Source organism: Colius striatus, chromosome 1, assembly GCF_028858725.1.
Source record: "Colius striatus isolate bColStr4 chromosome 1, bColStr4.1.hap1, whole genome shotgun sequence".
In the NCBI taxonomy this organism is placed as follows: Eukaryota; Metazoa; Chordata; class Aves; order Coliiformes; family Coliidae; genus Colius; species Colius striatus.
The window spans coordinates 90,334,031-90,478,209 of NC_084759.1; the positions used below are offsets into that span (position 1 = coordinate 90,334,031).

Consider the following 144,179-nt stretch of genomic DNA (forward strand, 5'->3'; position numbering starts at 1 on the left):
CTACCTTCTTCCTAATATACTGAAAGGTCCCACAAAGGCAAGTACTCCTAGCAATCTTTATGCTTACCTAGAGGAACATCTGAAGTCTTCTTTTATACTCTAAGCTGTAAAAATTGAGGTCTTTTTTTCATGGATTAAGGAGTAGAACCTGCATACACAACCAAAAGTAAACAAGGGAGTAGCTCAACTGTATCAAGCCCCAACATTTTTCAAAGTATAGGGGAACCTATATGTCTACACACTAAGAAAGTTGCTACAAGCAAAACAAAGACCAGAAAACAGTTCTCCTTCCTTTGCAGAGGCAGCTCATCTAAACATGAGCACTCAGTTTCTAAGCTGTATTTTTTTTTTTTTACAGACTTTGCCCTATTTATTCTTTTAAGAGGCCAGGCCTCTTCCTCATACAAAAGAGTATGTATCTCAGAAAAAAGTGAAGCTAGACTTCCAACTCCATAGTCATCACACATTCAGCAATGCTATCGTTCCCATGCATATTCTGTTGGGAAAATAGCTTCCAGGTACTCCTCCAAACCTGGGGATCACTGGGACTATTCAAAGAGCAAATAACTATCCAGTGTGTGATGAAGGGCTTCACTGTGAAAAAAGAAAAGGGTTAGATCATATGTAGGCAACAGCGAAGCTGTCCTAGGTTTCCTTTTACAGCTGCTGCAGCTATTATAGGTGTTGCTATAGTACTGCTGGGATGATACCTTCTCAAGCCTTTGTCCCTCTCACTGGATGGTGTAGGGAGTTTTATGGTTTATTTTTAAGGTAACTTGACCTCTCAAACCAGTTCTCCTTGGTCAGAGCAGAATGTTTTCTGGAAATCATGAATTTTGAGGAGAAGAGTATAATAATTTGATCAAGAGAATAGTCAGAAAGACCACAGTATATCAACAACTGGCAATGTTTCTTCCACAGATGCTCATTGTTCCTCTAATGCTCTCTCCTTCTACAACTCTCCAAAATCCTTCTCACATCTCCTCCAGATGTCTGCTCAGCCTGTCAGTCCACCAGAAAAGCAACACACTCCCTGGTAGATCTGAGGCAATAATACACGTGACAGTTGTCCAGCCACCAATTCAGTAAGACAGATATCTTTACCTACCACCTTTGCTCCTGGGCAGGCAAGACAAACATCTTTATGGCTCATTTGTGCACAGACTGCAGCCTTCCTAGGTCTGTGTCATTACCCTTTGGAAATCCAGCTCAGTCTGCATGAAGAAATTGTGAGATTACACTGAATAACAAGCTCAGTGTATGTCAACAGTGTCACAATATTGTAATAAAGGTAATCGCCTTTTTGACTGTGTAAACAATATAGTTTGCAAGACACAGGACGCAATCCTTGCAGAATATTCAGCACTGGTGGGGTCTCTGGTGCAGCCCCACCAAGTTTTTGGAACGACATTTTGTGAAAGAGCAATGCAAGAAGCCATAGGAAGGAACTAAGGCTCAAGACACACAACCTAGGAGGAAATGTTTTTTTGCTTAATGAAAGCTCAACTGTAGTAACAGCTGCCAAATACATATAACACAGAACTATGAAGGAGCAGAAGGGAACAAACTGATGTCCACAATGGAGAGCTTACCTCTGGTGCACAAAGGATTATGAAAAGCACAGTAAGAGATTTCTTTGGAAGATTGCTGAGCTTTTCTCCTCAGTTTCTTTGTTTTTCCATAACTAATGGAAGAGATAATTTGATAAATATTGATAGCTAAATTTAAGATTGTCATGGAATGCAGGGACAGACTGCATTAACTACCCAGGTCTCTTGAAGCCCAGATTTTCTACATAAGCACAAAAGAAAAGGTATGGGGCTGCCAAGAATACGACACAGTTATCTTGACAAAAGATGGATAGAGAAAAGATCATCAGTCATATTTTGTAAATTGGATTCTATAAATCATCATAGGCATTGACAGAAAAATAAAAGGTCAGAGTTATGCAAGTCATATCAAAAGCCTTTCCTTTTCTCAATGCAGAGTTGTAACAGCACAAAGTAATGATTGTGCACTCCCCAATCAGAAGACCATCTGTATTTAAGATACTGATTTTTTTTCCTGGTCAGATAAGACAGATTGTAAAGTACCAATTTATGATTGTAATAGTAATAATAAAGTATTAGCAGCATTTGATGTAGGAGGAGGATGTTATTCTTGTTTCAGACCAAATTTTTACCTGGCCTGTATTAAAATGATTAACTTTGTCAGAAATTGTCAATAATGGCAGAGAAGGAGCCATTTTCTCGGCAAAATAAGCAGATTATTGAAAACTGATCTTGCCATCAAAGCTGTTCTGCATGGGAGAATTAGAAAGGCTATTCTAAACCCTTTGACAGGCAGGTGGAGCTGCTGCCTCTAGTACAAGAAGAGCATTTGTCAGTGCTGTTTTTCCAAAACCTCATTTGAAATAGAACTGCAAACTAGCAAGGCTGACATGCTCTCAGCCTTGGTTAAAAAACAACCTGCAAAAAAAAATTGTTGGACTTAAATCTATACTAACTCTACTAGTGCTTATCATGCAGAGAATGATACTCATAGACACCCTGATTTCTTTAAATGAAATTGAGAGAAACAGGCCTCATAACAAGACGTAAAAAATAAAAGTGGTACTCTGGATGCAGCCATGCAAACTGCTGGGTGCTGCCCTATCTTATGGGTCTTTGAAACTTGCAGAACAGGGATCTATACAATCTGTCCTACACCCAAGGGTATCCTGGTATGGTAGCCATTGAGAAAAATACCCACAAGAGAGACATTTTATATATTAAGAGATTGCGTGATCAGAGGAATAACACTGGGCTCTGCATTCTCCTACACCTCAGACTCAAACCTATTCTCTATGATTGACTTGCCAAAGCCCCATGTGTTCTGAGCATTTTTGCAAAATAGGGCCTCAGGGAGGAGATCATGCGACATATCAGCCTCCAAATGTCAGGCACAGTCTTGTAATCCTCATGGCAATTGGTTTGTTGAAGTAAATGCAATAGCTCCCGTGAAAAGTACACAAAGGGATGGGTGACAAGCTGGGAGACAGGCCAGTGGCAACAAAGTTCTGTTTAAAATGCTGTATCACTGTCACAAACTGTCACAGTTGAACAGCACCGTATAGCATGGCATTCTTGGTCCTCATCTCCTCCAGAAATCTAAAAATATTCCTTTTTTAAAAAACAATGCAAGACTCCTTATGCTGTGGAATTCTATTGGTACAATTTTCAATAAGTGTTCACAACGACTTCCATTGGTGCTGTTATCTGCACACTTTGGTTACAGTGTCTACTTTAGCAGTGGTTGAAGTTAATGAAAAGAAAGCAGAAGGTCTCCTTTGGTTGGCTAAGGGAGCTACAGTGCCCAGGATCAGCTTGAAGTTTTGTCCTCTGCTGTCAGGATCCAGTCCTATTGCACTTAGTATCTACCACCTCCTGTTGAAGAAAAATAACTCATTACTAGCAGGAGCTTAAATCCCTTTTTGCCCTTCAATAACCATTCACCAACTTCAAAGATGTAGCAGAGTAAGCACACATGCCTCTTTATAAAGCATTGTATTTTTAGCAGCAGACCGAAACCCTGCTCTGGCAAGCAAAGAGCTAGGAGATGCAAGCGGCTACGGTGCAATACAGTAGTACAACCTGGCACATGGTCATGATAACAGCTTTAGAGAAATGCATACAATAGTTTTCATTTTGCTTTTGCCTCATTTTTAAGGCACTTCACAGAATCACAGAAGCACAGAATGGGATTTGGACCTCCACCCAGTCCAACCCCCTACTAAAGAAGGTTCCCCTTGATCAGGTCACACAGGAACACATTCAGGAGGGTTTTGAAAACCTCCAGAGAAGGAGACTCCACACCCTCCCTGGGCAGCCTATGCCAAGGCTCCCTCACCCTCACAGCAAGGAACTTTCTCCTCACGTTCAAGTGAAACTTACTGTGTTCCAGCTTGTGCCCATTACCCCTTGTCCTGTAGAGGGCACTGCAGAGAAAAGACTCGCCCCATCCTCTAGACATCTGCCCTTTAGCTATTTGTAAGTATTGACAAGATATTTCCTCAGTCTCCTCCAGGCTAAACAGCCCCAGATCCCACAGCCTTTTCTTGTAAGAAACATGCTCCAGTTCCCCAGTCATCTTGGTGGCTCTGCACTGGACTCTCTCCAGAAGTTATTTGTTTCTCTTGAGCTGGAGAGCCCAGAACTGGACACAGGCCTCCAGATGAGGCCTCACCAGGGCAAAGCCAAGGGGGAGGAGAACCTCCCTTGACCTGCTAACCAGAGGGAAGAAGTTGGTGTTATTTCATTGCTTTTAATATTTTTATTTCACAGATACTTCTGGTTTTGTTTTTTTAATATTTAACCTTGAAAATTGTTTGATACAGATTTGAGATCAGAAAGATACCACACCACATATATTTCTTTTACAGGACATAGTAACCACTGGAAAAGAACAAGGCCTTTCCTGGCAGTGGGAATAAACCTCTCAGTCATGAACTGCATGTCTCAGCAGTTTGTTCTACTCACGTCTTGCATCACATGTTGTCGTCTTGCAGTCATGAGTCACTTGCTTCAGCTCCCACTGCTCGGGGATATCGGCTTGGCAAAGCTGCATCACTGCACGCCTCATTCCCTGGGGAACTGTGCACACAAAGCAGTGGGAAGTCAGGCCACTGCTGTGCTTGAAACAGAACAGATTTGCATTTGCGTTCAAGCTGCAGGGAGCACACTAAGTTGACTAATACTGTATCTATTTCTAGTCCCGTTACCTGGGTAATGCTAATTTCCTTTTGTTCTTTTCCTTCAGTGGTTACAAAAAGGTTTTCTTCTTTAAATTAACCTTTTAAAATCCAAACAAAATCGACTAAGTTCACAAACCAGCTATGCAATTTTTCCAGTTAGTGCCATTTCACTAATTACCAAAACAGTAGTATCAAGAAGGCAGCTTTCAGGAGTCTGAGAGATGTTAGTTCTGTTCCGGGCTGGAAATCCCTTTCTAATTTGGTCTTGCTTTTGCCTGTGCTATTAGGGAACAATTCTCCTCACCTTCGTAGCTTTGACCATTGTAAATAGCAACAGCTAACCTATGTAGTTCTGAAGGTCTCCAGCTTTTCCTTCTCAGTACAAAAATATTATGGTAGGATGAAATTAGCAGACATTAGTCAGACCAAACTTTCATCAGGAGGTTCGGAATGATCCTAGTTTTGCTAGATTTAGCATTTACTAGTACATTCCTGGTTTAGCACACATAGGTATCTAAAAAACCAAAAAAAACCAGAGAAGCCTAAGCTCCACATACAGTAGTCCAGCACTGCAGTTCACACAAATAGTCAAAGTTACATCACTAGCTTCCATTATTGGAACGTGAGTAATGAACAATTCTTTTCTGTAACAAAAGATATGCCCATCTTAAGATCCTCTCAGCAAACAGTAATTCCAAGACAGCCCCCTCAAACTCTAGCAAAAGTAAAATTAACAAAATGAGATCCTAAGCCTACAAACCTTTAGCATAACATGAACAGTTCAATGCTGGATTCAGGCTCTTGGAAAACAGGATGTTGCTTTAGACTCACTTCAATCTCAAGATGCTTCGTATGGGATTATTTCTTATGAGGACCTCTCATCTTCCCTACCTTCCTGGTATCTAGGGATTGAAAGAGAGAAACTTTTGACATAAAAATTACCAACACCACATAGTGAAAAACATCCAGCAATATACCAGTAGGTTTGATAGAAAAGGTTTTTCTCCAGGACAACTAATGACCTTTGTAATTAAATAAGCTAAAATGATACAGAAAAGATACAAAGATTGCATGAGATAAATGCACAAAGATTAAAAGTTGCCATCTGGTCCTGGCAGATCCCCGAGCTGCCTTTCACTATGAACAGCATTGGCAGGCTCCTTGGCAAATTAGCATCATTAACCGTGGCTGCTTAGAAATAATCAGCAGAAACACCTGCATCATATGCGAGCCCTGAACATGCCAATGGTCAACTGCAAATGCCCGTGCCTGGCATTACAATGCAATCCAATACTTCCTACTCCAGGCATAAAACCTTGTTGGAGTTCAGGCCCTCAATTGCCAGTTTTGTAGCTTGCGAACATCAAACAACAGTTTCTTCCCCTCTGCTGTAAAGGGCTCCTGAGTGGGTTTCTAGGGAAGGAACAGGGGGCACTCTCTCCTCTCTGTCAGTCTGTTTGAAGGCAGTGCAGACCTCATGAATGATTCCCATTCTTCCTTTCAAAGGGGCTAATGACAAGAAAAGACCTGGGGGTTTTCTTTTTGAAATCAAAATTACTCCATGGCAATACTTTGTAGAGACAAATAGACATTAGTGGATTATGTGTTTAGGGTTTCAGCCTTCATTTTATAGGATATGCCTCCCAGATATTTAGCATAGTGGCAAAGCCTATAAAAATGTGGGTCAGGACTAGAATGAGCTCTGCTCCCTAAACTGAGTGTGGAATTGACTTCCCTGGAGAACCTAACTCTTGGCACTTCCACATATCTGTCTGAAAGATGTATAATTTAACCAAGGATTCTCTCCATATCCTCACAACTTTATATAAAGAGCAAAATTTTCTCGCAGAGAGCTATTTCAGTATTGTATCCTACTCAGAACAAGATCACAAAGAGGGGTGCAGGCTGGAGCCTGACCAAGCCTTCACTGAACTACAGCTTTCAACAGCAGAAAGAAATCATGCACCCAGAAATATTACTGGACTCTAGAGAGAAGTATGTCTTTTTTTATTACTAAGAAGATCTTGAACTCCAGTTTCAGTCTTTGTCCCTCTGGTTTTCTTTGCCTTTCTGACCTTGGATGCATATTTTTGTGCTGAGTATTACACTCACCATCATGTTAGCCCTGTTAGTCTTCAGGGAAGGTGGACCCTAGAAACAGCAACAGCAGGTTTTAAGCAACAAACATTGCAGGAATGCAAGCACAAGACAGTTTCCAGGACTGCAGAGCTTGTACCCATGGTCAAAACCACACAGTGAGTGGAATTCAAACCTCCAGACCTTTACTTTGATTATGCAAGACAAACATCTGAAAGAGAAATGCAAATAAGGAACAGTTTAGCTTAGGAACTGTGTAGTTGTACCAGGTTACGTGTTCTGTGTGGAGAATGCTTGTAACATGCTTGTGCTAAAGTCATTGCAGATTTTATTGTTTTATTTAAAAAAAAACAAAACCAAACCTCTGAAATTGGCCAGTATCTGCTGGTGTTGGATCCAAAACATTGTCATGCTTCAGAACGCCATGCAGATCGTAAAAGAATGATGTTACTAATAAATGCTCTTCTCTGTTTAACTCCCCAAGAGGAGTTAACACACAACTGATTGTAGGAAGGATTTAAAACCTATGCCTTAAAGCTCTTCTCCAAGAAGAAACATTCAAAAGACTTCCTACATACTAAAGAATCTCACCAGTGCCTCCTTCAACATTTCTGTTTTGTTTTTTTTTCTATTGTAGGGCCAATAAAAGAAACAATACAGAAGTGCCAAAACTGTTGGTGGATCCGCAATCATGAAAAACTAATCTACACAGAAATACAGATAAGCACGAACTTTGCAGCTGGGAAAACACGGGGGATAGCTCCTCCATACGTGCTTCGTTGTTAGTTACCATTTTCAGGGCTTTTATACACTTATCAGTCTCTTTGTTTTAGTAACAGCTAAGGTAACAGCCAAGGTAACCTAACAAATACATATACCAGGGTCTTCTGGTTAAGGTAACAGCTAAGGTAACCTAACAAATACATTCACCAGGGTCTGGTAGCTAAGGTAACAGGTCCCTATCAGGTGTGGTATGTAACTCTTGCAGTTTGATCCTTATGTGATTCAAATGAATGCTTACTTAATCAATAGGTGTTTGAGTTATTTGCAAGTGCTTAGCTAATTGATTGAACTATTACTAGGTGATTAACCAGTGCTTAACAAGTGCTTGACTACTTATTGTGATGATAAGTTGTTAACTAAAATCATTGTGTATCTGCAACAAAACCAGAAGCCTACTTCTCAGAAATCAGGAGCACAAGCAGCTCTACAGAACATAGGCAGCCCTATCATTTTTGAAAGTAAATTTCTGTGAAATAATTTGGCTTCCAAGATCAAAATAATGTAAACTGTGTTCTAGAAACTGGATCTGGAGGTTTCTTAACATCTCTTTAAAAAGGCTTCCCAAAGAACTGAATATTTTTCCTCTTCTGTAACTAATAATCTGCCAAAAAGTGACTATATTAAGGAAAATACTACACAAAATGGTATTTAAAGTACTTTGACTGCCTCTTGGATTTCATTTATAGCAATTAACTGTACTATTTACAACACGTTGCAAGTTTTTGCAGATTACTTCCCCTCTCCCCTCCCCAACTGGTCTGTGCTTTTACACATAAAAAATGCTTACATTAGTATGCATACAACAGAGAATACACACTCATTGCAGGTTCTGGGATAAGGGGAACAAATAAAAGTTATTTCAACTTCTCTCACCTGAGTCAGAGTTTATACAATCTGGGATGCTGGCACTACAGATGCTTGACTACAGCAGACTGGTCAATTATGCTGCATTTCAGACATCACAGAATAATCATATTAGTATCTGTCCAAAATATAAGGACAACTGTTGCAGTGTTATGTTGATGTCACAAAACCAATATACCTGTTATTTTAAAAAAACTAGTGAGTTTTGGTTTGTTTTTATTTCCCCAGAAGGGGTTGTTTCTATTGGTTCAACTTTTAGTACTACAATAGATGTTACTAATCTTGAAAGAGGCACTTGTTTCTCCTTGATTTGTGTGATGGGAATAAAATGTAAAATATGCTTGTGTCACCTTGCAGACTGTTGGGCAGACAGACATTTTCTGGCTTCTTGGAAATGCTGGCCAGTAGGGATCACTGAATGCCAATCCAGGTCCAACCTGCTCACATGGAACCCATGAAGAAGCACGACAGGCACTAAATCTTACGACGACCTGCGTTTAGCGCAGGCATTGAGAGTTTCACCGTACAACCCTCCACCATAGTTACCAAGATCCTATAAGGCATGAAGGTGGCATAAGATGCAGCAGCAAGTCAGTCATACCTAGGCTCCACAGTTAACCTACAAATGAGGATTTCCACTTGACAACATGTATCATAAAAGTACATGCAGCATTAATCAATGCTTGTATGCTGTCACTGTGGCCTTCAATGCTGTCAAATGTGCTACCATTTGGAAGCTTAGAAGTGTGGATTTTCTTAAATGTGTAACAAGAATGTCACTTTTACAGGACTTGGTTCTGAAGGAAATCTCATTTCATTTTACCTGAGAATGTCCATTTAATGTCAGTGGTGCCAATGCTGTGCATAGGTCACTTTCCATTGTCTGAATACAGCATTTTGTGTTTCTGAAAAATACTGTGCCTGTCAAGAAAATAAGATTCATTTGTTTTTATCGATCCAATGCAGTTGCTGGGCCTGTCAGTAGGTGAGGTGGAGGTGCAGCACTCCATGCACAGGAGTCCTCTGCCTATGTGACTCCATATGGCGTGCTGCTGCTGCTAATGAACGTGTAGATACCTTTCAAGGTGCCCATCTCCTACCTACTTTGGCACCTGAACATTTATACTTTTCAAGTACACCTCTTATCACTTCAATTAGCAATTTTAATGGTCAAGAAATGACTTGTGTGTGATCTGCTTTGTATCTCCTGAGCAATCTTTCAGCTGCTAGTATTTACTCAATGGCCCAACTAGAAAGGTCAGAAGATTGAGGTGTATGAACAGGTGTATCCTGTGGCAACCCCACTCACTTCTGACATGCGTCTGAGTCTTCATCAGCTTTGCTTATTTTTAGAGTAAGAATAAACCAACTTCCTCTTTACTTTCAATTGGCCCCTCCCATCTCTCATCCTCAAATTTACGAAAAATACAATGTCCACAAAAACTGATGGTTTATTGGACTAGAATAAGTGATGTGATGCTTTAGACACTGGATCTATATTCACAATGCTGTTGCAGAAGTACATAAAATGACACATGCTGTGGTTTTTTTTCCTGTCTATAAGTTGAAGCACAGGATATAAAAATGACAAAAGGCCATTTGATGCTTTCCAAGATGCACAGCTTTGATAGATTATAAAAGATCTGACATACCCAATAACTTCAATATTTCAACTTTTTGCCTTGCTGAATGAATTTTGTGCTTTTGAGTTCTCTTGAAGCTATAAAGAATTATGACATATTAAAGATGGAGAAGGACAAAGCTGATCAGATTTTTAACACAAACGTGGAGACAACCATTGCAAGATACTGTACTTTAAAAGGTGTGCCACATTAACTTAGTTTGACTCAAAGACATGATTGGCAGCTGCAGAGATGGAATGACACTACAGAAAAACTTATGAAGCGACATCAAACAGGTCACATTAATTTTTCTTTTCTCTTTTCCTCTAGATGCATCTCTCCTTGTCTCTGTGCAGCAGATACCCCAGATCTTACATTTATTTTTCCCCTTTTAGGTTTTTTTTTTTTGCTTCAATGTTTATCAGAACTTTCACTACCCAAATATTTTGGGCAGTATATTTGATTTAACCCTGCAATGTCAATTAAACTGTATTGACAATGCTTGGTATTTGTTAAATATCCTGAATGAAACTCCAGATGCCACTGAAGACAATACACACCACAAACATCTACTTATAAAACATTTCATTACTTTCATGGCATGGATGGATTATGCATGAATCCCAACAGTCAATCGTATCATTAAAATTCTAGATAAAAACCTAACTGCCGTTTCTGCCCTCTCCATTTAGCACTGTGGGCAATGAAATATTTGGACAAGGAACAGGTCCAATTGATACAAAACCAATATAAAAAGATCCAGACAACCATTTAAATACATTTCCATAGGGATTTTTAAACCAAACATTAAAAACAAACCAAACCCCACTGTGTCCCGATCCAGGATTTTTCTGTGCACACCAGATCCACCTACTGATTGTTTGCAGTTATATCCTCAGAGGAATACAGCATCTTTAACCTAATGCCTTAACAACCATGCACATACAAATGCTTTTATGCATATTCCACAAAAGACTTCTCAACCACAGTACAAGACAAACAATACAACATATCAACAGTCTTTGTTAAATCCTACTTACCATCTTCTGGTCAAGAAAACGCATGATGCTAATATACAACGAGATAATTTCTTTTAAAAACAAACAAATAACAATTGCTCAAACAGCAAATGTTATGGGCTTTAACAGATGTATTCTCCAGATTTCCTTACTGATCAGCCAAATCAATATCAAATTAAATCAGAAAAGACAAGAGCAAAATGACTTCCTGGCAGTACCACAAACCTTGGATGGTCACAAACTCAGTGCAAGAAGTGGCATGGAGTAGAACTGAGCAACTGAGACCAACCAGCAATCTGCAAGCACACAAGTGTATCAAAGAACTTCTAGATGAGCTATGAAAGGCAGTCCCAATCCAGATGACAGTGAGTGACCTGGCAGAGGACAGTTGGCATCAAAAAACGGTAAAAAGTACAACTGAAGTATGCAATTATTTAACAAAACTTAACTTTGCTGGCTGAAGTAGCCAAATGTTTACAAGGCAAGGTAAGGAAGCAGTCCTATCTCTCTCCCTTACAGGATCACAGAATCACTAGTAGGAAGCTTCATGAACAGCTTTGCTTTGGTACCGGGTTGTGCTTTGAAGCTGAGCTCTGAGATCTGCTGCAAAGCCCTTGCCACATTCACATAAGCAAAACTTCTGAAGACAGATTTCAAATCTTCCAGCCATATACAAAAAAAGTTTTTATTTTTGTTTGCTCCCCCCTTCCTCATAGTTCCCCCCTCAGAATACATTAATGGTCTCTTGCAGAAGTACACCTCGTTCTTTACCAAACAAGCAAACCAAAAAGAAAACATGCAGAGTAGTAATAAAATACCCCAAACAAACCATAACACAAGGAAATGCTGCAGAAAGAGTTCTTGTGGTTCTACATCAAAAGCAAAACCAAGATGTCTGGGTTGTAAAGTTTTATGCTGTCTTGAGAGGCACCAAAGGTTTTATGGAGAGATGTGTGTCCTAACATGTGTTAAACCAATCTAGCTCACTTTAGGACAATCAGAGATTCATTCACTAAATGAGATCCAAGTTCTGGTAAAATGTGGTGACATCAACTGCTAAAGAAGATAACTAGGAGTCTTGACAGACCTTGAGGAAGGACAGCAGTGGGGGTGAGGGAAAGACCTGGAAATATCCATGATTTCTCCCACATGAGAGCATTACTTCAGTTACAGTAAAGAGAAGAAACCAGTTTACGATATGATGAGCGTAAACTGGCTTTGGCACTTGTGTTACTGAAAATAATGTGGTGACTGTTCCTAACTCTGCAGGGCACCAGCTGTGACCAGGTTTATTTGCAACAGTGACCAGCTGAGCAGCTAGACATTCCTTATCCCAGGGAAACCTTGCTTACTATCTGTCTGTGAAGCTACCCAAGTCCAGCTGTTATTAAACAGATAATGTGAGGTAATCATTACTTCCAGAAGTGGTATTAATAGAATGCCAAGGGTGACACGGGGACAAGGATGGTGTGAAAATTTAAAATACATGAGCAACTAGTAGGTTTAAAATCCACATCATCTGCATTTTAAGCCTTGTCCAGTGAAAGACAGATTAACAGCATGAAGTGCAAGTTTTCTTAAATTGGCTCCAAAAAAAAAAAATCACCAGAACAATCAAACCCTGAACATTCTTTAACTAAATGAACAAGTCTCTTGGGAATGACATGGGCAAAGACTTTATGTTTTGCAGACCAAACCTGAGCAGAGACTGGATTTTGTTTCTTTTCTGTAAATAGATAAAACAAGTATTTCAAGATACAGCTGAAGTGGTGTCAAAACAGCCATGTCCCAGGTCACAATCCAAATTTTGTATTTACAATTCATATTAACTTAAAAAAATAAGGAAGTTCAAAATACCTCCAGAGAAACATTCTAAGTTAGCAAAATGTCCTGTACAAAAGTAGGTCACATCTGTTCGTTTAAAACAAGTTCGTAGCTGTTGGTTTCTTCTTAGCTGATATAGTAAATGGTTTCTTCATTTGGACCTCTCCTGATGGGGTACCTGCGGGTGATTTCAGCACCCCATGACGGGGTTTCTGTTCAGGATTGAAAGCCACACGGGATGGTCCTTCTGGGCTGACTAATATACTTTTGTCGGTCTTTTTAAATTCTGTTGAAAAAACATGGAAACAAGTTAAAAGAAATACCACCTCAAGGACATGTCGACCAATTGTGGAATTGTCCAAACCTGGAAGTCTGTCTTAGATCCCTAAGTTAATGACTAGAGTTCAGAATCTAAGACTTGGGAAAAAACCAAATGGAGAGATGGTGGTGAAGCACATCTCTTAGCAGGGACTCTTTGAGAACAGGGTCTGTTGCAATCCACAGAGAAGCTGTGAATCATTTCCCACGGTTTCACAGGCCACCAGAGACTCTCAGAAACAACTGTGCTTTCTAGCTGTCCTCAAGACCATCACACTTCTGTTTAAAAGCTGGTGATGAGTAAGAAGTGGCTCTATTCTGGCTGTTAAACAGCACTGTTCTAGAGACTCCCTTCTGCTGGCGGGTAAGCGTTTTTTGTTCTCTCTGTGCGGCTGTGTTACATTAACACATACATCAAAACCCACTATTCTCTGTTTGAATGTAGCCTATAGCACATCTCAGAGAGTCAAAGAAAAAAAAAGATAAACGAATACATGGAATAAATTTTTATGCTATATAGTAAGACATTTATTTAACAGGGAAAACACTGTCTGCTTATACATGGGATCCAGAAAGGATTTGACATTTATCTGCTCATTACCAGTAACAAATCAGAGTCAGCCAAGAAAACAAACAAAACTTTGATACTATACAGCCTGAGCTCATCAACATATCAATACCTTCTTCCTGGGAAATTGTAGTGAGCAATGAACACTGTGAAGTGCACGTTTCCCTAAGAGGTACCCTGCAAAAGTGCCATCTCAGGAAGTGGAATCTTGCTCTCCTGCACTGCATTTTCTCTCTGTGATGCTCAGTCTGCAAGTCAGGGATGCAGCACCCTGGGATAGCCCAAGTCTAGCTGTTGGGCCAAATGTCCTAAACTAACATCTCTTCTGGACCGTAACTTTTAAGATGGTTTATAAACTATATACAAATATTGAGACAAAAATGGATTGGAATCATCCTGTTCTAGAGGGGTGAAGACTATAGGTGTGTATGAGTGCATACACCTTCCCTCTTCCTTGGATGCAAGACAGAGTGTGGAGACACACAGATGTATTAGACTCACCGGCAGTCATGTTTTTATTCAAGCCAAATGTGACTTTTTTGGAGCTGGACGACTGCAGCTTGTTCATCTAGAAAGCAAAATAAAGACATGAAATAAAGTAAGATTTTTGAGGCAATACTATGAATTCTTTTACGTGCATCCCATCCAAACTGATGCAAAGCAGCTTACTCATCTGATTTGGAACTCCTCTAGCGCTGGTCCCTGCTGACACATCACTGTATTTCTAGCCAAAAGCAAACACTCAATTTGTAGAGAAGTCCCACACTCTCCTTAACATGACTATGTAACTCAACAACAAAGATATTTCTCTATTAAATACACTGGCCTCACTGCATTCAGGCCTTAGAAGTGCAAAGAGATCTTGAAAAGATATTATATGTTAAAAAAGTTTAGAAAAGAAGGCAGTCTTTTGAAACTCTGTACTGTAGCCAGCCTCCACAAATAGGAAGAAATGGGAGGCTCAAAGTACCTTCTGATTTTGAAAGCTAGCTTTTGATTTTGCTTTCTTGTGATATAGAATCACAGAATGTTCAGGGTTGGAAAGGACCTCCAGAGATCACCCAGTGCAACTCCCCTGCTCAAGCAGGTTCACCTCCATCAGGTCACATAGGAAAGTGTCCAGATGGGTTTTGAAAACGTCCAGGGAAGGAGACTTCACACCCTCCCTGGGCAGCCTGTGCCAGGGCTCCCTCACCCTCACAGCAAAGATTTTCCCTAATTTTAAGCAGAACTTTTTGCGTTCCAGCTTTTGTTGATTACCCCTAGTCCTACCACTGGACACTACAGAAAAAAGTGTTGGCCTATCCTCAAACGAGTAGGTTCATAACGGTGTTCTTTCAAAAAGAAGGTAAAAGCAGAGGGGAAGGAAGAAGACATTTTGAAGATGCCTACAACTCTGGAGCTACATGTGACTCTAGTCTACAAGGAAATGCAACAGCATTTCCAGTTCTATTGGCCTGTGTTAGGAAACTAACGTAGAGTGGAAGAGACAGCTTGAGGGAGGTCATGTCCTTTGCTGAGGCAGAGAGCTTGGGAAGAAACCCATGCCCAGCCTGAGCTGCCATGTGTGAGATCACATTACCTGCATGGATGCCCCGGTGGAAGAGATGGTGCTTCTGGCTTTCCTGAAGAATACTGGCTTTGGCAAAGTTGATTTTTCAAATTTTACAAAATCATTTCCTGGTTTTGCTTTCTTTTTCTTCAATGGTGACAGAGCAGTGCTGCTTTCCTATAAAGGAAAAGAAGGAATAAACACTCTCAATATAAAAGTCCTGTAGTTAACTATATCTAGTATAGGTGTATACTCTATATAGGTATATCCATACTTAGAGCTTACCACATGTGGCTTCTGTAAATATTGCCACAGCTAAGAGACATTTGGTTGGTACTCACATAAGCTCATCATCATGGCCAACTCTCAGGAGTTAATTTTGCAGTTATCATGAGTGAACACAGAAGTTTAGGCCAAGCTCTGCACAGAAATAGGAAGGTTATTGCCAAGCAAAGAAGGAAGAACTAGTGATACATTTGCTTGGGCCATCAAATTGTAAACAAACGTGTTTCTTCATGTGTGTGAGGCTGCCTTCCAATCCACCCAGCTCTCCTCTACAAAAGTGCTGAATATTTTTTCTTGACCTTAAGCAAAATCTCTTCTATGATACCTCTGCATGGATAAGATACACAAGTAGCCAACAAACCCAGACTAAGATGGAGACTTTGGAGATTAAAAACTCTGAAATGCAGCTATTGCGTATTGCTACTAGTTTGCCGCCTCAAATTCATCCTGAGGACTGCCATTCAAAGCAATCCTCTCCAGCACAAGGCAATTCTTAGGACCTGTACTGTCAGTGCCACTAATGAAGTGCCTCTAGAACTTTCCAACCTGTTGTTTTTGTGCCCCAGATATCTGTGCAGGGGAAAAGTTCTGCTATGCCTCACGCATCAACCCACAGATGTTAAAGTCTGAAAGCAGTCCACAGCTGTTCTGTGGAAAATGTCCTGGGAATATGGCCTCTTTCAATTTCAAAATCACTTCTTCACTTAAAGTGAAAAAGTGTAAGTCTTTTAGCTTTCTGAGTTCTGGAGACAACTGTGAAATAATGCTGAACTTATCTGTTTTTTTCCCTTCTCCCCCTCCTCTGTCATGATATTTAAAGCTAATTTTTTGGAGATGTGTGTTGTCTTTGAAATCAAGGATCAAAATGTGCATGATTTCTGTGCATAAACCCAGTATTAGATAACATTGGTTTATTTCCTATGTTTGGTTATTTCTCAAGCAATGAAAACAAAATTAGCAAAGCCTAGTTTGCTCCACATTTGTGCATTTTACCTTTAACCCACGCTCTTCTTTCTTATACCAATACTCTCATTCTCCTCCTGACCCAGTTCCCAAATTTCTTATCCTTGTCTCCGTCCCCCAACTCCCACTCAACACACACGTTAACACGCAGCTACCTGGACTGGGCAAGAAAACAGCAAATGCTGTAGTTTCTTTGGAATTACACATGGAAGAAGGGCCTGCTAGCCCATACATTGACTGGCCAGCCAGCCAACAGACCATTCTGGGGTCATGCTGCTGCCTTTCCCTCAGTGGCTACACTGGTTTGTGTTAACTACTAATTTCCATGAAGCTTGCAGGAACTTCATTTTGATTCTCTTACAGATCTTTGAACCTGTTGGTCAGCTGCAGCGAAGCTTTACAAATGGAGATGGAGTGGCAAAATTGTATTTTCTTAGAAACTATGCTTTCATAGAGAAAGAAGGAGGAATGGAATATTTAGACAACAGGAGACAAAGCTGGTGATTCCTACTTTGGAAGCCCCGCAGTGAGAAAAACACAGTTTGCATGCTCGGGAGAGAGAAATGTTTTGGTTCTTCCCTCTCAGTACCTTGTCATCAAAAAATATAAAGTATCAAAGCTATTTTGATGCTCTTTAAGCAATGTTTCAAAATGCATTTTTTCCCCTTGAAGGACTGAGTGGTTATGTCAAGTTCATACATGAGGCTGTACTGCTTAACTAATCATATATTTTTAACCTTCAGTCAAACAGAGGTCAGCTGATTGGCTACTAACACGCATTTTTTAGTCAGAAGATGGGAGCTGTTTTGTATTCCAACTCTCATTTATGCTTTATGAACTTTCTTTTTACTTCCAAGAATATAATTGAACCCATATATGTGTCAGGGTGAATACGCACACAGGAAATGAGCAGTTAGAAGAATTTCAGTGGCACGACAGGAAAGAACCCTTGCACTCTCTCTATTAGTCACACTGCCAAAAATACACATTGCAAAATGCTTCTTGACTCTCAAATTGCTGAGCAAAATCAACCCTATTGTACTTATTGACATGAAGAAAATGGGAGTGGGAGGGACAGAGGAAAAAAACATGGATTGTTCCCAAACTGCAAGATAAATTTTTGAAGAAGTCTATAATCAGACCTTTGTAGCAAAAAAACCCACAGTATTGTCTTTGTAAGAAACTGGACCATTAATAAACATGATCATATAGCCATTGATGACATTGAAGGTCACAGTGCTGTATTCTGGAAAGGTTCCTATGAAACCTTATCTAGGTGACCCTGCTTCTGCAGGAGGGTTGGACTAGATGATCTCTAACGGTCCCTTCCAACCCCTACCATTCTATGATTCTCTGTTCACTCTTTTCCCAAATACTTTCCCCATACAGTACTAATTGTTTAAGATGGATAAGTGAGCTAGCAGAAGGAGGCACTATTGGAATTGCTGTGGGTAATTTCACAAGGAGCTTACACTGATCTAAGTGTGTGGTGCTGGTGCTGAAAAAGAGATTTTCTATCTTCCCGTTCTTTTCCTTTTGCAAAAATACGTCCTTTGTGAACATGCTGTAAGCTCAATCAGACACCGAATACAAAGGAATTATTAACCCACAGATCAAAAAAAAGAAGAAAAAAAATAAAAAGAAGAAAAGAGAGATCACCTATTTCAGCTGAGTAGCCGGCACAGGCTTCAGTGTCATTGCACAGGAGGGCATAAGACTGTGGCGGGTGTGGATTTCTGGGGAACCGAGATCTTTCTGGTGACCATGTATGATGACATCAGCATGCAACCTGCCCATGAAGCCCCACACTCAGAAAGCTAAAGCCAAATTTGGAAATGAGTCAGGCAGGTCATGAATAAGGCAGAGAAAAGAATGAAATATACATACCCCTTTCTTGCTTTTCTTGCATGCAGTCTCTGGAACCCCATTGGCTTCAATAGAGTTTAGCATCTCTTTTACTTTCCTCTTCTTTTTCAAGGTTGTTGTTTTCTGGCTCGAGACTTTCATTCCTTCCAAACCAAGTGGCTTTGTCTTTGTCTTCAATCTGACCTTTCTGGAGGATGTAGATGCAGAGTCTGCATCTCCTGACAGACTCCCCAACAATCCTTCCTTGCTGGATTTCACGTCGGTTTGCTGCAAAAAGGGATCCCCATTCACCAAGACAGCCCCTGCTTTCTGTTTCTTTTTCACAGTCTTTGGAGTTAACGGTGTCACAGATGGGTGGACATCCTCTGCTTCACTGGCATTAGCTGGTCCATTCTGACACTCTGGTTTTGTGGGAATATTTTGCAATTTTGGATTAATTTTCTTCAACTGACTCTTTTTACTCTGTTCTGCATCAGTTGGACTCTTCTGCACTGAGATACTGTGATTTTCTCTGGTGGTAGTTGCTACGCTTGTGGTCTCATTTGTCTCATTTACTAACAATTTATTTTTCTTCCTTTCTGTGTTATTTTCTGGCACCTTTCCTTGGCTTAAAACATTAGCTCCAGATGTTTCAGCTATTCCCTCCTCACAATTTCCATCAGCTGTTCCAGAATCCGCGCTTGGGCTGTCCCTCTTCCTCCTTTTTTTCCTTTTCTTCTGGGAAACTGATGTCTCCTTCAGATTTGACATCTCTTGTTCACCCTCTAAATCTGTCCCAAAAAGAATGCCATATAACACAGATGTGAAACACAAAAGCACTTACAACAACTAAATTCTAGCCTACCTTTCTTTCCCCCCCTCTTTTTTCCTTTTTCTTTCTTTTAACATAGGTGTACTATTTTCCTGCTATCATCCTGCACAAGTTTTACCGTTGCAGTCCTCTGATGCCTGGCCTAATTAATATTTTGCTGATCTTGCCTGGTCATAGCTAACATCTTAACCATTCCCTGTGGTAACTATTTTGTATGGTACTTTTGCTAGAAAAAGTTATTATTTCCCAACCGTTAAGCCCATCAGAAGGCAACTCAGGGGTTTAGTAGTTTGGGGTACGATCAAGCTTCTGCCATGTCAATATAAACCATGATGCTAAAGACACTTGCACCTGGTTCTCAGTAACTCTGTTCACCTTTCCAGAAACACAGCCAAATTCCTATATTCTAAGAGCCATCCTATTTTAAGATGACACGTTTCTGTTTTCCTACAGTAAATGAAACTGATCAATGGAACAATGAAAATAATTGCTTCCAGTTCTGATTTTGATTTACAATTTTTAAGGTGGTGCTTGCCTCAAAATTGGTAATAAAATTCCCCTTGCTTTCAAAGAGACCTTAATTTCACATTTAACCTTCATCGCCACACGAACATCTCAACATCCTGAACTATCTGTTTGCCTGCTTTGGAAAAGCTTCTCTCTGAAACATTGCCACATTACACAAGTGACTGCAGACCGTTTTTCTTCCTAAAGTTGATCTTGTCTTACCTTTTACTTTTTCTAACTCGTTTTTCTCCCAAGGCTTGATAGCTTTTTTCTTTCGCCGCCTTCTGCTGAATTCATCGTCATCTTCATCTGTAGAAACATCTTCAGGAATATCTTGGGGGAAGATTCCTGTTGAGGAGGAAGGATAAGGTATCTGAATACTAGTAGTTCTATTTCTATGAACAGTTAATACTGTTCATATACAGCATAACTCCTGCAGAAGGAAAATCAACTCCTTGTTCCCTACTCACCCCGAAAGAAAACCACAGGAGTGATTCCTGTTTAAGTACAAATAATCACCTTTCATTTAAGGACAAAGTACAGGGTTACTCAAATTGTGAAGGGGATTTGGCCATCTCATAGTGTAGTGTGTTGTCATTAGATTTAAAAGAACTCCACAAAAACCTCCAAACAATATTTCTGAGATACACATTTTTTAAAAAGGAAAAAAACCCTCCATGTCTGCAATACGCATTGTACAGAAACACTGCTCTATCCTTTAATGGAAAGAAGCTGCTGTCTCTGTATGTTGCTCAGTCCTTACCTTGTTCTAAGTCCTCAAACCTGAAGAGGAAGGGAGAAAAGGAGAAACAAAACATTACTACTGGTTTAGTCCCGTCAAAAACAGTAGCAGCACAGTGTCATTGTACTTACTATGGTTATGTCAAAATAGGAACAACGGATTTTGCCCAGAAAGTTACAAAGAGCTCAATCTAGAATTGATCTGTCTTGAAAATCCAATCAATGAAAATATCAAGAAAACCGCAATTTAACACTTCTCCCATAACTGCAACTTGCATCACACACAATCAAATGTCACATCCTGCAGTACAAATCCACCCAGCATGGATAGAACTCAGCTAGCTGCAATTGTCGAGTACCAATGAGGAATAGTAGCACAGGCCTCACACACCTTATGCACGTTACCTAGGGCTGTGAGACAAGACTGCTCTCATGACATTGTCACCAGGACAAGTGAGGGTGTAGAGTCTAGCACAAGGTAGCACATGCAAGGTGTATTTCCACAGAACTCACTTTTTGATCAGCCTGTACAGACGTTTTCTGTTAAGGGAAGGTGTATTTTTCTTGCTCGCTAGTTCGAAGAGTGTCTCAGCAACAGCCTTATAATCAAACTGTTGGAAGAAAATATGGCACAGCTTTTCTTAGCTTATCCATGCAAGATAACCCAATGCAGCTCATGTTATTTTCACTTCAAGCAGCATACACACCCTTTAAACAGCCACTTCCTTTAAACCTAAAACTTGAGATATTTTTCCTCTTTACACCTCCTTCACACATGCATACTAACTTTTACAGATGGTTAACAGAACAACTGAACTCAGCAGTGTCACTTTCTCAAGCATTCTTAGTCTTAATTCTTACTCCACAGAGAAGAGCAAACCAACTTCAAAACTGCAAATATTTAGCTAAATATCAGACTCAAAGTGCGTCATGTCTTAATTCTTGCTTAAAAGACAATGATGCATGTATCTACCTGCATGTGTGTTTGATGGGTGGATCTGTAAAATACATTACACTGCACTGGAAAAGGGTCTAAAACCCCTCAAACCACAACATGTTATCCTCTCTCTTACATATCACATCATCCATTACTTCTGCTCTTATCGTCAACAAAACTTATGCTGACTGCATCACCACTTGCAGTGACATTTTTGAACTCTTGGAATGGGAAGGGAGGAGCAGAAAAAAGAAGGCATGGGAGAGAGGAAAGAAGAATTAAGAATTTAGATATGGACTTATTTTCTTATAAACTACTCACATAGTACAGATTACTTAAGTTTTATCACCTTAAAGCAGGAGATTAAAACTTTTTAACCTGATTATCTGATTAACACCTTTTACTTCTGTACCTTTTGAAAGGGATGAATAAAAAGAAAACAGAGGAGCAGAATCAAAAACAGAGGAAGTAAGCCACAAACCTGAAGAACAGTCCCGATACCTTCATCGTCATCATTTTCAGAAACATCCTCTGTTTTTTCAGAGCTCTGTGCTGATTTTCTTGACAAACATCTGTCTGCTATTACAAGAAAAAAATAATATATGAAAAAATATGAATATTAATCCTTACATTTGTAAATAATGAGACAGCATACACCACTGACAGAAGGAAGACTGGGTGCGTTTTTCACCATGCAATCTTGTGAACACTGATTGATTTAACTACTTTATGCCACTATACGCAATTCACAACTGTAGCATTATCTGAGCACCTTTTGAAAAATTGCCTCTGTACTAGAGTGCATCCAGATGGAAAACTTTCTTATTGAACTCCCAGAGAATGCCAGAACCTCATCTTCTTAGAAATGTTACGGACATCCAAGAGCCAAAAGCCAGACTGGGTTACCATCTATTACAGAGACCACTGATTTTTGTGCTACCTTCTTTTAGAACATAGAACTACTTCATTTTAAGCATATCTGAAAGGAAGAAAGTAAAACACAAATATCATTACACCACCTTAAACTTGTTTGACCGATTCAGGGCAGAAATGTATTTTTAAGGATCAGATTTTTGAACCCTAGCAAGTGTTACCAAGGCCGTTTAGAACTTCCTCCTCACCTTTGGTGTTAAGCACTCCTTCATTTTCCTGTTTATCCTCTTCAGACACATCCTCCTCATCACTGTTGCTACCCAGTTCTTTCATGAGGTCCTCAATGGCGTAGGGAGACTGATCCACAATCATCTCAAAGATACCAGTGACTATGGCATGCAGCACACATCGACTGCATTACAAGAAAGCAAGGATGAGAGTGGAAAGGTAGAAGTCTACACATCTTCCCTCTCACATTAAATAAAATGGAAATTTGAGGGATGCTGGGAAAATGAGTAAGACTGAAGAAAGTGGAAGAGCATCCAGCTCTCCAGATGAGGAAAGTGAACTTGCTTTAATCCAGATAGTGTCCTGTCAACATTCTCCTTCTCAATTTCACTGTTTATATTACACTGCAATAACAAAGAACTGAACCAGCTCAGCTACTCTATGCACGTTTAAAAAAATAACCAAACGTTTTTAAAAAAATAAATAACCAAACAGAACCAACAGAGGCTGATACAGTTCTTATAAATCCATAATTAGCTACAGCTTTGATAAACACAAGTTATCCTCCAACCACTGGGCACATTGTTAGTACAATATCTCTCTTTCCCTACATTCTGAAGCTATACTATCAGTCGCCTTCAATCCATTTATTACCACGTGGAGTGATGTATGCAGAAATTCTTAATTCCTAAAACCATATTTATATATTTAAACTTACTCCTTTGATTTGGCAGCAATTTTGCAGAAAGGTTCAATGAACTTGAGATTTTGGTCGGCTGTGAGCTGCATGATTACAAAGAAAAAAAATAATTAGTAAATATTTTATGTGTAAACTCAAAATCCCTGGACATTTGGTGTCGGGTGATCTTCTTTAAGAAGTCAGTCTTTAAACATAGTGTCTAATTCCATCTGGCAGGAGTATCCAGGGACTTTTTGTTACCACTGCTACCATTAACTTTCAGATATTCCCTGAAATCATTATAAAAAGGCCAACTGCTTTGCAGACTTTTAAGTTACCGAGTACAGAAATGTAACTAAGTTTCTTATTTTAGATACGGAAACATAAGGCAGAGAAAAAAATGTTGCTGTGCTCCTTCACAAAGCAGGTCTGTAGCAGACACAAGTAAGATCTGGGTTTCTCTTAACTGAACTGCTTGGACCAAAGCACTGTCAGTAGTACTAAAGATCAAAATCTCCTTAAATGCAATTTATGAGCATCATCTGTAAATTCAAACAGTCTAGGGGACTAATTCCTCAGGCTTCCTGTGAGTGGCTTAGCCATGAGATGAGGTTTTGTGACTGTGGAGCTGCAGAAATTATTTGGACTCCAAGTGCAGACACTTCTCTTGTGCAGACATCTTCTCTCTTGGAATCCAGAATCACAAAAGCTGCAGGCAGGATTGCTTTCAACACTGATTGCAAAAATACAAATGGAAAATTGCTAACAGTTCCATCCTTTGCAGGGAGATGTATCAGATGCCAGAAACAAGAGGAGGTCAATGGGCAGAAGCCTGGAAAGAGGTGCTGAACAGCAGGCAGCTCGCCTCAGTGGAGTAACCCGAGACAGAAGTTCAGCAGAGACAGCTGCAGTAACAGGCTTTCAGTTGCTGCAAAGCTCTGCATCACTGTAACATCCAAGAAAATCAAGGGCAACTGAAACAGCAGTATAGAGCAGAGAAAGGCAGACGTCACCAGCAAGGTGAACAACTGGATGTAGAGGGTAAATTGCTCAATGCACAGGCAGCAATATTTGATGCTAGCAACAAGCAAATATTAGACAACGTTGAAAAGCTCACTTTCTTCCTCTATTTAGGTGTTACACAATCAGCCAAGGGCAGGTGTTGTGTCAGTTTGTCATAAAGGAAAAACTGGCAAGCATGTTCACACAAGGGAAAAGATATTAAATCCTTTGTATTGAAATCAACAAAGGAGAATGGTAGAATTTTTCTATCTCTATTGCCAACCTCAATTTGAAGAGGCATAACGGTACCCAGGAACTTGAAATTGTTATATTCTTACTGTCTACATTAAGACATAAAAGTAAATGCATAAATTGTAGTAGTTTTCTTCACGCTTATCAAAGTTGCAATGCTACATTTAAAATTGTTAAAAGATACATAATCTCAAATTTTTTTCTTCTACAATGCTCTATGCTGTACTTAACATTAATCCTGAAGAAAATGACAACATGTTTTCTAACCTCCTTTGCACCAACTTTAGCCAATTCATCCAGATAGATATCAATGAAATGTAACTTTATGCCAATGGGAGCATTGCTGTCTGGGTCCATAACTTCCTTCATTAGCAGCTGCAGGAATAGTTCAATTAGACTGGAAAAAAGAAAAGAAAAAAAAATTGCTCATATTTTACTTGCTCTGAAAACAAACTCTAGACACTCAGTTTTACCAGGCCTTTAAGACAGTTATCTAATACTCATAAGAAATAAATCCACTGATCAATTTTCTCATCTTAAAGGAAAATCACTGTTTCAATATCCACATCTTAGTTTGGACTGAATGCCATATGATTGATGGCTAGGAGGAGGCATTCTGCCACTTGAGCAGGGCATTCAGAGACACAGCTGTCGCATTCATCCGTCCTTGATGGTAACACCTTCCATTTCATGAGACTTTTTTTTTTTTGGTGGGACATCAAAGGTTTAAATTTAATACGGATCCTTCTCAAACTCATTTTAACTGTGTAGACTTTGCCTTTGTTACAGCATGTTATGCCCTGTTTCTTAAAGCAAAACAACTACACCAAAGAACAGACTGAGGACTAAGCTAGGCATAAAAAAATCATCATCCCAATAGCTCAAGCCAGCAGTGATCGAGCTATGTACAAGTAGGACTGTGGCTCTGTTCAGTTACTGACTTTTGGAGTACTAACAAACACTGCTGGAGTGACAGACTAAAAGAGCCATGCTGTCTTTTCTGCATTTAAGCAGTATTTAGGACTTTTTAATTAATTTTGTTCTGAGGCCAATTCTTGGTATCTTTCAGGAAAGTGAAGCTTTGTATATTCCACACCTTTTTGTGTGACATTTTGTGTGTCTTGCAATTTTGCCCAAAACAAACATTTTCAGTTCCAAAGATAAGTTAAAGCACTCCAAAATCGTAAAGATTATTTCAGTTTTACTTTAACATTCCCTTCTTCAAAAGCATTTTTAAAGAAAAGACAAATGGGACACATGTGAGGCAACTTCTAGGCTCTACCTAGGAGAGAATGGCAGCTCTTGAGCTCCCTCACCCTGCAAAGGAAGGAATCATGACCTCTTCCCACATGCCTACTCTGCTGGTGAAGCTGGAAAAAGTGAGGCCTATGATCTCTTGTCAGAGATTTGTTTGGGTGACCATGCCTCTGTCCTAGGGGAAGAAGGGCTTCAGCTTTATCAAACCTCATCCCACACTTTCTGTTTCCATCAAGAAGCATTTTCACCTCTTCAAGCTGTGGGCATTTACAAATGCAAAATTAAGATAGAACAGAGGGGACTCCTTTCTATTTCTACAAAAATATATGCATTCCACATTTCACAAGGCAAGGGAAAAAGATAGCCTTAAGACTTAGGTTATCAAGCACTTTTAATTAAAAGACTTAAATTTCTTCATCAGTTTAAACACAGAGAAAGCTTAGAAGTGGCACAAGAGTTCTAGACAGAGCAAAATAACCACAATTAGTTACCTTTTGATAGAATATAGAAGAAATACAAACAAACCCACTTATGTATGCAAAAGCCAGGAAGCCAGTTTACAATTAAGGAGTTCTGTCTTATCAAGATAAAAGTCTCCATGATTAAATACAGTAAAAGTTTTTAAAAAAGGCCACAGTCAATCAGATAAACAAACAAACAAAATCCCTTTCTGTATTTTCCTGGATATATGTTCCGTGTCTAACCTCTCTGCAGGTGGTACTCCATTGATATCTCTCCTCTCTAAATCAGTCAGATCTAACAAGTGCCATGAAAAATTGAGAGCCCTCAGACTTCACAACTCCTTGGAATACCACAGGACAAGCTTCTCTGTTCAGGTTTTACATTTTCACTGTGAGGATGATGGAGCAGTGGCACAGGCTGTCCAGAGGGGTTGTGGAGTCTCCCTCCTTGGAGGTCTTCAAGACCTGGCTGGACATGTTCCTATGTGACCTTATCTACGTGACCCTGCTTCTGCAGGGGCTTGCACTAGATGATCTCTAAAGGTCCCTTCCAACCCCTACCATTCTATGATTCTATGATAAGCACACTTTCTCAAATCTGTGAAACATGCACTAAATGGCTTAGGTGAACATCAGAGTTACGGATTGTAGTGAGTATTTAACTTCATTAAGCGCGATAACTAACTTTGTTTCTAAACTACATATCATAAGTGATCTGGAGAATAAACAGGACTTCACGACAGTGTCATCTACAGAGAAAAGGGATCAATTAAATTCAAATATATTTGAGAAAGGTAAATTGGGCAACTTCCTTATCATGCAATTACATTCAGAAACCTGCTTACCTTTCATCCCATTCACTTCTCTTCAGCACTTCAAAAGATTGCTTCAACATCACACGCATCAGCTGTGAAGTACAGAAGTTGTTATGCGTGTTCATGAGAACAGACAAAGGAGTTACGTGACTGTAATATAGACTTCTTAGTAAACCTCCTCATAGCACAACAAAGTGCAAAGCTTGCTCATATGAACGCTCTGACAGACTTTATAAGACGCTGTGAAGTTTGAAAGTTTTATACCGCAAGCCCAGAAAAATCCATGACCATTTCTACTACAGCGCTTTCTCTTGCTCCACCACTCCAAATTCTTCATTAAGCACTGACAAATCTTAAAAAATTCCATAGCTTAGACAGGAAACAATAATATAGGACAGACAATAATGATTTCATTTACTTGAAACTTGCACTAAGAGACAGCAATATGTAAAACAGACACATTAAACTGTTACATTAAACTGAAATGTCTGCTTTCTGTTAACATGAAGAAACAAAAGCCAGCAGTGAATGTGCCTGCAATTAACTACTTTCAAAGAAAAAGATTAATGTGATTCTGCTCTTTACAAAGGTAAAGGTCTTCTGAGATTCTTCTCTTACCAATTTTACTCTTTGTTTTAATATAGTGCTTCCTATGGAAAGAATTCTGACAGCTGGAGGTACTACAGTGGATACTTTACTGGTGGAAAGCTGGGGTTCTAGTGACCACTACTTTATACAGAGTCAAAAAAGGGTCTTTACATAGTATGATCTAAATAACTGATGTTGATGCAGTGTCCTCTGACACAGTGTTTATGTTCTGTATAGAAATTGATGAGAAACATCACTATATTATAAAAGAAGACAAGCAACAAAGTACTTGCAGCAGGACACAAACCACAACAGCTATTACATTTGCAGTGGTGACAGACTTTTAAAACAAGTATCTCACGCAATGCATCAAGAAGACAATCCCATGTTTTCTTTTGTGTATACATAAATACACACTCGGACAAAGCTGCCTTCCAGCACACAACCACCACATCTTCCTTTCCAGAAAAGAGCTACAAGAGTGTTAGCATTACCATATAGTACTTATCCAGGCGCAGATGGTCTATCCCGTTCCATTCACGGTTCATAGTTTGCCAAAATGTCTGAATGAACAGGTTTCCTGTAAGAGAGTAAGAAAACAAATATATGCATGTCTGGCACAAGGTTTTCTTTTGCTGACCTAAAAGAATATCAAGAAATCACTTCAAAATGAGAAAGCAATGTGTTTCCCTAGGGATTTGCCTAGTCACAGGGACAGAGCTATAGGAAGACATGCTTGAGACAGGTACAAGAATAAGCCAATTTAACTTCAGAACAACACAGGAAAAGGCACACAGCTTCTTTTGAAGACAAGTTTGTATCTATTTTGTGTTATATACACATAAGTTAAAACAAAATATTAATTCTGCACTCGTTTCTACCCAAGCAAGTTTTGGCAGTGACTGAGCACTCTGAGTTAATTTTGAATACTAGGTGCTTGCATGAACGGTTTATGAAACAAGGTTGGTTTTGAATAGGAAATATACAGAACAACTAAGTCTAAACAGAACAGCACAGTAAGGGGATAAGTTTGCTTTGCTACCCATTCTTCAAAGTCTCACCTTTATCACACTGCACAAGCAACACTTTCCCTGCAACAATCAGAAACAAACTGTCTTGTGCTTCCCTTGATGCCATCACACACACCATACAGACAAAAGGCAAAGGGGAAACAAACAAGGCAGCACCCCTATTTGTCTGCATTTATTCTGGCACTGTGGTAGTGGCCTCAAAACTAACAAAGATGAAAGTACTTTACAAAGCATTAGGAAATGAAATAGTACTTACGAGCCTCTGTATTCTGAATAACATGGATAAGCTGTGAGATATTGCCTACAAGTTCCTCCTGAAAGTAGATAAATATATTTAGTATAGCATGTTTCAGAGGTTGTTCTCCTCACTAAAAACATAATAAAAAACCAGCAAGATGAGTACCATGAAATGTGTCCCAAAATGAAAAATATTCTCTTAACAGCTGCTTTAATACTGCAGTTATCCTTCTGCTGGAATTAGGTCAGTTGTAAGAGAAGATTCAAGGATATCAGGCCCTGTTCATTTTACCAGATCTCTGCAAGAATCATCTTTTTGACAGCAGATAAAATAAAATTAGGAGGAGAAAAATCCCATTTACTTGAACTAACAGATGGTGTAAAACTTTAAGGGTATTGTTTTCATATAGCATAACTGTAGGTGCTATGTGTGAAATAAACCTTGTTCATGCAAACAGATGAGTGATTTGAAAACCCAGTGAGGTCACTCAAATTCTGTACTCTAAAACCAGTATTTTTTGAAAGCAGAGAGACAATCTGGTAGGAGTCGACAAAAGTCAGTAGTAGAGATAAAGCCGATAGTAGAGAAAGTACCACCTAGCTCACAAAAGACACAGAAGTGTGAAACTCTGAAACGGAGGTAACTAAAGGTTGCAGGTATGTTGCAGTTGCAGTAAAGGGCAACCTGGTGTTACTGCTTTAGTTCCACCAAATCAATGCACTTCATAACAGTATATATTTCAGTTCTGGTTTTGGAAGGTAAACAGCTACATCTGCCACTCAGAGGCTGACACCAAACCTGAAGATGCCATTTAGGCTTCTGTTCATGTTGGTGAGATCACTGAGTTACAGTCACCCCTCCTGCACCTGCCACATACAAGCAGCAGGGGAAGAAAAAAACCAGGAGACTAAAACTCATTAAAGTAATTTTCACCCTTCTAACTTAGTATGTCTCCATTGTGTATTTTAGAAGAGATCCACATAAGCGAGTATAAAGTTACTATACCTGTAGCAGAGGTTTATCCTGCATCCATACACAATAGAACAGGCCTTTCCATATTTTCAGCAGTTCTTCCTGGCTGAAGCCACCTATGGAACAGAAAAAGTCAAAAAGAAAATAAACCGCATTTCCACCAAAATATGTTCATGCAGTTCCCTCTGTTCCCTGCTTTCTTCTTTGTTTTTGTTACATTCTCTTGGGTAAATGTTGGTTCTCACCGTAAGCATACTAACTGGAAGGCAACTCAGAGTAGTTCAGTGATGAACTATAAGCTTCAACCTTGTGCTGAAATAACAAAGGTTTCAAAGAAATCACAGATTAAATGAATACTAAGATATTTCTGATAAATCTCTCTGGCAGATTTTTAGCTCCAAGCCTAAAATATATTCCTAATGCGGTCATCATATCTAATTTTGCAAGAGAGATGACGTGCAAATCCTCAAACATAACTGACACAGCTTTTTGGTGGTGTTTTGTTTTTTTACTGCCTCATTTTATCAATAGTTTTGTTCCTTACTAGGGGCTTGTTTTGATGGAAAAAACTTCTAGAAATCAACACATTTATTTTATATTAAAATATATAATTAAAGAGCCTGGGCAAATATAATGAAGACACTTTCATTAGTTAGTCCTGAGAGACAATACCATCTGAACTTTAACAGCAAATAATATTTTCACTAAGAACGCTATAAAAACTTACATTTCAGTCAAAATCTCACCTTACAGAAGGAAAGTAATATAAAACCTTATGTCAATTAACAGTTGCTCAATAAGGTTTTAAAAACTGGATTATTCATGACATCAAATACATTTCCGGGAAGTAAAAATATAACACTATACTGTTACACTACTACAGGTGTTTTCAAACTATGGCCTAAGTACTCTCAAGTAATTTCAAGAAAAGTCATGTTAAAAAGGTAATCATCATCAGTGAGCTCACATTTGCTTCAAAAAGATCACTATCAATCCTTGAAAAATTTTCAGGGGTCTGCCAATCAAAAGGTCTGAGACCCAGTGCTAGATCCTTGGACCAAGTAATTGGAAAGCAATTATCACTACAGCATCATTCTCCATACAGAAGAAAAAAAAAAGTAAACATGTTACCTTGTCTATAGTCATGTTTGGTTAAAAAGAAAGGATGTAGAGATAAGTGAAGGAAGCATGTAGAATGCTACATAAGAAGCAATGTCTGGTAATATTAACCATCAATTACAAATGTCACTTAGATTTGGCAGTAATGTTAAGGTTAAATCTGTATCAATTTGATTCAGTGATTTAATATTCATTATTAGAATTAACGGCATTTCTTAAGAGAATTATACACTACATACGTAGCATTAAGAAACTGGCTTAACCTCACCAGCAGTATTAGCTCTACAGAGGCATCAGACATTGGCTTACACCCAGGGAACATGAGTGGGTTAACACTGCATGGATGCAAGACTGCTAATTAATAAATTACTTCTTAAAAAATCTGAACATAATGCCTTCTCTAAAGTCATAAGCAGTTAACCTTTATTTTAGTATTTTTGGCTTGAATAGTAAGCAAGAACAAGTAAATCTAAGAGCTCTGGAAATTAGTCTTCTACTCATTTGCATTTCACAGTAGGTTCATATTCCAACTGAAATTTCCCTGTGGTGGTTTCCTAATATTCTTAAGCATTAGCTTACCATACAACCTCTTCCCTCAGTTAGGGCACTCCTGTCCATCTGGCAAGCTACTTCCACAAACTTACAAGAATCTGCACTTGGCAACGAGATGCACAAGAGCACTACTGAACACACAGAATCATGTCCAGCTTCAGAAGTCTCCAGACCAAAAAAAACCAAAACAGAGGCTCAGGCAGTATTTGAGAAGAATACAATATATGCTTGCTTGCTCTTATTGGTCCCTTGGCAACCTCTAGATCTGCGGTAATTGTCAGAAATTGGATAATATGCTATTTAACTCTCTGGCCTATCCCTGTAAGGCTGATTTTACACGCTCATCCCTGTGTTAAATGTGGCTAACGCGTCAAATATTATTTAGAAAGGGAAGAAACAACATGTATTTTCCACTATCTTTGCAAGGAATTAACTTAGGCTAAATTGGCATTCTACTCAGAGTGTAGCTCTTGGAGTGCCAGGTCTAGGGTGGCCTCCTCAAAGCCAAAGGATTGTGTATGCATAAAATTCCATACCAGTTTCCCAAATGCTATGGGAAGGTTCAAGAGGTCAGACATGACCATTAGGAGTGGGCAGGGTGTACGAGAGGCACTTTGAGGTGCAGGTAGCTTCAGACTGGCATGGCTAGGCACAGCCTGTCTCCAGAGACAGCATGAAGTGTGTATGTACTGGACTCTGGGTTTGAAGGTGGCAGTACACAGCTTGAAGTAGTATAATGAACTTTGTTGGAAAACATCTTTTCGATACCACAAATGCAGAGGTAACGGTAATGGAGAATTGACTGTAATTATACAAACACTGAAACTCTCCTGAGCTTTCCTCAACTTCCTCCAGTGCTCCAGACTATCATCCATGGAAACAGGCAACCACCACCTCATCAGGAAGCATAGCAGAAAGTACAACTACATGCTCTATATAGAAGAGTGGGTTCAGTCTGAGTCAGCTCAGTGCATTTGCTTCCAATTTCTGGGAATATGCATGTAAGTGATACAGTTCCGACCTTGCAAATGTTTAACGCCGCTAGCAAGCCTCTCTCCAAGCCAAGCAGATCCTCCCCGAGTCCTCCAGTCCGCGGGGCCGGTGTCGTTCTCCGGCCGGACCGCGGGGAAACGTGATCGGGGAGGATCCGAGAGGCTTCTCTGAGGGCTGCGGGCTGCGCGCTCGGCGCTTGCGGCGTTACTGAAGCAAATACCTTCTGTAATGAAATACAGGCGTAAAACATTAAAAACACCACCCCGTCAATCACATAAATCAACCAACGCCCCTTCCCCCCCAAAAAAAAGACTCCGTCGGTGGCAACCCCGCGGTGACGACCGGGTCGGGGAAGAGAGACGGGCCCCGGCTGCCGCCACACGTGCTCCACTGCCCCGCCAGCCGGCCGAGGCCGCCGCGTCACCCGCGCCCCACCGCTGACGGCACCGGCAACAGCCTCGGCCAAGGACCCTGCCCCAGCCCCCACCACTGTGGCCCCCGTTGGCGCTACCGCCCCCAGGCCGAGCCGCACTGGACCACGCCACGCCGTGTCGTGCCGCCCCGCCCCAGCGTGCCGGGCCCTACCGTCCGGTCGCTGAGTCCGGAGGTTGATGTACCCCCGCAGCTTTTTCAGCGCGCGGTCCCGGATGCGCTTCTCGTTAGCGGCCAGCCGCTGCGCGAACTGGATCTCGGGCGGCTGCACGGCGGCAGGAGCCATGGCCTCTCTCCGTGCCGCCCCGTCCCGGCCGGGCCCGTTCCGTCCGCGCTGCTCCCACACGGGCGCCGCCTGATGGCGTCACCGACACGCTCATCGCCCGCCTTTGCCGTCATCGGAGGGCGGGCGCCGTGCGGTGTGAACATGAAGCGGCGTGGCCGAGATGGGTGATGGAGACTGCCGTGGGAGCGTCACCTCAAACCTATCTCCTGTTGTTTCAAAACTTACCGGTATAAATGGGACGGAGGCACAGGAAGCGTCTGTCCGGGCCCCAGGGACTGCTCCTCCCTGCCCGCGGCACAGCACCCCACTTCTCTCCCGGAGCCCTCAGCTGCTGCTCCGGTAACACATGGATACCAAAGATTCTAAGAACGGAAAGAGCAGACCCTCTTTGTTTAAACGTCTACCTGCCTGATGAGCAAAGTCTGCAGGAAGAACAGACCCCTTTGTGTAGTTAGTCACAAACGAGATAAGCAAGTCTGCGTGCTAAAAGGCAATTCGGGTGCCAGTCAGTACTGAGCATCCTGGTTCTGCTGAGTGCAGAAACTGCCAGCTTGTGAGTTGTGACCATATACGTGCGAACTGAGTTAAAGTTTACCTCAAAACGGCCATCAGATACCCTTGCCCTTGCATGGAGGCAGTTTCACAATGCGCTAGCATATGCGTTAGATTTATATCAATATTCATTTTCTTCACGTATATAATGAGCGTGCTTTTGTCCCTTGGTATGCGTGCTAGGAGAAACCATCCCCGTGCATCCGGCGCTGCAATACGGAATGACTGCCTTCTACAACTGCTCTTTAAATTACCGACTTTTACGGTAACACCACCACAAGCAGAGCCACTCTCGGCAGCCCGGTCCCGGCCAGGGGCGCCACTGAGCCCGGCTCATGTCTCTGCCCGTGCCCAGCAAGCCCGGTGCTGCGGGCTGAGGCGGTAACAAACGCCAGCTCCAACTCTCGCCCGCGGAGCGGGAGGGGTTACCATAGGGGGTGGGGTCGGCGACGCGGCGTGACGCCGAGGCACCTCCTTCCCGCCCTCATTCCCTCGCTCGTTGCTTCTCTCCATTCCTCATTCTCTCACACGAAGCTGGCTGCGGTCCCCGGTGCGATGCGGCCCCGCGCTGCCCTCGCTGGCGACGCGCAGGTAGCGTCCGCCCGCGGGACCGCCACAGCCCGGTCAGGGTGTGTGAAGACCCTGGCGCAAGGGGGGTCGGCTCCACCGAGGAGGAGGAGGAGGATGGGGGTAAAGGGGAGTGGGCGCTGCCCGCTTGGACCTTGTGAAGCCCTGGGAGGGGCGATGGCGGGGTCCGCGCAGCGAAGCTCCGCGGGAGGGCAGCGAGTACCGTGGTAGCGCTGGGGAGCTGCCTGTGCGAGGCCCGCAGGAGCTTGGTCAGTGGGGCTCGCTGCCTGTGGCCTTGATGGCTGCTCGATGGGCTCCTGCCCGCAGTGTTGACTCATAATACACCTGTGGGTGAGGGTGAGGAACCCTTCTTCTTCTAAAGGGGGAAGAGCATCGGGGAAGGTGTGTAGAGAGACAGCGACTGGTGGAGAGCAGAGAGACAGATGGTTGTGGTTACATGCTAGGTGTTCATTGCCAGCTGGCATCTCTGCCTGGTTCTGGCCCCTGTTGGGCTAGGAAAGGGGATTCGAGTCGTGCAGGTCATTAGCTAAGGTATACAACTAGTAACTTGACCGTTGTGCAAGAGGTCTGTGAGGACTCAAGTAAAATTTCCTGCATCCAGTAGCTGTAAGGGGCTGGACTGAAAACTTATGTTTTCCAGTGTCTGTATTTCTTTTTAACCTAATGGGGGGAGATGTGGACTCTCTGCTTTAAGCAGAGAAAATACATGGGAACTGCAATATTACAAAGTTCTATGCTTAGCCGGTAATTGCCTGTGGTAACTATAAATGAGATTTTATTTTCTCCCATATCGGCTATTTCATATCTTAATTCCAGTACTTCAGTAGCGTATTTTATTTGGCTTTAGCTTCTGTTAGTGAATATACCTGTATCAAATTGCGCTCCATAATTTTGAGCAATACTGAATCGTGCTTCTGTCCTTCCCATCTGCTGACTTGGAGACGGTATTTTTCTATGGAATCCTGTTGCCACATGTTTATTTCATACTTTTGTGAGACCTAAGTGAGCTGTATTTTTCTTGGATCATGTAATGTGGTAGAACTTGGCCATACTAACTCTGTCATAATCACTTATTGCAGCTTAGTGCATACAAAGTAAAATCTTCTATACTTTATTGTGGCTCTGATGCTTCTCAACCAGGAAAGCTGATACTAGCCTGTTCTGTCCCTACAGCTGAAATAGAGTAGAAAGCAAAACTGAAAGGGAATGTCTAACCTGAGGAGGTGGGGAAGCAGAAAGACAGAATTGTAGGAAATAGGAAGGGTAGAAATGTTGGGGTAGGTTTGTGCCTGTGATAGTGACCTCTATTTGTCTTGTGCAGCTGGACTGTGGGGATGGCCTGTTTTGTACCTGGAGAGGAGATAGTTTCTTATATTGTTCTGTAATACCCTCTTCCCCCAGAATGTGTTACGTAAAGTCTCTTATTTTTTTCTGCACCAGTCTCAATGCAGTGCAAAACAGTACAAAGACGTGTTAGTTTTACTTTGTGAAAGCATATTAGGTGATTAATTTTTTTAGGCAAAGGATGCAAAACCTTCTTTATATCAGTGTGTATATGGTAGTCTTAAATTGTACAGCAGTGTGCATGTTACGTAGATCTGAAATGGGAGTTTAGGAGTTTTTTGGTTCAGAAATTTCTCTATGATTTTAAAATCAATGCACATTCTCTCGAACTGTGGAATTAAAGTTATTTTATAGCAGTAGCTTTGCAGAACAAGAAACTAGAAACATTTTTCGTCTTAACTGTGGATTAAATCACTTTTGTGTGGAATTGGGTTGCAACTGGTTGCAAATATTTTTTTGCTCCTCACAAAAGGAATTCTTTTGAAAAAATACACTTTCCTGTAAAAGAAATGTTGTAATTTTAGCAAGGTGACTGAGCATCCTACAAATATTTGAATTAATTAAAAAAAAAAAGAGTTATTGTATTCCTTACAGCAATCTTGACACAACAGCCTGGCACGTGCATAGATGTTCATGTTTTAAAACATGAATGTTACTCTTTACTGCATTCTGAGGTGCACCGTACACGTTCTAGGTGAAGAAACACATGCAGAGAGGTAATATGATTTGCTTTAGATCAGAGTGGCAAAAATCAGATCACAGTCAAAGAGTCCATCTTGGAGACTTTTGGATTTAGTTATTACTGGATAGTTCCCTTTTAAAAACTTATGAATTTCTGGAAAAAAAAAAAAACCAACCCAAAACCCCAGAGGAATGTTTTTTGTCCAAGGGAAGGGATTCAAGCAGAAATGCAGTGCAAGGCTGTAGTGGTGTTTTTGGCTGGTTGTTGGTTTGTGTTTTGTGTTTGTTTTGTTTTAATTTCAGAAGACTGAGACCAAAGAGGAATTTGTTAAAATTAGAAGGAGGGATTTGGAAAGGCTGACAACTGAGGTTATGCAATTGCGGGATTTCTTACCCAGAATAATAAATGGGGATATCCTTGGGACGTTCCAGAAACTGGATGCTATCGAATCAAGTGAGTAGTACTATGTTATAAGCTCTTACAGTTTCTGAAGCCAAAACTACATAGAACAAACTGTCACGGGCCTACAAATAGTTGTAGCGTTTGTGGAGGTATTCCAGATTAATGATGATGTTCAGTGACTGCTTCAGTACATTAATGTGTTTGTAATAAGGAAGATTACAAACAACTGGAAATAATTAGACATGTCAAATTAATCTTTTGAAACTGTTTTACTGTGGATGAAAGCACACTTAGTTCAGGCAACAGAGGAAGCTGTGTCAGGGAAAAAGTGATTTCCCTTTAAGAAAAGGCAAAAGCATTCTGTTTTTCAAAATGTCAATTCAGGTGCACAGCAAAAAAACCCCCTATGGTAAATAATTGTGGATAAAATGTTAAATTTAAAGGAATAAAGACAATATTGTTGTATTTAGCCTTTCTTTTTAGCTTGTATGCCTTTATTGCCATAAACGTTTTAAAAAAAATGTGAAGACTATTTGTTATAAAGGTCTTTCTACTGCGATCTCCAAAGTCCCAATTTTTAAGTGTTAAAATTCTCTGTGAATTGTTTTTTCAACAATTGAGCACTCCCAACATGCCAACAGGACCCAGTCTGAATTAGCTCCATCCCTAGCCTGTAGTTTTTGTGCAGCAGTATGATTCACCTGTTCTCCTAGGAATTAGCTTTCCTTGACGAGACATGGGGCAAGCACTGAGACAGATCACAGAGTGTATCTCTTCTAGACTATCAAGTGATTCATTGAAAATTAATTTGCAATGGCAACCTAAGAAAGAGTAAGATAAAGCCTCCCCGTCTCCTCTGCCAAATAATATATTGGGGCAGCGCTTCCAGCCGCCTCAGTGATCCACTCTTTGGAAAGATTCTTCCATTCCATCAAATCCTAACAGTTGAAAAGACTGTACCATCTCTCCTGCTGCCAGTCTGAATGTCATCTCTGTCACAAGAGGTGATGTAAGATCTGGAAATATTCTCTTTGTCCTTTTGCAAGATATCGAGGACTGTTTCCAGTTGCATTAAGTGTTCAAGATTCTCAACTAGTCAGATCCTTGTTTCACCTACTCGAAGTGCTCACTCTCAAGATTTCTTACATTGATCCTTCTTGTGTTCCTTGTGCCAGGCATCAGGGAGACACTGTCCAGGCCTTTCAGTGGCAGACTTGTGGCATCAACATGCTTGTTTTAAGACTTTCCTTCAGATGTTCTGCTGCCTGGCCAATGTTCTCTGGGTCTTTTGGAGGAGTACCTGAAGCTGACTTGGCCTTTAAACTCTCATGAGTATACCCCTGCAGTGGAGCTTTCTCTTGCAGTTAATGAGTTGGAATTTTTATTCAGGCTCTTGCCATTGTTTGCCCCTACAGTTGGACAAGTGGTGGTTTTTTCTACTCCAATCTGCTCCTACCCCTGAAGCATGCAATAAGGTAGACTGAAAGGAGGCTTTGGAGCATACAATTCACAAAAGGTTGGACATCACAGGGACAAAAGCAGCCTTCAGTCTTGGAATGGTGAGCTCTTGGGTGCTATTTACTAAATGCAATCTCTTGGTGTTGTCATTTGAAGCTTACAGAAGTCCTGGCTGCTACTAGAGATATTGTTCTTGCAGAAGTCTGATGGGCAATTTGTACATCTCTAGACTGTCATCAGGTATTGCAGCTTTTTAAGTATTGTAAACATGAAGTGGTTAGCAGGTGCTCGTGCTCCTCAAGATGTGCAGATTATAGTCAGAGAGTTTCAATACCTCTGGCTCATTCAGTTGTGACACTGATGGAGTCTGGAAGAGCTTTGAGAAACCTTGAGATCTGTTTCACTTGTATATCTAGGTCAATAGGATACCCATTTGTTATGGGAGCATCCCATAGTTAGTATCTGAGATCTGAGCCTGCAACAGTCATTGCAACCAACACCTACGTTTCAAGCTGGTGTCAGGGTCCTCACTAAAGCTTTTGCCAGGGTAATCATTCGTTTCAAAAAGAAAGGTCCATTTTGTTCTTACTACACTCCTCAGAAATAGTGCTTGTTCCTAGGAGTCTTAGAAAAAATAGCTTCAATAGATTTTCTGTATTATTATGCATATGTTTATGGAATTCTGTCTGCTGAGGAAGTGTGAAAAATTGCATTTAACATTGATCTAACATTTGGAGCAGTAGAATTGTAATTCCACCACTTGTTGGCATTCACTGTAATTGTACTCCCAGTCCCAGAGCTTTGAGATTAGATCTGTGGTCCAGAAAATCTCCTAATGTGACTATAGCATGGAGAGAATGAGTACAACCCAGGCCTGAAATGCAGGCCTCCTTTCATTGCGCCCAATGCCTTATTCTTTTGAATCTGCTGTCTATCTTGGGAGCAAATGCCACTTCTTATTAGAGTCCAATTTACTGCTGCAGTGGTAAAGTCACATATTTCCTGTAGGTATAGGGATGCCATTTCATATTTTTCTGCTGCTCCAAGTTGATAGTGAAAGCTGCTTCTTCACTTGGTGGAGGTAGACAGTCTGAGCTTCAACGTTTTAGTGTCAAGAGAGAAGGATCTTTCTTACCGGGGCTGAGACTTGCTGCCAGTGGGAGAACCTGTCGGGCATCCCAGTGTGCTGCTCAGAACCATGGTGTGCAGGAGTGAGCGGCACAGCTGTGGCCTTTGGTGTCAGCAAAATGTCTGCTGCTCGATGTCAGGGGACTGTCAAATGTAGGGACTGATGCATGCAACCTTAAAGTCTCTTCAGAGCAAAGCTGTGCACAGCTGGGAGAGCTGACTGGGTATCACAGAGGGAGTTTCCATGCATGCATCACAGCTAGAAGCATGTCGCTTTTCAGCAGCTTCCTATTTGTTGGTATAATATTGGTAGAAATATTACTCATTTGTTGTTTTTTCTCTTGATGTAAAACATGCCTGCTGGCTGTGCTGATGCTGGATTCAGAGTGAATCCATCCTCTCAAAGGCTGGAAATGATTCTTTTTACTCAGGAGAGCATGTTTCCTTGCAGTGAGAGAGATTTTTAACTGGATGTACTTATCTGACAAGGATAAACAGGGTCTTGGTCTGCTGTTGGTAAGCAGAACATGCCGTGCTTGTGCTCAAGGTGTCTTTGTCACGTACTTAACTTACACCCACATAGGTGCATGGGACTGAATTTTTTTCCTTGACAGAAGAAAACTTCCTGCTATGATTAGAGTTATTCCTCAAAAACTCGATGAATCCTCAAACCTTCCTTCTGCCCCCTTTCATTCTTTTCCTTTGTATTGCAAGTTGGAAAGTACTGAGTGCTTAAAGAGCATGACCTGGCACGTGTTTCCTAAGGAGTGGACTCTTGCCTTTCCTCTTTGATATCCTTTAAAAAGTCTTAGTGTTGGCTTTGAATCACAGAAGGGCTGGGTGGAAATGTGTTCCACCTCTGTAGAAAAGCTTTTTGTGCCTAGGTTATACTTGCTACTCGAAGCAAAGTGTGTATTTTTGAGGTGATAATATTTTATCTATTAGGACCAAAAAAGTATTTATTTCCAAAGAAAGTAGAGTTACTAAATAAAATGCCAAAATTAGAGCCCTATGGATAATAAGGACTCTTGATTTTAATGATGTTATGTTTTTGGATATGCTTTTTGGAAAATGCCTTCAAAACTATTGACTACATATCAGGGGAAGTATTTGAAGTGTGTTAAGCCATAAACCATGCTCTCATGGTCCTTGAAGTGAGGTTAGCTTGTTTTTAAGCTAACCAAAATTGCAGTAGGTGATGTTTTGACATTACTTTTTGGAATTACTTAAGTATGTCTCCTGTTTTTTTTGGTATAAATATGAAGCATCCAGAACCATGTTTTTTGAAGTAAAATGCAGTATGTAAAATCTTACGAAATATTACAAAATGAATTTTTCAAAATAGATCTTGTGACTGGGAAATATGATACTTTTAGCTTGATCTCCCTTCAGTAAAATGACGTGTTTAAATTGGAATGTTTTCCATGATGATCAGAGATCATTTCCATGATCAGAGATCATCAATTTCCAATTGATAAGAGATAATTTTTTTTAAGGGAATCTTAAAATTTGCTTGTCACATACATAATGTTTAAATAGTTTGTAATGTCATATATTACTTAATAAACATTTCAGATGTTTGGAGGAGTTGTATTTAATTCTCACTGTTCATATAATTTGTACATTGTGTATTGAAACATTCACTTCTGCCTGATCTTGGTTTTCTTTTTCTTTAGATTTTCACTATGCTTACTGAATTTCAAAGGTGCTAGACGTGAAAACCATCATGAAAACCAATAATAAAGTAGAAAATCGAATAAATTTTTTACAACCCCTGAGGAGCTAGAGCTCAGTTCCAGAATGATATCTAATCAGCACACAGTATTTAACAGCTAGATGTGGTTCTTTTAGTCTTTCCCATTTTTAAATCAGAAATATGTATTTGGTTAGTTTCTTGTGAGAACTGTCGAAACGTGGCAAATTGCACTATACCAGTGTCGCCACGAGGAGGTGATCTAACACAAGCAAAGAGTTAAAGCACCTCGTTGAAGTTTCAGTTGGTGTGTTCTGTTTTTTTCATTTAGTGCAAACCCCTTGGGTCATAACTTATTACTTGATTTATCTGATTTATCCTGCCACAGACATGGAGAAAAAGGAGGAGGAAATAGAGCAGCTGAAAATGGATTGTGGACACTTCAGAGCCCGTCTGGAAACAGCCCAAGCAGATTGCATGAGAGAGAAGAAGGTATATTGGTATCAATGTATTGGTGAGAATATTGGTATCTGTATACTTGAGTTTTAATAACAAAAGCAGTAAGGATCAGTTTTTCATGTTTGTGTCACAAAATACATCCTCAGCCTGAAAAACAATGTGGGGGGTTTGGACTAGAGGTGATATCTAAAGGTCCCTTCCAACGCCTACCATTCTATGATTTCTATTTACATAGTCAAATGGTGAGTAAATTACTTATATATAAGCTCATAACTGATTTTTTTCTTCTTTGATATTTTTGGAGCAAAAAGATCAGTATTTTGAGTAGACAAAATATAATATGATGCAGTACCCAGAAGTATTCAATGTGTACAAATAGAGGCACCAAGTGTCTGTTGGTCTCCCACATTAGGTAGATAACTCTTGCTTAACTTCATGGATCTCTCTTCTATATTGTGTGAGGTGTGGTTGTGTGGGGTTGCATTACAGGCTTCTTGACTGGATTGGTTTTGGTGTATGTAAAGTTAAAAATCAATCATTTGTTTCTGTTAACGTGTTGAAACATAACCTTGGGTATTTGGGAAGATTGTGATGTAGCTGAGATCAAAAAGGCCTTCATGGAATCAGTTATTTTGAATTTAAGGTAACTATAATGTATTTTCAAAGAAGATAATAGAAGATAAATTGAACAACTCAACATACAAAATGAAACTGGCTTCCCTTTTGACTTGCTGTGGGCTGTGTGCCTTTGTTTAGTTTTGATAGTCTTAATGCACCTATTGATCTAATTGCTATGTACAGCTGTGAGTCAAAGAACAATTACAGGGCTCCTTTTGCCCTGTCAATATTGTATTTAGTGATTATGAGAGAAGAGATTGTTAACAATGAAGAAATAACAAAGACTATGACTTCTCAGACTGTAGGTCTTTCTTGAATCCCAGTGGCTTCACAGAAGATCCCACAGACTACTGACTTAATTTCTGAGAGTGTGAGAAACAGTTGTGATTATTTGCTACAAAAGTTCATTTCCTTGGAGCAGATAGATGTCTTCAGTAGTCAGCAGAAGTTCAATTTGTTGGTTTTCTAGACTTGGCATCTGCTAGCCTTGGGGTTGTACAAAGACAGATTAATCTGCAGAAGTTGTTTCATTTTTGAAAAGTGATAAAGGAAGAGATCAAACATGCAGCTTTTAGGGCACATTTATATGAACAAGTAATTCTGGAATGAAGTTTGATGTGACTATAAAGTATGATTGAAGAGTTGTCTATCTGGTTATTTCTTGCTTCAAAAAAAGTATCTTCTGGGATAGCTGTTACAGTTCAGCTATAGGGACTCCAACAGTTTTGCTGTGTACCTAGGTCTTGCACTTAGTTGTACAAGCATCTGTGATAAAATGTCTGAAGGATTTAAAGTTATTGCTTTAGGTATTAATTTAGTGGGTCCCAAGTGGGTCTTGGTTTTATTACAAAATAAATGGCAGGTGGTTTAGATTTGTGATTTCTTTTGGATTACTGAAGCACAGGTAGTATACTAAGAGTAGTTGCTGTCTTGGTGTTCCTGATCAGAGCTCTCATATCTTTGCTGTTGTGTAGTATCTACCAGTTGTCTAAATGGCTTCTATTTTGTACCAAAAAGGTGTATTTGAGTGGATTGTGCTTATGTATGTTGTGAAATTCTTTACCTCTTTGGGATAAAAGAAGATAGTGTATGCATATGTGTGATTTTTGTTCAGTTAATAACTTTGCAGAGTGTTTTTTCTTTCTTTTTTTTTTTATTTGGGTTGCTATTCTGCTACAGGCCTCTGTGAGTAATAGCTTCTGAATTATTTTCTACATATTTATCTTCTGAAGGGAAAGGAAACGATTCACTGAAACATAAAATAAAGGTATTTTCTAGTTGAGCAGTGCCCTTTTCTTACGGGATCATAAATCAATATTTTGTTTTCCAAAACTTCTGTGCAGTGCTATATCACCGATTAGGGAATTGCTGTGCTTTCTGAACCTGAGCAAAGCTTGAAGTGCACATGGTGTTCTTGGCTAATGTATTCTTTATCTGTCTTTTCATATTTACGTACTTGAGCACTGCTATATCCTCACACCTTGACCCTTTCCTGAAGATGGTGGTGTTGCATAGCACAGTGATTGTTCTGTGATGTGAACTCTCAGAAGTGTTGCTTGCAGCTAGGTTATTTGCTTTTTCAGGCTCTGTTTATTTTCCTGGCTCTTGAGTGAAATATTTTATCTTTGCTCTCAAGTTGCTTTTGAGCTGTTAAAAATTTTGGCATTTCTTGTACTGGCTTTGCATCCTTGTTGGTGGATCTAGCTCTGGTATTACAGTTTTATGTCTTACTATTCAGTAGCATCCAAGTGCAAAATGCAAATAAAATGTTTAAGATACGTTTTCCTAAGACAAGGACAATGCAGAAAAGACAGAGAGAGACAATATAGGAGTTAGCCAGGAAGATGCCTGTGAACATTTCATCAATGCACGTGGTGATGGAAATGCTGATAGGTCTGGCAGTGAGTTATGTAAATTATAAAAATGCTCTAAAAAATTCAAGTATTAAGAAATAAGAGCCTTTTTTTGAGACTTCCATGCCTAGAGAATCGCCAGCAAGTGTAAGGCTTTTGCATACATTAAACTATAAAATGAAAAAGACTCTAGAGAGCAAATATGCACAGAAATCTGCTTGATAAATTAACAAATCCCAGCATTTGTATTCCTTTAGCAGCATGATGAATCGGACTGTCAGGTGTGATACAGGAGGGCAGGTAGTTAATTGATGATAGAGTACAAGCAGCTTTCTACTGGTTGATGCCACATTACATACATTTTCAGATGAGCTTGCATTCCTGTTCTTTCCAAACCCTCAACACAAAACATCAAGATAACCCTTCAAATGAAATACTTATTTTAGAATTTTGATGGAAATACATGATAGAAAGTTTTGTTCTGTTTACTTACTTTCAAAACTGACATACAAAAGATCCCTTCTCATTTCCCAGTGCTTCATCCTGATAGCTAAACACATGGGAGGCTGGGCTGAGGAGAGTGGTTTCTGTGGTGAATCTGAAAATCCCATACCCCTAAAATGCGCAGTGCAAGATTCTTCTGTTCTTTTGACATTGGGTGATCTGTGGTTGTCTCCCTCTGTCTTTTTAATACTTGAGTCAGCAGAATTTTTCTTGACTGGCCATTATTTTCCCCTGCAGCACTGTCTAATACCCCCCTAGTCAGAGTTAACAGGGAGCCCCCACCTACCTTGAAAGACCACAGACTGCAGTATCCCTGCCTTCATCTCACTGTCTGCACTAGCTCCAGCTGAGAAGTGCATCAGCTTCACTACCCCTGTAGCATTTGGTAAGAAGCCAGTGAAGACCTAAGTCATAGTTAATCCCATGACATTCTTCTTGCTAGCTTCCCATGTGATTGGAAAAAAGTACTGCCAAACTGAAATTGTGTCCTGGTCATATTGAATTGCTCTGTTCTGTCTTCATGTTTTATGGCAAGGACCACTGAGTGGCTTCAACTAACATGATTGGATGTGTGATGGTGCCTGGGCTTTCTTGATATGAAAGGCCTTCTAAACTGCAAATCTTAGGTGTGTTTTTTCCAGGGACTCTTGTCTCACTTTTCCACCACTGATCAGGAATATGCCAATAGAAAAAAAAATTTGGAAGAGACCAACAGTGTTTAGCTGAGATATCCAGCAATTCTACCACGTTGCTAAGGCAGAAGTCTATTTTGAAAAACAAAACAACTCTTCTCTTCCTATAAGATGTTTTCAGTATCTTTTATAAGGTGTCTGAAACGTCTGGCCTCTGATGCTGAAATCCCTTGTCTCTTGAAGAGATGTGTAGCTATTTGCTTAGGAGGAGTGGAGTCTCCTATCAGACTTCTCTAGGTGCCACTGAGTCTCAGTAGGTTGCTTGGTCTGACCTTGTGGACAGGCTTCTGTTTCCTGTCAGCTTCCACAGTGTACTTGCATACTTTCTCTCCTGAGCTGTATCTAAGTAGTATCTGCCACTGTTGTAAGTTTGCCACCCTGCCACCCCCCTACTTCATATGGCCATGATGTTGTTTCTTGTTCTGTCCCTTAGCCTAGAAATATGTTTTGGCTGTCATGAGGCACAACCAAAATCTCTTTACGCTCTTTCAGGAGAAACTGCACCTCCGCCAGCAGCTGAATGAAGCCAAGCAACAACTCCTGCAGCAAGCAGAGTATTGCACAGAAATGGGTGCAGCGGTGTGTACGTTGTTGTGGGGTGTATCTAGCAATGAGGAAGCTGTTAAAACCATTCTAGGAGGAGTAAGTATGGCAGGTGAATACTTATCGGTGGTAATGCTGTTAGGCCTTTAAAATTAAGGACCTTGCTCTGTAACACACTTTAGTATAAGGATATGTTCCAGAAACTAATTGGACAGCAAAAATATTTTCTGAATTATGACTTCTTTGGGGAACCATCGATCCTCATTTAAGAAGTGTTGGAACTCTAAAGTGATCTGAAGCAGACTGGGAATAAATGCAGCAATTAACTTTTATGTTGCCAGCAAAGGATTACCTGCTTCCAGTTTAACTGTGTGTGGTGAAAAACATGAATACAGCCAGCACAATGTAAATATCTTTGCAAGCTAGCAGCAGAAGAAAATATTTCATGCCACTTGCAGAAGTTCCTATACCTGTAGAGAACTTGGAGGAGCTGTTTCCATGGAAGGAAGATAGATCTATTAATTCTCAGCTCCTTTAGACCTAATGCTGCTGTTTCTTCTGGCTTGATTTTTTTTTTTTTTCCCCAGCAGCATGATGAACAGCTGAGTGAATAGGATTAGTTAATTATAGTAAGAGGTAAACTAGTGTGTTTGTAAGACATTTTGCAGCTTGAGTGCACCAAAATACAATTATAAACTTCATACTGGATGTTAAAAGGCAATACAGTGATAGTTTTCAATGATGATTTCTCATGATTCAGGGTCCTAGCAGCAGCAGTTACTAAGGAATGAAAGTCTGTAAAAATACTATATAAAGCAGTTAAAATAGAAAAAAAGAGGCAGATGTACTACAGAGCCCCACATAGCAACAAAAACAATATGAAACCACTTGCCATATTTTCAGAACAGTTGACTTGCGAAACAGTATTGAAACAGTGTGTTTCCCACAAACAAAATGCTAGCAGTGATGAAAATGACCGTATTTCTACAAGATGAAACTAAAATTAGTTGAAACCTTGTTGGAGACATTCTTAAGTATCAAAATCAAGTGGAATTAAATAAAATCAAAACCGATATCTAATGATATGAAGTTATGAAGATGCAATACTTTTGTTTCTATGTTTAAAATGCAGAACACTTTACTGCAGTTTCTCCCAGCAATCATTAGATCCCACTGAATGGCTACACTTCTGGTGAAGATCATAGCAATGTCTTTGGACACTATTTTCTTGTGATAGTGCACATGACACAGTAGGAAATGTGCCTGGATTTGCAGCAAGAGTACTAAGTAAACCATACATGGTCTATATAGCATTGCATCAACCACAGATTAAAACTGTCAGTGAGTCAGGTTATTAAAAGAGGATGGAGACTTGTCATCCCAAATTCTGGGCTTGGATTATTTTTGGGCAAGCTGTACAGCTTGTAGCATCTTTCCCCCTTCTCTTGAAAAGGTGCTTTGAACTACAGAAATATGTAAGAACATCAAGAGTGCTTTGAAACTTGCTCATGTTTAAGCATGTGGAGAGGGTGGCGTCAATTCAAAATCATTTCATGCCTTGGGGAACAATACCCAAGCTTATTTCAGTCTTTGCAGAGATAGAGAGGTCTTTCATGCGCTTCTGTCATGCAGACTGACTGAAATGATATTTGTGACCAGTGTACCATTTGTGTCCGTATGGACTGGGAAAATCAAAACCCGAGCAGCAAATTCGAATTGTGATGCATGTAGTTTTCAAGGCAGTGGGGGAGAGATGCCTACTGTTTCTGTCCATGTGTAACATTTCTAGAGAGAACTTGAAGAAACATCCAGAGCAGCAGCATGAGAGAGAGTTTTCAAGGATGCCTACCTGCATGTGCCAAAAAAGAAGTAAACTAATTCTCATGACATTGTTTATGCCTTCCAAAACATTTCAGCCAGATACCCACATGATGGGGCTCTCGCATGGAAATGCAAACCGAAGGTTTGATTTCGGAACAACATCAAGGTTGGCTTCTACTTGAGAAATTTTGGGTCCTGTGAGGTGGTCTGCTCCTTCACTTCTCTTCCATGATGACAAATGGCTTTATATTTTATGGCAGCAGTTTTGCACATCAACTGATATTTTCACGGAGGATTTACTTGAACAGCAAAGGGTTCATTGCACCATCTGAGCTCAAGCTCTGAGCTGAACGGCTGCTCTCAGAACTGTCCTTATCTCATTGTCTATGGGTGAGACATTCTTCAGTCCTATGAAAATACTGTCAAGCTAATAAGAGACTGTGCAGACTGAATTATGTTTGCTATTTATAAACCTCATTGGTCTCTGCTGCAGCTCCTCAAACCTCACTGCTAGTTAATTGATGGCTATTGGAAAAGAAGTTTCATAAGAGAGTACATCAGAGGCACCTCAACAGACTGGCAAATAGAAGAGTTTGCTTGTTTTCTGTGCAACGTACCAACTGCTTGGTTTTGCTGAGTATTCTAGTGTGTTCCCATGTGAATACATATTTTCATAATAGCTTACATAGTCACTGCTTATGTTGAAATTGCTGTCTTTGAGGTGTGGTGTCCATATAAGCACAAAAAGTACATCCAGCACATGCAGAAGTGCACTCTTTCCCATTCTCTTTCCCCATGACCGCTGAGTTCCTGTTATTCTGGGATCATGGTGAAGGTACCTAATGGTGACCCTGCTCTTTATGCCCTGTTGTTGGAGTCAGCCCACAGGAGCTGTACATCTTTGATGTAGTCAATGAGCAGCAGTGGAGGAATAAACAAATGTTACCAGTAGCTTTTCACATTTTTGTGAAAGCAGTAGTTTTGAGAAAATACTAAAATTTTTAGTCACTTTGCAAAATGAATAAAAGTTCAGGCCTATTTTGGACTTGATGATGCTAAAGGTGTTTTCCAACCAAAATAATTCTATGACTCAGGCATTTATTGTGCTGTCTCATTGGGTCGCTGCTGCAAGTTTCAGCTGCTTGTGAAACAACTTGCAAAATTATTAAAGACACTGGGAAAAATGGCATTATGGGCTGTCTGCAGCACTAGTTTTTTAATGAAAACCAGCATCCTCTGTGTGTGAAATAGTGTTCCAGCCATGTTGTACAAGACCAAATGATTAATAAACAGAAACATCTTTCTCCTTCTTTATGAGCTTCCTCAACCAAGACACCTCAAAGTGCAGCAGTATTCCAGCTGAGGGAAGAAGAGTGCATAACACAATCACAGGCTGTACTCCTCTGTTTGTATACTCTGCTGTGATGATCAACATTCTTATGTGATAGTGCTGACTTAAATTCAGCTTGTAAACCACGAGAGACCTGTCTGTTGTTCTCCATCTTGTATTGAGCAATTAATTAATCTTGTTAGCATTCAGTTGAATTCTGCTTTTTTTTTTCCAGGTGTATATTGGGTTTTTTTTAGGAAATTCTTGTCAAGTAATTACATCAGGCTGCTCTCCAGTCTTCAAATGGATAGGATTTTGATAAAAACTGCTGATAGTAGCCTAGGTAAAATGTGGAAAAGCCCAGTGTAGCTATTGTAAAGCAAAGACATAACTGACATTTTGAAAATAAGCTTAAATTCTACTATTTGATACATATTATTGTGGGTGTAGGAGGTAAATATGCAATGGTTTAATTTTAGAAATAAATGTAGTATTGAGTAATTTCCCATTTTCTTCTGAGATAATGGTTTCAGATATTAGGGGATCAAATATGTCACTGCATACCTGCTATTTTCTTGATTTTTTTACAGTAAATGAATGTTTTAGTAATTTGGAAGGTTATCCAGTTTTACTGCAGCATCAAACAATCATCATTGCTGTAGTGTGTGTCATCATTTTTTTTCTCCCTTGTGCTTGCAGAGTAAAGCAGTAAAGTTTTTCACAATCACTGCACAGACCATGGAGAGCTTTGTGAAGTCATTAAGTGAAGACATGAAACAGCAGGATTTGGATTCTGACGAAAATCAGTTTGTATTAGCTTTGGCAGGGATTGTAACAAGTAAGTTCATGTTGTCTCTCAGAATAGCATTCCACGTGTACTGGAAATTTCTGTATTGCTTATGTGCTACAGTAAATACAGCTTTTCAAAGTCAGACATTTAGTCAGTGTTGGTATCTTTGGTGACTTCATAGTCTTTAGTCTTTCAGAGTTCTAGCAGATTTTCTCATTGACACGTCTGTGAGGTATTTTATGATCTGTGACATGGTTAAGGATTAGATGGGTCAAAGACATTGAGTTCTGAAATTCCCTAACATGTCTTTTCAACCTGGAGTAAAACGAGGACCGTTCTGCTAGTATGCTCTCCTTAGTTTGTAAATGTCAAGCGCTTTACTTTCTGAATCGCCAATAATGCCAACATCTTCAAGTTATGTGAATGGCAGATGAGGTGAGTAGATCAGCACCATCTGATGGCATGTGCTTAGCATTTTGAAGCCAATTGAAAATTTTGTGGCTGCCAGAGGGACCCCACCTTCTCTACCCTAAGTCCATAGTGCTAAGAGGATTAAAAGGTAACAAACCCAACTTCCATACTAAATGTTTGGTTTTAGGATCAGAAAATGAGTAGAAAGCCACAAATCTATCTTAGTATGGCTGCCCTTGGCTTGGAAGGCTGGGAGAAGTTGGTTTTGATATGTCATCTGTGTTTTTGTGAAACACTGCAGCTGTCAAAATGACACTAATGCAGGTGAAATAAAGGTCAGGTGAAAAGTCAGTGGGTATTTATACAAATATGTGAATCTTGCATTAATGGCTTTTTGAATGTGTGATTTTAGGTGTTATGGAGTCATTAAAGATTGTATTAATCAATATGTGATGCATTATGCCACTGAACCAAAGCAGAATGCAGTTCTTTCCAATTGCTTCATTGAAAAACAAAACAAGAATAATGATTTTTAAAGGCTGGATGGAGGGAGATGGGGTGGAGTGCGGGGGTTATGCAATCAGAAGGGTGGAAAGAAATCTTGCTTCACTGAAGCTAATAGAAATTTTGCCAGTGAATTTGGTATTATGAAGATTTGTCTTTTTTTTCTCTGTTATTTGGGAAAGGAGATTGCCAAAATTCAATTATGATGAAGGCTACAGTCATGTGAATAACACAGAAGGTACCAATTTAATGATCCTAGTTATGTTGTAAAGCAGTGTTACACTGGAAAGCGGTATTAAAAGAGTACTGAGGAGGTCATGAAGTGCCAAATGGTTAGAAGTTAGAAAACATCACAACAGAAGTTCTCAGTGCAGTCTTAACACAACCCAGTGTGCACAAACTTTGCAACAACAGTCCTTAATTACGTGCTGTGTCCATAGTAGCTCTGCTTAATTCCAAGGTTAAAGAAGGCATCATGATGTATGTGCAGAGGAGAGGCTGTAGGAGAGTGGAAGAATGGTATCGTGCAGCAGATCCTCAAACTTGCCCTGGACAGGAGGCCAGGAGGACAGGTTCTGTCACTAGTTAGACATCTCACGCTGCACACATTTGGAAGAGGCTTGGCCAGGTGCACAGGACAAAGAAGCTCGGGTTGCTGGAAGATACCTCTTGCACATAAGGATGTTCTAAAGTATGGGGCAAATGTAAGGGAAAGTACTGAAAGGAATTCTGCTTTGGAGCAGTAGTCTTTGGAAATATTTTTGCTTTTTAGTTTGTGCATGAATATTACAGCACTTGCAGAGAGGTAGGAAAAGAGCTTTTGAATACATGTCCACAAAAGTTTTGGTTGTGCAATGTGCCAGGTATATTGAACAATTATAAAACAACCTGCAATCCTGTTTCTGTAAAGTGGAACCTATAATGGTCAGTTCTACTTCAGTTCCACTTATTTGTGTGTGAATCTAACCTTTTGTTTCATAATTCACTGTGTTACTGTTAGGATACTGGCCACTCTGAATAAATATTTTAATTACCAAAGTAGAATTATGAAGACATTTCACCGGTATAATTTGCTGCTTTAGTGCTTGCTATATAGATGAATGTAGTTTGAAGTTTATATCCATGCCAAAGTTCATTCTTCACAACTAACTTATCTTTTTAGTGGTCCTAATAATTAGCATAGACTTCTGTTTTAACATGACTTTTATGGTGGTGTTTTTGTGTTCTCTCACAGATGTGGCTGCACTGGCATGTGGCCGTGAGTTCTTGGTTAGCTCAAGTCGTGAATTACTGGACACAATGATGCGCCTCCTGGGAGACATGAAGCCAGGACTCTTTACCAAATTTAAAGTGTATGACGACTTATTTTTACTTTCAAATTAAATGCATTATCTTGCAGTGTTGGTCACACTGATGACAGTAGTTTGTCCACTGTCCAGTTATTTCCATTCCTGGAGAGGAAACATCATTTTTGGAAACTGTTTCCACAGAAGCATTCCTTACAGATATACCAGACTTGGCTGCAAGGCTAGCTATAGGCAGATTTTGTCTCTCTTCAGAAGTCTCTTAAGCACCATAATATTGCAGAGAAGAGCAGGGATGCATTCATCTACCATAGGAGAGGCTTGTGAATTGAGGGTCAGAAAAGGAAGATAAGAGCTTTAAAACGGAAAAGATGTGGGAAATATGGATTCATATTTATTCCTTTTCAATATGAAGACTGTAAAACGCTACTTTTGCTTAGTGAGGAATATCTGCTGAGAAGACAAATTAAATTTGTTTGTACTGCTTAGTAGCCAGAAACACTTTATAAAAGGCAATGCCTATAAAGGGACCTTGTGATGATTCAGTGTTGTAAAGAAAAGGCTGTGTTACACAGTTCAGATGCTGGAGAAGCTGTACTTTCCAGCTGATGGGGAGATTAAATAAAATATTGTCTTTGCCTTTTTCTCAGAGCTGTTACAAGCTGAGACTATATGGCCTTGACAGAGCAAATTACTGTGGATTAACGGGTACTTGCTTATTGACTAAGCTGTGGGCACTTGTCCCATACACCTGGTTATTTTGCTCATGAAGATGGCTTAAACCAGTGTTGTGGGGTTCTTTTCAATACATGTAACACCCCCTAAGAAGTCATACCAAAGCCAACTGTCACAGCTCAGCTGACAAACAGCAACCCCATCAACCACAGTAACTTGACTGCATCCATGCACGCATTAAGGCAGGTTGTACGTGATAGACATGAAAGCAGGCTCACTCTTAACTTTGGATAGGTTTTATCTTGCGTAACCTCAGCTATCAGAAAGCTAGAGGTCACGTATCTGCTAACTGTCTGGGCTCCTTCCCACAGTCAGTGGAAGGAGATGTTGCTGTCAGATGATTGTTTGCTCAGCCTGTGTTAGGGGGAGCAAGCTACTTGCCCTTTCCGGTTGGGTAGTGAGGGGAAAGCTGAATAGAGTGTGCTGCAGGTAGTGGTTAGATACTTTAATGTCAGTCCTTTGCCTAGTTTCTCAAGTGTTGGGTTTGAATGTTAGCACTTAAAGTTAACACTTGCAACAGTGGCTGGGTTGGTTGTGGCGTTACAAAACAAACAAACAAATCAACTAAAACATTTGTATGAGAATCTCAAGAAAGAAAAGGTAATTTGTGCCTTTATATATAAGAAAAAGACCTCTAACCCAAAAAGAGGACTTAAACTGTTTCAAAATCCGGACAGAAAAAAAAATAGCGAGAGAGGACTTTATTTTGAAAAGTGGAGGGAGAGGATAGTGTTCCTAAACATACACACGCTGTGAATTTCAAGCAAATGACTTCAGAGAAATTATTTTTGATCACTTCAGATAGTATTAAAGTAGTGGGACAATGTAATTGAATTTGAGGGCTTTCCTTTTGAATTGATGCTTTGAGTGTTTTTTTAATTATATTTCAAAGTCTGCCAGCTTTGTAGAAGAATTACATGTAGTGATGGAAACTTGGCTGCTGTACAGCAATACTGATAAAATATACATAAAACAATCCCATGAAATGGCTAGGAATTCAACAGGGGTCAGCCTCTTAGGCTGACAAATTGAGCAAAGCTTAAAAAGAGGTTGCATAAGGTATGAGATGAGTGAAAAACGTTAAGCATATGTTACAACAGATTGAATTTAGGGCCATGTTTTCTGATGTTCCACAGAGCCAACATTTTTTTTTTCTTACTCTGAACTTGCCATTTAATCCAACAAATTGCTGCCTTTAGAAGAAATGCCAGAAAGGGTATTTTTTTCATGGCTTTGTCATGGAAAGAGCGATCCTAATTTGCTCAAATGTTTTAGTGCAAAATGTTTACCCTGTGTTTATCTTTCATGTCAGTGGTCAGGTTTTTTTTTTGTCTACAAGCTCCGTAAGTTTATTACTGTTCAGTTCTTAAAACCTATTGTTAACACTAGATCTCTTTCATGTCCATTTTGGGGATCTTACACTCAGCCCAGCAAAGAAGGGGTTGGAAGTTGCTCAGTTTGTTTTTAAATTGTTCTCTGCATATAAGGTTTTTTAGTTGCTTGTTCAACTTAAGTAATCAACGTTTTCATAAGCAAATGTGTCAGAAGAATTCCCTTTTCACCCTACTGTAAGGAATATAAAGTAGTACAAAATGAAAGATAATTGTCAGATAAGGATATGATAATTAAGATAAATTGAAGTGAAATATCAAACTTGCGTATAGGTGGACTCTGAAGTCATAAATAACATTTATGCACACACTCATACACATAGGCAGACACATTTTTAAAACTGTATCTCATATAAGAAATTACAGGGAAAAGCTGTCACATATTCTAGCACTGCTATAATATGCACTGTAGACTGTGACTATGTAATAAATGTATCCAAGGCAGCTCCATGACTACTGGGACTGACATCTCGTGAGTGCCTTTGCCTTTCTGAAATAGCAGTGGTGTGAAAGACTTTAGGTTTTCTTCTCGTTGGTATAGGGTTTGTTCAGCATTTCTGATTCTTAGGCAGTCAATAAATATTTACACAACTGTTCATAACTATAATTAAATTGCTAGGAATCTTCAACTTTGCTTTTGTAGCAGTTGAAAGTAGTAAAAATATGTACTTTAGTGCATATTAGTACTTTTTATGTACCGATCTCATGTATTAAGTGGACAAGCAGAGTCTTTAGCCTTGTTTTTAATTCTAGATTTTAAAGTCATTGATAGATATAGTAGTACAAGATGCTAAATAAATTTGACTTGCCTAAATGGGAAGACTGTGAAGTGCATAATTAAAGCCCTCCACGTTAAAAAAAAAAACAAAACACCGGTATTATCCAGTAATCGTGTATGTCAGATTTACCTCAATAAGCACTGTTTCAATAATAATTGGATCTGCAACTACTAGAGGTGAAGATGGAACAAAGGGTCTGTAAATGCTTCTATGTTGTGCTTAATTAGTAATATTATGTGTTTAATTAGTAATAATATGCTACTACATTGGCTTGTGGGATGGTTTATGTCTTCTTCTGACACCCCAAAATCCCAGTACTTCCCTGGATCTGTACCACCAGTTCCTTTTTGTCTCCATAAAGCAAACAAGTGAAGTAAAAATACAAGCACAGCAGTATCTTTTTACGACACTATTTCTAACTGTGGGTGTCAAACAGATTAAGGATGAAAGACATTGTCAAGAAATGTTAACACTTTCCTTTATAAGATACTGCTCTATTGATCATTTTCATTATGGATGATTATAGATACTTTTGACTGTCCTCCTTTGTCAGGGCTTGAGTTCTGGAAGCCAAGTAAGAGCTACAGAGGCTGTGTGAAAAGAAGTGTGAGGGCTTCACAGGCTGCAGTATCAGTTCTACAGCACCCTTCACTGCTTGTCAGTGCCCACTAGTGCAGTAGATTATTAAATCTACTATGTCTTCTTCCTACTGCTGAAGAGCCCAGATGATCAAACTCTAAGTGGTGCAGCACATAACACCTCTTCCAACTCCCTGCACTGGGTTGCTTTTTTTCCTTGCTTTCTGAAGGTATTCATGGAGAGCATCTGAAAGTCTGCTGGTGGCATTGTGGCTTAAGCCATGAGAACTTGTTTGAGAATAGGATGTGAGGTGTGAAGTCCATTTGGAATCACATTATTTGTCGTTGCTTTGGAAATGGTGGCAGCGCAGTGACACGCAGGTTTATTGCGGTCCTGTGAGATAGCAGCTGCCAAGCTGGCTCCAGAAAGGAGAACGCTCCAGCCCGTTCCTGTTTCTCTATCGTTGTTTTGTATGCAACCTGGCGCCTGGCTCTGAGTGAGTATGACAATGTGTTCCATAAATGTTACAGGAGCCCTCCTCCTTCCCTTTTCATTGTCCAGAATTGCCTGTTTTCATCTTTGAATAGAAATAAAATAAAAAGTAATAGCATCCATCATAGCACACCATAAAGTGCACTAACACTCTGTCGTCCCCCCCTCCACTACTCCATAGCTGTAAAGATGATCTGCATAAAGGGCAGGGCTGGAGGACATTGCTAGGAGGGTGAAAGAAATTGTAAGACAACTTCTGGCTTCAGCATATGGCTTTTTCTTCAGGCTGTGTTTTAGAGGCCTCTTGGCTTGAAGTTCATACTACAGCTGTGATCTGATTCTCAAAGAGCATTAGTTTGGCCTGCTTAGTGTCAGTGGGGATTTTTTTTTTCTGGATGCTTTCTGATTTTGAGTATCAGGTCCTACGGGAAGTTAGAGGGAAATTGAAATAATTTGCATTAAGCTCACTGAGACTCTGCTTAGCAGAAAAAGAAGGTTTTAGCTACAAAAACCATAAAGAACTTGTATCAGCAATGGAGAAGATGATGTAACATCACCATCAAATGTTTGAAGGTACAGCTTAATTCAGTGGAAACTGCAGGAGAAGATTTAATCTCAGCAAAATGCTGTGCATCAAGTATTAGCAGTTGTCCTGGATGGCTTTGGAAAGGGAGATTTATTTTGAGCCCCAAGTTACCATATTTGCCTGACAGTCAAAAGTAGCTTAAAAGCACCCAGGTGCTTTACCTGCGTGAAGACGCAGAGCTGCCATTTCTGCATGCAGCTTCCTGTGCCTTGCAGCATTACCTTAGCTCTGTCATGGCTAAGGTTGAGAGGTAAGTGTAGTCAAACCCCCTCTCCCTGATGGATATCATGTTTGCAGTGTGAGTGCTGTGGGAAAAGCTGGTGGGATCAGCAGGCTAGAACAGTCCTTTAAAATTCAGAGCCTCTCCAGCCTACCTGGTTTTCTTTCTGTAGAATAGTTGAAACTTCAGTTTAATTTATAACTTGCCTTGTATGCAGCCTCAAAATGACTAATGAACTTCCTGTTAACTAATGACACTTTTGGTTTCAGTTTGTCAGAGATGTTGGCTTAGTTTTTTTCAATGATAAATAACCTGGAGGTGTTTAAGAGATGGATGGATGTTACACTCAGGAAAGTGGCCTAGTGGTCATTAGGGCTGGGACAAATGCGCATCTTAATGTCTCTTATAGCTGAAATGATTCTATGAGGAAATGTTTTCTAGCCTGCCAGGCCATAGACCCTTCTCTGTTACCCAGAAGACTGGTTATGGGTTCTGTTCACCTTCATCATCAATGACCATAATAAAAGACTAAAAAAAAATCACCTTCTCTGGGAAAAAAAGCATGGCTTTTAGTGTGCCTGAATGTTGTTTGGAAACAGTTTTGAAGAGGTGCAGGTGAGAGTACCATTTGGCCTATGTTATCCTGGTGCTAATCTATGTGAAGACAAGAGCACAGTTTACAGCCAAATTGAATTCCATTGTTATTGACTTTCGAAAAAAATGTCTTTTCACTTGCACATTGACCATAATCTATCTGGATTTATGAAGGCAGAGTAAATAAGAAAGTCCATGGTGACATTTTAGGAGACATGCAGTTGTTTTTGCAGCAGGGTCTCGCTCGATGGCCCAGATTGTATGGCCCTTCCTCACTGTGATGGGCTGGAGAGCAGGCAGAGCAAGAAAGCTCTCTGCCATGCAACCAGAGCAGAAGAGACGAGTCTAGCTAAGGAGGGAATGCTGGGACTACTAGTACCTTCCTTTTCACTCCCTTAGGCCTGTCCCCATCCTCCTAATGCTTCTGTAGGCATAGTAACTTCCCCTGACATCGGAGAGAAACTACACTAGTGCTTACTGCACACTGGCTATATGTTGCATCCGTTCCCATTGGCAAAAGGAACAGGAGGATGCTTGGAAGAGGATGACATAAGCAGCGTGTCTGTGGAGTCAGTGTACAGAAAGATGGGTGTTGCACAACTTGATGGAGCAAGGACTTCCTTTGATGTTGTTCTACTTAGTCTACAGTCTTGCTTTCCTAGTGGCCCTTTTATTTGTCAGGGCAAGCAGCTTGTTTGAGATGATCACCTGCCCAGTTGGGTCTGTCAGTATGAAAACTGTTGTGTAGGTTGTGTGCTCACACAAGGCCAAGTCCTGGTTTCACGCATTCCATGCAACAAATCTTTCAGAGCCTGATGAGACTTACTCTTGCATGAGATATTTGTCCACATGTTTCAAGTACATAATGTAACAGTAGAGACAAGATTTTGCACAACATTGCTTGTATATGATTTGAGATTTGTCTCCTGCCAAAATAGAAATGATTAAAGTTGGCTTCTCTGTCAGTACATGCTTGATATAAAAAGATGCCAAAACATGCCAAAAAAAAAAAAAAGTACCTAGTATCTGGTTTACTACTTTTTTTTTTTTTTCCCCAATTCTAGGCTAATGCTAATGTCACTTTACAATGTGAGTATCAACTTGAAAGGCTTGAAGTACATCAGTGGAAGTCCAGGTTTTATCCCTTTGCTTTGGTGGCTATTGGATGGTAAGTTGCTTGTCACCTTGTGAATTGTGTGACTTTGGGGATTGTATACATTGGCTATAGGCATTGCAAATAACAAGCCAGAAATTGATATCTGTAACCTGATTATGTTTAGCTTTTGTCATATTGGAAGTAAACAAAAAGAGCAAATAGCTAGAGGGAGAAGATGTGCGTTTCCCACAATGTTTTTGGCACTGTATTCAATTAATACGAACTTTATTAATAGTAGAATTACAAATAGGGAATGGAGAAACTTGATGATTAAAACCAGCCACCTGTGTTTTCACATACCAGCTTTAAAATAAACCCTGAGGGGAAACTGTATCAGTTCACAGCCATTTAACAAAAGAAAATGTAACAGTATTCTGACACATTTTGGGGAAAGAAGCCAACCTGCATTACTTCACCCACCCACTACAGGGTGACAAATTGACCCTTTCCACAGCTGAAGAAAGGCCTTGTGCTCTAGTAGGATTTAGGCTTGCACTGTTTTGCCTTTGGCCAGTGCAGGGGCTTCAAGGACATGAAGGACTTCTGTTGCCACTGTCAGGTACGTGAGTGACATCAAAGCTCTGCTCTTTCAGAGGCTTCAAATCCCTGCGTAGGAGCCAGCAGAGATTGACGTTGCCAGCGTGCGTTGGACTTGGCTGGCAGCAGCATGCATAGCTTGTAAGGGATAGTGGGGACAGCAGTAAGGACAGAGCTGTGACACTGTCCTGCTTTTGAACCCCTAGAGTTGCCCTGTCTTGGCCTTCTCAAGTTTTTGTGGCTTGTCTGTGAGAAGATTTTTGTGTGCAGTTCAAAGGACTGGGCATGTTCATCATCCTGGCACTATGTGCTAAGCCCTGCTAAAATACAACTGGTAAATACTAACACCACCTCAGGTGAGAGAAGTTGCATCTGCTTTATCAATGCATTAATTTGGTATTGAAGTATCGGGAAAGCTTGGTTGTGGTCTGGTAAACTGGAAGATAATTGTATTGCTTCCATTACCCTCATATGTTTTACAGAAAATGTAGGTACTTAGGCTTTTCACCAGATAAGTTCCTGCTTTGCAATGCCACAGGCTCTCTCTTCTGAGATCTCTGAAGATTTAAGTCATCCTGTAAGACTGTTGGAAAACACTGGTTTTATAGGGTTGTTTGCATTTAGTTTGAGAAAACTTATATTCTCAGAGAACACTGAATACGTTGCCTTTTGTTCTACTGTGCTTAGAAATGTAACATGGGTTAGTCCAGATTTTCCTTTTACTTTATGTTTGGCAAAAATATACGTAAGCTGTTCTAGAGGAAAAAAAAAACCCAAAAAGCAACCGAACCACTCTCAAAACTCCTATCTAACTACGAGTTCCCAAATGTGCCCTTCTGAATGTTGTGATAGAACATCATTTAATGCAGTCTGTTGTTTGGAGAAGGCACCTAGGTCACATAAAAGCAAAGTGGGGCAAAGTTTTGTAATTCATTTTCATCTGCTAATGAATGCTTTGCATTTTGAAAGTGTTAATTATATATGGCTGGGCTGTTTCTTCAGTTCTTGATTAAAAAGTTCTCCAGTTACAGAAAAGGAAGAAGATAAACTACATTAGCTGGTTCAGATTTCTGACTTTGGAGGGAGTGTGCTTACTGACATGGGAGAGTGCTGACTAGTTTGTATCAGATGAGAGGTTACATCCAAGACCCAATCTTGTTCCATCATTTTGTATTAGATCTCTGTAGTTTTCTCTACATAGCATCTATTTCTAAATGCATTCAACTTGCAAAATTCAGTGATATTCTTACTCCTTCCATATTGATCTTCTGCTAGCCTTGGTTCATCTTATAATCACCTGGAGCCACTACAAGCATATGGTCTTAACAGTTTTTTTCCATGCAAGAGAGTAGAGCACTACACTCTGCTGGCAAAGTTATCCTGTACATGTTGTCTTCCTGCAGGAAGCTTCTTCAAAGTGTATTTTGATTAAGGCTTGTGAGATGATACAGCTTTCCACAGTTCTGTAAGCTTTTATCAACATTCCCACTAAGAGAGGCCCCAGAAATCATCCCCTGACCTTTTTTTTTTTAAAAAAAAAAAAAAAATTTTCAGAGAATCATCCTGCTTTTCCGTTGTCAATCTGCAAGTGTCTGTGACCTCAGCCTATACATCAAGACCATTTTTCTCCCACAGGCTTGTACACAGCTGATAAATCCCTCAGATTTCTTTCTGAATTCTCAGTCTCTGCCCAGTCTTCTTGTCCCCAAGAGTGTCCTTCCCATTAAGTGAGGAGAGCAAATAGAAAATCGAGTTAATTATTTTCCCTTTTGTTGTATCTGTAGCAAAGGGAGATTTGATTCAGGTTGTCTAGCAGGGTTTTTGGAGACAGAAATATGCCTTGACATTGGATACTTGGATTAGAAGTAAAAGGAGGAAAAATCTAATAACGACTTCTAGTGGAGTAAGAATGTTAACAGTAAACTGAGTTCATCTGTCCTGTCATCTTTGGAAAATTTGGATGAGCCAGCATGACTTCATAGTTGCTAATGAGAATTCTTAATAGCTCTTTCTGCTGGAGGGTGTACTGATAATAGGAGAACAACAAATGTTCAACATGCTTTTTGAAGGTAATGCAGATCACTGTAGTCGAGCTATTTTTTTTCCTTTTTTTTTTTTACACCTTTTTAAAGACTCTAAAAGATGGGCACCCTTTAATAAGTAACACTGACCATTGAAGAATATACTCTGATAGCTTGTGCAGCTGTTGCATTCTTGCTTACGTATCAGCTATGTGTACCTATACCTTCCCAGCCTCCTGCCAGCATAAAACATGAGAATGATGGCTCAGATTTCTGTCCATGGAGCCGCCTGTGGGATCAGTAGAGATCTCTTCTTGTAGAGCACCATTTGTTTGCAGAGCAACTGTTCCCATCTTGGAGAAAATAGGCAGCTTTAGTTTCCTCTGTCAGCTGCTGTCCCTCGGTTGATGTCTTGGTTAATAGTTTAGCATAATTTTCAGGTTTAAAGAAGCCCTATCCTCAGCAATATAAAAAGAAGTTGCGTGATATGGGGCAGAAATCCACCTGAGATTTGTCAGAACTTTTTTGCTAGTGCTTTACATCTGTAGGTGCAATAAGACTTTCATCCTGTAATTCCCAGAGAGATAAACTGGAACTTTTCTCTGCCAAGGACCTTTTGAAGAATAAGAAGATACAGCATGCTCAGGTATTAATAATAAAGATTATGTTTTGGTGTTTTTTTTTAATATTTGACCACACAAGACATTTATTAAGAAATGAAGAAAAATGGGCAAAAATTGTCTACGCTTTTCTCTGAATAAGTTGGTTTTCTGAGTTTTGGTTTGTATTTTTACTATCCTGTACCTTTACTTTTGTTTCCCCCCCTTTTTGTGTGAATGTACTCAAAAAAAAAAAATGCTCTCCTTGGCTATAGGATACAGTGTGGAATTCAGAGAGACTATGTCAGTGACATTTCTCATCTATCGCTGGGAAATCGCTCCAGGTACTTATTTTACATATTGCACTTCAATTTCCTCCACCACAGTTCCACCCGGAAATCTAACCTTGTTTATCCAAATTCTTTGCAAATGATGGTCTCTATTGTAAATGCCTGTATGAAGCACATTCTCACTTTGATAATGCTGCCTGCAACCTTCAATATTTGCTTTTCATGACTTAGCCCTGATGGTTTATAATGCCTTGCTTTTCTGCCTGAATTGGTTATGGCTGTGAGAGCTTTTGAAAATTCAGGTTGCTTGCATGGAAGTGTGTTTTTTAAAAGACACTTGGACAAACTGAACCCCTCTAGTTATAAAATGATCTGTTAAAACAGACTTCAGTTTGTACGTCAAAACTTCAGTTGCCAGACTTTAAAGTGCTCAACGGTTTCATGCTCTTCAGACTATGAAATCAATCTTAAAAAGACGATTGCCCGTCTTGCCCTTTAAGACAACATCCATTTTCTTAAATGCAAAGGTGTCAGCTCTGACGCAGGAAGTCCCTGAACCACAGTTAGCTGAGAAGCTGGAAGAGTGGCTGGGGGAAGTCTCAGCGAATGCTCATTCTTTTCTCTTCTCTGAGCAGCTGCTGCAAATGATACTTGACCAGATGGAGCTCTGGCTGGGAGCGGTGTGGCTGTCCTTGCCATCTGAGCAGGAGTTTCTTGACAAGCTCCTCATCTTGCCTAACAGCAGACTCGTGCAAACTAACATTCTAAGGAGCACAGTCTTTCTCCTTTTGTGACTATATGTAAGAAACCTCAAATCTGGTAAATGCATCTGTCAGTGCAAACCATTGGATTGTTCTAACGTTGGTACTCTCATTCAGTAGCTATTGTGGGTATTCTCTGAGGCCCAAGCTAGGACTGATCATAGCTGCACAACTTATCAAATAGTTCACTGACAAATCTGCCAGCTGCAGAGCGATGGCTGTGCAAGCTTTTTCACTTGCAGCCCTTATGTAGCAGTCAGCCAAAGTGGGAGTAAGTTGCTGCATTGATCTGGACCCTGGGAACCTCTATCATGTATTTGCCCAATAAAAGCATGACAAGTGTGTGTATATAGGAGAGTGGGGAAATCTGGTTAGCTGAACTCCATATGAGAGAAGCCACTTGGCCAGGGAGGAGACTGAAGCAAACTCAGGTGTTATACAGAAGCCGGAGCAGATAGCTGCAGAGAGAAAAAGGCTTTTGTGTCCATAGGAATTGCAGGAGCAAAGCTCGGTCTTTTTTTCTGCCACAGTGTTCTCCCTGCTCCTTTCCCACATAGTGTCTTTATTGCAACACTTCTTGTCCCCTCAGACCTATTTGCAGCATTATGCAAATCACTGGAAAACTCTCTGCTGCTGCAGATACTGGCTTAGCCTTGCCAGCGTTGGCAATGCAAAGAGATCTTAATGTGGAGCAAGCTGCGGCCCTAGCTCTCTCCGTTCCATGTGCTGTTAGCGTGGGTAGCCTGACAGGTTCATGAAAAGGAAAGGCAGAGTGGCAGGTCACCCCTTCACATTCAAATCGGACGGTAATTGAATGACATTTGCGACAGCAGTGGGAAGCTTTTGAAATAGCACTCGTGTACATAGACACAGCTGTAAAGGGCTTGCCTGGTAATAAATCTAGCATTCAGGTGGCCAGGGAACGGTAGGGGCATGTGTAAATTGAGTTCACGCAACTCAGAGGCAATCGTAGATAAGCTGTTTAGCGTTGATGCAATGCAATTACTTAAACCCTGCTGTAGGCAACAGTTCATCTGAGAGCACCGTGCTAATGACAGATGTGACTAAAATCTGTCCACGTTACCAGTTGCTTTTGTCAGTGACTGAAAAGCAGTGACATCAAACGGCAGTGCTGGCAGCTAGCAGAACGTCAGCAAACTCCTGCAGTTTCAACACCTTGTTAAAATTGCATCAGCATTTTCTGATGGTGATAGGCTTACGTTATGCTTGTGATCCCCGGCTGAGGCAAGCAGCTTGATTTCTTCCCCTATTCCCTAGAAATGATGATTGTAGCTTTGACATTGTAGTTGAAGAGATGTGTGTGCTAGTTGTTGGGAGGATATGATGCAGTGATTTGATTACAGCTAAAGGATTTTTTTTTGGTCTTGTACAAACAAGATGTTACTCAGCTAGTGTAGAAATGACTAAATCTGGAAGCTATTGAAATAAATACAGTGCTGAGTAATGAAGAATCCTTATATTTCTTCTGAGAATGCTTTACGCAAGGTTTTAAAAAAAAAATCCCTAATGATACTGGAGAGACAAGAGCAAGACTTCTAGGGTATTTTTTTGCTTAAATCCTCTTAGAAAACATGATTATCCATAATAAGTAGTATTCTCAAAACCACATGTAATCCTAAGGGAGTGTATTTTAAGACACATGTATTTATTTAACTCAAAGTGTCTCAGAATACACGCACAACAATGGCAATGGGAGGTTAAAAGTCCCCCTTTTTTGTTGGTGTATTTCCTTCCCTCCCTGTATGTCCCAGTGCCTAATCTGTTCTTCATTTGAGTGACTCAAGCCATTGAGCTTCCCTGGCTGCTGCTGGAGATTCTTCCTAGAACCTCTTTGCTCTTACGGGAAAATGTTCTTGCTCGTCAAGCTGGAAGTCATTTCCTGATCTCCTACAGATCCTAATTTTGTCAACTGCCCTGCTAATGGTTCTTCCCTGATCAATTCTCTACTTTCTACAGCTTTTAAACACTTGCAGATAATAGTAACATAGACGCCTGTAACAGTAGGAACAACAAAGCACTTTTCATCCAGGGATTTAAAAACACTTAAAATGTATGAAGCTTCCCCAATACTGCAGGCCGGTTAAAAGTATTCATGACTTGATGTCATGGAGGAATGTCACACAAAGGAAGATTGTAATGAACTACATTCTGTGGGGTGTGCGCCACTAATTGTTTTTGGAAAGTGCTGATTTGAATGTCTAAAGTGTGCTTAATAGCCAAGGTTGTCAGTTGCACAGAAAATGCACTTCTTTTTTGGTTCTGGACAATTCCTGTGTCTTCAGATTGTACCCTGCTTTGCCAGTTTCCCAGGAGAAGGTAGAATTCCTGTCTTAAGACGTTTACACTTTAAATGGAGAAGGATGTATGGTAGAAAAGACCTACATGTGTCATTTACTGATGGAAAATGGAGGAAGAGAGAGAGATAGTGCCTGGCTTGTGGGTGTAGATCAGATATCACAATCTTTAATAGTGTACTTTAGTCATGTGCTGGTGGAAATTACTTAAAAATTCCCATTTCATCAGCCTCCTGCTTAAAGCCATAGTCGTCTTCACTGTCCGTCACACTCTTGTTTTCTCCCCTGGGTGTTTTCATCATTACCCCCATACGCTTTAATGAATAATTCTCCTTAGTCCTCTTTCAGGTCATCAGTGTCAGGCATTAAATAAGAAAGGAAAGAACTTGCCTCAGCCCTCCCAATGCTTCCCTCAAACTCAGTATTGCGTGGTTTATCGCTACACTGCATTTACGCTCCTTCAGTGAGATTTTGGTCTCTGTGGTGATTTTGCGCCCAAAGTGATCTGAATTAATTCTTCTCAACATTTCTGCACAACACTTTATCAAGAGCTTGCTGAAGACTAGGTATGCTAATTGACAAACTCATAAAAAATGCATGACATGTGGAACAAATAACTGCTTCAGCCATAAAAATATATTACACATTTTCATTTGGAATATGCGGACGAGGGAGGTGCAAAAGTGGGGCTTTCTACCAGATGTTTTTGGTAAAGCTGTTAACAACTAAATGCAAATGGACTGTTGTGAACGATTAAAATATAATGCTCCTAATGTTTCAGTAGTTAAAAATACATCCTGTGATCTTAACAGCTGAGTTTTTATGTGTCTTCCTAGCTTAAGCCAGTCAAAGGTCTTTGCTACATTTCTCTGACGTGTTCCCGAGCTTAGCTTCAGTACCCATTTCAATTTCATGTAGACTGAATTAAACAGTTGAAAGGTTGATGCAGTGTTACCAGGGAGTTTAATAAAGATTAATATTTTATTCAGCTTTGGAGAAATCTGAAAGCTTGTGTAAAAAGAGATTAAAGAAAAGCTTGGTGATTTACTGCAGATTTGATTAATTGGTCTATTTGTGGGTTTTTTTTGTCTGAATAGTCATAGGATATAGCATCTTCCGTCCTTAAATCAGGTTGCATACAACAGTACATCTTGGCTACTGACTGGATAAATTCAAGTTAATGAATTCCCTGATGTTATAGCCTTTTCAACATTTGAAGAACAAGAGAAGAGTTCCTGGTTATCTCTCACTCCCAAACACTGCTCAGCACAAGCCGCTGAGAAGAGTAAAGACATTATTTCCAGATTCCTCCTAGAGCCATCCAGCACCAACAGGCAGCTGAGAATTATGGCACTTCAGTTGTTCCGAGTCGTGGTGGGTCGTGAGGAACGGCACTGTAGGGTTTTAATGCTACTTCTTCAGACTCACTTCTAATAAGCACTGGTTTTTTTTTCCTCCCCTGTTTTTAGACCCAGATACAGAAGTTTGTCTTCATGCTCTGCGGCTCCTTCAGTCAGTGATTCTGGAGCCAGAAGTATTAGCCAAGTCGTCCTCTGAGATGCGGGACACTTTGCCATTTCAGCGGATCATTGCGCTGTCCAAGAGCCGCAATGCAGATCTGCAAGCACTTGCAAGAGAACTACTTGAAGATCTTAAAATACTCGAGTATGAAGCATAGAAGAGCTCTGTGACACCAACTGCTTACGTCTTTCCTACATTTTTATGCTGCAAGAGTTGTTGGAGATGGGCTTGACTGAAAAAAATAAAAGCCCTCTGCCTAAGTTCCTCTGACAAAATCCTTTTTGGAAATTAGGTAACCCAACCAAAATATTACTTGGGAAAACGTGTTGTGTTTTAGCTGCTGAAATAGAACCTTAGGGGGTCTGGTAGCAATGGGAAAGACTTCATTTTTAGGAGTAGCATTTTGTTGATAATGGGTTTAAAAAATGATCCAGGTTATGTTGTGTGTTTACTGTGTATAAGGTGTAAAGTAGTCATTCATTGATAATATATAGTTTAATGCAGTGGTAAATAATCCTTTTGGAATTGGAATTCCTTTTAGAACCTTTGAGAACTGTTTTACTGGGAGGAGGACTTTGTTGCTTTTCGTAAGTTTTCTGTGTTAGAATGCATTCCGAGTTCTGGTTTTATTGTTATTTCTTTCCTCTCCTTCTCTATTTTAATAAAACTTAAACTCTGTAGTGTGTGATGGAATCTGCTTTCAAAGTTTGCATTTGGATCACTCAAACTGCAATTTGGTCCATGGCTGCCAGACGTGGCAGAAACCGAACCATTGTTTTTTCAACACCCACACAAAAAAAGAACTCGGTTACTGTTGTCCATGGTGTGTCTAGTTGAGCACTGAACAGGCTAAACCAAACTGCTTCTCTGCCATGAGCAGCATCACATTCCCTCACAACTGTCATGTTTGTTAGAGGTTCTGTGTACAATTTGCTTACCTCAGTGGTAAATACAAACATTTGTGTGCTCTGTCGTGGTAGAATTTATACTTTTGTTCATTTGTTTGCTAAAAACAAGCACCCATTTATGTGATGACAGAAACACGGCCAGGTAGATGATGCTATTCAAATAGCAAATGAGAAATGGGATGCTGTGGAAGCAACTTTTTCCATACTATGGTACCTCAGACGTGAACCCATCCTATTAACAAAATACAGTGTGGACTTCTAATCTGAATGTTTAGAAAACATGAAGCAAACTGTATAGTGTTTAAAAATTGTGACTGGCAGACAGTTTTTAGACGAAGACCACTGTAAAATGTGTAAGTTCAGGTATAGGGTATCTCCCATTAGACTGTTTGTGGAATGATCAAAGTCCAAAGTTAGGAATATAATAAATGAGTTTAAAATTACTTGTAATAATTGTCTCAAGAACCACAAACGGGAGCAGTGATTTGGGACTGTCGGAAATGAAGATTAAGATACAGATCTCACATAGAGAAAAGGGTCGCACTGAACTTACACAATGCAGATTTTTGGGAGGCTTTACATCTTCTTTAAAGTATGCTTTATTTGGATTTGTTTTCTTACCTTGCTATCCTAGTTGAACCTCCTAGCATTTAATCCTAAAGGGGTCAAAATGCTAATCGGTAATTTTCTGGAGCATCAACCAATGGAAACGTTTGGTGTTAAGAAACACTAAAGGGCATCCACTTCGCATTTAATCAATAATCTGCTCATGAAGGTCTTTCATCAAACTTTTGGAAGCCAGTACATAGCAGAAAAAGAAAACAGTAGTTCTGTGAGCAGAAGAGATGGTAAAGCCTCATGTCCTGTGGATTTTTTAAAAAATGTCCTTGTCCTTCCCAGCCTTTTCCCCTTAACAAGGTTGGTAACCTGGGCTTGTTAGCTGCTGCCAAGCAGGGTGTAGCATTCTGCCAACTTTGCCCTTGTGAAGGTTTTAATTTAGATCTTTTCTGCTGTTACCCTAGATGGTCTTGGAGCTTCAGGGAGCTTAGTTACCATTGAAAAGTCTTCTCTTTCTGTTGTGTTTGCTGGGAGCTGACTGATGAATTCAAATATTTCCTTACGAAATCAGTAAACAAAACAATCAGGACTGTTGTTTTAATTGTATGTACACTGGCACGGTCAGCACTGAAAAGCTGTGTTAAAACTGACGATTCCAGGCACCACTACTTTTTTTTTCCCCCAGCAAGCAGCTCAGATCTGATAAGTCTTTAAACGTCTCCCAGATGACTTTATTTTCAGCTGTAGCTCACCAAGACTGTTTCTTCAGAATCAAGCCATCAGTGATCCGCCAACCTTGAGAAAGACTCAATGTTGCATTATGCAAGACTGCTGAAGCAGATTCCTCTCGATCAGGTCACCCAGGAGCACATCCAGGTGTGTTTTGAAAGCCTCCAGAGAATACAAGTATATGTGAGGGACATGGTTTAGTTCAGTGATGGGCTTGGCAGTGTGAGGTTAGTGGCTGGACTTGATGATCTTAAAGGTCTTTTCCAACAGCAACAAATTGTATGAAGGAGACCCCACACCCTCCCTGGGCAGCCTGTGCCAGGGCTCCCTCACTGTCACAGCAAAGAAATTTCTCCTCATGTTCAAGTGGAAGATTTTGTGTTCCAGCTTGTCTTTACAATTTAATTACAGTTTCTCTTTCTTCTTTTAGTAAAATAAGTAGGACATGACTAGTTGCAGATTACATTATGAGCTATCCCAACTTTTTACTGTTTTCAAGTTCCTTTATTCCACAGTCCCTCATTTGATGGGTCCAGGAACCAACTTCCTGCTCCTCTACAGGTCTAGGGCTGTGTTGCAATTTGTTAAAGCTTTTTGCTGTGGGAGTGAAGCCTGCAGCTTTCCATACAGATGTCTGCTATACCTCATGCATACTGTTGGACATGTCATGGTGTGAATGATTCTCCTAGACCTTGGCATCTATCATAAACAAATGATCTGGATTCTCCAATGAGTAGCATCAATGCTTTCTTTACTGTTTCTTTCTCTATGCTGTAACATTGGTGGGAAACTCATGTCATCAGCTGTAGAGGAAGCTCCAACAACTTTCTGAGGCAAGGTCCCCTCTTAGTTTGTATGGCTAAGGATGTAGCTGACCTTTTGGTGTTTATTTCGCAATAATTGATACAGAGCAAGTTTTCAAGTTACCCTACTGTTGACAGACAATGTTTTAGAATCTCATTTGTTGCTAAGCTTGAGAAATCCCTGTTTGGAGAAGAGTATTTAAAGCCTTTGTCTTTGTGTGGCTAGTGCCACACAAAGAAACGAGTCTGCTGAGTAACTGTGGATCTCCTTTGAGTCTTCCTCTCCCCTGAAAAATGTCTTTCTTGACAGCTTATGAATAGAAGAAAGTCTCTAAATAACAGGTGGTGCTCCAAAAACTTAGTGTGTCAAAGCTTTATTTTACAAAGTTGAACAAGGGGTAACACAATATGATACTATAAAGTTATTCTAATTAACATATACATTATAAATCTCTGGTTTTACTTTGCTGTGAAGTTTTGTTTGAAACTGTGGGCCATTAGGAAGTTTTACTGGTTTACAATCAAGAGTTCAGCATAGGCTTTGGAAAGCACCAGCATTAGAATGCTGCTTTTTCTGGATGCTTTTGAAAAGTCTGTGATTCTCCTGTGTAGTAATTGATTAATTGCATTACTAGCTTGCAGGAGGTAAGGCAGTTCACACAGTCAATGCACTAGTTTTGCTAGCCCTGATCAAAGTTCAAAGTTACTCTGTTGTTGCCATTTCCTCTGTTGCACAATCTCAGGGTTCCAGCGAAGAAGAAAACAAGTTTAGTGTTGCTTTTGGATTATCAGTTACTCCAGACTTATACCCATATGACTGAGAGTAAAATTTGACTCATGCTAAGCCATCTCAAAAGATGCAAAATGTGTTTTAAAACCCTTAGGAGAAAGTGCCTGTTTACTTTGCAGTATCAGCTGCACTATTAAAATTGAACTTGCTCCCTTCAGTTTTATGTACTGCATACAGAGACGTTGAGATGACGCCAATTTGCTGGCGCTCCTGGGAAATAACAGCTTTTCATATTTGATGCTGATGATGAATTAGGTGCAAAGGAAAAATAAATAAGGATCCCTTAAATGTATTTCCTGTAACTCAAGAACTTTAGTAACGTGTTGCCCCACCAGTTCTTTGTGTGGTATCTGAGTTTGATGTTTGGCCTGGGTTGTGAGCTAGCTGAAAAGAAACTGGGGAACCTCAGTAGAAGAGAGTAAGGCTTGATCTGAAGGCAGACCTTCCCCAGTGGCTCTGTGCCCCGTGCTGAGTGGTAGGCATGGCAGCATGAGGGGCCTGGCATCTCTGAAGGAGACTGGGAGATCTTGGATGGGAACAGCAACCAACTGCCCAGTTCCTGAGGGAAACTGGTGTTTGGTTGTGTGCTGATGCTGGCCTGCTCCCAGGAGCTCATGACAGCAGTAGTGAACTAGAGTTCAAGACACATCATCCCGTTACGGTTGTTTAAGAGAGGGAAGTAAGTAGGAGGGAAGAGTGGGAGAGAGTGGATATTTGATCTTAGAGCCACGAGTGAACTTTGGGATTATTCAATTTCAGCTGGTTGCACCAGTCCATTTAACTGCTGCTTTGGGTTAACATTTGTACTTGTGATATGCACTGATTAGCACAAATTGGACTTCAGAACTGATAAGGCTTTACAAGTCTTGCACGTGTTGTATGATTCATCTCCTCTACTGTTTCCAGTCCTGCAAGGATGCTGGGGGTGAGGAGAAAGGAGTTTTACTGAGGAATGAGGAACCTCTCTTTCCTCTGTTATCCCTGCCCAGGGCATGCTCTGGAAGTTAAGGGATATGCGAAGCATGGCTGCCCCTTGCCTTTGTAGCATCTCATTTTGCAGCTGCATCTGGCTGTGTCTGCGGCTTTCTCGGGTAATTTTCCTGATTTGTATGCAGGAACTTTCGCAACTGCTGGTTGCTTCTCGCGTATGTGAGTTACAAGTTACAGCTGATAAAAAGTCATTAGAAACCTCTTGAGGTCATGCAGATTTTAACTTCTCCAATGCTTTATCATGACCTTTACAACCTATAACTTGCTCAAATCGGAAACCTTAAAAAGACTTTGACCAATTTATAGTTCCGCATGTAATTTAGAGGAATCTATGTAATTTTTACTGTGGGTGTGACTGCAGTTAAAGCCCTTCTGATGCCAGGTGCTCAGTCCTTTTGAGTGCGTGTGTTTTTCATTCTCTGTGCTGTCGGCCTGTGGACGTGAGAAGCAGCAATCACCGAGGGCAAGGCTGCTGTGGGTCTCGGCAAGGACTGGGGAAGGGCAAGGTGTTGTGTGACCTGGGTGGTTCTACTAAGTGGATGGGGAAGGTCAGTTCCAACTGAGCTGTGTAAGTGGCTTTCATGCCGCCTGGGTCTTGCTTTGAGCTGAGGCAGAAGAGTGAGTTGGGTGTTGGGAAAGCGAGCTGTTTGCAGCTCTCTTCAGAGAGGTGAATGCCTTGTTTCTTCTATAGCTCTGTCACTGTCAGGGTCAAATAAAGTGCAGCAGTCACCCTGTATTAGCACAAAACAGAAAATGGAGAATGTACCAAAAAGAGCCTGGCTCTTGGATCTGTGCCCGTTCCTCCTGAGCAGGATCTGTGGTGTCCAGAGTCAATTTCAAGGGCAGTTTTGCATAGCCATGGCATGTGTAAAAGCTGATCAGTGCAGCCAGCCCCTTGCTGCTTGCCAGCATGCTGCAGCTTGCTACTCTGGTTCCTGGTGTTTTGACAACTGTTGGGAGCTTTGATGCGGCACAATGATGGGTCTTCAGGAGGGCTTCTCCCATTTTCTCAGTCTGTTAGTTTCTGGGAGCTGCTGGCATGGGGAAGGGGGATGTGGGCATTCAAAGCCCAAGGAGAGTCAGGGCCTCCTGCTAGGGTAAGAAGTCCTTCAAGTCACTGTGGTGAGAGTCTGGATCTGTGTCAGAACTCCTAGGCACATCCCAGAATATTTAATTAGAGGTGGCAAATCTATGAGGTGATGCCATGGTGATAGCAAGGAAAGAGAAACATGGGGGATGGGTCTTCAGGTTGATGTAGACAAGGAGCAGAGCATCAAGGTGTTGAAGGCAGGAAGGCCTGATGCCGCATGAAGCAATGCCCTGTGGGCCTCACTGGCCTGGCACGATGGATGCAGTACGTGGGGAAGAGACTGATTTTGGGTGCAAGGCAGCTTCTGCTGAAAAGGAGGTTTGCACAGAGCCAAGCTGTTGGTGGGGAGCAGGGCTGAGCTGCCACCTCAGCCCTGTGGCAGGCTGGGGAGTAGCTGTGGGATAGTGACAAGGAGCTGGCGTGCATGGCTTTGCAGGCCCACCAGGCCTTGCCCCATCTCCTCCTGTCTCCTCAGGTGCTTTTAAGCATGGCCAACAGTACCCTGGTGCTGGGCTGAGTTGGTGGGCTGGCTTCAGTGCATCAAGAGCACCTAACAGCCTGCTCTTCCGTGCCACTGTTGATGATGCTGAGAGGAAACCTCAGGGAGGTTTTTGAATGAAAGGACCATTTTGTGCTTGGGAAAGTTGTCTGAAGCTTTTCAAGCCAAGTGTCCCTTTCCTCCACAGCATGAACGGCCATGAAAGAGGGTTAAGATGAGACTTTGTTGGCCCAGCAGAGCCCTAAGAAGCCTCCAGTCAGTAGCCAGGCACCTGTGCCACCATTGCCAGCCTGTGGCTGGACTCCACTGCATTAAAGTGAGCTCAGTAGCAGCAATAGGAGGGAGCAAAGTCTTTGAGGAGGCAACTGGCAGGGCAGGGCAGAGGGGCTGAGCGGAGTGGGGATGGACATGCCTGGGGTTTGAGCAATGCTGTGGGCTCTTATCCTGGCAGTGGAGCAGGCTTTTTTTCCTGCCTGGGTGGGAGGCACTGGTGCATGCCATCCTGAATGAGTTTCCCTCCCTTACTCTTAGGGAGATGGCTGAAAGCACTGGGGCCTTGCCTGTGCCAGGCAGCGGGCGAAGAGTGGGGTGGCCATCCTAAAGGACAGAAGAATACTGTAAGCCTGAGGGCTGGGGAGCAAAGACTCTCCTGCCAGCCTCCCAGCCTGAAGGACAGACGGACACTGTAAACCTGAGGGCTGGGGAACAAAGGCTGTCCTGCTGGCCTCCTGTCCTGAAGTACAAACAGACAATGTAAGGACAATGTAAGTCTGAGGGCTGGGGAGCAAACGCTTTCCTGCTGGCTGCCCTGTGGGTCCCTGCCTGCCCTGGCAGACCTTGCTGGCACTGGAGGTGCTCAGACAGAGTTGCTCCCATGAAAACAGGGGATTTCCGATGTATTTCTGTAGTGCACGATGGGCCCATAGTTAAAACAGTGGTGCAGCAGGTGGGCAGGTGGTTACATCTCCTTTGCCTGTGTAGGCTTGCTGTATATATGTGCTCTTGTGACGGGTTTTTTTTGCATGTCATAGATTGGCTGGGTGCAGCTGCATTTTGGAAAATGCAACGGACTCTTGGTCCTGTGCCTGACACAAAGAAGCACAGAGCTCTCCATACACTCAGAAATTGTTTAGCAACAAGAAGCTACCAATGGTGACTGTTGTTCTTCCCAAAACATATCCTTTCTCTTCTTTTTATTGCAGTAACTGTTTATTCCCGCAGAGTGATTTTCGTGGACATCATTACTACCCTGTTACAGCAGAAGCTTAATCTCTCCGAAACAAAAGCAGCTGAGTAGGAGTGAGTCACCCTGGTTCCAGTAAGGAAGCCCCCTCAGGAAGTCTCTCTAGCGATGATGTCCTGTGCAGCCCTGATCTGCCGCCGAGCTATTCAGCTTTAACAATGCTGACAGTATGTAATACTGCCCCGGAAACCTTCAGAGATTGCTTGTCAGGCACAGCCAGTGTCTCCAGTGCCCAGGCAGCTAATCTAACAGCAGACAGATCTTGGATAAGGAAGCCAAGGGAAAGGAGGGTACCCTCTTGGCTGTAAATGGCAAGGGACCAAAAGGTGCTGGAGTCATTTCATGGGCACCGATGGCAACCTGGAACACAGTCAGAAAAGAAAAGAGACTGCCTCTGGGGATCTTAAACTCATCTGAAAAGCTGAGCTGCTAAAAAACAATAGTGCTGCTGTAAGTGGCCTGGGAAGAGGGGATGCTTCAAGGGCAGATTACAAGCATGAGAGCACAGTGAAACTGATGTGGAAGCTGCCACAGAGGAGGCAGCTTTTAAGCGATGTACTGAGACAGTAACGGAAAGTGTTTGGTATCCCACAAGCCTTTGGCCCCTGAATGATAACACATTTTTCAGGATGGAGAAAGGGAGAAAGTGCATTTACCATTAATTTTTAATTATAATGGAGTGTTCTGTGGTGATAGGTGGTTTCTACTGTATAGACTGTCTACAGCAGGGGGTGGCCTGCTGGCAGCCTTCTCACTGATAAGGCTGTCACAAGGGGAGCACAGAGAAAAGGACTGGAAAACGTTTTTAAGGCACTGCTAGGATGCCACAAAAAAATTAAGCATTACAGTACAAAATGAGCTTTTCTACTGAAGTGCTCTGCTGCTACAAAATTATAGTTTCTTAGACCTGCCTTTCAGTTTCTTAGGGCACAAGGAAATCATGCAGCTTGTGCTCTTAGCTTGTGGCTAAGAGATACTGTCTCTGGGTTTCCTCCTGGGGCTTGAGATACAGCCCTCCAGGACAAGGTAGGGCATAGCTGCTGGGCTTATCTGGAACTCAAGGGATGTGGATTTGGTTCCCTGTGCAGCTACAAACCTCCTGTGTGCCCGGGTAAGCCATGTAGACTGAATTTGCTGAGGAGCTGAGCTACTGTTGAATCATTCCTGGTTCCAGAAGGAGTATGTTGAAGGGTTCAGTCCTCCAAATTATATTTCTGCTTTTCGGGTAACTCCTTTCTGCCTTAGTCTGACCACTTTTACTAGTGTTGCAAAAGTCTTTAGGGTGAGTGTCTAAAGAGTCTGACAAAAGCAAAAGGGCTGTCATCTTGTTTGGCTGTTACTTCAGGCCAAGTGAGCGGTGGCAGAAGGAAGAAGAGGGAGCCTGCAATGTTCAGGGTACCCAGGCTACTGTTCCCAGCTGGTTCCTTGCTCAGTTGGTTGCATAGCTGTGATGTGGCCTCTCTGACAACCTGATAGTCCACCCTGGGTAATGAGTGAAACCAATGCAAGTCCCAAAGAGGACCCATCTTGGCAAACTCTTTTGAGTCCTTTCCAGCCCAGGAGAAGTTGCTCTTGACAGATTACAGAGAACTCAGTGAAAAAGAAGGCCCATGGCATACTGCTTCTGTCTATCTTCAGCCCAGCTTGCACACAGCAGTCTGAATTTGGGTAGTGTGAGCTCTCTTGGGCTCATGCTATGAAGACACGACATGGATGCCAAGAGGAGCAGCTCCTATATTGCAAGGAGGGCTAAAACCCACTGCACTCACCACCATAGGTTATGGGAGGGAGAAGTGTTCCAGCCCTGTGCTCCTCTGCCCCTCCAGATGGGAGACTGCTAAGATCCTAAAGAGATGCTAAGAGCCTAAATGAGAATGAAGCGATCCTTTTGAGATACTTTGAGGCAAGTCAAAAGGACAAAGGGCATTCTGGCACCAGGAGGAGGAGAAAAAAAGAAACTTGCTTCCAAGGATTCAACCCTTAGGAACAGTGACGTAGAAAGAAGGAGATTCTGTTTATGGAGGAAGTGAGAAAGGAAATTAGAGCAGAGGAGGAAGAAGCAACTAGCCAACGAAGCTTGTCCTTTGGGGCAGGGAAAAAAGGTGGATCTGTTAGCTGAGGAGTTCATCTCTGAGAAGCAGAAACCATTGTCTGTGACTGCCTTGCCCGTGGCACTGGTGTGCTGCTGCTCATGGGCCGGGCTTTGAGGAGGCTCACGTCTGCACTGGTTCATGCCACAGCACAGCCACACCTGGCTCCCTTTCCTCCGCTGCAGGGGGCTCAGGGCACGATGCTTTTGGAATATTTAATCAGTTCATTCTCAAAGAGCCCAGCTTCGTTGGAAAATAGAAGATATAATTGGAGAGTGGGCAACCTAAGACACGGAGTGTGTCTTGGAGACTGAAAAATATCCCATGAGTTTTGTTCCTGCTGCTAGTGGGAGCCTGGAGAAACTAGCTGGGGCTATGGCATCATTCTGGCCGTGGATCAGCACATCTCCTAGGCCTTTGGCCTCCCAGACTAACAACGTGTGTTAGTGTTGCCCCTTCAGCCTTCATCTCCCCATCAAGTCCAAAACAATTCCTTCATTTCACAAGGTCTTAGAGCAACCTCCTCATATGTCTGAGCCTGTTGGTGGATTTGAACAGTGTATCTAAGACACTGACAGCAGGGTAGCTGTGGTGATGCTGTCCCTGAGGGTCTGCAAATCCTATCTTAACCAAGCAGGCTGGTATTTCAGCTTCTCTGCATCAGCAGGGAGAGTGGAATTGCTGCTGGGGATAGAGCAGAACTGAGAAGGGAAAAGAGCAGCAGCAGTGACTGTTGGCCTGTCTTGAGGAGCCGAGCCAGGGCACCAGGAGCTGCTCAGCTGCAGCAGGATACCTTCTTCTGTCTGCTCCATGGCCACCACCTGCAGAGAGAGGAAGGGAGGCAGACAGGTGAATGCTGTGACTTCCCCTTTATCCTGAGCCTCCCCCAAGGGCTCGCTGTGGTTCCCATCCTTCCTCTGCCCTGCAGGGGATTCTTTGTCTTTTACTTTGAAAATCTCACTGTCTTTGAATTCAGAATAGCAACTCAGGCCAAAGACACAACAAAGGACAGAGCAGAAGGTCTCCTAGGTGTCTGTGACAGAAAGTGGGAATCTTTTTCCAATTCTTGGCCTTTTCACTCCTTTCCACAAAGATGGGTACCTTCCTCTGTTCTGCTCTCTTTCCTCTCCTGGGTATTAAGCACTAGGAAACTCATATGGGCCTTTGTATTGAAAAAGGCTGAAAACTTTTGTAGTGACCGGGATAGACTCTTGTCAGCAGTACTAGACCTGATGCTTGCCAGTTTTGGACTTTTGCAAACAGACATGCAGAAAGAACCTTCAGTATCCTGCAGATAATGTTGTCAGCTGCAGGGCTTCAGATGCCTGCACCACAGTGGGAGGGAATGAGGATAACACCAATAAAGTGTTACAGAAATAGCACCTATTATGTGTTGTTTAACAGATTTTCTGCACGAGGCTAGATCTTTTGCAGTTGAGCAGCAGAGGAGCTGTGTGCAGGCAGCTGGCTGGGTTCAGGAGTGACTCAGCTTGCTAAGCATGTGTTCCCTCAGTTCCAGTCATTTCCCACCTCCTGCTTGACTTTTCTATCTTACAAAAATATTTGAAGAACTAGCTGAAAGGATGTGCTCCAACAGTGTGATACAGAGTATGGGTTTCCATGAACATCCTGGGTTTTCTCTTGGGAAGAACAATATGGAAAGCTTGAAAAAAAAGGAAAAAAAAAGAGTTGGATTAGTTGTTATTCTTTCTGGTTTTCCTCTGTGGGGTAGGATATGGAGCAAAAGCAACAGTACAAAAGGGCAGTGATGGGAGTTTACCAGTAGAGAAGCAAAATGTAACCTCAACATTGATGATGTAATTTTTCAGATGACAAACACTGAAGGGTATTCCCAAGCCCTAATAAATGCTCCACTCCTTTTTTACAATGTATGCAGGGTCAACCCCTGTGTGAGGATTGCTAAGCAAACCTCTGCCTGTCTTCCTGCAGCACCAATGTTGCTGCATTTGCCCATGCCCTGGAGCATATCTTGTGGCTCTTGGGTCTGAGGCATTCTAGAGCTTTCTCCCAGGCAATTAAAAGGAAACTTGTCTGTCCTTCCAGGAAAAGATCGGGGAAAACTGTGGGAGACTTTGAACACTGATTGATTTATTTCCACAACTTTTATGTGCAGATGGGCAGCGCAGGACATAACCTTTGCCCTTGGCTGTGTGAGCTAACATAAGCTTCCCAGACCAGAGTCCTTTCATGTGGAAAGGTGGTGGGGTAAGAACAAAGCTTGTGTGCCTGCAGAGAAGACAGTTACTGATCTCAAATCCACCATTTGATGGCCGATGTGATTTTTGACAAGAGTTGGATCGTTAAGAGTTTATCATAGTAGGTAAAAAATACATCCCTGTCTAATGCGTGCAAATGAGCTTCTCGCACCTGTAAGCTGCCCTCTTCCTGCAGGGCAGGAAGAATTTGAAGGCTTCCGTAGTACACGCAGACATCTCAGTGGGGATGTTCCGCTCATCTTTGCTCCAGCGAAATTAATATTTGTTTCATCCATTTTGAGATGAATAAGAAGTTCCAGCAGTTGCCATCTCAGAGGAGTACTGCAGAAAGGTATGGTTAAAATGCAGGGTTGTGCTGAGCTCCTGGGATAGCCAGGCAAGACATCTCTTGGTATATTAATGATGACATTTTAAAACATACTCTGAGGGTTTGGTCTTGGTCCTATTGGGCATTTTGCCATAGATCTTAATGGCTCTGTGGCTGATCTCTTAATCTCTAATGCACCTGTGCAAACTTGACAGTTTATTGCAATTTCATGCTTTTTGGAAATCATTTCAAACTAACGCCATCAGAGAGAGCAATTCTTAAGGTCATTAGCTCAGGACATAGCAAATAAATAGTGAGAGAAAACAATCTGTAAATGTCATATTTGTTTAACACACAAAGTATCTCCTGAAGAGCAGTTATCCTTATGTCTAGAGACAGGATGAAAATTACATTCTGTGGCTTGAAAATGTGAGGCTGTTGGAAGTAAGAAGAGTATAACATGGATGTTTATCTTCTCTACTCTTGTTCCCTATTTCCTCGTTGTTTCCCACACACACATCTGACTTATTCACCAGTGTCTTTACATTCTTGTACTGCAAACCAAGACTGAAAGCCTAACCAAAGAACTTCAGGTTCTGCTGCTTCAGCTTTCGTAACAGTGTTTTTTGTTCTGAGGATAAGTAATACTTTTTAGCTGCTATTCCCAATAAAAGGAGTTGGGGTAAGTGGGAAGAGTTATCCCTTCTCAACAGCAATAGAAAAGATACAAGCCCACTAATGTATCCTGATAGAAGTGCTCTCCGAAGCAAGAAAGGCAATGGCAGATGAAACCTTTATCACTTGAATCAGGTCTGTTCTGTCAATAACTACACTTAAAACTGACCTCCAAGTTTGACTGTGTTTTGCTTGTGGAGGTAAACATGAACTCACGGCCACAAAATAGACACATAGACATTTCCTTTGCTGGGGATTAGGTGGGGGAAGCAGGAGGAATGTGAGTGAGGGGACCATAACCCCCCTGCCCTCTTGTGTCTCCATCAGCTCTGCCTTGTGGAGTGCATTTGCTGTGCAGTGTGATGGGGAGAGACCACCCAGCCCAACTGCTGCTGGAACATCAACATCTGCCTCTTTGCCACAAGTACTTTGTGGTGACTGATATGTTTTCATTTGATCTAGAAAAAGGTTTCCCTTCAGATGGTCTTCTAGCTGCCCTGAAGAGGATCTCAGATCAGAATAATGGCATCACCACAGCTTCAGGGCACAGCATAACTTTGTCAGTAAAACCTTCTCCTATGGCCCATGCTGGTCTATTCCAACAAAGCAGGGTGTCACCACCGTGAATGCTGCTGGGACTGCTGGCACACCATTCATGGCCTGTGAAGGTGGTCTTACTCAAGACTACTTCTGCTTTTCCCTGTGTTCATGGAAGCAGGGCATGGTACAGTGTTAATGAGTCCCTAAATAGGAAGGTTTGTTCTCTGTCACCATCTACCCTCCCTCTCCCAAATTCTCAGCACAGGATACCTCTGCAGCAGTACTGCAGCATCTGCTTGTGGGGCAGCACAGATTCCCACATTTAAAGGAAACTCTATATTCTTTGTGGGTAATTTGTTTGAAGATTGGAGGAAAGTCACTTACAATGGTTTTCTAATTGATGAAACTACAAGTGGGGAACCAAACCATCAGTTCCTGAGAGAGATATTTAATAAATACTCACCCTGCCCTACTTTGAGCATCTGAGTTGATAAATATGTCAGCTCTCCAAAGACTGACTGTAGCCCCAAATAAGTCATTCAAAGCACCCAAGTGTTTCTTGTTTTATGTTGAGTAAACAGGCAATTGGACCTCAGGTGGATTAAATGAGCTTGGTGCCCAAGATAAATGGGGTGAAATACACATTTCTTTCTGTGCTACAGGACCATAAGGATATCAGCAAGCCCAGGTAAGCTTCAGTAATGGATAATTACTGCAAGGCATTGTGGTACACTTGGATTAAGCACAACAAGAATTTCCCCAGTGTAAGAAGATGTCAGTGTTTGCTGAAAGTACGTGATTTTTTTTTTGCTTCCTTAAAATATTTGTTTGTTCATTCTGGAGGAAATTAACACTGTAAATTTACATTTTACAATGCAAATGTTAGTCTGCTAGCTAGTTTTTCTTTTTGGCCAGGTTTCTTTAAATATTAGCAACATGTTTAATGGTCATAGAATCATAGAATGGTAGGGGTTGGAAGGGACCTTTAGAGATTATCTACTCCAACCCCTCCACAGAAGCACGTCCAACTAGATCAGGTTGCATAAGAATGTGTCCAGGCGGGTCTTGAAGACCTCCAAGGAAGGAGACTCCACAACCCCTCTGGGCAGCCTGTGCCAGAGTAAATATTTTTTTCTTATGTTTAAATGGAACTTTTTGTGTTCCAGTTCATCCCATTAGCCCTTGTCCTGTTGCTAGATGCCATCAAAAAAAGGGGTGCCCCAACCTCCTGACACCCACCATTTAGATATTTGTAAATATTAATAAGATCCACCCTCTGTCTCCTCTTTTCTAAACTAAACAGCCCCAGTTCCCTCAGCCTTTCCTCATATGAAAGATGTTTCAGTCTTCTGATCATCTTGGTAGCTCTGCACTGGACTCTCTCCAGAAGTTCTCTGTCCCTCTTGAGCTGGGGAGCCCAGAACTGGACACAGTACTCCAGATGAGGCCTCACCAGGGCAGAGTAGAGGGGGAGCAGAACCTCCCTTGACCTGCTGACCACACTCTTCTTGATGCATCCCAGGATGCCATTGGCCTTCTTGGCCACGAGGGCACATTGCTGGCTCATGTTCAGTTTATTATCAACCCGGACTCCCAGGTCTCTCTCTTCCCAGCAAGTCAACCCCTAGCCAGGTCTCTTCATTCATTACAGTTTTATATACTCTTTTAATTAATCTGGTAACACAGCAGGGCAGTAGAGACTCGAAGTGGGGCTTCGCGCCTCTTACGATGACATCTGCTTTTATCAAGCCCAGTGACACAGTTTCAATTCATTTGTACATCCAGAGTTTCGGCCACGATAGAGTGTAGGTGCAGTTTCAGACGGAGATGATCTAAAGTGGATATAGAAATGCTGTGAGTTTTAGCGTGCTTGAGGATTTGGCATCTTTGAAAATTCAGCTTCTGTAAAGGGCTTAAAGTTTTGTCCGGTGGAAATGTGAAATGCCAGGATTTGCTGTCTAGGGGGTAGGTGCAAGATATCAAGACTTTCTGGTTGCCTCATGACCTCACACTCTGCCATAACTCACATCAGCAGTAAAACAGACATTCCTATCCAAAATGTGCAATCAATCAGCCCTAAAGAAACAAAGAGAACAGCATCTGCCACAGGCAGGTTGTTTCCACTGTGGTGGGGACTGTGCAAAGAGTGCGTCAGCTGTATCAGGCAAAATCACAACCCATCTCCAGCAGGAAACACCAACAGATGCTCTCAAGGAAAATGCTGAAAATCTGTGGAACAGAGTGGGGTGGGACACATCTTCCTGACCCTGTTGTTTGCTCCAATCTGTACTTTGAAGCATGAGCTGGCCCCTTGCCTTCTGCCATGCCTGCCTTGCCACTGTCTCATGCTCTGGCAGCAGAAGGCATCATGGTGTCTCCCCTACTCCATAACACTCTCTACCATTGTGCCCAAGGTGAGAGGTCGGCCTGACCTGTGCTCTGTTCCATGTTGCCCTCAGCAGGGCCTTGTTCAGTCCTGCCGGCAGGCCCATGCTGCCTGCCTGGGCCCTCCTCCATCACACCACAGAGTGGTCCTGTCCCACAATGTGGTGATGAAGCAGCTGTCTCCTTTATGTGGTATTGTAGATGTTAAGGAAGTTGTGTGCATCCAGGTGGGACAAGTTCATGAAGGAAAATCCCCTGAGCACCAGAGGGTGTAGGCACTGCAGGTGGCTCAGGAAATCCCGGAAACACAAGCAGTTTTGGGGCATTCACAAGAGGCATCATATACAGTTGCCCTGTTGATGGAGAGCTGTGTCTTTGGCAGCACTACTGACTTCTGCAGTGGACACTCTCATCTCTTCACCTCCGCCTCACACGAGGGCTTGCCTGCCTTCCATTCTTGCTTTTGGTCAGTGCTGTCAAGCAGGTGAGACACTTGATCTGAGTCAAAACCCAAGGATTCTTTGTTGTGTTTGTTTTTTAAAAAAATTATTACTTTTCTGCTGGATCCACTTTCAAATCCAAGTTCAAAACATGGCCTCACAGACAACGGTGTGAGAGAATGACACAGGGGACAAGAAGGGAGGGCAGTGTTAATTGTCTGAGCCAGTGTTGCTGCTGATGGCTTTGTATTGGGAAATCATAGGCTGTTAGTCCTGGTGTTACTATGCCCACAGGAACCTTTGCAGCTAAAACCTCAGCTGATGGTAACAGCTCTCTGCTAATGTCGAGAGGAGTGTGCTAATTTTCATCAGCAACAAGTAATTTTAGAGAATATCCCATGGCTCCAAACACTCTACATCAATCCTACCCAGTCTGTGAACATGCTGCTGTCCTGTGGTTATGAGTTCTGCAGGATGCAGGTGCTGTGTCTTTGTAGTTGTACAGGTACAGACTTGAAAAAATATTTTCTCTTTCTCACAATTCACATTAGTAAAGCTAACAAAACTCTCCCCAGCACATCCAACACTGGCATTTTTCCAGGTTTGAACCTGGAGGGTTGTTAAAATCCCCATGAGAGTGGATTTTTTTTAATTTCTCTGTTAGGAAAAAAGAAAATATATACCTATATATGTATATGCGTATGTATGCATGTAATATATATAACTGCTGAGGAGAACATGTCCTGCTATTGTGCCAATTTTAAGCAAGAAAAGATTCTATGAAAAGCAAAGGCCACCTCAGTCAAAGAAATGCTGGTATAAAATAATAGCAGCAGGTTCCTCTATGTGCTTTGATTGCTGTGCAGCGTTCTGGGAATTCAGTATAACCATAAACCTAGGTCATGGCTCAGAGCAGTGGCTATGAGAGCGTAGTTGGATCAGTAAATTTGTCACTATATAAAGCAGAGATCTTTGAAACGCAGAGTGCAGGCCCCCAGTGCTAGCGAAGCCTTCCTGTGTGTCCCGTGAAAGCTGCAGCAATCAATACATGACGCGTGACAGCAGTCACATGTTGTCTGCGTATCTTGTCTGTTGTGTATCTCTCCTGTTGCAGACTGGCATCCCACGATTCATTGACCCTTGGGGCAACATGGATGAAAATTAAGGGGCAGGGCAAGATAGGCGATATTGTTGTAGGAGTTTGCTACAGGACACCTGATCAGGAGGAAGAAGTGGATGAGGCCACCTATTGAACAGTTGAGAGCTGCCTCATGACCACAATCCCTGGCCCTCATGGGGAACTTCAACCTCCCTGATATTTGTTGGCAAAGCCACACAGCCAAGCGCATATAGTCCAGGAGGTTCCTACAGAACATCTCCCCTTGGAAGTGGAGCGGCTTTCTGCGTCCTGAGAACCACCAGCCACTCTGGAAACCTGAGAAGCCACCCACAGAAGTACGTCTGACACTGTTGTCTAACACCAGTGTAGGTCTGACATGTTTGTTACACCTGAAAACCCCAGACCAAGCAGCCCCTTGCTGGCTTGCTGTAACAGCCATGGGCCCAGCGTAGGGGGACAGGGTGGGACTTACTTCCTGGCACGGTACATTCCTCCCTGAATTATGGGCCTAAGGCAGACCTCATTTTCTCCAGATGACTCTCAGGAAATACCCTCCCCATCAGCTATTATAGCCTAAATAGTAGGGAGGGAAGTGCAACAGACTTGAGCAATATCTAAGGTACTCCACGGGGCACATCCCAAATCTGGTGTAAGGCAAGGCTGCTCAGGCAATTGATTATAATATCACTCGGTGGTTGTATATGGTTCTTTTCTATTCCTCCGTTATGAGGTCATGTGGAAAAATACAGACACTTGTTTAGAAACAGGTAATTTTCTGAAGAGAGATGTTACAAAACCTCTCCGTAAGCGCAGGCTCATCCTGTCAACATTTGTGCATAGATTTAACTTCACTAATGGATCCTCTAGGTCGGAAAACATGTGTACAAATGTTTGCAGGATTAGAATCTTAAATGTTAAATTTCCAGAAAGTCCAGTTCAGGAAGGGAAAAGCCTGTTGAGGGAGAGGTCTGCTGGGATTTGATTTATGAACAGGACATCCTGCTTAGTTCTGAGATCTTGCAGATACGATTCTAGTGAGACTGCTGGGTTATTGTGATGGCAAAAAAAAAGGAGCTCACCCTCTCCCTTGTCTGCCAAAGTCACTCAAACCTGTCTGGGCATCATATCCGTGCTAATCATTTGGCGTTCTTTATCATGTTTCATCACCACTGTTTACTAAGCAATGTTAAAAATGCTCGGCATCTGCAGCTCCATGCAAGCAGACTGACATGTCTCCCGTTAATTAGCGACTTGCATACTGTCATTTGTGCAATTAAGCTCAGGGCTGATTCCATGACCTAGCCACGGAAGACAACTGTCCAGAAAGTTGGGGCAAAAGGCAGAGAAGAGGTAAAGCTCTTAGGAGGATGCTTCCTATCTTTTCTTCTGGATCACTGCAACTTGCATCTATGTTTTCCACAAGCTGCGGCATGGGTCTAGCTTAGCTTGTGCACTCGGGTTTCCTTTGTGTGGGAACTAGGGTGCAAGGGGGATGAGAGAAAGGATGTTATACTCCCACATCTTTCTCTAGTAGGAGATAAGAGACATCCAAGACATGCTCTGGGGCAGTGATGTGGACACATCTTCTGCTACTGGACTGAGTCTGTCACAACAAAGAGGCTGTAGAAAGCCACTTTGTTCTTGTTGCCTCAGATACTGGTGCTCTCACTCAGCTCGAGTCACTGAAGGGCTAGCTGCTAGTGGCTGCCTGAAACTGTCCTCTGGTTTTAGCTGGAGTTGCAGTACTCCAGCACCACAAGCTACTTCTCTGCTGCTTAATTAATTGGTATCAGGGCACATTCCCAGACATTAAGACCGAGTCATCTGTACTGTTTAAATTATTGGGGTGTCCAAAGTGCCTCTGTGATCCTTCAGATGTTTCCTGGGTATGGCTTGGAAGCCAGTAGGGCCTGGAGACCATTCTCAGTAGACATTTGAGATGAAACTGCCTTATTTTTGCAGATAAAAAAGCTCAGTAGTCTGGAAGTGGAGTATCTCATGCTGTCTGGCCTTAGTGCCAGAGGACGGATCTGGGCATGTCTGATGCACTGTTACGGGCATAGCCTCAGTGTCTCCAGCTGCTCGTCCTTAGGATAGAAGGCTTTTATTTACAGGGGGGTTATAAAGGATTGTTTTAAAGGTCAGTGCTGGAGTTGGCAGTCCAACTGGATATAATAGAGTGTAGATTGGTGGGAGCTGGTAAGGAAGGAGGTGGGTAAACTCACTTGTCTGGCTGCTTGCTCATACATAGAGGAAGGAAGTGTCTGAATTAGAAATGGCTGAGCTGTGTTTACCTGTGTTTCCTTCTGGGTACGTCACTGACAAAGCTAACTTTTTACCTTGTTTTATTCCTGATAAGTTGCTTATTCACCTCGTCCCTCTATGTGGCCCCACATCCCCACAAACTAGTGCTGGCTGTCAGTGGACAATGTGTGTATGTTGTCAGCTGCACATCAGCAGATCTGTTGAGCTGCAGATCAACAGAGGAGTCCTCCAGGCACAGTTTCCTCCCTACCTCTTTCATTACTTTGGCTGAATTCCTGCGGTTCATCTTTGTGCTTTGTCATGTTAGTGGAGGTCACGACACCTCACTTTTATCTCCAGACAAAGTAAGTCAGAAATCCCAGGCAGATGACTTGCAGCGACGTCAGGGAGCTGCCTGTGTGTGCCAGTTGCTGATACCCAGTTAGCTGCGTCATCGCCACAATGAAGAAGCTCTAGGTGGGTCTGGCTACCCATGGCTTTCAGTTGGAAACCCCCCTCCCCATTTCTAACCTTGTAAGTAGCTCCAAAGGTATGTGTGGCTACTAAAATTAAACCAGCCTGACCCCAGGAATGGGAATGATACGACAGCTGCATGCCCTTTGAATCGGTTGTTAATCTAACGAAGTGTGACTTAGCTCTGCCAGTCACACGTCTACATCGCAACTGCAGCAATGCCTCTTGGCGATGTGACCAGTGAGCCACCCTGCTCCTCCTTCCCCAGGGCTGTCTCCAGCATGGGCACAGCCTCAGCTGTGGGGCTGTGCATCTGGGAGGTGGTGAATCTGGGTGCAGAGCGATTTGTCGCGGGCAAAAGAACACTGCAGCCACATGTCATGGACTGCTTAAGAGGAATAACGTTTCTTGGCTAAATCAGAGACATGTAAAAAATTCAAACTGGTGTGTTGGGCTGCTCTGTGCCCACATGGCTGTTTATCATAAAATAGATGGTAGGGGTTGGAAGGGACCTGTAGAGATCATCCAGTCCAATCCCCCTGCAGAAGCAGGTCAACCTAGATCAGGTCACACAGGAATGTGTCCAAGCAGGTTTTGAAGACCTCCGGAGAAGAAGATTCCACACCCTCCCTGGGCAGCCTGTGCCAGGGCTCCCTCACCCTCATAGCAAAGAAGTTTTTCCTCATGTTCAAGTGGAACTTTTTCTGTTCCAGCTTATGTCCATTACCCCTTGTCCTGTCACTAATCTTCTCCAGGGTTTTGCTTCATCATCCTGTCACCTTTTGCTTCTCAGTTCTTCAGAGCCAGGTATGGTCCCTCTGTTTTAAACAAACTTGTGCTCACACCTTATTTCATTCGGGTGCTCCTCTGACTCGGATAATTTCTTGCTGCTGTCTGCCTTGTGCCAACGTCCTCTACAGCCAGCAAATCCGCTTGTTGACACTGAGCAGAGTCTCTACACTCAGCCTCCTCTCCTGCCACTTGGCCTCATTATACCCAAAATCTGGGAAACTATCTGCTCTGAGAAAACAAATGCAGGCACAGGTGTGCAATCCACCTTTGCTTTTTGAGTTCTTAATGGAGTTCCATGCAGTTAAGTGGGATAAGGCAGGTCCTACCAGGGGACCACATAAAAAAAAACCCCTCTGTCCCCAAAAGCTCATGTACCAGACAGAGAATGGGTGCAAGGACAAGCCTTAGTGTCAGCATTGGAGATGGACAGCTGAGACACAGAGGGCTCAACTGTCTTCCCTAATCTCACACAAGGAGTCTGTAGCAAATTTAAACACCAACTCAGACTTCCTGAGTTTGGGCCTCAGACACTTAATAACAGTTTTTGGTATGATGAATGAGGAGAAACCCCAGCACATCTGCCTTATCAGCCTGCTCCGTCTGGGACAGGGTGTTGAGGATGCATCTGGCGCCTCACAGGGTGTCTTGGAGGAGCGAGGATGAGAGCTGGTGTAGGCCGGGTAGTAGGCAGCAGGTGCTGGGAGGGATGCATGTGGCTGGTGACAAGCAGAGGAATCACGGAACCATAAAATCATTTCAGCTGGAAGAGATCTTTAAGATTGTCGAGTCCAGCCTTTGTCCTAACCTTATCAACCACTATCCTCCTGTCAACCAGAGGAGCTGCCCCTGCTCTGCTCACAAGTGATTTCAAGGTGACTAAAGCAGTCAGCAAGATTTTGTGCACTTTTGGCTGGTCTCTGAGGGGAAACTTAGTGTTTGCCAGCAGAGACTCCAGAAGTGACATAACATACCTGATAGCAAACCTCATGAGACAGATTCTTTGTGGGTATAAATCAGCACGATTCCCTTGGTCCCATCTAGAGCTACGCTGGCTTACAGTTCATTCTCCCAGCTGTCCTCCCAGGCACTAAGAAGCACTGGAACAAATTCAGGTGTAATTACTTCTCACAGAAAAAAACCCTCAAAGTCCTGTAAGGAAAGGCAGCTCACTTAGTGAAGATAAATCTAGCTTTTACTATTTTCTTTTTCTTGAAGGAAGGCTAAGTTGTGATGCAAAGGCAGAAGGATGAGTGTGCCATAAACCAAGCAAACAAGAGCGAAAAGGTTTGCCATCTCATGGCCTTTTTTTCCCTTACATCCTCCTGCCACATAGCAGCCAGCAGATGGACTTGAAGAAAACCAGAGGGAATGGCTACCTGAACAGCGTTTTGAAGAGCCTGAGCTAGTTCTCATTGTGAGGTTTTTTTTATCACCAGTGTCACTCCATTGATTTTCACTGCAGTCACACAGCTGTAAAACAGGCTCAATGTAGTGGGGAATCAGACTGTACATATCTAAATTTGTTTTGCAGAACTGTGCTTTCCTTACAGGGAAAAAGTGCCTTGAGTGCAAAGGTGAGCTCCAAATCTTCACTGCACCGTGAAGGTTTGCAGATACAAATCCCGTTTGGATGACTTCATAAAACACCAAAGCACTTCTGGACTGGGATTTAACCTTGGGATGTTCACTTGCTGTAATGTGATTAATGAGCCTTTCCTCATGCACAGCAGATATCTGAGCAATTTTTTTGTGTATGGAAGTGGAGCAATTGTCCGGCTTTACGTAAATGAGGAGCTACTTCAGTGTTTGCCCTGTGAAGAGACTTCAGTTTCAATGGGTTTCAAGATTGCACTTTTGTGTTAAGTGGAACTGTGATCTTTTTCCAATGAGTGTTGCTATGCAGGGCCAATTTGTGACGTCCATTATTCTAAAATAAGTAACTTCTGCACAGCAGAAATATGCTCCACTTGCACTGCTAATCTGTCTCTCACACAAAGGCGTGTTTGGATGAAAAGTTATTTATTGCAAGTAATAAATGCAGGTTCTCAAAAGCATTTATAACTTAGTTTCCAGAGTCAGAGCACTCCAGTTTGAAACAATTTCCTTCCAATTTTCTGTATTTTCAGTCTCTTTCCTGGCTGTTCTAGACCATATACTGCATGCTTAATTATTCTGCAAAGGACAATCTCAGCCACTGAAAGTGGAATTTACTTAGCAAAATTCTTCATGCAAGAATCTGTTATTCAGGTGTCAACTGTTGCCTGCTCTAAGAGAGGCAAACCTATCTGTCTGTTAAATAAACATGTCATGTTGAAGTCTCCTGCTTCACTTGTGCAGCGGGCGTAGATCTCATCTTTGTAGCTGATGAGCTCTTCTCAGTCATTGATATAACAGTCCTTTGAATGTCCTCTGGTACGAAATGGAAACAGTAATTAACACTTACTCAGCTTGTCTGAAATCATAGAGGAGAGACCTGAGATGCAGTGAGATTTGAAACCTGCGATTCTGTAACTTTTTTATTCGGTATCTTTCTACCTAGATAAGCTGCATCACAGTAAGAGCAGAGGAGCATAAACCCTTCCAAAAAGGACCCTGAAACTTTAATTTCACTAGAAATCACAAGTTCCTAGCTATTGAGGACTCCACCTACTCGAGGAGTTAATATCTGGGTTTTTTTGAGACTGTTCTCAGGAAGGTAAAGTGCAAATATACCAATATTTGGAAGAGTTCATAGGGTCAGTGGGCTTTTCTTTGTGGCTTTAGCCATCAGGTAACATGGGACTGGGAGGTGCAACTGAATAACTTCATGGCAGCAAAAAAAGGGGTGGTTTGCATTCCCGTTTTAACTCCTGTGTGAGACTAGCTGAAGACATTCTGACCCTTTTCCCTTCCCTAGAAGCAGTTGGCTGTGGCTGTGCAGCAGCACAGCTCTTGCAGTGGGGCAAGGGCTGACTCTATCCTTGTTATGTAAAGAGTTTGCATAGAGAGTGAAGTACAGCTGCATCTTGTTCAATAATCATGAACAAATTTATAGCTGTCCAAGTAGGTATGTCAATAATTAGCAAAGTGGAATAAAAATGTTTATGGCAAACAATTCATCTGCTTAAAATCCCTACCTGTCCAATGTATTACACTTACCCATGCTCCTGTAGAATGGGAGGAACTGCAGGCTTTCCTGTCATCTCTCTGCCTTTGGAGGAAAGGAGAAGTTATGCTTCAAAGAGGAGCTTAAACCACTGTTCCAAGGCCACATGAAGTCTCTGTGACAGGACTGGAAATACCCCACATTTCCCTCTCATTTTCAAAATCCTTCCAGGATTTCACCCTTTTTGGCAGACTGTTAGTCAAAAGAGGTTTCTCATGTTGCATGAAAGACTTTCTGCTTGACAACTGTGTCTTCTGAGGAAATATTTCTTCAGAACAAGTTTGACTTGATTTTCATTTTTTTCCTTTACAGCCCACAGCGAAGCTTGTACACCATTGTGACTATTTTTCATTAACTTTCCTATAAAGTGCAGGGCAAGCTCTCTCTGGGAGCAGAAAATGAAAGACAGCCAGTCTCTTGGCAAGGTGTAAAGCCTGTGTGGGAGCCTGGTTCAGCATCTGAGTCCACTGAGTGCAAGGAACCTGCACTGACATCAGGCACTGGGTTGTGTGCTGGGAGCAATACGTGACGTATCGTTGAGTGTGAGTTCACACATGTGGCCATTTCCAAGGCATCGGTGCATTGCTGTTTCGTCCTGTTTTAACTGTGATGGGCTGGTATGTGTCATCACCAAGCACAATTATTTTCACATTACTTATGGAGACTGATAAATTCCACTGGAAGACAGAGCTTGCTGGAGATCTTTCTCTCCTCAGCAGTCAGACTGCTCTAATCACTGTTTAAAGGGAGACTGCGAAATGCTGCAAGCCAATCTGTAAAGTTATGGCTCACTTCTCTTTCACTTCCCTTCTCAGGACATGTCTCCAATATGAAGATGATATTTATGTGTATGTAATGCCTGTGCCCGGGGGGAGGCACTCCTAAGTGAGTTTGGAATTGGTTGTGTGCCCAATTAGCACATGGCAGCTGTGCCTGCTCAGTCCTGCCACCCTCAATTTCCATCTATGCCACTGGGAAGGGAGAAGAAAGCTCTTCCCCTGGTTCTATCACAAGCAATACACCAGCCAGACTTGCTGCATCCAGGAATACAGGGGATGCTACCCCTCCCTAGGGCTTGTGCCCTCTCCTGAGGTGCCGACCAGCTCCTATGCTGATGTGGACAACTGGGAATGACGCATAGGACAAATTTCATTGGGGTACCTGAAAAAAACACCCACTTTAGGCATCATACTGTGGTCACCAATTGTCTCATGAGTGACTCCTCCATGAGTATCTGCAGAGCTGTTGATTTCTCTCATGCTTGTAGTGTTTCTCTCATGCTAGTGAGTTATTAGATAACTCATCAGCACTTTTTTAGGGGATTGTCCTGGAGGCTGGCAATCCAACTGCTCTTCCAGAAGGCTTGGGCTTTTACTTTGCGGCTGAACTAGCAAGCATAAATGAGGGCTCAAGTTAGTTTGCTGATCTACAAAAGAGGTACTTTATTTTGTACAGGTGTATATATATGTGTATGTGTGTGCTCATGCACACGCGCACTTACACATAAAGAAGAAATATGGGCTGTTCCCTTGGCCTCATCCCACTTTCTGTGAAAAGAAGTGTTCTCCTGGAAGCTATAGCCATTCATGTCCTGCAATCTGCCACCTGTCAAAGCAATTTGAGATTTAATAGTGACAACTGAGAGCTAATATCTGCCATCCTTGCCCTGCAAATAGTCGATACATTCCAAGTCCCACTGCCCTTGGCCCTTACGTCAGCTCTCCTCCCAAGATTAGTTCGAGCTCAGCCAGTCACCCAGTGGCCATTTGGAATGATTCACTCTTAGAAGTACATATCTTCAGCACTCACTAAAACTTCAGGGGGAAAATGAGTCATTTCACATTATGGAAAGTCGTATCTTGCCCTTGGGATTTCTATGTATACATGAGTGATAATTTATTTTTAGATAAGTTTCTTTGGTATAAATGCTGCTTCTTTTGATAAAGGTCATCTTGAGAGCCACATGGTAATATTCTGCTTATTGCACAAATGCTATAGGAGCCTATTTATTTATTCATGTGTTTGCAGCAGTCAATGACTGCTGTAGCTGACTGTCAGGAGTCAGCCTGCAGACAGGGTCCCTGTTGCTAGGCTTATCTGTCAAATATATGTTCAATAACACAGTGAAATCATCCCCTTTCTGGCATTTGCTTGCTGTTTGAATCACTTGGATCTGCCTCCTAGATTGTCTGGCAATGCCTGTTTTCAGGACTCAGAAAATCTTGCCTTTTCAGGGGAAGCCATTGGACAAGGTATTTGTCACCATGTCCTGGAGGGGATCTTGGCACTAACTAGCTAACCAATACCAAGTAAAAAGATAAAGCAAAGCCTTGAGTCTCATTGGGTTTTGTCACCTTCCCAATGAAGCAAAGCATTCAGGGTGGCAGGTGAGGTTTTAGCCCAGGCGTCCCATCGTGCCTGTGCCACCCACAGCAGATCTATGTTTGGAACTTCTGACAGATGTGCCCATCCTGATATTGCACCCAAGTACTTCAGCTGCAGCACCCTCTGGATAACAGCCTCATGCTTTTTTTTGGTAGAAAACACAGGAGCATTCCTACCTTGGGCTCACCTCACCCATTTCACCTGTGGCAGGTCCATCCCTGCTGAGCCTGCATAAGGCAGGGAGCAGGAGTCCCTCAAGAGTTTCTGAGGGGAAGGACAAACCTCCGCCGCCTTCTTGAGGCATCTGTGGAGCCAGGCAGGGAATACCATCTGGCCACGAGAGGCATTCCAGGGCCCTGCCTGAATCAAAGCAGGACAACTTTCTACTGCACTTAAATGTCTTAAAAACAAAAGAAAAGTCTCTTGAGTTTTGTATACATGTGTGTAAATGTATGTTTATATTACTGTCTGGTTTAGGCCCATCAGGGAAGAAAAGACCACGAATAGCCTCAAGTATCAAAGACCTGAGGATTGCCAAAGGGCAGGGAGAGCTTAATTGCCGCTTAGGGTTCAGGACAAAACAGAGCAGGCTACTCGGTTTGGGGAAGAAAACAGAAAATAATTTAATGCAGCACCAACTAAAGCATAACCAGAAAACCCCAAAACATAACCAAAATAAAACAACACAGAGTGGTACAACAATGAAGAGTCTGATCAGCCCTTTAAGACTGCCATCTCGGCACTCCTCCCCTCTTCCTGGGCTCAGAGCTCTGATCCTGGTGTTTTTACCTCCTCTTCCCCTGAACAGCCCAGGGGGGCAGGCAGTGGGGGTTTCAGTCAGTCTATTCCTGATAGCTTCTGCCCTTTGTCCCTCCTCAGGGCATGTGGGCTCTGCACCAGTCCTCCCTGCAAGTCCATGGGGTAACTCACACACACGGCAGCCCTGCACGGGCTGCTCCGACGCGCACTTATCCCAAAGGCTGCAGCTCCTCTCTGCCTCTCGTGTGGGGCTGCTCTGTGGCCCGCAGGCTCTCCAGTACGGCCTGTGCCATGGCCGTCTCCCCACACAGTCTCTTGCCTGTCCAGGTGCACTCACATGGAGCTGCTGGTAACTCTCAGTCCTGCCATGGCCCTGCATGGGTTGCAGGGGTACAGCTGCATTCTCACCACGGCTTGCAGAGGGGTCTCAGGTCTGGTGCTCCTCCTTCCTTCCTCCTTCTCTGACTGGGGGTTCTGCGTGGTCGCCTCCATCTTGTATCACTCTCACACCTCCTGCCAGCACTTCAAGTTCCTGTCCCTAAATAGTGATGGCAGAGGCGCCAGATTGGCCCAGCTGGGCCAGAGGTGGGTCTGAACCAGGGAGCTGGGGAAGAGTCCAAAAACTCTTTAGCGGGTCTTCACTGCAACCCGCTGCCCCTGTTACCAAGCAAAAGCTGCTCCTTGCTAAGCCATGACAATTACCGATAACATGTAAATTGATATTTAAAAATCAAAATGCACAGCTATGAGGGCTACCAAGACAATCAGTGGACTGGAACATCTTTCTTATGAGGAAAGGTTGTGAGACTTGAGGCTGTTTAGCCTGGAGAAGACTAAGGGAGGAGTTCATTAACACTTGTAAGTACCTAAAGAGTGGATGTCAGGAAGACACTTTTTTTCTGTAGTGCCCAGTGGCACTACATAAGCTGGAACACAGGAAGTTCAACTGGAACATGTGGAGAAACTTCTTTGCTGTGAGGTTGAGGGAGCCCTGGCACAGGCTGCCCTGGGAGGGTCTGGAGTCTCCTTCTCTGGAGATTTTCAAACCCACCTCGACATGTTCCTGTGTGACCTGATCGCAGTGAATCTGCTTTAGCAGGGAGGTTGGACTAGATGAGCTCTAGAGGTCCCTTCCAATCCCAACCATTCTGTGATTCTACGTGTCCCAGAGAGGAAGTTTGAAACTTATCAATATTTTGTCCAGATCACCCACCTCTCCCGCCTCAACTGAAGATGGTTTCGATATAATACTTTACTGAAGCAACTTTCAGCCCAGTCATCAAAGAGTCCAAAGTAACAGCAATCTTTGTACCAGGAGCTGTGTGTGGCTCAATAGCCAGAGTCTGAATGCCTGGGGGCTATCCAGTATCTATCCTGTGCCCAGCAGGCCCCTCAGCAGCCTCTCTGGAAGCAGGACTAAGTCCCAGCAGCTGCAGTGGCAGTGGGGCATGTGTTCCCACAGTTTTGATGCTTGGCCCCCAGGTTTTGGGCTTTACCCCTTGCAGGGGAGAGGAGCAGTGTCCTTTGACACAGAGAGAGAGAGCAGGAGAGGGAGCTGAGCAGTGCAGGCAGTGTAAGTCGCCTGTGGAGCCATTCCCATCTCCTCCCAGGGCAGTGCAGTCAGTCAGGCTGCCTGCTGTGCCAAGCTTGGCCTGTGCCTTGCTCATTTGAGCCGCCTGCCCTGTAGCATACATTCTGGGGAGAAATTCCAAGTGCCTTTGCCCTTTTGTACAGACATGTTTTTCCCTCCCCAGTCTTCTCCTGCCTCTCCTCTGGCCTCCAAGGCCAGAGTTCATCCCTGTTCTCCGGGTCTTCTTCCCCAGAGTGGGCATCCAAGAGGCAGTTCTCAAAGCACTCAATAAAACCTGGTGCAAACTGCAACTCTCCCTCCTCCCTGTCCTCCACCAGTTAAATGTAATTTTGGATATAAACTATGCAGATTAAAGAGATGTCTGAGATATTTTACTATCATTCTGGCTCCTAAGTTAAATAAACACTATAAATTGTGGAGACAGATTCAGCTCTGACTGAACTTTCACATCAAGCTTTAGTTTGATGTTGAAATAAGGTGATATACTGATTTCAAGAGTACTGACTTATCCCCTATGGGTGTTTATGTAAAAAGAGTTCAAGTAATGCACCCTTCCCTGCATAGTGGAGATACTGCCAATGTTACTCAAAGTGATGTTTTCCTGCACTGTCTTGCACTGTTCACCAAATGTTCAGAGGGAAAACGAGTCTCAAACGGCATCTGTGTAGGAACTGGTATGGTATGGTATGGTATGGTATGGTATGGTATGGTATGGTATGGTATGGTATGGTATAGTATGGTATGGTATGGTGTGGTATGCTAAGTTATGTTATGTTATATCATTTGGGTTCAGAATGGCTAAACATAATGATCAGAAAACATTTCTAAGTAACAGGCTCAGTGTCTGCTCTATTTAAAGCAACTTCTGGCAAATGACCATATCACAAGCAAAAGACCAGTCATCTTCTTACGTCAGAATAGATCCGAGTAATGAATATGCATGGTAAGGATATAGGACCTGAGTGAGAATGAAGTCTGCAAGACATCTGTCTATTTACAGTGAAGCTTTCTTGCCATCTTACAGAGAAAAGAAGGAAAACCGAGAGAGAAGACAGACTGTATATGATGGGACATATATGCCTCAAATATTATGGTTTTCAGTTTGACCATTTTTACTGTAACAGCAAAACATTCTCAGCTGGCTTAGCAGAGGAAGTAAGGCAAGTACTTTGCATGCCTCTGTTAGGACATATTTATGTTTTATGTGACTGGATGATATAAAACACTGGTTCTCATCTCTGTAGCTGTAAAAACTGTCTGTGTTCATGCTTCACTAGGCCTGCTGGAGTCGACACATCAGTGAGAATCTCTGTTGTTTGTCAACCATGGCCATAGAACTTACCCAACCAGACAGAGCGGTGTAGTGCTTCTTGGTATTTTCCCTGCCTGCAGTCCAACTGAGGTGCACACTCTCACATTCTGCTTTTCTGACATTTTTGACAGAAACAGAAATTTAAAAAATCATTTAAATGATTGCAGTCATGGTTTTCAATGGTTTTAAATCCTTTCTGATCACTCTGCTTGACCTTTGTATGATGAAGGACTTTGAATTTTATCCTCCAGTTCCTCAAGTCAAGCATGACAGGTTCTGGTTGAACATTGTCTCTTATGAGAGTTTTGCCAGTCTAGATGTAAAGGCATCAAGTAATGGGCATTGCATGGTGTGCCTTGGTAATGAGGCCCTTGACTGGTTGCTGTCAGTATTAGATGTCTGCTAGCATAATGTTTTCCTGAATTCAGTTTCCAGCTGCTCATTTTACCACTGCTGTGCCTGCTTCGTTAAGCAGCAAGCTCCACTTTATACTGCCTCATTGGCTAGGTACCTGGACACTTCCCTGTGGTAAGCTGAGCAGAGATCCTGACTGAGCTCTTAATCAATTCCAGCCTTTGACAGGGATCTGTTCCTGTTGCAGCTTGACAGATGAGAAAGTGCATCTGCAAACTGGAATTATGCATGGGCCTGTGCTCTTAGGGCTGGCACCTGTGAGGTGCTTACCATGTCTGTGTGATGCTGGACACACTTAACCTTCCACTAAAATGTTTGGTAGTGGGGGGCATTTGGCATCTCTCAGGCAACCAGGGCCCCTTGGATAATCAACTTGTGTAAATGAAGGTTACTGACACCTGGACTTTACTGTCCTTGCCAAGCAAAGGGCTGTTGTGTTAAAACAGCAGCTTGTTTGGAGGTGATTAGGGAATGCTGGTCATATTGAAGATGATTTGTTTGGGCTCTTTGTGATGGAGTCATATGAGGGAAATGCAGGAAGGGGAAGAGGACGATATGTACTTGGAAAATATTAACGTTATTTATTTACTTGTGGGATATTTGTTGATTTTTTTGTTTCGGTATTTTTTTTTCCTTAAAGCAAGCCCTGACAGATTTCTGTTTGCACAGAAACATGGTGTACTTATCAACGGTAGGAACACAGAACTGTTGGTTGAGCTGTGGCATTTTTAGCTTCTGCTCCCTTAAGCTGCTGATGAGACATTGAGAAATACTTGTCTAGTGGCCTTAGAGTTGTGTAAATCATTTTAGTCAACAAACTTGGCTGCTTTCTCAAGTTAATGTGCCCTAAAAATGTAACAACATTAAACTATTTGTTTTTGCCATGTTAATGCAAGTACTTTTTCCTGTAAACAAGAAGCATCTATAAAAAGGGCCCTGCAAAATGACAGTCAGTCCAGAGTGTGCCATAGTGCTCCTTCCACAGTGCCAGCTCTATCCAGCAAATGAGCTAAATCACTGTCCTGCTGAAGTCTGTGGAAGTGTTTCCATTCACTTTAGCCTAAGTAAGATTTGGCACAGTAAGAAAATAATCTACCTGTCCCAGATGCACAGATATGCATGTTGCCTCTCTGACAGTGTAAGTTTTCTAGTTAGGCATTGGTTCATTAATGTAAATCCTGAAGCATTTCTCCAAAACTCCATAAGCAGACCCTGAAGCTCTCCCATTAGGTCAGAATCTCCTTTTTCCCATTGCTGACAGTTGCCTGTGCTGTGGAAGTATGTTGACAGCTTTCCTGCTGTATGGATTATATCCTGTATTTTGCAGCTTAAGCTCCAGTGGTTTTTTCCTATTAAAGCCCTGCTGAGAGCGTTCAGTCACATAAAGTCTTTAAAGTCAGTAGCAAGGATTCTTATTGACTTCAGTGGAATTTGGATCAAGGCCACACAATTAAGCTGCAGAAAAGGCTGTTTTGCTGTAGTATCTTTCTCTGATTTAACAGTGTTACCTGGTTTGGATCATATAATCTCCATCCTATATGGCTAATAAAAATGGCACCAAGAGCTACTGAATAACCAGCAAGTTGCTGAAAGGTTGTTGCTGTTAACAGTTTAATTATTTGTTGTGGAACCTTTTTTTTTCTCCTTTTGTTTCTGTTTCTGTTTTGGTCAGTAAAACATCCTGTAACTTTCTTTTTTACTTAGATGACTGAGTTTTGCCAATCGGATGTCCTGGCTACATGGACTGTTTTCTTATACCCCTGAAAGAAAGGTCTTTGGATGAGCTGGAAGAGGAGTGTGTCCTGTCCCCTATCCATCTTCTACCTCCATTTTGCATGTTGGACTTCTCTGATGACAACCACAAAGATGCACAATCGCTACAGGCACTCTTAGTGGTGTGACAGCCTGTTTGATGTGTTCATGCACAGAAGTGTCTTTCCTGCTCTGGAGGCTTTAACTGTGCTGGAGGGCAGAGCTGCTGCTTGGACAAGAAAGGGTCTGACCTCACTGATGGTTTCAGTCCTTCCCTGAGGACATGGTATGAAATATCCTGGCCCTGGCGTGAAAAAACATGTAGCCTCCCGTGTTGTAACTGTCAGCTATCAATCACTGTCCCTGGCCACAGCCTACTCTTCTGAAGTATATTTCATCTATGGTAATAACAACCAGATTCTGATTTGGGAACTCAACTCTTCAAAGGAGGCCCAGATTCTCTCTGAAAGACATTTGATGTGATTCCCTCCTCTTGTGATGCTTGTCCCAGATATATCTGAGCTCCCAGTCACCTGAGCAGAGTCAACCCTTAGGATCCCCAACTGTACAGATGGGCTCACAAGCAGAGGGCTGCAGGAGGAAAGAGGGAGGAGGAAGGACCTGAAGGATTGTGATGTCCTTTCCTTTCTTGGAGAGGTGGGAAAACCAAGAGTTTTGGTTAAGTACAAGCAGCCTGCCCATAGAGTCATTGCAATGTGCTAAGTACTGTGTGCGATGTTGCAACTAATGATTATTTTGTTGATGTGAGTGGCAGTAGTGTTTGCCCTGCCTCAGCTGCATCGCTGGAGAAAAGGGAGGTAGCTGCCCACAGGCCTGAGCAGTGTGTCTCGGAGCAGCACGGAGGGAATGGTCTCTTCTCTTTCCTGTTCCCTCACCTCATGCAGGAGCTCTGCTTACAACTGCCTCCCAGGTCAGACGCAACAGCAAAAGGCACAGAGAGGCTTTGACTTTGCGTCACAAGCCTCCATGAGCAGCTGGGCCTCCTTCCCTTGGACCCACCTCTGAAGGAGGAAGAGGAGGAGGTAAACAAGGGGGAGGAGGAGGAGGTCTCAGGATTCCTGTAGCTGGAGCAGAGAAACAAAAGCAAAACAAGACAGGGCCATCTATTTCCTGTGGAAAATTATCAAAATGAAAGTTTGCCAAGCCTATCCCTGCTGCATCCACTGTGAATTGAAGGATGAGGATAAGGTAGCTGCTTTCATAGTGGGGTGGGGAAGGCCAGAAGCCTGGGAGGACATCTGAGGAAGGCATTCAAATAAACAACAGGTAGGGCAGGGAGGCAGATGACATCTTCAATAATGCAGACTGCAGAAAAAGGAGAGGGAGAAAATTCAGAGAGGGTGCAACAGGAGTGACTTGAGGGCGGAAACACCCAAAGTACGGACCTCTGGAGATGGATCCGAGGAAGAAGCAAACAACCCTTGTGAAGGAAACAGCAAGAGGTAGATTAACAACAAGCTGAGTATGTGGGGATGACTCAGTAGTGATGCTTCCATTATGAGAGCAGCTGAGGGGGAGTCTTGAAATGCTAGTGCAAGGAGGAAGAGGCCAGGCATAGGTGCAAGAATAAATATAGGAGAGAATAAATGCAATAAAACTTTCTGGTGAAAAAAAAAAACAAAGCTGTCCTACCAAAAGCTGTAAGCAAATGAATTCAAAGCTATTCATGGCCCTGACATCAGTTTTGTGCTCCTGAAACAATAATGGGAATAATGGGAGAAAGTGGGAGGAAAAAGGGGAAATGAAGGAAATTAATTTTTGTCAGAAAAATTTATCAGGAGCACTTAAGCACTTCTGGAAATATTATTCAAATTTCCCAAGTAGCAGAGGCCGTGGCTCAATGAAATAGTAAATCAACTTTCAGGGCATTTAGTGCTGAACCAAATCCATTGCAACTCCATAGCATGAAACAGCGACCTGCTATTTTGCAACCCCTTGTTGCTTCTTGTTCAGTGGATTTTTGCTGCAAGAGGCTCCCAGGATTTTGCAGCATACAGAGAAAGTACCTCTTTCTGAAGAATTTCCTGTCATGAATCATGGAATCATAGAATGGCAAGGTTGGAAGGGACCTTTAGATATCATCTAGTTCAACCCCTCTGCAGAAGCAGATCCACCTAGATCAGGTCACTGAAAGACATCACACTTCGACAAACCAAGGGCCTTGAAAGAAAATTTCAACTTCAGGAAGGGACCCTCAGTAAACTCGGGTCCATGAGAGATGTTAGTAGTGCTGTGTCAACATGACAGTGATGCGAGGTCAGGTGAGGTTAGCTGTAACGGCACACAACTAACAGGATGCTTGGGGAGCCGACGTGAAAGGGAGGCTCAAAGTTGCTAATGCCTTCATCTGGGTCAGCAACTGATTCACAGAATGTCCCTTCCCTGAGAGGTCCTGTAAATATATTATATGTTTTTGTTTTTTTTTTTAAACAGCGAGGAAATGAATGGCTGTGCTGAGGATTAAGTGCTCCTCACGTCTGACCTCAGGCCTGCTGGCTTTACCTCAGCCCAAGCTGCCTGCTGCTGAGACACTCCTCACCATCTCTCTCCATATTTCCCTTCGCCCTTTTCCCCACTCCCTTCTCCTCCCTCCTCTCCACACGTTGGGGCCGTCCAAAATTGAGTTTCTGCTCTGGCATAGAGTAAGGAACAAGTGTTGAAATCTCTCTTATTTTCTTTTCTGCGAAATGCAATTCTTGCTCGCTGATCATCTTATTGTCAGTATATCCCCTGCTGGACCCCTCAGCCCTTTCCCCAATCCCAGCCCTGCACAGCTGCACAAAGATGTTGGTGAGGTTGCAAAAGCAGCCTCCCCTGGGGCCTTGATCTGGCCCTGAAGGCAATTCTCTGGTGCCAGCTCCCATGGCTTGGGGGATCTCTACTCACCCCAGCTCGCCCTGGTTGACGCAGAGGCCAGCTGGAGCCTGCTTGCACCCGTCACTGGGGGCTGTAGCCGGCCCGTGTCCTGAGCTACACACATGCCTGCCATAAATCTTCACAGGGCTTCTGGTAAAACCCTTCAGTTGAAGAAACACTGTTGTTTGGGGTTTGGTTTTGTTTTTTGGTGGCTTTTTCAGTTCAGATATTAAACACGGAAACAAATACTGCAACAAATTTCAGCAGGACCCTTTAATCTAGGTCTCTCAATTTCCTTCTCACCCCCAATTTCTCTGTCCTCCAGAGCCCAGCCGCTTCTGAAAAGGACACGTCCTTCAGGGCAACATTTTATGCTTTTTCTTGGTGCCTTTTGTTTGTCCCCTAATGTAAACTCTCTCCATGACAGGCTTTCAGTGTGACTCTTTCTGTGATAAGCTGTTGAGCTTTTTTTTTCTTTGGGTATTTCTGTAGCAAAAAATGATTTATTGTTGGGAAGCCTTTCCTTACATATTCTTTATCCCAAATTTCCTGCCTCTTGTCATCTTTAGGTTTCATTTCTCCGAAGCCGCCCTCTTTATGGGTGCCTGCCACAGCATCAGTCTTCTCAGTCAAGCTGATGTTATGAAGTTTTTCTGGGGAAAAGTGATTATTTCCCAAACCAGGTTAGGTAGGTCAGGAAAACCCACCTAGTAAGCAGAATTTAGACCAGCAGAACAACACAGCTTATTTTATTCAGGGAGGACATTAAGATAAATCTTCCAAATCACCCGCTTCCAAATATAAGCTCAGTCTGCCTTAGTAGACGCTGCTGACATAAATCAGCCAGTTTAGCTGCTCGTAAAGACTTTGTAGTGTAGACGAGTGCTCCTAAGTGAAGCTCACTGAAGTGCCTCAGCCGCGGTACTTCAGTTAGGGAAGGTCACTGCTTCGTTGATGCAGCGTCTCTGCAGATCCGTGTGGGCCCCCCGAGGGAGTGACGCTTTGCAGTGAACCTTTTTGCATTTGTTATTTTGCACGCCCCAGGTGTCTTCTGGCAGTCTTCATCTGCATTACTGTTCCTTTGCAGCCTCGCAGGTTCTCAAGGCTGCTTTACAAGCAGGGTGGGAGCTGGCTTGTGGAGCTCAGGGTTGTTTGGGCTTGAGTGAAGTGAATCATCCTCACGAAGTAATCTCCCTTCTTCACTGATGCTGAACTGGAGCAATCCATTCCTACACAGCAAAGCACAGAAGCCAATTTTTGGCTCCATTTCAGCAAGACATTTAACTGTGAGTTTAATATTAAACTCATGTTTAAATCCCGTGGCTTGCTATTGGATTTAGGTGAATGTCCACACTACATCAGCTAACAAGAAAGGGATTAATTACAAGGGGTGAGGAGCTTTGCTGTGCTGAGTTCAGAAGAAACTGAATCTTCTGTATCAGAAGACTTCTACGCTTCCACTCCCAGGCTTCTCTTCTCCACCAGTTGGGAGTCCAAGAGTTTATTCCCAGGTCACAGTGTTGGTATTTTAGTCTTGTTCATCAAGGGACATTTTTTGTAGTGTGGGATTTACCAAGTGTGGGGTTCCTGAAGACCTTGGTGAGTATCTCAGTGTTGCTGCATGAGAAGGGTGATGGCAGCTGGGTGATCCCATGTGATGTGCAGACGGCATCCCTCTATGCACATGGTTTTTCTCATCTCCAGCTTCGGATGGTGGAGAGGGAGGAGGCAGGTGAAGCACAGTGGGCTGATCTGACTGCCTTTCCATAGCAGATCTCTCAGAAGCTGGAAGAGGTAGACATGGAAATGCTTAGTGGCTGCAGTGTGTTTTCAGATGGGAGGAGGTGACAGCTCCATGTATAACTGTGCAAGAGTAGTTTGGACAGCGCATCACACGCCTGGTGGTTTCTGTGAAGGAGTTCATGCCTTCTGTAGAGGAGATTCTTTTCTCCCTGTTTACCCCTTGCAGAATAATAAACCAAATATATTTTCAAAAGCATACTGTCTTCACAAAGTCCCGTGACTTAGGCAAATCTCTTTCTCTAAAGCAGGTTATATTCATATTATTCAGTTACATTAATGAAATTTTTCACCCAACTCTGTCTTGCTGTAAAACATGCTAATTCCTTACGAAACTACTTTTCTGTCCCAATTGCAATTAAGAGGAACACAGGCCAGTGTTGTTCCTATCCCCAAAGCTAGACCTCAGAAAAAGTCTAAAAATGCCTAATGGTCTGAACAGGGTGCAGTATGAGAGATGGGGCCTGTAGCAGCTGGTCCGTGCAAAAGTCAATAAAAGGAGCTGTGATGAGTGTCGTAATGTTTGGATTTGATCAGTTGAAACTGGGTGCTAAGTAAAGCAACTCTTCTGCAAGCTATCTTTAGTCCCGAGTGAAAGCTGGGCACTGCAAAATGATTGATGCTGTCAATCCCAGAGTGCTGATGAAGAGCCCAGCTCTATGGGCACAGACCAAGTTCTCAGTCTTTGCATCTCATTTTTCCCAGCCTTTACAATGGAGATAATAATAGTCACTAACTTCCCAGCAGTGTAATGTTGGCTGTGTTTAAACAGAGACTCTGAGCACACTTGGTGAAAGTCCATTGAATGGCCGTTGATATCCTGGGATGTGTCAAGAAAAGTGTGGCCAGCAGGTCAAGGGAGGTTCTCCTGCCCCTCTATTCTATCCCGATGAGGCCTCACCTGGAGTACTGTGTCCAGTTCTGGGCTCCCCAGCTCAAGAGGGACCAGGGAACTGCAGGAGTGCAGTGGAAGGCCATCAAGATGATCAGGGGATTGGAACATCCCTCTTATGAGGAAAGGCTGAGAGACGTGGGACTGTTTAGCCTGGAGAAGAGAAGACACAGAGGGGATCTTCTCAAAACTTATAAATACCTAAAGGGTGAGTGTCGAGAGGATGGGAGTGAGTCTTTTCTCTCTAGTGCCCAGTGACAGGACAAGGGGTGAAGAACACAAAACTGGAACACAGAAAGTTCCACTTGAAGAAGAAGAAAAACTTCTTTGCTGTTCAGGTGAGGGAACCCTGGCCCAGGCTGCCGAGAGAGGATGTGGAGCCTCCTTCTCTGGAGGTTCTTAAAACTCACCTGGACACATTCCTGCGTGATCTGATTGAGGTGAACCTGCTTTAGCAAGGGCTTAAACTGGATGATCTCTAGAGGTCCCTCCCAACCCTGACCATTTTGTGATTCTCTGATTCTATAATTGCTTATGGACTTAACTCAAGGAATTGGCTTTCCTGGTGTTTCCAGTGTTCCCATTGTAGCCATTAGCCTGAGAAATCTACACCCCCTTTGACATGCCGAGTCAGAAGGGGATTGATCTGCGGCTTCCAAGAGTGCAAATCAGAATCCTTTCCTTCATCTGAGTGGAGGTGTACCACTGCTGGGCTGTGGTAAGTGAGAAGACTTTCACCACAGTCTGTTATGATTTGTAGAGAAAAAACATAGAGCTTAGTCATCAAAACCAGAGGTTAGTCATCAAAAACAATCTATTTTCCTCTTAAAATACAAAAAAGGCTTAAAAGTTCGGTGAGGTTTACAGGGCATTAAGTAAACACCACTATTACAATTGCCGGCATTAATTCTCATCAGGTAGCCTTCCTTCCCCATTTGATGCAGAGACCTACAGCTTCATGTCTGTTGCCAAATGCTTTAACCCTGGTGCCCATAAAAGGTTTCTGCTGTAACTGTCTTGTTATCAGACCATCAATGTCCTGACACTTCCTAGTGATTAATCCTCTGTTGAAATGAAATTAAGTTTCCATATATTTGGCAGAATGACCCCAGGACTTCCTATTTGGGGAATACAAAGAATAAAGCATCTGCAGCCTACAGGAAGCCAGAGTCTCTGATTTCCTGAGGAGGCAGAACAAGAACAAACAGGGAACACATATTTCACAGCGGCAGTCGAAAGCGCACGTAAGAGCCCCGGCAGCCCCCAAGATGAAAACAATTAGAAAGGGGAACATCCCTGGTCCCAAAATTATTTGTGGGTGTTTTGTTACATACACAATATGCCATTAGAGAAGAAATGTAGCTCTAGTTAATGTTTTTTCCAGGTAACTGTTAAACTTTCCCTTGGCACATGTGTTTTGGTTTACATCGGCCAGATCGTACTTGTAACGCAAGTGAGTTTTATGTTGCCGTTTGCTAGGCCAGGCTCTCGGAATCCGTTTGTGCTTAGGAAAACACAGTGACATTTTCTTTGATGGCTTTGTTTAAATGAGCCAGACCAGATCCAAGCTGATGTAAACTCTGGCGAAATGGGCAGGAGGAGGTGATAAGGCAGCAAACTTTACTTGCAGCCTGGCTCTGACTTGCAAAGAAAGGCACATGGGGAAGCAGAGGCATCAGCCTGCCATCTGGGGCTGTGCAGCACGCTCTCTCTAGGAGAGAGCCATTGCTGCTTCTACAAAGCAATTTAGCAGCGCTACACCCATAAAAGGAAGTGCTTCCAAATTGCTGGTTACACCTTTCACTAGTGGGCAACATCAAGCACAAAATTAGACCTCTCTCTAAGTAATACTTCTACTTGAATACCTGTACCTGCATGCGAGCATGTGTACCTATTGATGTGCATGTGTGTGTGCGCGTGCATGTGTATGTGTGTGTGTGTGTGTATGTGTATGTGTGTGCATGTTTGTGTGTGTGTATGTGTGTGCATGTTTGTGTGTGTATGTATGGACAGAGAAAAACCTGTTCTATTTACTGGCCGCTGTGCTGGGATTATCTCAGTTGCTGTAATGTATTTGCTTAGCTGTGTCAGGTGGCTCTCATTCCTCTGCCATGGCTGGTTTTGCCAGTGTCAATGGTTCTGTTGCTGCTGGTTCTTGTCAAAAAGAGATTGTCTTATTTCAGTCCTGCAAAGGTACCATACTAGCATGACCATTGTGCCTAAGAATATCTTGTTTCCTACAGTTTTATACCTGTTGAGCTTCTTTCAACACTTCCCGACCCAAACTGAGGAGGCGTGGGTGCTGCAGGCTTGGTGTGCTTCCATGGGGAAGGATTTGACTGGTGGCTGGTTAAGACAGCTCTCCTTCAGCAAGCAGAAATGGGCCCACTGTGATTCTCTGGAAAACTACTTGTCTTGGAATTTCAAATAAATGGCTGCCTAGAAACACAATGCAAACTGTTCCTCTCCTTTGAACCTTGCCTTCAAACGAGGAACTGGTTTTGAAGCTGCAGACCTGAGAGAAGATTCAAATGATCCAACCATGGTATTTTTCTGAAAGGGCATCTTTAACTTTTTTTCTTTGAGATATTAGCCTTAGAGTGGATATTTCTGTAGCCCCGAAAGTATCAAATGCATGAAGAACACAGGATGTGGCTCACAGGTCTTTACTGTGGTGACTTTGAGCAGATCATGTTATGTCAAACAAGTCGCAAGAGAACCACAGAGAACTGTGAGCTAACTAAGGATGAGTTTACACCACAAAATGTTGCTTGCCACTGAAATGCCAGAAGCAGTGGGAATCAAAGCTGTTCTGCCCACATGGCACAGGCAGTGTTTACTGGATGCAGTCTAGAAGCATCAACTTAGCAACTGCCTTGGGGTAAATTAGCCTTTTTTCTTAATTCATGCTCTTGTCATGTGAACTTCATTTCCCCTGTGGTTTGGTAAAAAGCTCATGGACTACCTGTTTGTGTTGAAATCTGCATGGGTTTGGGGACACAGCAGGGAACAAGTACATTTACAGAGAGAGACTTGGTCCCCAAGACTCTTGTGCTGCAACTCTGCATCTGCAGGGAGCTGGGCTATGCCACCATTTCACTTTGTTCTCTACTCTGAGTTTTAGAAGGCTCCATGTATCCCTGTCTTTGCCACAGGGCTGATTGTCTCTCTCAGTTATTCTAGAACAAGTAACATACAGGTGAATCAATGCAGTGCTGCCAGCTCTTGTGACTTTGTAAGTCTTGGAATATTTGCTGTTTTATCTCTCGGCTTTTGCTCTCAGCTTAATGCAATGGAATTCCTCTGCCCATTAGCAAACAAGAGGAAAGGGAAAAAAGCTCTCCAGGTGTCCAGTCTACCTGGCAGGAAAGGAAAGCTGGGACCTCTGACGCTGGAAACCCACAGCTGTTAGAACTGGACTCAGACGTGTCCACCCCACGAAAGCCTCAGCTCCATCACTGCACTGTGGATATTGCTGTAAATAACTCCTGCTTGATAAATCAGACTATCAAATGACTGCACTTCGCTCTCACTGCAGCCTACCCCTGTCCATGCATTATCTCATTGTTCTCTTCTCCTACAAGGGTGCTCTACTGCTGAGAGCTGCTGCTTTCCAGAGGAAAGCCTTTAGGGACGGTGCTCCCTTTCCCATGCAGAGGTGCCAGCAGCGAGATGCAGCAGGGCCCAGACTGAGCCTCAACAGGAGACAAGTCAAGGCAGACCTCTTAAACCAGGCAACTGACCTCCCCAGTGGCTCTGGCCTGAAGAGAGGTCAGTAGAGAGACCAGGAGTACCATGCAGCATCCTTCCTCAGCAAGCGCAGGTTGCTGCCTGGGTGTTGGACAGGCCCCTCCCCCAGGGTGCAGGGATGCTGTGGGTGGGAGCTGCTGCTGCATGCCTCATCCTGCATAGGAACTGCACCTCTCTGCTGCTTTCAGCAACGGACACCCCTCACCAATCAGTAAGGGCTAAGCCTCTCAGCCACCTCTTCCAACACAGATTTCCTGTATTATACTGTTAAATCCCACGTCCTGTATGAGAGGCACATGAGGTGCAGCTTTTCTTGTATCCTCTTGCCATCTGGCCATTGCTTGCAGCAGAGGCTCTCTCCACACGTGTGACTTAACAGCCCAGATGTTCCTTGTTTGCAAACCCTTCGGGCAGCTCCATGACTGAGCACACTGCCCTGCCCCCGCCATCCCCCATCTCCAGAGCATGGTGCAGGTTCTTCCATAACCCCCAGGCTAACCTTTATCACAGCAACACTTCAGTTTTGGTCAAAGGGAGCATTAATTCTCTGTGAGGCACCTTGATCTTAAGGTACCTGGACTGCAAAGGTTGCTGTATATACATTTATCTCGTTCAATAAGTTTGTACTTTTATTATGCAACTTCCTGTTAAAACCCATCATCGTGAGTGAATCAGTGGATCATAGACATGATGCATATTTGGAGGTGTAGAAGTCATTCTGCTCCTGCCTCTGTTGGTCTAACACTGTTTCTTCCATCAAGTATAAGCATCCCCTTCCCTTTTTCTCTCATGACACCAAGCTCTCCTGGCTGTGGCTCCCAGGTTTCATGTGATGAGAAGCAGCAGTTCCGGTGACTACCACTATTTGCTCCTTAAGCCAAAATGTAATAAAGCACCTCAAGATGCTCTTTCAGTGTGAGTGACTGGAAATTACTGTAAAGCTTGTATGCATTGCTTTGACAAACAGGCATATGAGCTCTGCTGCTTCTCTTCTACACAGTGATAACCCCACAGAAGTCATCATTGCTGATATTTAAAGTGCATCGTAGATGGAAAGCGCTGTAGTGTTTTGTTGGGCTTTTTTTCCCCAGTGGTGTAACTCTCCTGATGTAATCATTACCCAAGGATTTCATAAAAATTACTGCTGTGTTGCAAAAGCTTGTCAGTGAATAGAGAAACCGACTGATATGTCAGAAGTGGTAACGTTTTCCTGATACAACACATAAATTGCCAAGCAATTTACGTCACTTTTACCCCAATGTTAACTCTGTTTGTTTGACAGTTACAGGAGGGGTGTGGATGCCCTGGGAGGAAGCTCACCTTTATGGTTCTTAAAATTAATGACGTGGGTTTCCAGCAGTTTAGCTGTGATCATTCAGCAAAAATTATCTCTACACAGAGCTGATGAAGCTGCATGTACCAGGGTCATTAACGGGCAAGGAGCAACCAAGTATTGTCTGCATCACTTTGGAGGTGGTTTAGAGTTAGAAACCCATAAATGAATGATAAGAACTTTAGAGGAAAGAGAGTTGTTACGCTTTCTATCCTTAGCCAGTCTTTAGCCTGAGTGGGGACTACCATGGGATGGGATGTCTCTGGTCCATCCCTTGCTCAGTGTCAGAAAGGAGGTCAGGTGAGAGGAAGGTCCGACCCTGAACTCTTATCCTATCCTCCTTGCAACACCACGCAAGTGACTTTTCCACCTTGCCTTTTGGTGGTGTGACCATGTCTCTCGTGGTCATTTTCATGTCCCTTGGGTCCAAAAAGAAATTACTGCTTACAGAAATTTTATAGATCAGTGTATAGCTTTTATCCTAGAAAAATAAATGCTCCCTCTAGGAGCAAAATACATTGCTGGACCTTGTGTGAGGCTGCATGTAGTTTATACAATGCCTGATGTAAAATGAAAAACTTTGAAGTTTGAATAGGGAAACTTCTGGTCTGCACTGTAGGTTTGGCTGATAGAAAGCCCTTCTGTACTTCAAAGCTTTTCTAAGATGTCAAACATTTTGAGTTAATTAGGGTTAGGAGCTGTTTTACTGTTTGAATTTGTGACAGAAGAGAGTTAAATAAGGCTTTGCTTACAAAGTCTCTCACTTGGAAATACACACAAAGCTGTTCAGTGTTAATTCCTGAGTTTGCTTTAAGGTTTTTGGGTAAACATCTTCTCTCCTCTCAGCCTCTATGAAGGAGCTCTTCCAGGTCTTTATTTGCCTTCCTTTCACAGCACAGTTTGTCTAGGCTTGGTAGGGATTGTGCTAACTTTGCCATCAAGTCTGCAAGAAGACAGTTAAGACACTTTCTACTTCTGTGCCAGCTCTTTGGGATGATTGCTAACCGAGGGCTGGAGATTCAAATAGCGGTACTGATATGATGAGGTAAGAGTCTACAGATGACTTCTGACAGCGTGCAAAGGGTGTATTAAAGGAGCTTTCAAGTTAAAAAAAGCATCCAAGACTATCACCTGAGCTAGATGATGGTGTCTTGGATAGGTTTATTCTTGAAATTTTCATTTATTCTTCCCATTTTGACTATCCCTGTAAGAAATCTACAGAAAAGATCTGCAGTGCTTCTTTATTATTAGGGGGAAGACACTAAATCACGACAAAGAAAATGTATCCTGGGATGATGTGAGCAAGCCCACATGTCTACACCATCTAAAGGGTTAATCAGAATATCCTGGACCTCTAAGACAGATGTGATACCTTTTGTCTTCCCAAGGCCTGCCACTTACTGGCAAGTCTCATTCTTACCTTACAAGATGAGACTGAAGGAAACCACTTGGCCAGTTCCAATTGGTGTCCCTCACTCCACCAGGAATCAATCTGTGGGACTGCAGCACAAACCCTTTCGGGAAGCCTCCTTGAGGTAGTGCCCAGCTGCTCTGGCAGCTTCTCCTCTCTTCCTGATCACATGCCACCGTGCTCAAGGAGTCACCTCTCATTTGTCCTCAGAGAAGGAGCTTCCTATCCCTGCCCCTTGTTGCCATAGATTCAGGGCAGGGTGTCACCAGGCAGGGCACACATCCAAGGTTTTCTGGTGTCTGAGAGCCCATACTGACCCTCAAGACCCCAGACCTCGCCAAGCCATGTCCCTGATGCCACTATTAGCTTGCCTACCAGTTGCAACTGATTAAGAGGTACGAACCAATTTGTATGTCTCCTACAAGATGCCTTGCCCCAAGGCGCTCCCTTGGACAGGTCAGAGCCCCTCTCTTCAACCCAGCATCTCCCACTGACTGACTGAACAGAGGCATCTGTCCTGCCCTGCCAAGTGAGAGGCCGTTCCCTGTCGTGTTTTTGTCACACAGGCCAGTAGTACTGTGAGTGAACAGAAGCTGACACAGAGCAGAGTACCACACCAGCCGTAAGTCACTCGGGGGATATCGGAAGTGGTTGAGCTCCCCTCATCTGGTGTGTGTGGGTGTGTTCAGCTCTTCACAAAGCATTTGCCCTACAGTGATGCAGGGGAGCAAACTATGGGCACCCTGCCTTATCAACCTTAGCCTTTTCCTTAAGGATGAAATAGCTAAATGTCTTTTGCTAAGCAGCAGCTGATTTTGACAAAAGTTTACCAGAAGCTTGGCCCTGAAATGATAAATCTCTTTCAAAGGTGTTGCAATGGGAATGAGTTGTCTGCAGATTAAGAGCACTTACAGTTGTGATATCCACTACTACCTCTGAAGATAGTTTAATGGCATTTCAAGGCCAGACCGTAGGATTTCATCAGGATGTGAAACATTCCTCCTCTGTTTGCTTTTTATTTAAGCAATTACTGAATGAGATATTAAAGTCTTGTCTATGCTGGAAAATAAAAATGCAGTAAAATGTTTTATATCAGAAAACCAAAGTAGGCAGCTTCATGCAGACTCTACTACGTAATGTTAGTCTTTTATTGATTTGACTTATGCCTCTTGGGAATAGCTCACATTTAGAGATAAATCTAAAAGGTCATCTTACACCGGAGTAGGAGTGTTTACATAGGAAAGAGATCATGGTGTAACTGCACTGTAGATGTTATAGGTAACTGCTAACACTTTGGTAAGTAGACAAGGTCTCTGAGATTGCGTGAGGAAGTGATTCCGGATCTAAATCTTGTCCCAAGGACAGGCTTGAAGCTTATTCGTATGCATCAAGATTTTGGCCCCCAGCTAGGGTGAGCTGATGCCACTCTATCGATTTCTGAAAAGCTAAACTAATTTACAGCAGATGAGAATCTGCTCCAGATTTCCCAGCTGCCCTATCAAAAACCTTCTCAGAGCATTGACTGAGGAAAGATAAAGGTCTCAGCCTGATTTCAAAGAACATAACAGACCTTTAATTTAATTGACTTAATTTTATTGGCAACTATTGTATGATGAAATGAAAACAGATGATCTGGATGAACAAGAAAGGTTAGATGGGAGTAGCCCATTAGCAAATATCAGAGCATCATCCTATTGTCCTCTTTTAATAAAGGAACGGGTCAGTAAGTATCATCATAAACATTTTTACATTTTAGAGAAGATTTATTTGACATCATTACTAGCAGAGAGATGGATTCTTGGAAAAGCAAATGATGAAATAGTCTAGCAGACGAGAAGCTAGCTCCTTTATCTGGCATGAAATGGCAAAGCTCTAGAGATTGACTTGTTTAATTTCACCTCTTACAGCAGCTGAGCTATTACTTCGGACTGCTCTGAGATATTTGGCTGCTTTTTTAAACTTTTCTTTGGCAATTTTTCTTTACTTACAGCATCTCTTGCCTGTCTCTAATGTCCTGAGCAATCTCTGCATAGATAAAACTCAATATACAGTGTACCTTAGAGAGAAAGACTTGGAGAGGGAGCTGAGCTTCTTTTCAGGGCTCAGTCATGGTTAAAGCTTCAGGTCCAATGTTTCTAAACATTTATTATCCAACTGCATCAGTGCTGGAGATGGCACAGGACATGGCTCAGCTTCTCATTCATTGGTCTGCTAGCGAGCATGGCTGCTGCCAGGATCTCTTCAGGCATGTCGTCAAACTGCAGTGCTGGGGCCAACATCTCTTCCTTCATCCCAGGTCTTCCACCTTCATCCCAGCACTGGGCATTGCCTCTGGACGCTGCCAACCTCTGCGATGGCTGGGCCACGAGGAGTGGCCCTATGGAGTGGGCCAACCAAATGGGTTGCCTACAGCCCCCAAGGCCCATGAGAGCAAGGAAGGGATAGGCTGTTTTGGAAACCTGTCCATCACATGTCAGACCTTGTCTGAAGAAGCAGCTCCTCCCCATGCCTGCTCTATGTGCCACACACCAAATGGTCCTGTCTCGCATGCTGTGCAGCCATGCTTTTGGCTGTGTGGGGCTCCCTGGAAGTCCATCCAAACAGCATTTAAAAGCAACATTCAAAATCTCATCTAAGGACAAGAGTACCCTGAGGGGGAGAACAAATATCATGCAATGCCAAAGAGAGAAAATTCAAATCAGATGCAGGGAAATCAGACACGATCCTGCACTTAATTCTTTGCTCATATAACTCGCTAGTGGTGGGTGCCACTTGCACAGGAGAAAAGTTTTAACAAAAGACTTCCAGGCCAACTTTGACAAAAAGCTTTTCTGAATCACTACCTGCAAAAAATTATACTTTTTTCTTTTCAAATGTACTAAAAGGTTAGAGTTTTCTTCATTTTAGCTGCACTTGGTTGGAACTAAATAACCCAGGAGTGTTGCTTTTTTGTGTGTTTACGTGTGCTGAGGTTCGATTTGTCCCTGTAGGTGCAAGGCCTGCAGGCTCAGCCTTCATGTAAAGGCATGACTGGCCAACCCCACCTGGAGCTCCCTGCTGGGGAACATCAGCCTCCCTCTCCATCCCTGGCAGCTGCCCTTAGGCAACCCTGCTCTTCTCACTCACAGAGACACAGCCAAAACCTGCCTGAGCCCCCTGGGCGCTATCTCCACTACCTTACACCACCACCCACTGCACCACTTGTCTGTTCCCACCCCAGGGGACACATATCCTATTGCAGGCCTTGTGTGTACCCCCTTCATCTGTGCTTCTGAGAGATGGGTTGATCTTACCTCAAAAGCCCTGGATTGGGCTTTGCCATGCTCCACACCAGCTCCAATGTTGCATGCTGATTTCTGTCCTCACATACCTACGTCAAGTCTTTGCTGAAGATTTCTGGCTCTGTGACAGAAGCAGTGGGAAGAGCTGCTTGTCCTTCATCAAAGATGGTGGATGGTACTGTTGTTTCTGTCCCTGTCAGAGCACCCCTACAGCCATGCCACAAGGAGTGCTTGGGCTGTGGCGGTTTCTGCTCTGTTTTTCTTCTTTCCCCTCTCCCCAGCTCCACGAAACTGCTCCAACCTGGCTCCGTGTTTTCAAGGCACCATCCCCAGCCAAACCTGAGGAGTAAAAAAGGCACGGCAGTCCACTGACATTGTATGAGCTTGGCTGGACCACCAAAGAGCTGATCACACAGCAGCAACTTCTTTTTACAGTGCTCTTGCCCTTTCTCTTAGTATGTGCCCTTTGGGTTTAATGAGCAGAGCCCTCGCAGGTTTCACTGTGTGCTTGTTCACAGAGAGCTCACTCAAAAATCAGTGTTCATCATCTGAAGTTGAGACTAGGAGTGAGGATGCCAGATCTGCTTTTGGGGAGATATGCTGGCAGCTCCCTTTGTCCTAGAGCAGAGGTGAGTTCTGGGCATATCCTCTCCTCCTAGGGGTGTGAGGCTTTGAGGGCAGAGTTCTATGATGGCCCCTCCAACATCATGTTCCCACAGGGCAAAGCGCTAACCACTACAGAATGTGCCTGCTGCTGCAAGACTGTCAGAACTAGCCAGGGTGCACGCCAGGATTTACCAATGGAATAGTTGCCTTTCCCATGGGAGGTTGAAAACTAGCTACTTTCACCTGAAAATCCAAGCACTTTCTTCAAAGACAACTTCAAATCCAATCCCTTCCTGTCACATTTCAAATATTGTAGTTTTCAGGTCTTCTCTAGGGTTAAGGAGAACCCTAAAAAGAAGCAAAAAAAAACCCCGAACCAACCCAAACCCCACAAGATTTTCCCAGGAAACCAATTCTTGGTGAAATTTTTCAGTTTGATCCGTTACAGAACATGTTAGAGCTGACATCCTTGTCTGAATGCCAGCAGTAGCTGGAGCCTGTGATGCAGGATGAGGCCTGCTTTGCCTGTCTGCATGGGCAATCACCATCCAGGTACGCACCACAGACTGTGCCTGGCGCAGGGCAGGCTCCACAGAGGAAGGCAGTTCCCTGCGTTGCACCCTATAATGCAGGAAAAGCAGCTTGTATCTTAACACATTTTGCCTGGCAGGCATTTCAAAGGCTTCTCCTCTGAATCAGGACTACAAGCACTGACTACATTTCCTTTATGCAGAAATTGGCAGGTTGAGCTATGCAAAATTCCCTAATCCTGTTTATCTGCTGTCTCCTTCCCAAGAGGCACGAGGCTCCCCTCGTCTCTCTGAGCCATGACCAGAGTTATATTTGCACATTTGAAGGCCAAACACAGGCAAGAGTGAGAGGAAGGCAGCCCGGGGTCCTCAGTGCACCAGAATTTAGGATTTCATTGTGCAGTAAGGCAGGCAAGTGCAATAGCTCTGTGCTCCTTTAGCCTTTCCTGGAATAAAAAACTCCACAGCAGATGGATTTTGTCCAGTTCAGGTGTTTTCCATGTAAAAATAATCCACTGCCTGGAGTGAAAACCAACAAAACACTGACCTTAAGGAAGGGGCAGTGTGGTGGATCTCACACCCCTTTGCCTTTTCCCTACTGCCCTGCAGTTCTGGTGAGGCAGGAGGAGGGTAGGTTGATGATGCAGGCAGGAGAGTCCAGAATATCTGTCTTCTAGGCCAAAATCTTCAACTCAGTTCCCCAAGCCTCTCGATGCAGGGATGCTGATCCATGGATGCTGCTCCGTGCAGCTCAACTTTGTAACCCCAAGGATATGGAGAAAATAAATCAGCTCGGTCCTTAACCTTTGAACAGGAAAAAATCACTCTGTGCTTGCCAAGGAAGAGTGCTGGTCTGGTCCCCAGGGCTTCTGTTTGAAGCCAGGCATGCCAGCTGGGAGAGTGCCGGGCTGCCCGTGGGGGATAGAAGAAAAACTGGGGGGCTGACGAGGGGCCAAGGTGGGGTGGTGGTAGGGGAGGTCAGGTTGCAATAGTACGAAGTCAAGTGCTGCAGGGTTGGAGGAAAAAGAAGAGCTTGGGCAAGGGAAGTGTGAAGAAGGAGGAGGAGAGGAAGGGTCTCATTTCTGGGGAGTGGCCCAAGCCCTGTGTCACCAGGAGCAGTGCTCACCTCCTTGGCTGGGGTCGCAGATCACTGAACCTCCGCATGGCTGACGTGGATGAAGGCGCCTGAAAGACCTTGAGGCACTCGTCGTCTCATCCCTCCCCTCTCCTGGCCTACAGACGGTCCTTGCAGGCATCCTTCACTCCATGAGGTCCACAGTGAGGGTCCAGGTGGTAAACTTGGACGTCTGAATCCCGCTGTTGAGTGGTGTGAGGGCTTGCACGCTGCCATAGGCACTCCCAAAACGGGGCTGGTGCCACACATGGTGGTCGGTGAGCCTTGCTGCTGAAAACTTCACCTTACAACCTTAGCAGTGCTGTTTTAGCACTGCTGGATGTGATTCACCTTCTTTCCACTGCAAGGGAGGTACATTTGGGAACCTATCACCAGGCTGGCAGCAGCTCTGAGAACCACTTCTTGTGGGGCTAAAGCAGGGAGGTCACCTCAAGCACTTTGCTAAAATCAGCCTCTTTCTGCTATTTGCGACATCATTTTGCGTAATGAGCGTTGCTCGTGAGCCTGTTCTCTAGGATGGCATACTGAAGGACCATATGTCATGGTTTGGACTGCCAACACATCAACATTGCAATCATTTGCAGACTGTTTTATATTTCTTTGATTTGGGAATCTGTGTAATTAGCTCCCCAGAACAGCCGGGGAGGGGAAACGCAGTCTGTTATTTAGGCAGAATTAACATCCTTGTTCTCTGTATTGTGATCCTTAGTTTCCCAGCGCTGCCGCCCAAGCAGTCGAGAAATCAGTGCTGAGACATTCATTCCCTGAACCTGCCTCCCTTGCAAAACTATTCCTGCTCCTTTGCTAGGCTATCCTGAGGACCCACAGGCTGGGACAAGGAGTGCTGATGCTGTAGTCACTCAATGCCCACTGCAAGTGGCAGCAAAAGATTTACAGCCACCATTGGAGGTTTCAGCAAGAGGAAAAGCACCCAAGCACTTATGTTCACCACCAACATAATAATTTACTATGTTTTTCTCCAGCCTCCCAGCAGGATCTGGCTAGCATCTCCTACTCTTTGTGCCTGGTAAAAAAAAATCTTTACTGACCTGTTGTGGCAGAAGTCATATATGAATGTGCCAGTGGGGAAAGAGTTATTTTAGTAGGTTAACAAGCCCGTGTAAGCTTCTTCACTGTCAGCATTTGGCCTCCTACCAGGCATATGATCGTTCTGTTACACTTTCCATTCCTATTCCAGTAGTTTATACAGGTTGGTTTTTAGCACTGCTTATATACAGCCAAAAAAGCAAGAGAGCATCAGTGTCAAATGGCCTCCCACTTGCCTGTACATGGAAGCTTCATGCCAGTGCTTCAGAGTCAGGAAAGGGCTCTGCCCCTGGGTAGAAAGGGGAGACAGGTGCTTAGGGCAGTGCTCCTCCAGCCTCAGCACAAGCACTGACCCTATCTGAGGGCAAAAACTTGAAACCTGTGATGCACACACATGCAAACAAAAGGAGAGCTTGTTTTGTGCTATTGCAAGTAACCTGTCTCCCAAACACATTACCAGCAAGATAGTGTGTCTAGTGCTTGTTTGGCCTCTGTGTCTAAGACTGTATGGGCTTGGCCTGTGCTGTTACTGGTGTTTGGACACATTTCTCATCCTCTTTATTCCTCACCCCTGCAGAGGCGTGTGCACACACGAATTCTCTGTTGCTTGGTGGATGGTAAGTTTATACTGGTCTCTCTTTTCCTCTGCCTGGCCAGGGCAATCTTATGGGAATGAAATAGTCTTTGATATCATTGCCTCTCACTAAATTTAATCAAAATTGGCCAATAAGTTCAAAACTTATTAAAGTCGGGGGGGAGGAGATCAGAGCGCTCTGTTTCCATAGGAAAACTGGCAGAAAGGATGGGAGGAACGGTGTTATGTAGGATTAATGGAAATGACTATTTGCAGTCTTAGTATGCCATAATTTATCTCCCTTTCCATTTTCTTCTCTTCCATGTATAGTACAAATATTTTAATTGATCATTGTTTCTTCCGTTTTATCCTTTGTGCTCCCTTGCCCAACTCCACAGGCAGCACAGACAGCCTCCTCCTGTGTTGTTTTGGACCACAGAATCATGGAATGGTAGGGGTTGGAAGAGACCTCTAGAGATCATTCAACCAACCCCCTGCTAAAACAGGTTCACCTCACTATCCTCATCCCTGGACTGTGGGCTTTGTCTTCTCTGGGGAAGAGCTCAACAATCTATTTCTGCCTTTGGTTACATCTAGCTCCCCTCCTCTCCGTCCCTGTTTTGGTTCATACTCTTGAGGAATTTCAAACATCAAGGTACTTTTTTGTTATTCAGCCCTGTTTCCAGAGCTGTTTTGGAGTTCCTGAGGTAGTCATCCCTACCACTTATTATTATTCTCTCCCTTGATTCCCATTCTGGCTTCAATCAATTTCTTCTCTGTTTGGCTGCCACTTGACCACGCAAAAATTTTGAGTAGCTGTGGTGGTAAAACCAGTCAGGAATTCGACTCTTACAAAGGCTTCAGAAAGAGCTGGGTTCATTTGGAACTTGATTGACCAGTGTAAGAGAAACAAGAATGTTTTGCATTTTGCATCTCAGAAGATGACATTGTGTTTGTAAATCAGCTGAAAGGCCGGTGACACTTCACTGACAAATTCATTTGTTTGATTAGAATCTTCTTAAAAGACAATGAGGTTTTGGTGAGATTTTTTTGAATGAAGCTGCTGTTAATTACCTACTTCTAGGTCACCATGACCCTGAAGGTTTCTGATAAGGCTTTTCAAAGTCCCTGTGATTCTGTGAGCGTATGTATAGATAGATTTGCATTTTCCCAATGATAAAAGGGCACTCCAACATGTTGCAGAATACTTGTGAATGAATGCAGAAAATAGATGCATGGGGTCATAAAAAGGCATGCTTGAGGGATTGTTTCTGGCTGGGGCTTTTCCCAGGCTGATACTCTTGGTCTGACAAGCAAAGGAGGCTGTGATCAGGGACCAGATAACAACTCAGTAATAAGGACTGTTTTGTCCTTCCCTCTGAGAAGGCTCTCTCTTCCCTTAACTTCTGCTGGAGCAAGCCTGTGACTTTCTGTCATATTTTTATCTGTGTGGTGAGAATTCAACCTAGAAAACATAACTGGACTGCACTAATTAAGCTTTATCTAATCTCCAGCTAAAATGACTATCAACAAACAGACAGAGCTTTCTCAGGATGAGTTGCATTTACATAGTTTCACCTTCTGGGCATGAAAGATGTTCCCCAGTAATTTTGTGGTGCATTTTCTGGGGGGAATGAATCCCCTCTTTGTGTCTTACTTATGTCAACCTTAAAATATCCCTAAGCCTCTTCTAGGAAATGTGGGTGCCAGAAGAGGTCTATTTGGACGGCACAGCTTCCTCTGAGCATCCACACGGTCTGATGCCTGAAGCTCTCATTTTGTAAGATCTAGTCTTGTTTTGCATTTCTGTATTTCCCTCCTTGCTGCATCCACTTGCCCAACTTGGTGCCTCTTTGAGAAGGGTGTGAGTTTACATTTCCATCATATCCAATCTAGAAAATATTACTAAATCCATGACTTCCACAGCATTGTTTACACAGAGCTGTGGGTACATCCCTAGGACTGATCAAGACTGGAGTCTGTTTGTTTTGTTGCCAGCAGTATAGGCCAGATGGGCATTTTGAAATGGAATTGCATGAAAGACAAGAAATGACGGAGTGACAAAATATAAGTAAAGTCTGTGTACAGCGGGTACCTGTGTATGTGTTTTCAAGGGCTATCAAGCTGCTGCCACAACTGTTTTCAACTAAGCTCACCAGGATATTATGTTTTCACAATAACTTTCTTAGGGTTTTTTGTTTTCTCTCTGAGACAATCACCCTGTTGTTCACATCTCAAGATGAATATCCCATTCCAGCCTGATTTTATTTATGAGGAGTTTCACAAAAGATCTGTTTTACTCAGGTCTTCTCACTGTCTCTGAGTTTCAGTGAGGCAAAGGCATCTGGCCTTCCCCTAGCTCTGGAGCTAGAACTCCAGGAAGAGGATCAGAGAGAAAATAAAAAGAGGGTCTGAGAGAAAATAAAAGCATCTGCTCAATGGTAAGGCTGTAAGAGTAGTGAGAGAGCTAAGAGAGCTACAAGGGAACCTGAAGCCATAAATGAAAAATGTCATTCCTACATGAAGCCATAGATGAAAAATTCCTTTCAATGTGTTTTTAACCTTGAAACCATCCATGGGAAGAAATCCAGAAGAAAAACCTGTTCACTTGTACACGTCAGAATGCCAGCAAGTGGCAGCAGCTCCCTGTCTGACAAAGAAACTGTCCACATTTCACATCAACTGCCTGCTCCATTGTTTATGTGAAAACAGAAGGACAAAAGAAACATACAAATCACAAGCTCTTTTCAGGCTGCTGGAATAGATTAGCCCAGGGCTGACTTGAGGGGCTGCAAGAGGTGAGCTGGAAGCTGGGGGAAGAGTCCTGCTCCAATGTCCTTGTGGAGAGATCCAAGGAGGAAAGGAGAAATATGGAGTTTAGGAAATACGGAATTCCTTTCTTTTTTTTTTTTCAGGAGGAGTTCCCGTTGCTATTCTGGTTTCTGTGTCTTCAATCGTCACACACAGCTTTTGTCTTTTGATAGGGCACGGGAGGAAAGCGTTGTACAATAGCTGTTCTAACAGCCTGGCACACCCCACTTCAGGAGTTTAAAGCTTTCTTGGTGCTGAATTTGTTCCTATAGTGACCAGGTTGCCATAAATAGGCGCTAAATAGATCTGGGCATGGTAAAGGAAAGTGAAGGTCAATGTTGGCTCTTATGTTGTGTTTTAGATCTCTGTATCAAAGAACTTAATGAGGAAGGGGAAGGTGCATTTTCAACTTGGGCTTCCTTTTAGCTAGGGGGTGGGGAGGAGGAAGAGAGGCATGAAAAAGACAAGAATGGATGTGGGCTTTGCCTCATGTTCTGCAGAGTTGCTGCCAAACAGCAAGTCATACCTTGTGAGGCAAAATTAACTCCCCATGGAAACCAAAGGTAAAACTGCATTTGACTTCAGTAGAGACAGGACTTCACCTGCAGCCCAGCTCAAGCAACTTAAGCTTTGAGTCAGCCATCCTAGTCTAAATGTCCAGGATGTGTAAGGCAGGTGTATTTGGGACGTTGGGGTGCAGGTGCCATGCTGTCCACAGTGGCTGCATAAGGAAGGATGAAAGGGGATGTGGAAGGTGCTCCTCTGTGAAAGCAGAGGCTAGATTGCACAACCTCTGATGTCCCATTTTAGGGTCCCACACCTGACAATGTGTCTCCTTGATGTCTCAGTCACTGAGCCAGATTGCTCTTTGCATGGATACCAAATGGGTGAGAAACATGTCCTTAAGAGAAGCTTGAGTGTCTTCCCTCTCTGCTTTACTGACTAACAGATGCAAATGGCTGTGTTGCACCACATGTGGGTAAGGAAGCCAGGGGGTACTTTGAAAGGCGGGCAGTGTGCATGATTTAGTGGCTACAGTTTCTTTATGTGCCCTAAGCCAGGCTTTGAGTGTTACAGCTTGAGCACTGAACCACACCACTCCTTGAATGTACCAGATCTCGTCACTAGCTGCATGAGCCCCTTGATGTCCCAAAACCTAGATGAGTTTAGGATATGCTTCCTTTTCCAACCTGCTGCAGCAGAGAGACAGACAATCAGGTCTGCGGGCATCCAAAAGGGTAGGCTTCTTAATAAATGGTGATAAGCCAGAGCAGAGCTTGGATGCAATCCCTTAGTAATACTCTGGTGGTATAAAACTAATAAATTAAGCAGGGCAAAGTCTGTCTGAGGTTGGAAATGCACTCCTTTGGATACTGACAGTTGGATGGATGGGAGAGCAAAGCACAGTGCGGCATCACCAGGGGACACCAGCTCGGCTCCCAGCAGCAGTCTCTGCTACAGACGCTGGAAGGTGCCTCAGATATCTCATGTGAAATCAAACACAGTTGCTGTCTAAAGATTGTGTTTCAATTCAAGACTCTGTGAGGCCATTCTGGGTTAACAAGGCTGACCCATACCCCACAGCCATGCTTTGGGAATCACATTGCCCCCCATTCCCTGGGGATTTGTGGGGTTGGGCAGAAACCACTGCTGTTGCAAAGGGGTTAATGGATGAGCAAGGGACACTGAGCCACCTCACAGAGAGTTGGAGCCTTCAAGGGCACATCTCACTGCTTTGTAACATGGTGACACATGGCAATTTGTACCTGGTGGGGGAAAAGGACACAGACCCGACTGGTTACATCTGTTAGGGCATTGCCAGAGACTGCTGGCATCTTCCAGCCCCTATGGGTCTGCATTTAGTTTGCAGTGGCTCAGGAACTGCTGCAAAAGGAAGAAAGAGAAGTCCTGCAAGGGAGGCGCTGTCAGCTGCAGTTGTCCTGAGGGTCAAGTTCATTTCTGGGCAGCTCTTGGCAATCACTTCTGTTCATGTAGGTCTGGTCTTTGTGAAACACCCTATACTGGCTCGATGGACTCGGAGTGACTGTTTATCTTCACTTTCTAAGAAACAGGCTCTCCCTTTCGAGTCTTTTAATTTTCCCTACCACCTGTGCCAGTTCAGAGCTCCTCTGCCAAGGATCAGCTGCTGTTTGGGTCTCAGGTGGCATCTGCTCGCAGCCCTGCGGGAAGCTGAGCCTGAGCAGGCATTTTCCAGATGAAGGCAGCCAGCGCCGAGTACAGAAACCTGCTTTCCAAGTGGGGCAGGCTGGGTTGGAGCCCAGGGTATGACCTTTTTCTGCATGGCATGCTTCCATGTAATGTGACCTGATGTCATCCTGCTGCCTGCCGGGAGCTGTTGCGACAGGGCTTGCTGGCCTTCACACCATGCAGGCGGGACACCACGGTCCTGCCCCTGGCCCAGGGGCTGCTGATAAACCACACAGGATGCCAGCCCCGTTTTGTTATTCTTCATGTTAATGGTGCTTTAGGATGAAAGTATTTGACCTTAAGTTACTCTTCTCTTTTGAAAAGGGAGCTTGTTTTTTAGGAGGGATGGATTTGATTCTTGAGTTTTGGAATGAATCTGATATGAATCCACCCATTGCTTGGTGCTGCCCATCCTTCCCACCCAAACAGGGAAACCACTGTAGTGGCTGGCATTAGACAACTGTCCTTCAGGTAGTGAGTCTGAACCATGCTCTGTGCTCTCCAACTGTGTTTCAGGCAGTGGTCCAGAAGCAGGGACATGTCTGGTTACAGTGCAATGCAGGCTGTATACCTAGTGTAAGTTTGCCACACACAGGGAAGCAGCTCTGCTTTTCAACACAGCAGCTCAAATGGGAGACAAGCCATTGTGAAATGCTTGCATTAAGATGAAATAACTTCGTCCTAATCCTAATCATTTTGGCTTGAGCCGATGCTCGTCTGTAGAGAGAGTGAAATGCAAAGAGGTGGAAAAAGAGCTCTGAATCTCCTGCTGCAAAAATCAACTCCCTGGCTTCTCATCCTCAGCAGGCTTCTTGCTGCTGGTATAAAATGTGACATATCTTCCCCCTAGTTCCCCTGCATGCACTTCAGACTGTATCACAGAATCACAGAATCATTACACTTGGAAAAGACCTTTAAGATCATCAAGCCCAAACACTGTCAAGTCCATCACTAAACATGCATCTTTTAAATATCCCCAGGGATGATGACTCTACCATCTCCCTGGGCAGACTGTTCCAATGCTTAACAACCCTTTCAGTGAAAAAGTTCTTCCTAATCTCCTATCTAAACCTCCCCTGGCACAACTTGAGCCCAAGTTCCTTTTGCTTTGGGCAGTAAAGAAACAAAATGGAAATAACAGAGATCTTTGATTGAAGCGTAACATCTGGAATGTACAGAAAAGGGACAGAGTAAGTCAAAAGCCAAAACTGCCCTCCAGAGCGTTGCACCCAAGAATTTAGGATTTGTAATTGCTTCAGTCAAAGATAAGCCTGTGGGCTCAATAAAAAAACAACCCCAAAACAGAGTAGGGGCCAGCTGAACAAAATAACATGACTTTTGGAAACCAGGAAGTAAAAAAATAAGATACAGTATAAGCATTCTGATTTAAAAGAAAGCAAGGAATAAAATGCTCATTTTACTTATGTGGCAAATTTCTACTATTATGTGTCTTACTTTCCAAAGTTAGAACAGTTATTGGAAAAAGTATTGTGGTCATTTTGTTTGGTTGGTTTGGGATTTTTTTGTTTGTTTTCTTTTGTTTTGCTTCTTATTGTGCAAATTCTATCTGCCTCTTTTTAGTTTCTGGTGCTAGTTATGGATCTGTTCAGCAACCTCGCTTGATTCTAGCAATGTAGTCAGGGTTTGCAAGGTTAGCACTTTTTTTTGACCTCCTGATACAATTAGCCATGGTTTCACTGAGAGACTTATTGTGCACAGAGCATTCCCTCCAAGCACAGCTGCGATGAACAAGCAGAAATTTCTCATACAGCATAAACTTGTAAACCCTTCCACAAGATTATCAAATGACAGCAAGTTGAAAGTATGTAATGAGAAGCACGGGTTCACTGACTAAGCATCTCTAAAAGGGCTGATGCTTAATCCTTTCATAGATGGTGCCCTCTCACCCTGCTCTGAAGGAGGTAGTGGCAAATATGCTCTAGAGAAATGACATAATTAAGAGTAAAGTTGATCTACTGCTAAATGTGGGTAATATGGAATTTGCTTTCTTACTGACCTGCCTAGAGCAGGTCAATCTATCAGTCAGGCCAGTGCACATTGTGTCTGATTTTTCCCTAACCCCGTGCCCCCACTCCTCTCTTTTGCGAGGCCAGCAAGGGTTCCTGCTCAGCACATGGCAGCAGTTTCAAGTGAGCAGTTCAAAGCAGTTTCAAAGCAGCTGAAGCTGATAATCTCAAGTGTTGCCTTGGTCCTGTGCCAGCTCTGTGCTCCCCTATTCATACACATGCTGAGATGTCCTAGGAGATAATTCCATTTCCATATAGCTGCAATATTTAAGTCTTAACTCTAAACCAAAGTTGGAGTAAGGAGATAAGTGTGTTGTAAGTCACTGCACGAACTACTGTCCACTTGGCTGCAGCAACTAATTTCTGGTGCTACAGCAGGTGCTAGGTACAGCCCAGGCTGAAAGGGGTGCAACGTAGCCAGCTGGAGGAAAACTAAAGCCATCATTAGCTGTCTTTGCAAACCCTTCCCTGGAAGAGATCGTGGTAGTGAGAATTAAGTCCCTGTGCATATGCAAGCCTATTTCCCTTATGGTTAGCATCTCTGGACTATCACAACTCTACAGTAAGATGTGCATATGAGTGTAACCCTGAGGGCTTGTCATCTAGACAGCACATACACAACTCGCTAACAAGCCCATGTTAGTGTTTGACAGATACTTTCACCCAGGCTAGGACTTAGGACACCAACTTGTATATATGTACCTACATACCATCACACCTCCTGACTACACCTATTGGCATCATCCCGGTATCTCCCTGGAACATCCCTGCCCTCACCCCTGCATCACCCCGACATCCCAGTTACTGCAGATGCCTGCATTATCTCCCTGGCTGCTGGGCATGTCCTGAGACCTGAACAATTGGCAGCTGGTTTGGGATATTTGCAAATTCCTCATGCTAATGTCCTCCTCTGTTTCCCCCCCTGCCCTGCCTCACCGCTGCTTCTGCCCTCTGTGCTCTTGCTCCGTGGCAAGGGGGCTACAGAGCAGAGGAGGCATCACACAGATTTGTCTGGCGGGTTTGTAATGAGAGGGGAGTGATGACCCTGCACATTCATCAGATGCTTGTTTTCAGCCTGGACCCATCTGTGATGTTTGTATTATTTTTTTTCCTCCCTCTGCTCAGCTCAGGCTGCTTCGGGAGAAGTGGCACGTAGGCACATACGTCCTTGTGCACACTATACTTGTATAAACTCCATCAGGAAGTCATCTGGCCAAACTTTCCAGAGCTCTGCTTTTAACTCTTCCCTAGGCGGGCTGTACTGGCAGCCTGGGGATTTCCAGGGAGTGTGGATATATGCATTCATCCTCCTGTTCTGTTTATTGATTCCCATTGCTCTCCTAACTACAAGCCCTGAGCATGTGGTTGTGCAGCTCTTGCACTCATTCTACTCTGAATTCCCGTCAGAAAGAAGTGTCTGTTGGCTGCACACAGGCATGTGTGCACCCATTGGCACACACAGGGCTTTCCTGGGGCTTGAGGTAGCAAGAGTCAGTTACCAAAAAGTGCTGGAGTAGAGGCTGCCCCTGTGGGGCAGGAGGAAGGAGAGAGCCTGTCCAGGGGAAATTCTCCCTCACGGCTCTTATTTCAGCAGCGTGTCCTTACCAGGCACATGAGTAGCAAAGGAAGTTCTCACAGCCTTTACATGTTTGCTGTGGCCAGGGAGAGATTAAAAAAACCCAAAAAACCCAACCCCTTCATAAGTGACCCTGTCTTCAATGAAGCCATGTCCCACTTTGCACAGAGGCACGATTACACATCGACATAGGCACATCAGCCATCTCAAAGGGCTAATAAAACCCCTGTGAGACTGCTCACGTAGGAGAAAGGCTGCTATTCCTCCCAGTGACATGTCTGGATTAATAATTCTCCTAATTGTTAAATGCAAAGTAACAGTCATCCCATTTTGTTGGTGCTGCGTGTTGTTAACTGTATGTTGCCAGATTTCCATGGCTCCTACAAGATTTTGGAGCTTACTGCACAGAAGTGAATAAATAGAATTGCTAGAAATGTTATCCTCTACCAGTGGGTAAGGAACAGGGATGTCTGAGCTTGTTTGCTCTTTGTCCAGTGGTCCTGGACATTTTTGCTCGTGCTTACCTTGAGTACTAAATGAGTGTCAGACCAGCAGATCTCTGCCACCAGTGGTAATGCTGTCTCTCTTGACTTATACCGCTGCAAAACCACCCAGAATTTAACCATTTATCCCTGAAGTTGTTCATGGAGATCTGTCCCTGGCTTACTGCATATTAGTTCATCTTACAAAATCATGACATGATGAAAAAGACTCAGTGTACAGGTCTTGATTCTTTGCCTGGGCCCACAAGTGTAAATCAGAAGTGATTTCATTAAAGAGAATTCAGTTAGTCTGGTGTTATTTTTGCCACCTCTATCAGATTTACAGGAGTCTGTCTGAGATAGAGAGGTGTGTGTTTGCACTCAGCCTTGCTCAGACAGCTGTGGTATAGAAGGGATTCAAATGCCAGAAACTATTGGAAATCTAGGGATGACTATTACAGCAAACTCAGCTACTGCAGAGATGTTTCTCCTCTCGATCAGCTGTTCATGCACCATAAACAGCAAAAGAACCTTCTGTTTCTGCCAGACTCCTACTGAAATTCATGAGATGCAAACCATGACTGCTCACCAATTGGGGTCAGAGATATTAATAGTGTTTCCCAGTCACCTACTCTCCTGCAGTCAGAGGAATCAAGCTCTTGAGGACCCTCAAGGAGGTGGAGGAGCTCTGAGAACTGAGGAACATGCAGGTTTTTGATCATGCCTGGTGTTTTCCTTAATTTTTAACTTTAGATCTCTGGTCAACATGGGTTATTTTTCTGTCTCCTCAACTGAAGGATCGTTAAGTGTAACTTTTACCCCAAAATCTAGAGTCAGTTCCTCCATCCTGACAATTCACTGTAGCTTGAGCTTTGTCATTGTGAGTGGGGCATGTGCGATAGTATCCTTACAGAATGGGTTCTCCATGCATCTGTGGATTCCAGTTAAGAGGCCTGGGGTGGTATTCAACATAAAATGTTTTTATTCTGTGCAAGTAATTCACATCAGGATTTTAAAGAAGGATTTTTCTGCCTGAAATCCAACATAAGCTCATCCTTACACTGCAGACCTCAGGGTGAGCTTCCAGAGAAGGCTTCCTCTCAGCTGCCGGGTTTTGTATGTAGAGGCAATCTTACAGGCAAACTGGAGAGAGGACATCCTTGTAGATGCATTTCCACCTCCACCACAGACTTTGAGATTAAGTGTCCAATATTTAGAAAGCGAAAGGATGTCCTCAGCCCTGACCTTGCCGTAACCTGCGGAGAAGCAACAAAGATTCCCTCTGACCATGTACGGTGTAAACAGCAAAGAGCACTCACATAACAAACTGAAAATGGAATCTGAGAGATAGCCCCGAAGATAAATGCCACTTTAGGCAATGTTTCTTTAAACTGTTGACAGAAGCACCATTCAGAGAGGAACTGTGAGATTCGAATGCTTCTCTGCTTCTGGGTGGGATAAGGTGCCACGTAAGATGCGATTTCTGTTTTTGTTTCATCTCCCTCTCCCCACTCTTCTCCAGTGAGATCATATGTGCTGAAAGCATTAAAAGCAGGCTGTGGCAAGTTTGCTGCACTAATACCTCTCCACATCAAAAGCATCACTGGAATCTATTGATTCTGGCCGAGCTGCAGAAAGCAGCGATGTTTGCAGTGAGACATCATGCACTTCTTAGTTGATTTCAGGAAAATGTTTAAAAAAAAAAAAAGAAGGAGGAAAAAAGCTCCACTGTGTGAAAATATTCACCCTACAGAGAGGCTGATAAACTGAAAAATGTTTTGGCTGTCTCCTCAGTGCCTGTAAATGCTCAAGGGTGCTTTTATTGACAGAAAGAGGAGCTTTAGCTTACTTGATATTACAAAAACCTGACCTATTTAAGTTCTGTTTTCACTATTGGTGCGTAACACGTGATAGTTCTTATCTCACCTATTGATTAATTCCTATTTCTGAAGTGGATGCACCTTATGCCAGTGAACTGTGTTGGCACACAGCTCCATGGCTTCTCTCAAAAAGCCCAGAGATTATCGGTGACATCAGTTCAGAACTGCAGGGCAGATTGCTGCTACGTTTTGGGAGTGGTCCAGGCAGATTCACCCTGTAGGTGTAGATGTACCTTAATTGCAGTCTGTTTGGAAAATCTGCTTTTGATCAAAAAATCGTCAGCTATTGTGAGAAAAAATATCTTTCCTTTAAATTTTGCCTCATAGATAAAAAACCATTGTATCTGTGTACCACTTTAACTGAAACTGCTCAGTTTCTACTGAGTTTCTACCTGTATCAACCTTGTGATTCAGAGTAAAATCTGAGGACTTGGATCAAACCACATAGGAGGGAGGAACTGCTTTGCCCTGCTCTGTTTTCAGGGCTTTTGTATTTGCAAGACTCTTTGACTTTGGTTTGCATCTTGCACATGAAGAGTTTCCAAAATGTAAAAGCATTAAGGTGTTTTTAAAAGGTATCTGCACTCAAAGTCACACTGAGGGTCACAGTGCCAAGAGGGGCCTTTTCCTTAGAAACATCCTACTTGAAGTTTTCCCAGTCTCAAGCAGTGACTTTCAATGCAGAGTAACCTTCACAGAGAACCTCCCCTCACTTTGTACTCACTGTGCTCTTCAAATGTAGTCTCTAAACATGAGCCAGCATCTCCAGTCCTCAGGTGTAGGCTCTGCTGGTGGCACTGCGCTTGCTGCCAGATGCTGCTCGTCCTCTATTTACCAAGGAGGCAACGGTGCCCATCATGACCTAGGATATTGGGACAACCCAGTCTCGCCTTCTCAGGAGGAAGACTATCTGCCTTGGCATCTAATTACAGAGAGATGGAAAAATGTTCACTAAAGGATGAGGATAAGTTTTCCAATACGTAGCACAACAGTAATCAATACTTGAATCAATTCTTAATTTATCTATGTCAAGCAGAGCAGCTTCAGCAGGAGAGAATGAGATCATCTCTTCTGATCCTGGCGTGCTATGCAGTGTCACAAGGGATGAGAAATATGGGTTTACATCTCTTAGAGGTCTTAACTCTCCAACACTTGGATACAAGGGTGCTGCTACCAGGAAGACTTTGACAGGGCAGTCCTACCCTGTAACCTCTCAATCCCTCTGCGAACCTAACCCCTGAGTAAAAACCCACTGGGATCGGTTTGACTCTCCTTTGATCTCCGGGACCTCTTCATCTGGCCTCTGATGAAAGGCACTTACTTCACGGCCACAGAGTCAAACCCCTGGAGGACCATTGCTGCTTAGAAACAGCTGCAGTTTCAGTAAGAGTTTGCAGTATTACCCAAATATCAGGCCCCGTGAGCGTGCACTCCCTCATGCCACAGCGGCTGTTGCACCAAGGTATTTGCAATACTCCCTGTGAGATATTAATTTCTGGGCACCTCCCTTGCAGGGACATCAGTGGCGTGACTCAGTGACATGGAAAGCTTGCTGGGAAGTGAGGGAGAGTTGTCTGCCACGCACAGATGGTGACATAAGTGGTGGGCAAAAATAAAACAACAGCTCCTCTGTTGCAACAGGAGGTGAAGGTTTCGGCTCTCTGTGAACGGTTCCCCAAACAGTGACTAAGCTGTTCCCTCCATCCAGCTAACGGAGAGACCGTACTACAAGCTGTGGATTCCTGTAAACCAGCCTGCTTTGGGTCATCCCATTTAAAGGCTTCTCAGAAGCTTCTCTCAGTGCCCTGGTTTCATGAAATATGCTGAATGCAGACTAAGTTAGATTTCAATCCCTCTTTTCTTTCTCATTAAGCACTATCCATGGGAGCTGCAGCCCCTCGGTTTAGCTAATGGGAAGGTAAGCACGTCTCACCTCTGTTAACTCTATCTGTTCTTGTGTTCATACCTTGGGTCTTGCTCCTGAACTCTGATGTGTCTTATTACGCCTTTGCGTGCAGTACGAGAGGAATATGACCGTTTCCAAGATGCTCTTGGTTTTCACAAGGGCTTGTCTACACAGAAAATCTCTCTGGTATTAATGACAGCTGTGAATTTAAAGCACAGTATCTGTGCCTGGGTGCCTCAGCTGGAATGGATAAACCCAAGTCACATGTGTACTCTGGGACAGGGGCACTGGCAGACAGTCTTGTCCAGGAAAAGCTATCCCAGAACAGTTCCAGGAATCAGCGAGGAAAAGTGAAGAGCCTAAATTGGTCCCAGGGCTCTATGTGAACTCAACAAATATCCCAGGCTGCACGGAGAGCTATCAAACTGATGGACAGTCCTTCTTCAAAGGCCTGTGTTTCTAAGCTTTCGATGGACCACGAGCAATCCCTGTTCATGACGAACAACGTTGGGTTGTTAGATTGTACTCTGAATACCTATAATAGGACTATCCTGTTATTTGATAAATGGTGTCCAGCACTTGAGCAAGTGCCTCCTGCTGCCCAAGCAATTGGGCAGGCTGGCATTTGTCTTTTTGGGGAGAGGACAAAAGAACAAACATGCCAAACATTCATCAGTTAGTCAAGTGTATTGCCGGAAAGGACTCAGGCATTGTCGTGACAAGTAAACACGACAGCCTACCCAGAACACAATAGAGGTTTCAGTTTATTCCTAAATTATTAATTTTCCCTGAGGAGTGGCTTTATAGTGCTGACCTGGGAACTGTGGGAACACAGCCTCTTCCAGGGAGGGCAGCAGACTCCTCCCTGCAGTGTCTCTTGGTGGGATCACAGCAGAGCTTGGCCTGCCCCAGGTGGGTTACCCAAGGGGGCAGGATGTGACTTTGGGTGCTGGCTGGGAAAAGGTGCCTCCACAATAGAGTGGCAGCCATGCTTCCTAATGTGGGTGCTAAATGTCCTCTCTTCTGGTTAGTGGACTGATACCACCTTTCCCGATGGAAAATAACATAGTTTTCTGCCTTGATGTTTGTGAGGGGGCTTTTTGTAACCGCTTTTTCAGCTCTCTGTTGTCTGCTACTTACATGGATGGATGACAAGTCAGGACTTGGGCTCCTTAGCCCCACAGGCTGTGTTTCTGCTGCAAGCTGTGGAGGGATACCCCTTAAAGGCTTTTAAAGCTATCTCAGTTGAGTCTCGCTGGAACTTGATGGACAACTTCAGTTTCACTGGGGCCCAGTCTGAAAGTCTTGGAGCACATGAGTAAGGAGGCAAACTGTGAGGTGCTCTACACGGTGGCCTGTGCTGACTGTGGGGGAGATGGGAGGTGTTGGGCAGCTCCTGCACATTTGTCCCCTACGAGGACAGTGAGCTGGGACAAAGGATGTGAGGGGAGCTGTAGGAGAAGGCACTCTGTGGGAGAAGTGATCTTACGGCATGTGTATGTGTTTGTGCTTGTGATATGTCCCTAAAAGCGAAAGGATTCATCCGGAACAAGAATCCCCCAAATCCTCTCTCCACTGAGACAGCCAGTGATTTTTCAGGAGCAACAAGAAAAGGTGGGATGGTTTTCCAGCACAGAGCTGCAAGAGCAGGCAGGGATTGGGAAACAAGGAAATGCAGTCACATAGAGATATTTTTTTTCAGAGGTACTCATAGCAACAACTGATGCCTGTCACTGAACTGTTTTTCTCCTTTGCTCACCATATAGTGTTAAATATGCTCAGGCTGTACCATCCCCCTGACAGACAGTGCTGGGGATGCTGTGGAGCATGTGAGAGTTGCCTGATAAGCTGCAGTTGGCTGGAGCCAGCCTAGAGCTCTCAGAATTAGTTAGTCTTTTGAAGAAGGTCAGCCCTCCAGCTGTTTTCCAGGCAATCCATCTACCTTCATTCTCATGCAGGAACTGTGTCTCTCCCCTGGGTAGAGCAGCACAGCCATCCTCCTGGACATTCCTAGGCCTGGGTGCTGGGCTCCAGCAAGGCACATCTGCCAAGGGAAAGCAAATGGCACAAAATGATCACAACAGGGGGATGGATGCCTTCTGACAGATGCCAGTGCTCATTGTAGCTGTGAAGGGGTCTGGATCAGCTACTGATATTACCAGAGGAAGTTCCTCTGTACCTTGAGGAATCATTGCTAAAGCTAACAGGGAGTAAATGATGTCTTAAAACATACCTCTTCCACCACGAAGAACAATGGCAGCCTCAGGCTGCTGAAAGGGAGAAGTAAGTGAATCCCAACAGACAGGACCTGGGACACGCTAGGGAAAGTGGGAGAGGAGGTGAGATGGGAAGAAGGCAATGAGACAGTCTGTACACTGCTACACTTCTTTTTTTCAGTCGTGTGGCAATGCCATTCACTAGGAAACACGAATCAATGGCATTTCCCTGCTGTGCCCTCCCTGGGGAGCCATGGCAGCCCTCTGTGAGGCCTCGTATTTCTCAATCGGCCTCTCCCTGCTCCCACGTGTACCCAGGGCTGCAGCAACAGAGTGATCAAGTGCTCACCCCGCTGCTGCTTTGTGCCCTGGCCATAGGCTGACCCCTGAGGTTATCTGTCAAGCCTTTTGCAGATGTCAGCATGAGGGAGGATTGACATGAAGGCTGCACTGCACTATGGGAAGTCATTGCACTCATGCATCTTGCCCAGCCATGGTGAAGAAGGTGGCCCTGCCACTTATGGTGTCTCAAAGGCATGCATGGTTTCAGCATTGCCTGGCAGCCCAAGAGGAGTTGCTGCCATAAAAGTGCTGACAGCAGCAAAGCATTCACTTCCACTCTCCTCACCTGGAAGGAGTAGGGCTTTATTCCTGCTCTTAGGAGCCACAATTTTCTTCTGACTCAACAGCTTTCTTGGAAAGGCTGATTTATGCTGTCCCTGACCATGCATGGTGGAGCATGGATACTATTGGGTATGGAGACCTCTGTCACAAGTTTGTCTCCTTGCTTCAATGCAGAGCACAGTAAGTGTGTCGGCCCCTTCTACTCTACCCCGGTAAGGCCTTATCTGGAGTATTGTGTCCAGTTCTGGGCTTCCCAGCTCAAGAGGGACAGGGAACTGCTGGAGAGAGTCCAACACAATGCTAAGATGATCAGGGGACTGGAGCATCTTCCTTATGAGGGAAGGCTGTGGGAACTGAGGCTGTTTAGCCTAGAAAAGAGGAGACTAAGGGAGTACCTCATTAACACTGATAACTACCTAAAGGGTGGATGTCAGGAGGATAGGGTGACACATTTTTCTGTAGTACCCAGTGACAGGACAAGGGGTAATGGATGTAAGCTGGAACACAAAAAGATCCACTTAAACATGAGGAAAAACTTCTTTCCTGTTCAGGTGAGGGAGCCCTGGCACAAGCTGCCCAGGGAGGCTGTGGAGTCTCCTTCTCTGGAGGTTTTCAAAACTCATTTGGATATGTTCCTGAGTGACCTGACTGAGGTGAACCTGCTTTAGCAGGTGCTTGGACTGGATGATCTCTAGAGGTCTCTTCCAACCCTTACCATTCCTTGGTTTTACGTTTCTCTGAAGAGCTTGAGCCATGCTTGATTTCACAGCAAGATGCTGAGTCACCAGCTTGGGCTCTGAACTCAGCTATCTCATTGGGACATGATGACACATGGTGAAATGTCATGGAGGACACTATGTAGCAGATAGAGGGGTCGCCCTCCTTGGGCACTTTCCAAAATGAGGCTGACCTAGCACTTGGGTGCTAGCTTTAAGTGACAATCCCACAGAAGAAGGGAAACCATAGCTGAGGGCACTGATTTCAACAGCAAATAGCAAAAAGCTAGCAGGTAAAAAGGATGGAATCTCTCTGGAGCCATTGGCTCTCTTCTCCTAAGGGCAAGCAAACCCCAGTGAAAAAGGAAGGTGATCCCCACAGCTCTCCTAGTCTCCACGACTCCCACTGCTTCATGGGTGGGTAGAAATGCCACCCCACTTGGTGATACCACCAGAAGCCCCCAGGTCCCCAGCAGAGCCCATCGGTAGCTGCAGCCACCAGCCCCGAGGTGCCACGGGACCATCTCTGTGGGTCCCACCATTTCCTGGCACTTAGGGCCCCACAGGCGTTGGTGTGCCTGCCGAGCCTGCTGGAAAGTGAAATTTCAGTCCTGCTGGCAGCCTCCTAATTTCAGCATTTTTTTTGTTCTTCCTTCAAAGAAAGCAAAGGGGGAAGTGAGACTGGGCAGGGTCAGAACAGAGGCAGGAGGAGCTTGAACCAGTGGGTTTTGACACTTTGTTTTTGCCCAGGCTTCTCAGAAAAGCTTGTCTGGGAATGGGGCATTTTAAAATGTCCTACTTGGATGGAAAATGCCTTATCTAGTAATCATGGTTAACTTTCTTCTCATTTGAGACGCCTAAAAAAATTTCACTTGGCTTCTTTCCACGCAGCTGACGGATGACCCCATTCCAGCCCTGGGGCTGTGTGCGGCCTGTGCGGCCTCCTGTCACAGGCCCTGCGTGGGGGGCATAGGCTCCCTCCTCCTGCCACGGGAGCTGTGGGGGGTGCACAGGCTCCCTCCTCCCATCATGGGCACTGCGTGGGGGACACGGACTCCTTCCTCCTGTCACAGGCACTCTGTAGGGGGCACAAGATCCCCCCTCCTGCCACAGGGCCCTGTATGGGAGGCACGAGCTCCCTTCTTTGCAGCCTGGGTCCCTGCATGTGGTCATGCTTGCCCTGCCGGGGAGCAGAAGGGATGGGTGTTGGCAGGGGCACGGAGCAGAGCAGAGCTCACTTCTGCCTCTGACTCATAGTCCATCTGAGCTTTTCGGCCAAACCAGTCTGCAGAGCACAGGGAGGCTTTAGTTAAAGGCACTTGATATTTCCATTGATTGCAGTCCCCACAGTCTGATCCATTTCCATCTCCACTTCAGGCAAGTCACTTCCTTCCTCCCAGGAATACAGCTATGTCCCCAGCTTTCTGTCAGTGTCACCCTTTAGGGATGGAGTTGCAAACTGACTGTCCTCTCTCATCAGTGTGATGACTGCCACAGTCCTCTGGTTGACCGTCCTCAGCTTGGCTGCTGTTCCCCTCTCACAGCTGTCTGGTGAGGTTCAAAGAAAACTCCAGTGATGGGCAGTACAGCCATCCCTTCTAGTTCATGAACCATCACAATCAGCAGGTTACCGAGACTGGCTTGGGAAGGGTCTGATCCTCATGTGTGGGCGCAGCTTGATGCCCGCCGATGAGAAGAATAATGGACTTTCTGCAATTACCCCAGATGTTTTGGAAGCCAGGATTTCAAAGCAGCAATCGAGCTCTAATTGATTAAATGCTCACCGCATTCCGGGGACTGAGATGCTGCCCCTCAGATAAATGAGAATAAGTCACAAGCAATTAGCTATTTGCCTGAGGTGCTTCCATACATTGGCAATATCTGGACTCAGACTTCTCTGGCCTTGTTAGTCATTAGACCACACATCTTCCATCCTCTCCGAATGGCATCCCAACAGCCCTGCCTGGGTGGAAAGAGCAAAATAATCTCACTCCACGTTTGTCTAGGAAAAAGTTTCCCACAGTCCCTTCTGACTCTTTTTGTTTTGACTCTGAGGTTTTGTTTTTCTGAAAAGCTAAAATAAATCTCAAACTGCAAGTGCAGAACTTTTTTGAACAACAGTGTTTGTTGCTAGATGGTCATCTGAAAAAAACATATTAAAGAGTAGTACAGTCCTTTTTTTTTTTTTTTGCCAAAGTCAAGATGACTGAACAAGGCTGATCAAGAATTTTAAATGCAGTGTGACATTTATATGCTGCAGAAAGCAAACATGGAGTGTCTGAGCTGGTGACCACTGTTTTTCTTCCTTCTGGTCAGGAACCATTTCTTATGGCCTTTCTCTCCAACCCTTTTGCTTTGCTATGCAATGCAGAGCCTGACTTTCATTCTATTTGCTACGTGCTGCTCCCAAAGTGCAAGGGGACCAGGGGACATTTCCCATCCCGTGCTCCCTGCTGGTATCTGATCATCTCTTTTGGCCACATCAACATTGCTAAGGGCAACACTCAGTTAGTCTCAGTGTCCAATAAATACTGAATCACATCTCGGTCATTCATGTGCCCAGCCCATAATTTGGGAACCAGTGAAGAAATGTTTGTTCTTTCATGCTTTCTTTCCCTTTAAAGCCACTTTAAAGCAAATGCCGCTTTCTTTAACAATGTGGTATTTTTGAAAAGCTTTTAAGATTGTTTTTATCTTTCTGTTTTCCATTTTGCTATTCAGTACTATCAAAAGTGACTGCAGTGACATTAATGGAAGTTAAACAGAGTCTCGACCTTCTCCAAAAGGTCTAAACCAGCACTTAGAGTCTCCATCTCGCCGCACATTAGTGAGGTTTGAAAATCTTTCCCATATGATGGTTGGGATGAGCCCATCTGGAGGGCTCTTTCCAAGAAAGCCCAGAAAAAAACCACTCTTTGCAAGAAAATGGATATTCAAGGGTAAATGCAGCCCTTTCCCCCAGACTATCTATCTATTTTAAAGTTATGCAGTAATCACCCAGAGAATTTCTTCAGCCGCACACAAACTGTTGGCTTTTAAAACCCTGAACTTTGCTTTTACTTGGTGTATATTTGTTAGAGAATATCTTGACCTGCTATTCTGTCAGTTCGGGATGGAAGTGCTCCATTGTGGGCAGCCAGGAAAGCGTGTACAAAAACTCATGGTGAGATTGTGGTCACCTAGCACTGAAGCCCAAATTCAAATGCTTCTCATGGACTAAAGGATTTAATTAAGCCCACAGTGGGCTAGACATATACCAGGTTAGCACTTTGTTTTCGGGTACTATGGATCTTTCAAAGAAAGCTGTCCCCATGTGTTTCACTTGAAGATTCAGCCTTTAAATTGCAATTAGCCATATCTCCACTCTAATCAGAGCTATCTTATAAGCAAATGGTGTCCTAAAAGCTGATAAGACAGCATTCCTGACCACTGCACACATTTTTTTAATATCTCAGTGCTAGGATTTCATTCCTTAAAGTCAGCAGAAAAACCTCCTGTGACTCACAAGGGATAGGAATCCTTAGGAAAACAGTCTGTGCTCAAAACCAACACTTCCCCTCTATTAGCACTGCTTGCTAACAGCAGGAGTGAGAGTAGTATGGCAGACAGGACTTCTCCTACCCCCACCAAGTCAGGTTACATTGTGGAGTAAGGAAGGCACACACAGCCCTGACTCCCCTGCTGGTGCTGCCCAGGGCGGACATGCTGACAGCACCCATTGCTGTCAGCAAACAGAACTGGATGAGAGCTCAAAGAAGCCCATGCGTGACAGTTGTTTTTTAAAACTATTAAAGTGTGGACTCTCTGAGTCATGTAGCACTGTTTACTGCACTCTCACCTACCTCTGTATGCAGAGGAACTAAAAGACAGGGTGAGAGATGTGACCCAATGCAGATTTGCTCCCCGAGGCCCGGCATTTACATCCCCATCTGTTGATGCTTTCATGGTGGGCCTTCATGTTTTTCTACATCTCCTTCGCATTGCTGCTGCTTCAGTACAGCCAAATTTTCCCATGACTGCTGCTCCTGCCACGAGGATGGGATGGGATGGGATGGGATGGGATGGGATGGGATGGGATGGGACAGAATAAGGTAGAATGAGTTGGGACAGGAGTTGAGCCTGAAGAGGAAGCCAGCCCAAGGTGTGTGACTGGCATTGCCAGTAGCCACTGCCCTCTTGCAAGGCTGAACCACTGCGTCTTGGTGGTAGGTCCCTGCAGAAGCCCATCACAGGGAAATCTTCTCATCTGGTGATTGGAATGTGTGAAGCTGGTCTCAGAATATCAAGAGGGGTCCTCCTCCTGGGGAGAGGCCGTGTTTCCCTCAGGCCTGGCCATTTAGTTGCAAGCATGCCTTTGTCTTTCTAAGATGGAAGAAATCTTCCTCAAAACCAAGTGTCCTCTCTGGCTGCAGCTTTACTTCCTCCTTCCTGTTTACTGTGGAAGTCCCTGAAAGGGCTGTTTGCTCTCACCATTACAGTGCCCAGCACCTCTTGGGGATGTTAGGATGTGTCCCACTGCCCTAGGAACCAGCACTGCTGCCTCTCCTGCCTTCTCACTCTGTGCTCACACAGTGCTTGGTACAGCAGGTCCCTCCACAACACGCAGCAGTGCTGGTGCTCTCCCTGCCTGTGGAGCTACCCTTTCCCTCCCATGCCATCCCACTCCCTTTGCTGACACGTTTGGTCAAGCACTTCATCCTGACATTTAAAACTCTGGGCTGAGCAGCCTCTGCCCATAGCTCAGCTCAACTTTCCTCCTACTCTTCCCTTCCTCGTGGGAGCACCACAAGCTCGTCTCTTCTTCCTTTCTCCCCATCTTTGGCTCTTGCTCCTGCCTCCCACTTCCCATCTCTCCAGGCTACTCACTCTGACCTTGAGGGGTCTTGCATGTTTTCACCTGTCAAGTGACTTGCCAATCTTCCCCATGCTGGTTAGCCCCAGAGCTAGTTTCCTTCAGCTTGCATTTCACCTACACTCTTTGCTCAATATTGTTTGTTCCTCTTTTGGGCCTTAGGACAAAAATATCTCCCCACCCAGGCAGCCTGCGCTACCGGTCAGATTTCCTTGTGAGCTGTGTGAGCAATGTTGTTTATGTGCTGGGAAAATACAACAGACCCAAAGGGAAAGAGCAGACAATTCCTGTGAAAATGCTTGGGCTCAGTTCTCCTGTTATTACTTTTCTTCTACATCTTTTTTTTTTTTTACAAGAAGATAATCCTCACCAGTTTAATGCTTGATTTTTGTTTTGAAATGCACAGTCACACACCTTCCCTCAGTTACTCAGCGCAGGAGGCTGTTACGGTGCTGCAATTCATTCAGAGAAAACTACCCTCTGTATAGAGTAAGATATGCTGAAAGCTTCAAGGGTCACAGTCATAAATCCTGCTCACCTCCCTCTCTCTTGTTTGCTCTCTCGCTGAGGTGTGTTGGGCATGAGGAGGGAGCCTCTGCTGCCTCCCGGCTGGGTGTACCGTTCTGGCAGCAAAGCAGAGCACTAAGTTTTGCACGGGGTGGAGTCCCCAGCCTGAGTCTCAGCAAACTGCCCCAGGTACCCATTTCCCTCCCACCGAGGGCACTCTGGGCCAGAGTGTCAGGATAGACTGCAGGATGCGTGGGGGTGCTGGTGCCTCTGTGTTCTGGGCCCAGGGCTCTCGCACATGATGTGGGAGATGCAGAGCCAGCTTCTTCACCCCTCCAGGGAAACCCACATCTCGAGCCTCCTCCACAGCATCCTGACTGCATCTCTGCACTCTCTGGGGGGCAGGTTGCTCTCAATGTATCATGCCAGAGCTGTTCTGCTTCCCACAACCTCTTTAAACAGCCAAGAGCCAAAGAGAGGATAATCTGGGAGTTAAGGGACTTGCTAGTGTGGTGGGATACCCCACTTTCACCGCTTGGTCTGAAAGAGGCAGATGGGTTTCCCAAAGCTGAGTTCTGTGCCCTGACCACAGAATGCTGCTGCTGGGTCCCAACAGCTTTGTGATCTCTCCTGAAATGTCAGCTGCTGAACAAGAACTGCATGCTCCACGGCTGATTGGAGCCATATTTCTTGTGAATAAGCTATCAGCCAGAAAAGAAATCCTGCCTTAATAAAGTTGTAGCTTAGAGACAAGCAATAGCAGATATAATACCCAATGCAGAGTAGTTCCCCACAGTCCCTGAGGTGAGCATGATGATTTTGGCATCTTCTCATTTAACAGTTATAAAGCAGAGGAGAATTTAACTCTATCTCCATTCTCGGGATGTCTTGCATCACCATGACTTGTCCATCACTGGCTACAGAGTCATAAAACCACTGACTTGTGCAGGTCAGGCAGGAACCCAGGTGGCAGCTGGTCCCAGCTCCTGCTCGAAGCATGACCAACATAGACTGAGGACTCAGAGACACATCCAGCTGAGCTCTGAGTATCTACAAGATTTTATACAGTGGCATGACCTCCAGGGCATGACCACCCTCCCAGAGGAAGAAATTTTTCTAGTACCTACTCAGAATTTCCCTCTTGCAAGTCATTTCTGTTGCTGGTCTTCCTGCCCCTGTGCATCTCCACCACCAGCACTCTATATCCCAGAAAACTCCAGTTCCTTGGCTGTTACTTTTGAAGTTCTGGTCACCAAAAATGCCAGCTGTTAATGTGGTATTTACAAAGAGCCAATGGCGTGCTTAACTTTTTGCCTGTATGACACAGCCCCTGGCACAGGATGTTTCTGATCCAAGAGACAGATTAAATACATGAAGCTTGATGCCCATCTGTCTGGCATGTCCAACCCATTAGTAAAGCCTGCACAGTATAGAAAGCTGGCTGTTTCACCTGCCTGCCCCTCAGATAGGGCTCTGCAGTCCTTCAGGGGCATTGCACTAATCCTGCTACATTTTATTGCTCAACATTGTTTGGATGCTATTAGCATATATGTACTGGAATATTTTGGGCATTTCCACCTGCAGATGGGTCACTGGATGTGTGACGAGCTGTTAAAAACATTGCAGTCCTGCTCAGTGCAGTGGTGAAAGGACTGAGCCCTGTGGAATGGCGTCAGAAAGAAAGAGATCAGGCTCTTGCCACAGAGGAGATGAGAACAGAAGAATCAAAGTCTGTGACTAATGATGCAGGCCGCTTATCCAAAAGGTACTTCTACCTGTGCAAGCACAGGCAATGCAATAAACCTGGCCTGGGGTTTGGAACAGGCATATTCTCATAGAAAAAAAAGCCCAGAAAATAAAAGATGGTAGACTCAAAATTGCAGTCCTACTGGGATTTGTTTTCTCAGAGCTGTACAAACTCCTCATAGCTTGGACCCCAGCTAACAAGAAGATTGTCTTGGAATCACTTCTCTTCTGACTCATGGTGTTTCTGCAGGATGCCCTGACTATAATATTACTTCTTCCTGAGTGCAATTATGAGGGAAGCATTCATTCTCTCTGTGTAACACAATATAGACATAAAAAATGTCATGTGTGCAGAGAGGGAGGAGTCACCATTGTTTATCTGGGGCACATTGAATTAGTGCGCATATTCTGGGCTGTGCATCAGGTCCCAGGGGCCAAATCATAACTAGGGAGTTGCTCATTGATTTCAGCTATTGAAAGCACCTAAAAGCCTTTGATACTGACATCTTCCTAGTAAAAAAACAAAAGGGAAGAGACTGACTCCATACAGCTCTTGTTCGCTCACTTTTCCACTGTGCAGGGTTAGGCCCCTTCTGAGAAGACTTGTGTTGAAGAGAGCTAGCTGTTGCAGTCCAAAACAGATCCACAGAGTGAACTAGCAACTAAGCAGTGTGGGTAAGAGGGGCTGTGTGCTCTTCTTTGTTAATACAGGTAACTTGTAAGTGACTGACTGTGGCTTATTTACAGCATTGGGCTCCTCCACACAACCTAAGACCAAGGGGCTTGTTCCTGCTGCAAAGACTGTGCATCAGAAAACTCTTCTTCATGAATCAGTTTCCTTCATGACTTACTCCTTCACGGTTTGGAGGCAGAAAGGATGTTCCTACCCACAGACGTCTCTGTCTTGAGTCAGCAGGGACTTTGATGTTGGGGGTGATGGTGGAAGTAGAGGAGTTGTCCTTTTCATTACCTGTGTTTGTTCAACCTCTCCAGTCATGTTTGTTTGACCTGTCCAGTTATGAGAACAGGAGTTCAGCCTCTTTGATGCTTCATATGTCACTGCTATTTACTGACCTGGCAAACATATCTTTGTGCTGATCTGGCTGTTTGATATAAAATTTATTTTCTTAGGAGTTGGGAGAATACTGTATCGCAGTGGTTAGAGTGGAAAAAAAATGCCCATGATGCAAAAGCTTGCTTTCTTTTTTTTTCCCCCCTTTTCTTCTTATGCATAGATTAATTAAAGTCACAACTTAATGATGGTCACTGAGCAGAAAATCTAACCTAGTGGGTGGGCAGTCAACCCTGCCAGACTCACCGCATCCACTCTGTGGGGGTACCCAGAACGCTCCCAGAACTTGTCTAAATCCTTTGTACTCACTCAGCCAAATTTTGCAGACGCTTCGTGTTTTTCGCAGGGTGAATAATGAGGATGCACTGATCTACTGATTACATGGGGCTGCTTACGCAAAAAGGCACTGTGGCTTTGGAAACTGAAGCCCACATCAGCACAATCTGTTTTCCCGTGGCGGTGTGCACCTCCTTCCAAGACCTCTGAACACCAGGTGATGCTGTAGCCAAAAGCCCATCGTCCTCAAAGGAGGCAGATTATACCACCTCTGTGCCTGTGGGGTAGCATGCAATTATGGGGCAGGAGGAGGGGTTTTTTTGCTTGTGCTTGTGGATTCAAGGAACGGAGACATCAGAAGCAGCTCACACGAACTTGTTAGGGAAAGAAGCAGCACTGCTATTATCACCGATTAAAACCAGGTCTCTGTTATCCCAGAAGAACAAGGAAGACGAGGTAATTATGGTTTTGGCACAGTTAGCACTGGCTGAGGGAGGGCATTTTCAAGTCAAGCTAGGACAGACAGCGTGCTGCTTCTTTCCAAGGCAGTTGAGACACTGTACATGTTACAAGAGTCTCTTCTCCCTTTCAAACTACAGCTGTTAAAGAGCATGCAGAACCACCAACCAGCTGCTGGGGGCTGTCCACAGGAACCTGTGGGGTGACATTTAAGTGGACAGGATGCAACTGTCTTCAAGTATTTTGGACGTGGAGTGCACCAATTATCTGGGCTCCAGAGTAAATGAAAGACTCAGCAGCTGTAAGGGCTTTCAAGGATAACCAACTGCATTGGCCAGGGAGCTGCTGGGAGATGAAGTTGAGCCATTTGGGAACCTCAGGAACAACCCTTTGCCTTGGACTGCTTCCAGGGCCAGGAAGGTTGGAGGATGGGATGCATGGCTTGCTACTGCTTGGACTTTTAGAGTTGGCATTAAAAGTCAGAAAGGAAAGCATGAGGTCTCTCCTGGCACTGGTGTGCACCCTGTATGACTTCCACTGTCTAGAGAACACAGATTCACAGAACGGTAGGGGTTGGGAGAGACCTCTAGAGATCATCCAGTCAACCCTCTGCTAAAGTAGGTTCATCTAGGTCAGTTCATACAGGAACGTGTCCAGGTGGATTTTGAAAACCTCCAGAGAAGGAGACTTCACAACCTCCCTGGGCAGCCTGTGCCAAGGCTCCCTCATCCTCACAGCAAAGTTGTTTTTCTGGGTGTTTAAGTGGAACTTTTTGTGTTTCAGCTTCTTTCCAT

At 43.4% G+C, this 144,179-nt stretch overlaps 2 protein-coding genes across 3 annotated transcripts; one reads left to right on the forward strand and one right to left on the reverse strand.

The window, feature by feature from the left end:
* Nucleotides 1-9,930: 9,930 nt before the first annotated feature.
* On the reverse strand, nucleotides 9,931-33,324 carry RRP1B (ribosomal RNA processing 1B). Of its 2 annotated transcripts, none has more exons than XM_062000644.1 (16): nucleotides 33,135-33,324; nucleotides 29,919-30,001; nucleotides 28,932-28,989; nucleotides 28,139-28,224; nucleotides 27,087-27,148; nucleotides 24,791-24,920; nucleotides 23,309-23,373; nucleotides 22,611-22,774; nucleotides 21,971-22,065; nucleotides 21,066-21,163; nucleotides 20,575-20,594; nucleotides 20,034-20,159; nucleotides 18,515-19,263; nucleotides 15,410-15,556; nucleotides 14,329-14,395; nucleotides 9,931-13,227 (listed from the first exon to the last, which is right to left on the reverse strand). In XM_062000644.1, the coding sequence occupies exons 1-16, from the start codon at nucleotides 33,265-33,267 to the stop codon at nucleotides 13,037-13,039; spliced, it is 2,274 nt and encodes a 757-aa protein (XP_061856628.1). In that variant the 5' UTR covers nucleotides 33,268-33,324; the 3' UTR covers nucleotides 9,931-13,036. The 2 variants fall into 2 exon arrangements, with proteins under 2 accessions (XP_061856628.1, XP_061856619.1); XM_062000635.1 differs by having other exon boundaries at nucleotides 21,971-22,068.
* A 1,050-nt stretch (nucleotides 33,325-34,374) lies between these two features.
* HSF2BP (heat shock transcription factor 2 binding protein) lies at nucleotides 34,375-66,676 on the forward strand. The gene is given in 10 exon segments (XM_061988613.1): nucleotides 34,375-34,410; nucleotides 36,736-36,886; nucleotides 41,503-41,606; nucleotides 45,733-45,882; nucleotides 49,634-49,772; nucleotides 51,874-51,991; nucleotides 58,384-58,506; nucleotides 61,908-61,959; nucleotides 61,961-61,976; nucleotides 66,468-66,676. Coding segments are annotated over 10 exon segments (1,098 nt in total).
* The last annotated feature ends 77,503 nt before the right edge of the window (nucleotides 66,677-144,179 follow it).

Bases quoted from the DNA above. Each gene is read 5' to 3' on its own strand.
- RRP1B (XM_062000635.1), bottom strand. From the start codon at position 33,267: ATGGCTCCTGCCGCCGTGCAGCCGCCCGAGATCCAGTTCGCGCAGCGG. The intron at 21,164-21,970 runs GTTTGTGGCTTA...TTCTTCCAACAG, and splicing joins GTATCGGGACTGTTCTTCAG to TTTGATTATAAGGCTGTTGC. The intron at 14,396-15,409 runs GTAATGTGATCT...TTTGCTTTCTAG, and splicing joins CCACCGGGGCATCCATGCAG to ATGAACAAGCTGCAGTCGTC.